The following is a 127684-nucleotide window of genomic DNA, read 5'->3' as shown; positions in this document are numbered from 1 at the left end:
GCTGAGCTGAACACACAGCTCCCAGCCCAGGGGATGAACAGGTTATACTGGTGTCCCGCAAGGCTCGGGGTGGTGAGAGGGGCCATACTTGAAGGAGTCCCACACTCGAAGGAGGGCTCATCCCTGGCGGAGCATCACTCATGTGGGGCAGATGGGCTCACTGAGGGGGCTCACCCCAGGCACAGGCTCTGCCCCGGACCCCCCCCCTGCTCAGCCAGGGTCCCACAGCCCCACTCTGAATCTAGCCACGTGCAGAGAAGCCGCTGAGTGGCAGGGGCCCGGTGCCAGCAGGATGCAGCACCAGGGCTGTGGTCGGGGAGCTCACAGGCAGCACAAGCCCCACCGGGAGGAAGCGGCGCTGAGAAATCGCAGGGTTGCCTCACTGCCCGCCACAGCCCTGCAAGAGCAGCCCTGGTTCCCAGGCAGAGGAAGTTGCCCCACATGCAGCTGCTGTCCTGCGCTCCGGTGTGACAAACACATCCAGCTTGTGGTGCCTGTACCGAGCCCCCTCCCTGCCAGACGCAGGCCAGGGACCCCAACAGCCGGGTCACCCCCATCACCTCCCCACCTCGCAGGGTTCAGCCTGCTGCCACTCACCCCTGTACCTGGCCTAGCTCCTTGCAAGGCAGGAGGCAGCAGCTCCCCATGCTCCCTGCCTGGCTGGCAGCCGGGGCGAGGCCTGGGCAAGGCTGAGTTGCCCTGAGGCCCCCACCACAGCTGGCGGCTCCTGGGGCATGCAGGGAGCAGGCACCGCTCCTCATCCTCTGCTTACCTGGGCACCAGGACCTCAGCCTGCAGCACAGAGCTGGTGCAGGAGCTGGATGCAAAAGCTCGCCTGGGAGGATGCACCCCCAGGAGAGCCCGGGCAAGGCGATGCCTGACACTGGCTCTGGGGTGCAGCCGGGGGGGCCAGATCTGGCTCTGGCCTCCCTGGCACTGTGGCAGAACCCTGGCCCTTTCCCATGCTATTCCTGCCCCTTTTTTATGCCTCATGCAGGAGCTGCAGCTCCCACAGCCTGGGCATGCCGCCACGGCACCGGCCGCACCGCACTGCACGGCCTGCACTGCACTGCACTACCGGCGAGACCCCTGAGGGCAAAGCCACAGCCCCGAGGAGCAGAGCAGTGCTGGCAGGGACCGGGCTTAGAAAGCGGGGCCTCGAAGCAAGCAATGGCAGGAGCTGAGAGCCAGGGCCCACATGCTGCACAGCCTGTCCCAGCAAGCCCATACTTGCCCGGTGCCATCCAGCTCTGGGGTGCGCCAGTGCTGGGGTGCTCAGGCCAGTGGCCCCGAACATCCTCAAGCTGGGCAGCTAGAGCCTCAGACGGGGGCTGCTGGCCACAGCTCTGCCCCCCAGCCTGGCCTCTCCCACTGACTCACGGCCCTGCTTGCCAGCTTCCTCCTGGCACCGGCCCGGGGGATTTTCTGGTGACTCTCTGGAGGCTCCACAGGGAGCAGCAGCAGGGCCGGGGCGGCAGGGAAACCCCCATGTCTGGCAGCACCCAAAGCCTCAGAGCTGGGCAGGGGAAGTCCGCAGGGATGGGCTCAACACCGCTGGCATGAGCCCCGTGGGCAGCCCTGGCCCCGTGCAGGGCAGCTGTGGCCAGCTCAGGTACCCCGGCAGGCTGGGCAGCTGGGGCAAGGCACGGGTCCCCGGCACAGGCATGTGCAGAGGGATGCTTGGGGCAGCTGCTGCTGCTGCTGGGAGAGGAGGGCAGTGGCACAGCAGGCAGGAGAGGGCTTTTAGCTGCCAGGGATCCCGAGAGCATCAGGGTGCTATGCCAGCCCTGCGCCCACCCAGCACCACCGTTTACAACCAGAAGCCCTGTAAACACAAATGATATGGAAAAACCAACGCAGACATCCCCCATCCCAGCCGGCTGCCCGAGCCACGAGGCTGCCTGTCACCACCACCACTGCCAAAAGGGGAAGGAACAGCCACCACAGCCCATTCCCACGCCCTTACTCACGGCCACCTTCACACAAGCAGGCACCACGAGGAGGTGGGAAACCGGTTCAGGACCCCATCTGGAGCCGGAGGCCTGCCTGGATCCCTGTTGCCAGGTCCTGCCCAGGGCAGAGACTGACAGGACATGGCAGCACCCCTGCGAGGCTGCAGGTTTCCAGCCAGAAGGTGCTGGCCAGACCAGCAGTGAGGTGTGGGTGGACTGGATGAAGACAGGGACTCCCAGAGCTGGGCCCAGACCCTTCGCAGCTCCATTGCCCCAGTGCAGGCGAGCAGGTTGGGGGCCAGCCAGGGACGGAGCGCAGCACCAGCCAGCCAGGGGAGAGGTCTGACAGCTGCAGCCATGGGGTGCATCCGTGTGGCAAAGGTGGCAGGAGAGCTGAGGAGCAGGGGGGCAAAGGGACAACAGCGCCACAGCTGCTGCCTCACACCTGGGTGTCCAAAGCGCTAGGCAGGGACAGGGGGGATGCGGGCATGAAGGGCAGGCCCAGGAGTGTGGACAGCATCAGGCGCCCTCCTAGCACAAGGGGCCAGGCAGGAGCGTGGTAGCAAGGGGAAGCGGGGCGGGAGGGAGTCAGCATCTTGTGCGGGTGAGACAGCGCCGGGTGGAGGAGAGCACAGCCACACGGAAGCAGCAGTGCCACAGCCACCACAGCAGAGCCAGACTGTCTGGTGGGAAGGGCACTGGCACATGCCCCCAGCCAAGCCAGGCAGTCGCAGCTGCCGGCCCCACTGCCCCACGCCACAGTGCCCCAAGCCCAGCTCTGCTCCCATCCCATGGGCTCTGCAGCACCCTGTGCCCAGGGAGCAGAGCTGCCACCAATGTGCCAGCTGCCCTGGCCAGCACCAGCCTACTGTATGGCACCGTGTCCCAGGCACGGGGATGCTTGGCGCAGGAGCAGGATCAAAGGCACGGGGAACAGCTCTGCGTCAGAGGCTTGGAAGCCCCATCGCTCCTGCTCAAGGGCTCCAGACAGAAACAACATTCCTGCACATGCTTCCTGTATCTGCTGCCCCAACACCGGGCCCTGCGTGGGCTGGGATCACGTCCTCCAGCTGGGCCCAGGACCCTTCTTGGCAAACCGCACCACATACCACAGCCCCACAGCCTCCCGGCACTGCCGGACCCTGGTCCCTCATTCCCTTCCCTGCCTGCCTGAAGCTCTGCAGATGCACCTGCTCATCTCCCTGCCTGTCCCTGCCAGACCCTGCCCATCCCTTGCCTCACCTGGGGAACTCCCCACCCTCTCAACACCAGCTTCTTGTGAATCCTTCATCCCTCTTTGCCCAGGCAGGAGGTTGTGTCCTGCCTCCCAGCCCCGCTACCCCCCAGCCCCAGTGATGCTGCTCTCTGCCACCTGGGCAAGGATGATGAGGATGACGCAGCTGGTGTCAGCCAGGCGAATCACCTCCACCCTGCAGGCACTGAAACCATACTGCAGTTTCATCACTCAGCAGCACCGATCCCAACTGCAAACCATGCATGACGGATCCCTCCGTCTGCCACACCAGCTCCAGGCACACAGGTGGGTGGCACAGTCACCTCCCCACATCAGGCTGGGACAGCCCCTCTCTATGCCTTCCCTGGCCCCTTCACACCCCAGGAACTCCCTGTCTGTTCAGGTCCCACAGGAATGATGGAGCAGGAATCTCCCACCCAGTGCTCTGCTCTTCAGGACACCAGAGCCAGTGGCAGGCACAGTGGCACTGCCTGTGCTGAGGCAGCCAGACACAGCCGTGCCGATGCTGGGAGGGGACCCAGCGCCTTGCAGACCTCTGCACAGAGCCCTTGCCGCACAGCGCAACCCCTGCGCTCAATGGGATGAAAAGGAAACCACGCTTCCATCTGCTGGGAAGCTCTTGAGGTGGGAAACCCAGGAAGGGTTCACAGAATGGTCAGGGTTGGGAAGGGACCTCTGGGGATCATCTAGTCCAACCCCAAGAAGAAGGTTTGAAGCAGGGGTCCTCAAACTTTTTAACCAGGGGGCCGGCGCGCAGATGAAGTGGCAGGCAGTCATCTGCGGCTGCTTGGTTTCCCCCCCCCGCAACCCCCAGCAGGAGGGGGGGGGGGGGCGGTCTGTAAGTACCGGGGGCCGGATTGAGGACCCTGGGGGGCCGTATCCAGCCCGTGGGCCGTAGTTTGAGGACCCCTGGTTTGAAGAAACAAGTCAGCCTCTGGCAGAGGCATACAAAATCACCTTTGTATTCAACTGGAGGGAAAACAGCCCAGACTGTCCCATCTGCTGGAGAATAGGGGAAGAGCCCGGCAGCCCTGGGGCCATAGGAAATGGGTGCGAGAGCTCCAAGCGCCGCCGTTGTGTTTAGTGACTTGATTTGCCATAAACTCATTCCTATCCCTTGCGCCTTGTCACATCCCAGCTTTTGCCTCCAGCTCTGACCAACTTTTGTTCCACTAAACTTCCCACACCTTGCTGGAGCAGGAGCGCGGTACATTCAGGCACATGAGAGGGGTGCAGGGCCCGGGTCTGCCCTGGCTTCTGCAGGCTGCGCGAGGCAGCGCTGGGACTTTGTCACCTGCGGTGCCTTTGGGAAGGGGTGTCCACAGGCAGCCCCGCTGCTGTCATCCCCTCAGCCACCTGGGGCCATCCCCTCTGGGGTGAGCTGCTGGGTTCAGGCCCTTGGAGGCCGGTGCAGGGGAGTGGGGCAGGACAGGGCTGGGCAGCCGCAGGCTCCTGGGGGCACAGCTGCTGCTCTGGACTGTCAGCCAGCATGGCACGGCACGGGTGGGCAGTGCTTTGTTCCCTGGTGGTGAGACAGGCACGGCAGCTGCCTGCTAAAACGGGAAGAGCAGCAATTGTGACGATGACGGTGAACCTGCCTGTGCGGCACGCGAGGGGACAACACGGCACCAAGAGCCCACCCCCTGTCAGCAACAAAGCTGCCCAGCAATAAGAAGCAGGACTTTGTAGAAGGTGAAATATGGGCAAAACTAGTTGTATTTAATTGTAAACTACAAGAAGCAGAAGGAAGAGTGGTAGATGCAACATGCTCGGATTTCAGTAAAACATTTGACAACTGTTCTAACACTTGCTGCCAAATTAATTCAGAGCAGCTCAGTTGTCAACACAGGCATATGGACAAAACCCAGGCAGCCCGGGAATGGCAAACGGCCTGGCCGCCAGCCGGGGAGCTGCTGGGGCTGCACGACCCTTGGGGCCTTTTAAAACCTTTTCTGCAGGCACCGCGGGAGGGGAGGAAGGCAGCAACCGGGCTGTGGGAGCACTGGGGATGGAGTGAGCTGCCGTGCTGCCAGGGGAGGAGAAGGGCTGGAGACCACCCGGGCGAGAGCCCTTTGGGAGCTGCTGTGTGCCATGCCGCATGCAGAGAGCAGCCCTGGAGCCTGCCCACTCAGCCCTGGGGTTCAGTGACACCCCCCGCACAGGGCAGGGGGTACCGGCCAGACTGACACCGCACCCCAGCTGCCACCCAGTGGGGCTCAGGGCCACCACCACGCGAGAACCACAGGGCCCCTCTGTCCCGCCTTGGGACCGACCATGGGCAGGGCTGTGGGGCTGGCACAGGCTGGAAGCTCCTGCAGTGGTGCCAGGGACTGAGCCCCCCAGATCCACAGCTGCTCAGCGTGGCAGAGCCCTGCGCCAGCGATGAGCACACAGGATGGCAGCAGCCCGACACAACATTGCATGCAAGGCCTCTGAGGCCCCGCTACACAGCCAGTTCTCCTGCCCACTTGTTTATTTTACTTATATTTCAGTAATTTGCTGATTACTCTTTTTTTAACCAACCAGCAGTGATGAATCAGCAGCACAGGAGAGGGTGGAAGCCGGTGGCCTTGGACCGTGGCTCCGAGGTCTCAGGTTCTGGGAAGGAAGCCACAGGATCCCTCCAGAAGGGAAAAACAACCAGCAGCAGCAGCACTTCTGGCAGGCGAGGAGGGGCCAGGCAGGGCCACAGCTGTGGCTGTTTGTGTTCAGCAGCTCCAAACACATCCTGGAAAGGCCACCGATGGTCCTGAAGCCCTGCAGAAATGGCAGCCATGGCTCTGACCGGGGCACAAGATGAGACACGCAGACAGGCAGCATGTGGGATGGCTCTGACTGCCATCACTCCACCCCATGTGCAGGGTGGCAGGTGCCAACGGCAGCAGGACACAGGGAGGGCACTGTGGCCCCTCCGGCAGGCAGGAGCACACCGCACAGCAGTAGCGGGGACGCTGGCAGGGAGCTGGGCTGCATGCTCCATGTGGAGCTGGGCCAGCCGTGCAGCACTGCCTCGCCCCGGGGAGAGCCCCTCGGTGCCCACGGTGCAGCCTTTGGCAGCACCTCCCAGCCCAGCTGGGCTGGGCAGAGCAGAGGCCAGCGAGCCACCAGCGAGGATGTAAGTGGCCTTGCCATGGGCTTTTGTCGGCCTCTCTGAGCCCTTGGGGAGCAGCTGGGAGCGGCTCCTGCCTGTCTCAGGAACACCCTGCCTGATCCCAAGGGTGGCATTACAGCCGAGGCCATGGGTTCAACCACAGCCTCAGCAGCCACAAAAAACAGGCATTAGCCCACAGCACTCCCACTTGTGCCCTGGAAAGTGGAGATCCCAGCACTAACAGCCAGCACTGGAGGAAGGCTGCTCCCCGGAGAAGCGCCGGTGGCCCAGCAAGCCCTAAGCATGAGGCAGAGCGGCCGAAGTGGTGCCCGACGGGAAGCTGTCCCGGCTCACTGCCATCCCAGCACGGAGCAATCCCCCGAGAGAGCCACAGGCGCCTTCTTCAGGAGCCGCTGTTGCTGGGAAGGAGCTGAGTGGTGAAGCAATCTGGTGTGAAGAAAAAACCATTTCCTGCAGCAAGGGCTGTTTTGCTCAACGTTTTACAAAATGTGCTGATGCAACTGTCCTTCCCAGGTGGGATGTAAGTACGAGCCTGGTTGATGTGGATTAATGCCCTGCAGCTACACAAACATTGCCAGCAGTGTTTTCTTTAAAAAGAAAAAAAGGCAACAAGGAGGAACAAACAGCATGTATGACAAAATCACTGACTGTGGAAGTCTGGGGGCCTGGGTTGCAGGGAGGCTGGAGGAGTGCTGCCCTCGGCACCGTGCTCAGCGCAGGCCACCACCTATTCTGCGACACTGATGGAAGCCATCAGCTCATGAAGAAGCTATTGTGGGAGCAGAACAAGCCCACAAGGCAGGTCAGCACGGCAAACAAACTGCTGCTGGGGACCGGGCAAAGCAGCATGGCTGAGTGGCACCAGTGACAGCAGGACCCCGACCAGAGTTGCTCCGTCGGTATGCTCTCTCCCTGCCCTGAGCAGCAGCTTGTCTGGCTGTAGCTCCTTCCAAGCACCATATCCAGGCTGGAAAGCATGGAGCTGGGAAACCTTCCATCTCTTGGGACAGCTGATCAACCAGCCTGTTAAAAATCAGCTTTGTATCCCACTCAAGTCTTATAAGTTTATTCTCCAGGCACAAGCATTTGTGTTGTCTTCTTAGCCCATTCCCAAAAGGCCTTTAACCTGGTGCTCCCCCTGCTAAGGTATTTGGACTCACATCCAATGCATGCCACATCCATTTTTGGATTCTCTTAAGCCTCTTGCTGAGATTCTTCTGTGTTTTCTTTGGCCCTGAAATGATTTCAGGCACAGGAGCTGCAATGGCAGAGCATTATCAGAGAGGAGCTGTGCCTTCAGAGCAGAGCACGGGAGCTGTGCTTTGCCAGGCTTGGAAATTCCTCACTCACCCCCGCTCGGGGGCATGCGGGATATTTAAAAATAGCAGGTTACCCATCTCAGCAAAGCTCCCGCTGGTACAATCCTTTGAGCAGAGGACATGGGGTATCTCTGCAGGGTAACTGGGAAGCTTTAAGCAACTTTCCATCAGTCGAGCCAGCATCAGGAGGCTCCCAGAGGTCAGGCTGCTTTGCCCTGGAACCATCATCCACCAGGAAAATCCTTCACTTGTCTCACACAGCAGCTGACTGAAGGCAAAAAGAGGGAAACCTGCTAGTCCAACACAAATCCATCCTGTTTCCTCTACCTGGGAGGCAGCTTTTGCCAGGGGTTTCTCTGACCCACCCTGCCCGACACAAACATGGAGCTTCCCCTAAGCCCACAGGCAGAGCCAACCCCATGGCCAGTCACAGACAGCATCACACTCCTCCAGTGTGAGCTACAGTAATATGGAGAGAGGCTATTGGAGAGGGGACATCAGCCACAGGAGCTCCACGCATCCTACCGGGCTCCACTTCCCCTGCAGCAACTGCAGAGTCACACAGGATTGCTTTAAACAGGAGTAGTGGGAAAAAAAAAAAAACCCAGTGCCTTGGTGTCTCTTGGCTTCTGGTGTGATGGTGATCGCAGCAGCAGCCGGCTGCACACAGGGACTCAGCATCCAAGTCACTGGCAGGCAGCGCTGCTGCAGCACTCCCTTCTCAGCTCACGCCAGCCTGGGGATGGGTCTCACTGATGCTGTCTTCCTGTGATGGATGAGGGCATAAACCTTTCAAGGATGTATTTAATTAGCCTGATGAAGAGCCGGAAGGTGCACTCACATAGGCTGATGGTTCAGCAGCAGCTCTGCTGCCTCCTCTGTGCATGCGGCGCCACTGGGAAGTCTCACTGGGGCCAGGACGCGCATGAGGGACCTGCAGAACCCCACAGATGAGCCCTGGGCTCAGGGAGGCTGAATGCAGCCACTGCCCACCTTGCTCTGGACCAGAAGCACCACCACCAAATGACGCACAGAGCTGATCCAGCCCACCCAGTTTGTCCTACGCCTGCCTCCTCGCATTTCTGGCAGGCTAACTCTGCACTCACAGATCATGCCAGATGAGACATTCATTGTCTGTCCTTCCGCACCTGGCACCACGTCAGCACCAGCTCTGGCCCAGCCATTCTGGTCAGTGAGACAATGCAACTGCCCACCCAGACCTGCTCTGGACAGAGCCGCACTGCGGGCTGGCTCAGTTCTAGTGGCCTCGGGACCTGGGCAAGATGTGGAGCCTTAGCGCTGCCTCACTCAGTGAGCACGTCCCTCCCATGGGGACCAAGCAGCCAGGTTCAGCCCAAACATGTCTCAGCCTCAGAAGAACATGGGCACAACACAGCTGCCTTTTTTCCAGAGAAAACCTGGATAGAGACATCCTCAGTAGAGCACCGCAACATGAGAAAACATCAGTGAAAGCATGGAGCCACTAAAGCCAGGGGTTCATTACAGACAGCACGGAGCAGGGGCCAGCTGGGCCAGGGGCCTTGGCCATAAGTGACCAAGCCCAGGCTCTCCCTCTACAGCTGAACTCAGCTGGAGGGAGACGGCACTGCTGCACCCGACGGTGCTGCTGGAGAGCTGGGGCAGCAAACGTACTGCAGCACCGCCGTGGTGTCGTGAGGTGCCAGCAAAGCCCCACTGCTTTCGGCGTGCTGGGAGCCCCCAGCCAGCCCAGAGCCACTCCCAGCTTGGGCGTCTAAAGCACAGGCACTGGAGGTGCAGCCAGCACAGCCGGCCCAGGCCTGCCAAAACAGGCACCTGCTGCCATCTGCAATGGGGTGCAAACCCACCCGGACAACAGATCTTGGTTAGCAAGAGAACAGGGGAAGCCAGCTATTGCTCAGCTGCAGAACTGCCATCAAAAGAGGCAGGTTTGCCTTCTGTAAGGCAAAGCAAACCTACAGCAGGCGCCATTTCCACGCTGCAGAACGAGGGGGGAAAGTACTTGACAGTCTGAAACCACGCGGCCACCCGAGCTGAACACCGTAAGGCCCCGGGACCGCGCGGCGAAAAGCACGGTAGAAGCCCCCGCGGCTCGGGCAGGGCCGCCCGAGGACGGGCAGCCCCAGCCGGGTCCGCGGAAACACCCAAGAACCGCGCCGGGCTCCACGCCCGGCTCCGTGCCCACCGCGGGCTACAGAACGGCAGCCAGAGCGCCGGGGCTGCACGGCACCGCTCGAGGTGCGGCCGGCCGGGGGGCAGCGCCGTAGGGCCAGGACCGGGCCGGGCGCGGACTGCCGTGCTGGTCGGTACCGCACAGCCCCCGCTCCGCCCACGGCGGGACGAGACCGCGTCCGCGGGCTGGCGGGCAGAGCCGGAGCGGCCAGGCCAGGAGCCCAGCCCCAGGCCGTGCCGCCGCTGCCGCTTCCGCCTCCTCATCACGTGACGGGCGCAACCCGGCGCGACGCCGACGCTCAGGGCCCGGGCGCCGCTTCGTGACGCCATGACGTACGGTTACGGTGTCTTTCCGTAATCCCTCCGCGGAGAAAGTAGTCCCTGGCGGCGCGCCGAGGCCTCCGCCAGCCCGCGGGCGGCGGGCAGCGCCGCCCGGTCCCGGGAGGCGGCGGCGGCGGCCGGAGCGAGGGGCGCGTCCCCGCGGTGGCGAGCGCCCTGGGCGGGGCGGGGGCCGGGGTAAGTAGTCCCGGCGAGGGGCCCCCGCGGCCGTACCGCTGCGCGGCGCGAGGGCGGGGGGGCATGGCGGCCGCCGTGATGCCGGCTCCGGCGGAGGCGCGGCGGGGCCGCGGCAGGCCGGGTGAGGGCGCGGGCCGGCGGGCGGGCGGTGGCGGCGGCGGGCCCCCTCGCCTCGCCGCGGCGGCGGCTCCCCCCACCCCGGCGCACCGGGGCCGCCCCGCCGTGTGCGCGCGCGCGGAGGCGGCGGGGGGGACCCCGCGGCAAGATGGCGGCCGGAGGCCGGGCAGGGCCGCGGGGCATGCCGGGACCGGGGGCGCCGGGAGGCGCCGGGCCCTCCCGGGAGGGCGGCCGGGAGCGGCGGGCATGGGGCCGCAGCGGCGCCGGCCCCTCCGCGGGCGCCCCGAGGGGCGTCCCGGGCCCCCGCGCCGGGCCAGGCGGGTTGCGCGGGGCCGGGGCGCGGGCGGCGGGCAGCGGCCCTGACGGCGGCGGTCTCCTCTCCCAGGTGGAGTCTAGGTGGCCCCGGCGGGACGGGCATGGAGGAGAATGCGGTGGAGAGCAGCAGCGACGCGGCTCCGCAGGCAGCGCGGGAGGAGCCCTCCGAGAGCGGCCTGGGCGTCGGGACCTCGGAGGCCGTGTCGGCAGACAGCAGCGACGCCGCCTCGGGCCCCGGCCCGCTTTCCGGGGTGGATGACTCGGGCGTGGGCCAGAGCTCCGACAGCAGCGGGGTCTCCCTGGTAGGCGTGAGTGGGGAAAATGGGGCGGCGGGCAGTGCGGGGAAGGGAGGGCGGCTGTGTTTCTGCTTCCTGTGGGTTTCTCTAGACGCTTGTGGCAAACTGAGCTTTGGGAGCCAGCTCAGCAGACTTGAGGGGTGCCGTTAGGCTGCCGGTCGGGTGTCTGCTTGCTGGTCAGAGGAGGGGAGCTCTGTTCGGTAGCCAGAGCAGCCAGGGCCCTTGGCAATACCAAAGGATTTGCTCTGATACCTTTTCTTGTGGTTCTGCCGTGATATACTGGTATTGTTTGCATATGCTGGCTCCCCAGGGGCCTGGCCTGGCAGAGGTTTCTCAGCTGAGCTCTCTTGGCCTTTCTTTTTTTTTTTTTTTCTTTTCCCTGCCAGGAAGAGGTGTCGGAGAGTAGCTCAAGCACAGATGCCATTCCCCGGATTTACCTGCCAGATTCATCTTCTGTTGCCCAGTCCACCTTGGTCTCCAGTGTCTCCACTGTGAGCCAGTCCATCATGGTGTCAGAGTCCCCACAAGTCCTGGTTCACTCCAGCGTCATCACTGATGGAGCCACAATTGTGTCAGACTCCACTGCGTCCACTTCCTCGGACCTAGGTTCTGCCATTGACAAAATCATTGAGTCCACAATTGGACCTGACATCATCCAGAGTGAGTGTGTGCTCCCAGCTGCTTGTGCATGTGGCAGACCTGCCTGCTGTCCCTCTAGTGGCCTGTGTGCAGATGGCTCAGGGGACTGGGGAAGGGAGCTGCTGCTGTGCCAGACCTTGGACGGTGAGAGGGAAATAAGTATGTGCATACATATGCACCGTGGTCAGCAGGGGTTTCTCTTGCCTCGCTACAGTAGCTGGAGGGTTTGGTGAGGAGCTTATGGCTGCTGTGGCTGCCGGACAGCCCTCCCTCTGCCCAGCTGTTCCTTCAGCCACGGTGCCAGCAGCCCAGGGCAGGCTCTGGCCATGGAGCCAGACCTTCCTCAGCCCTTCCTGCTTGTGTTTGAACCTGGGAGAGCCCTAGTTAGCCCCAGTGCCTCTACAGCCCCTGTGCCTGGCAGTTATCACTCTGCTTTCCTCTTCCTCCTAGGCTGCATCGCTGTGACCAGTGCAGAGGATGGCGGGGCTGAGACTACGCAGTACCTCATTCTACAAGGCCCGGATGATGGTAAGGGCACACCCTGAGGCGTCCGGCAGTGACTGTGTCTCTGCCTCTGAGCCTGTTCCACCAGAGCGGAGCCTGGGGTGGGTATCCCGGCTACATTGGCAGCAGTGCCTGCGCCAGAGTCCTTGTGTCACTGCTGACTGTCGGGACCTTGTTACTGAGCTCGTGTTCAGGCCTGTGCCCTAGGTGTGAGTGTAGCCTTGGATGCAGGTGAGGGTCTGCTCCTTGGCTGAGCTGGTTTTGGTGTTTCAGGTGCTCCCATGGTGTCCCAGATGGCCACTTCTGCTTTGGCCAATAGCTTGATGATAGAAGCTGTTGCTGATGGACCTACCTCCACGTGCCTTGACCAGCCCGGACCTTCAGACCCTTCTGAGCAGTTGGAAGTGCTGGAGCTACCCACACGGCCAGATCAGGCCCGAGAGGTGGATGGTGGGGAGGAGCTGGACCAGCCAGACATGGAAACCCTGGAAGAGATGATGGAGGTGGTTGTGGTGCAGCAGTTCAAGTGCAAGATGTGTCAGTACAAGAATGTCTCCAAGAAGACGCTAATTAACCACATGAAAGAGCGGCACTTCCAACCAGGTGTGCGCTAAGGGCTGAGGAAGAATTATCTTATTGCAGACGGGCTCTACTCTCTCCGGGGTAGAAACAAGGGGAGAAGTACAAGTGTAAGGACCTGTTCTGCCATGCAGTCTGGTAAAGAGTTTTTTGTTCTGTTCTCTGTGGCAGTGGGTTCAGCTCTGGCTTTGAAGAAAGGACGTCCACGGAAGGGGGGATCTGCTCCAAAGACTGCGGAGGAGGAGGTCCCAGAAGAAGAAGAAGATGACGATATCATGGATGCTGGTGCTATTGATGACCCTGAAGGTAGGTAGAACTCATCTTCACCGCATCTTGCATAGCTTAGTTTTTCCGCAGTCTCTGTCTGACGTTTTGGGCCACTTACCTTCAGAGGACAGTGACTATAACCCAGCTGAGGATGAGCCTCGTGGGCGACAGCCCAAGTACAGCCGCACTGTCCCCACATCCAGTGAGGAGAGGCCACGTCGACGCCCAGGGAGACCCCGCAAGTTTCCTCGTCTGGAGGACATGCCCCAGGATGTGCCTGAAGGTGGGGGAAGCGAGGGGCAGCAGGCCTGTGCTGGGCCAGAGCAGGGAGCAGTACACAAGCTCTCAGCAGCCTGCAGGGAGGGTGTGTGATGGAGGTGTGCTGCTTTCTGTTGAGCAGGAGGGGAGGTGGAGCCCTTAGTGACATCCCAAAGCACACCGAGCCGTGAGCTGCAGAACTCTGAAGCAGCCAGTTCCTCGTGCCTGGAGAACGGGACCAGTGAGAGCCTGGCAGAGCCCAGCATCAGCCAGTCTGACTCCAAGAACAAGGACCCTTCCTCTAACACCGGCCCCGAGGAGGCAGATGTCATCCCCAGGAGGCGAGGGCGGCCCTCCCGCCGCTTCCTGGGCAAGAAATACCGCAAGTACATGGGGCGCAGGTGAGGGGTGTGTGCTGAGCCGGTGCTGGGCCCTCTGGCCTGTGCCCAGGGCCGGTCCAGCCCCTGTTTGCCACCACAGCTCTGAGCCCTAGTCCCATTTCCACAGGTACTACTACAAGTCACCCAAGCCCCTGATGAGGCCCTACCTGTGTCGGATTTGTGGCTCACGTTTCCTCACGCATGATGATCTGCGTTTCCATGTCAACTCACACGAAGCCAATGACCCGCAGCTCTTCAAGTGTCTCCAGTGCAACTACCGCTCCCGGCGCTGGTCCTCCCTCAAGGTGAGCGCCGTCTGTCCTGCTCCTGTACACGTGAGCGTGGCTGGTAGGCCCAGGTCTCACGGCCCCTGCTCTCCTTCTTGCAGGAACATATGTTCAACCATGTGGGCAGCAAGCCCTACAAGTGTGAGGAGTGTAATTACACCAGTGTGTACAAGAAGGATGTCATCCGGCACTCCACAGTGCACAGCCGGGACAGGTGAGGGAAGTGCAGTCCTAGAGACTGTCCTGCAGCCTGACTGGATGGCACCAACACTGTTCCTCCTGCCCTGGGAGGGCAGCCATGGCTGCTTTTCCCCTGACCTCTGGCCCTTTCCAAAGTGGCTAGTTTTGGTGTCTTGGGTACAAGGGAGCTTGGACTTGGGATGTGGGTAACACAAGGGGGTTTTCTTTCTTTTTCAGGAAAAAGAGAGCTGATCCGGTGAGTTTATGTACCCTGTTGGCTTATCTCTCAGCACTGTTGTATGGGAAGAGGCATGTCTGGGTCTTCCACAAATTCTTGGTGCCTCGTTGAAGGCAGTGTTTCTGGATCCCCTGAGGAAAGTCAGCCCAGGTCCTGCAATGGGGAGAGGGTAAGGAAACTGGTGAGCCCCTCCCAGGTGAGCTTATTTTTGTGCGTGCTCTTCCTCCAGCCCCCAAAGCTGAACTCCTTCCCATGCCCTGTATGCAACCGTATCTACCCCATGCAGAAGAGGCTTACCCAGCACATGAAGACACACAGCACAGAGAAACCACACATGTGTGATAAGGTGAGGGTGGGGTACAGCCTGGGGAAGCGGCTGGCAGCGAGTGAGGCTGGATGGGAGGTAAGTGCTGCTTTACTTGGTTTTGCTGCAGTGTGGAAAGTCCTTTAAGAAGCGCTACACCTTCAAGATGCACCTGCTGACACACATCCAGGCCATTGCCAACCGCAGGTAGGAGCCTGGCAACAGCCTGCAGCATGCCCTGGTAGAGCCTGTGTCCCGGCTCCCCCTTAGAGGGGAGGACAGAAGGTCCCTGCTGCCCGTGTGACAGGTGGTTTTGTCCTGGCAGGTTCAAGTGCGAGTTCTGTGACTACATCTGTGAGGACAAGAAGGTCCTGCTGAACCACCAGCTGTCACACATGAACGACAAGCCCTACAAGTGTAGCTTCTGCAAGTACTCCACCTTCCGGGAGGACTTCCTGGTCTCACACATGGCTGTCAAGCACACGGGTGAGGGGAGCTGGCTGCCTGCCTTGCCCCATGCCCCAACATCCTACAGCCCCGTTTCTCCAGGAGGTGGTCAGAGCCTGTCTGCTCTCCCTGCCGTCCCTTGGGGGCCTCCTGCTTGACTCCCGTGTCCCGCAGGAGGGAAGCCATTTGCTTGTGAGTTCTGTCACTTCACCACCAAGCACAAGAAGAACCTGCGCCTCCACGTGCACTGCCGCCATGCCGACTCCTTTGAGGAGTGGGCACAGAGGCACCCTGAGGAGCCACCCTGCCGCCGCCGCCCCTTCTTCACACTGCAGCAGATTGAGGAGCTGAAGCAGCAGCACAGCCAGGTGCAGGCCTCGGCTGAGCCAGAGGCCACCCCACCGGTGAGTGCTGTAGCCCCTGCCCCAGCTCCTGGCACTTGATGGCCCCAGCCGTGCTGTCAGCTCTCTCTCTCACACAGGGGCATCTTGGCACTGTCACCTACCATGCGGTCCAGGCCGTCCTGGACACGGAGCCCCCCATCCTCTCGCAGGATTCCCTGGGAGGAGCCACCGTCATTTTTGAACGAGGTGAGTGAGCTCCCAAGGAAAGATGTGGGGATGTGGAGGAGGTGGGTGAGTGCATGCCTGACCTTCCCCTTCTGACCCTGACAGGTGTGGCTGGATCAGCAGAACTGGCCACGCAGACTGCCCTGGATCTCCTGCTGAACATGAGCACTCAGAGAGAGCTGGCCACGGGCTCACTGCAGGTGAGGAGGGTTGAGGGGCTGGCAGTGCCTGGCAGGGGGAGGCTGCCCAGCCCTCCACAGTGCCCAGCCCTGTTCCGCTTCAGGCGGAGTCTTGCAGAGCCTTGCCTTCCTCTGGCTGAGCCACTGTCCCTGCTGCAGGTGGCAGTGGTGAAGCCAGATGATTCAGGAGAGGTTCGGGGCACCTGTGAGCCTCAGGCACAGGAGGAGGGGGCAGAGATGGACTCTAAGGAGCAGCAGCAGCAGCAGAAATTGGTGACGCTGCACATGGCAGAGCCTGGGGAGACGCTGGTGCAGGAGGCTTACGAGGAGGCAACCCTGGGTGGCTCGGAGTTGCAGCAGATCACTATCCCCTTTGGCGGGACAACAGAGTACAGTATCATCACACCCATCAGTGAGGAGATTCAGGCTCCAGGCACGCTGTACAGGTCAGCCATGTGGAAGGAGTGGGGAGACGGAGGCACTTCCGATCTCAAATGAGGAGTCTTTAGTGATGAGGAGGACAAGACAGATCCTCTCTGATCCTGTCCTCTCCAGCAGTGAGGAGGAGAGTCCTGCGGAGGCTTCCCACACGGTTGTGCTGAATGAAGCTGTGATGACAGAAGTTGCTCCGAAAGACCAAAACAATCACTATGTCATGTCATCTGGCATTCCGGGGAGCCAGTTCCATCACATTGAGGTAAGGAGCTGAACTTTTTCCCCCGTCTCGGGCAGCAGTGTGAGCAGGTGTGACTGGGTGTTTCTCTCTCAGCCCCTCAGCGGGGATGCTGCCTTTCCCTTGCCTGCGGAAGGCCAGGAGGCACAGCCCACCGGCATCAAATGGCCCCTGGTGCAGTGTGTCACCAGGCAGCTCCAGAAGGACTCATCTTTATCCCCAGCCTCCGAGGGGCAGGAAATCTCATCCCCAAAGGTCAAGTGGCCTGTGCTCCAAGGCATGGCCAAGAAGCTCTCATGCAAGGTTTCCACAGCCAAGAAGCTCTCGTGCAAGATTTCCACAGCCAAAAAGTTTTCATGCAAGATTTGCACAGCCCTGTTCACAGGGAGAGCAGAAATGGAGCGTCACAAGAGAGCCCACATTGGGCCCAGCACCTTCAAGTGTCCCGACTGTCCATTCACTGCAGCCCTCTGGCCAGAGGTTCGGGTAGGTTTCCTGGCACAGAGAAGCCCGGGAAACGAGGTTTGGGGAAGTGGGGGCTTTTTGACCCTGTGCTTGTCCTTCTGTCCCCAGAGCCACATGGTCCAACATGCCAGCCTTCGGCCACACAAGTGCGCCCACTGCAGCTTTGCCTCCAAGAACAAGAAGGACTTGCGCAGGCACATGCTGACACACACCAATGAGAAGCCCTTTTCCTGCCCCATCTGTGGACAGAGGTGAGTGAAGTCTGCTAGGTTGCTGCTGCTTTGAGAGATCCTGTAGAGGTCTCTGTCATGGTTTAGCCCCAGCCAGTAACTAAGTACCATGCAGCCACTTGCTCACTCCCCCCTCACCCAGACAGATGGGGAGGAGAATCAGAAAGGAATGTAAAACTTGAGGGTTGAGATAAGAACAATTTAATAATTGAAATAAAACAAAAAGAAAAATTAAAATAACTGTTATAATGAAAAGGAGGGAGAAGGGGAGAGGAGTGAAATCCAAAGGGAAGGGAGAAAAGAAAACCAGCAACGCACAATACAACTGCTCACCACCCACTGACCGATGCCCAGCCAGTCCCTGAGCAGTGACTGGCAGCCCCGTCCAACCATCCCGCCCCCCGCGTTTATATACCGAGCGTGGCATCCCATGGTGCAGAATACCTCTGGCTAGTTCAGGTCAGCTGTCCTGGCTGTGTCCCCTCCCAATTTCTTGTGCCCTCCCCCAGCCCTCCCGCTGGGAGGGAAACTAAAAAGCCCTTGACTTAGTATAAACACTACCCAGCAACAATGAAAAACACCAGTGTGCTGTCAGCTTTTTTCTCACACCAAATCCAAAACACAGCACTGCACCGGCTACTAAGAAGAAAATTAACTGTCCCAGTGGAAACCAGGACACTCTCCAAGGCTCAAGAGGAGATAGGATACTGGCAAAGAGCTGGCTGCCCCAACCCTGCCCCTGGGAGTGGCCCTCTGTTAGAGGGAACCCTGCCCTTGAGAATGGTTCGTGCTGCAGGTGGACCCAGCTTTGTCCCCAGGGAACTTCTGCAGGAGGAGGTTCAGTACTTCGGTGCTGATGGAGACATCCTGGGAGCTGGGATAGGCTGTGCTGTAGGATGTATCTGTGGCATGGGTCTCTGCACAGAGACCCTCTGCTGCCCGCAGCAAACTACACCTCGTGCCCTTCCTCCCATAGGTTCAACCGTAATGGGCACCTCAAGTTCCACATGCAGCGTTTGCACAGCTCAGAGGGGAAGAGGCCAGGGGTGCCCGCGGCTGCTGCCCAGCAGACCATCATACTGAACAGCGACGAGGACACACTGGCCACCCTGCAGAGTAAGTTGTGTACCTGCGAGCAGGGCTGACCTGCAGGTTTTTTGTGGCCAGAGCCCCATGCAGGGTTTCACCCAGCCTGCGGGCCATGCAGGACTGAGAAGGGTCAAGGCCAGGAGGTTCCTGGTTAGGATTGCCAGCAGCAGCAGAGCTTGGTGGGTGCAGAGACAAGGGGGCTGGGCAAAAGAAGCATTCCTGGTGAGGCACTGACTTGTGGTTCTGTGCAGAACTAGGGAGCGGTCCCATGTTTCCACCAAGTAGCTCCCAATAGATCAGTGCATTGTGGGAGCAGTGGTGCTGTGAGCAGCTCATGGCTGAAACGGGAAGTGGAGTTCATGGTCTGATGTGGAGGTTGTGTTTTGCCTGCAGTGACCTCTAGTTTCCTTCATGTTGGGGGAGTTTGGTTTGGCTTCTGACCTTCTGTGAGCAGAGCTGAGACTGACCGGTGCTCCTCACTGTGGCAGGGGCTGGCCAGCAGCCCCAGCAGTGTCTGCACTGGCTTTTTCTGCATTCCAGCGGCTTTGCAGTCTGGCCAGGCGGTGCTGGCTCCCGAGCGGCTGCAGCAGGCTCTAGGGCAGGAACACATCATTGTCGCACAGGAGCAGAGCATCACGAGTCAGGTGAGTCAGGCCCATCGGTGTCATCCTCCCGCCCTGTGCGGCTGCTCCCCGTGAGCTATGTCCGTTCCCTCCTCGGAGGGCTTGCAGACAGGCATACCCCTGCTGATGGTTCTGGGCTTTTGCTGACCCGCAGGAAGAGGCTGCATACATCCAGGAGATCACAACTGCTGACGGACAGACAGTACAGCACTTGGTGACCTCTGACAACCAGGTGAGTGGGGGCACATCCCAGGAACTGAAAGATCCTGTGCAGCTGGAGCAGGGAGAGCTAGGAGCAGTGGGGAGGAACGCGGTGGAAACAGACACAGGAGACAGACAAGAACGAGCCCTGTTGTGATGTTGGAGGGCAGGGTGGGCAGTGGTAGCCTTTTTGGGGTCTGAATCCCTGTGTTTGCAGGTTCAGTACATTATTGCCCAGGATGGCGTGCAACACTTGCTTCCCCACGAGTATGTTGTTGTCCCAGAGGGACATCACATCCAGGTGAGCTGCAGTCTGTCTGCCCCCCCTTTGCATGGTGGACGGGGCTCAGGAGGGTGCCGTGTGTGGAGCTGGGCCACATCCTGCTCCCTGTGGCTTACTGGGCTTGAGTCATAGCTTGCTTTGGGGACAGGGATGCCTGCTAGCCCTAACAGAGCCCCACTGTGGTTCTTGTCCCCAGGTACAGGATGGTCAGATCACGCACATCCAGTATGAGCAGGGCAGCCAGTTCCTCCAGGAACCGCAGGTAAGGGGGCAGGCAGGCATGGTGGTTGGAGCTGAGGGGTCTGCTCAGAGCCCGTATCGGAGCCAGAGAGGGAGGGATGTGAAATAGAAGGTGCCTCAGTGACTCGGTGCAGCAGCTGTGGCTGGAGCAGCGCTGCAGGAAGGGACCCTGCCCCTCCTGGACTCTCCTGTTCTCTCCCCCCTGCAGTTCCAGTACATGCCTGTCTCACCTGAGCAGCAGCTTGTCACCCAGGCGCAGCTGGAAGCAGCTGCACACTCGGCTGTCTCAGGTAGGACCAGTGTCCCGGGGCCGAGCGCTGGCGTAGCTCTGGCAGTCCCGTCTCCCTCGGGTGCTGGGTGCCGGTCCTGCCGGGCAGTTTGTGGTGCCTGTTGGCAGCCGCTGGACGCTGTGGTCTCGGCCCCGCTCTGCCTGCAGACGCTGATGGTTTGCTGCAGCTGGCTGAGGAGGGCAGGGAAGGCTGGAGGGGATGAGGCTGGATCGCCGCTTTGCTGCCTACATCCCTGTAATTCTGGGAAGCAGCCTGCTGTGGTGGCCGAGGGGAGACCTTTACTAGTCCCAGTGTGTCAGTTCTGGAACAGCACCAGTTCCCTTCCCTTGGAGAGGAGTTGCTGTGCTGGGAGAACAGCAGCTTCCACAGGGTGGAGACACCCTGCTGCATGTTTGCAGAGCTCACCAGAGCCTGGCTCCCTGCTGGAGCCCTGCCTGAGTGTAGTGGCCCTTCACTCACCTTGCATGCTTGCCCCTTCCCTGGAGGCAGGTGGTGAATGCAGGGGGGGGCCCCTGGGCCACCACCAGCTGTCCCCTGCCCTTGGACAGGGGGAGGCACTGACCCCCTCTCCTCTGCAGCGGTGGCTGATGCTGCGATGGCCCAGGCGCAGGGTGTGTTCACCGCTGAGGCAACAGCTGAGATCGAGGAGCTGCAGGAGGGGATCCACTACGATGTCATCACGCTGACGGACTAGCACTGGGGCCAGGCCCGGCTAGCGCTGGGACACCCATGCTGAGCAGGACAGCTGCACCAGGCGGGAGCTTCCTCAGCCAGCAGTTGCCTTATTGCTTCACGGCGACAGGGGATGTGCCTGAGCGTGCCGCGGCAGGGGCACACTGCTGCTCGCCCTGCGCTGCAGGGGTTCTGCACATCCTTCCCAGTACAGGCAGCTGTCTCCAGCGGAGACTGCTCTGCAGCCGAGGCAGGCTGCGCAGTGTCAGCGCTCTCGTGTGGACGCTATCTTTGCCTGTTGCACTTGATGATGGTCTAAAATCCCTTTTCCTGAATCATGTCTGTGTGGGCCAAACTCGGCTCGGTGTCTGCCTGGCACATGTGGATCCTGGGAGAGAGCCATGGGGCTGAGCCCAGCTGCGTGGTACGGTGTGAGGTGAGGTGTTTGCAGCTGCAGCTGCATGCTCGCTGCTCGGCAGGCGTGGGGAGTGAGGGCAGCGATCCCTCCCGTGGCTTCTTCAGCCTGCGGGCAGGCAGCACTAGGGCTTTGGACTGGAGAAACCCAGAGTAGGAAGAGGCACAGGTGGAAGATGCTCTATTTTTCTTCTGAAAGAGGGATGGACTCTGGAGTTTGTTCGTAGGTGGTTGCGGGAGGGGTTCAATTCTGACATTCTCAAGCTTTGACTATGCTTATGAATAAAAAGGGATTGAAACCCGCGTGTGTGCCTGCCTGGAGGGTCTGGGGTCACCTGGCCAGTGGGGACAGTCAGGCCTGCCTTCCTCCTGCCGCCTCTGGCTTGTTCCTCCAGGGCTGGGGTGTGTGCATCCCCAAGCCTGGTGCTGGTGGCAGCTGCCCTGCACTATCCGCTTCTTCCTGCCCGAGTGACCTTGAGTCCTGGGAAGCGAGCTGGGCATCTGGTATAGCAGTGGGTTGGGCACGAAATTAATCGAGTGGTAAACAGCCTAAATCCCATGTAACTCTGTCCCAAACTACACACACTGCCCCTCCCTGAGCGGATTGTCTGGAAGTATTTACATGTGATTAGCTGTTATAATCTCAGAGTTTTAGTTCTATGCTTTTGCATTAAACTGATTATCTGCGGAGGGGAAAAAGGGCTGGAACCACCCAACCTGAGCAAGAGCTTCTGTGAGGTCAGAGCTCCGTGGCTGCAGGACTGCTGCGGTGTGATCACTGGGCGCTCGGCCGGGCTCGTGCAGGGGCCAGGGACGGTGCGGGGGCTTGCGCTGTGAGCGCAGAGCGGGTGCTATGAACACAAAGTGGGTGCTCTGCCCAAAGTGCTGGCGGCCCCCTCCTGCCACAGCTGCTGGGGGTGCCCGCGGCCCCTCCCCTGCCCCAGGGCAGCACCCTGCCTGCACGTTGGGCACCCAGGCTGGTGTGGGCTGGACCCTGTGCCCATCCTGCCCAGCCAGGGACGTAGCGTGCGGGTGGCCCTGCGTTCCCCTGGGGGAGCAGCCACAGTTGATTGTGGCTCTGCCCTGGCTGTGGCTGTGTCCCATGGTCTTCACATCTGCCTGCTGCCTGGTCTGTGCTTAGCTGTGCCACTGTGTGGCTGTGCCTGTCTGGCCGTGGCTCGGTTGGTGTCCAGCTGTGTCCATCCGCGGTGCTGGTGGCTGGCTGTGGTCCTCCCTCTCCAGCTGTGCCGCGCAGGGTTAAGGTACACCACAGCAATCCGCAGGCGCTTTCCTAGATTACAGCTCCATTATCTAATAAAGCGGATCCTCGTTGGCAGCACCGATTAGGGCTGGAGGAGTCCTGTGGGGACAAGGTTACGGGGCTGCTGTGAGGCTGTGGCCAGGGCTGGTCCCAGCTGTCTGGCCCGGCCAGTGGCACAGGCATCCTGGTTGCCCTGTGAGTTCCATACCTGGGGCTGCCACGAGCACCATGTTCCACAGCACAGGACTGGAGCTCCTGTCTGCTGCATATGGGGAGCTCCAGGTGCTGCTAGGGCTCTGGCCATGGGGCACAGCAGGTCTCAGGTTCCCTCAGTACTGGCATCTGGTCCCTGGGTCTTTCTGCTGTTACCGGGGGCCTGCGGGGAGCCCAGGGATGCAGCAAGGGCTCATTAGCACCAGTGACCTTCTCCTTCCCGTCCCCAGCCAGCGCTAAGCGGGTTTGTTACATATTTAATATCCTGAGAGCGTTATTAGTCGGTATTTAATGACGGATACAACCTGTGGGATAATCCCAGTCTTAGTGGGGAGGCGCAGAGGCAGGAGCTGGCCGGCTTGGGGGGTCGCAGGCTCTTGGGGCCCCTTGTGCAACTGCCCACCGCTGCCCTGCTGGCCCACTGTCCCTGCTCCGTCAGCAGGCAGAACGCCCCAGTGCCTGCGGGGCTGAGTCCTCAGCCAGGCAAAGGGTTCTCGCCCATCCCTGGGGCTGTGGGGCCCCTTCCCCTGCGCCCCTCTGCAGACAGGACCCCAGCTGCAGGCATGGCAGCGCTGGGGCCAGGACCTGGCCAAGCTGGAGGAGGAGTGGGCTCCGGAGCAGCGCCTTGCACCTCCCACGTCCTGCCAGGCCGTGCACAAGTTCTCCTGCAAGCCCCTGACCCTCCAGCCCACCCCACCACAGTGTGGGAGGCTCTGCCGACCCCTGCCCCTGAGCCAGGTCAGGGCTGGGGTCAAGGATGGGGACCGATGGCTCTTGGCACTGCAGTAAAGCCCTGGGTATGCTATGTCCCATGTGCATCCCTGTGTGGGCTGCATCCCTGGGGCTGTGGGCCTCCCCGTGGGCCCCATGCACCAGCCCCTGGTGCCACTGCACCCCATCACTGGGGGCTGCGCAGGCTGTGCTGGGGCCATGCAGGGTCGGGGGACTGGGGGGTGCCGGGGTCCTGGCGTGGGTCCTGGCCACGTCCCGGCTGGTGGTGGGCAGGCGGGGAGGATGCTCCCTGCCAGTCCCTGCCTGGCAATAGCCAGGAGAGGGGGAGGCAGCGGCTGCCCCAGATCCCTGCTGCCGCTTTCGTGGGTGCTAATACCCCCTAATCAGCTGTCAGTCACTGCGGACCCCGGCAGCTATAAAACGCCCGGGAGCAGCTCCCCAGCTCCTCTCCCTGCAGCATGGCAGCTCCTTGGGGTGAGGGGAGCCCAGGCCGAGATCCAGGGGGCTGCGGGGGGCCGTGGGGAGCCCTGCGGGGACCCCCCCAAGCCTTACTGCCCTGGCCCTGCCCCTGCCCCTGCCCAGTGCTGGCTGGCTACAGCCTGCTGCCGCCCCCTCTAAGCCTCCTGGCGCCCTTGGTAAGTGCTGCGCTGCAACTCCTGGGGGATCGGGATGTGGGACCCCTCGCAGGACTGGGACAGGGCTGCGTGGGGTGATTGGGGTTGGGGAGCTACTGTCCCGGGTCCCCTGCGCCCCCCCCCCCCGTGTCCCCCCCCATCCCCCTGGCACTTTGGGGCGTGTGGTGCTGGGCATGGGAGAGGGAGAGGAGGGGCAGGACCCATTTCTGCCCCCTCCCATGAGCAAAGGGCCGAGCCCCCACATCCCCCAGACCCCTTTCTCCAGCCACAGGTACCCCTGCCCTGTCCTGCCTTGACAGCTCTCTGCCCATTCCAGGTCGCGCCCGCCTACGAGGTGCCACTGGGGCTGCCCATTGAGCCAGGGCGGGCGAAGGTGGCAGCGGCGCGGGAGAGCACCGGGGCGCTGAAGGCCTGGCTGGCACGGCACCCCCGGAACCCCTACCCCAGCAAGGGGGAGAAGGTGATGCTGGCTGTGGTCAGCCGGATGAGCCTCACCCAGGTCTCCACATGGTTCGCCAACGCCCGCCGGCGCCTCAAGAAGGAGAACAAGACGGGCTGGGCTCCACGCGACACCTCAGACTGCGAGGACAGCGAGGGCGAGGGGGCCCTACTGGGTGTTGCCCCCAGCGCCAGCCCTGTGCAGGATGGGTGTGGGAGCAGCTCCGAGGTGGGACCAGGCCCTGGGCAGGGCAAGCAGCCCCAGAAACCCAAGATCTGGAGCGTGGCGGCTATTCTGGCATCTCCCCACGGCGAAAGCGGGTGCCCCCCAGGGGTGCTGGCGGTGCTGGAGCAGGGCTAGGGCTGGGGCGGCCGTGCCCTTTACCCGAGGGCAGGTGGGGGCCAGGGCTGTGGCTGTGGGGAAGGGACAGCCCTGCGGCTGGGCAGGGAAGGACAGATGGCCGTGGGACCAGGCAGCTGCCTGGCTGAGGAGAGTGGGCAGTATGGGCAGGGAGGGACACGAAGCGCTAATAAATGTCACTTTGTCTTGGGCCTTTGTCTGGTTTTGCCTGTCTGCAGTGGGCATGTTGCTGGGGATGCCAGCGGGGGTACGGGGGTGCCAGCAGGGATGCAGGAGTGCCACTGGGGATGCTGACAGGGATGCGGGGATGCCAGCGGGCTGCAGGCATTTCCACTGCCAGTGCTGCCCGCAGGAGCAGGGCAGGTCCTACCCCAAGCCCCTTGGGCTGCTCCTTGCCCACCCCCTCTGTCTGATGCCATATCCCCACACTGCCAAAAGTGGGACCCTCCTGGGCACCTGGTCAGGCTGCAGGGTGTTTTCCAGCCCCACCACTGGCTGGGGCTCCCAGCGGGGGCTCCCCCTGTTCAGCAGAGGATAAGCCACAGCGTTTCCAGGCAATTCCAGGCCTTCCTGATGCCTCCTCCCTCTCCCCCTCCCTGGAGGTCTGGGGTCACCTGTGGGGGCACACACATGCATGGGGCGCAGGGCTGGGGTGGCCATCACAGCTGTCACAGCGCTGTGTCACATGGCAGCACAGGAAGGGACGTGCAGGGACATGGACATGCATGAAGCACCGCACATGGGGGACACAGGGGAGCGGCACTGCCCATCCACTCGCTGAGTGTGACACTGACTGCCAGGACCAGGCTCAGACCCACCGAGCCCCCCTGAACCCAGGGCTGGGCTCACAGCAGACAGCTCTATGCAACTCCAGCGGGACAAGCGGGGCCAGGGAAGCTGGCCAGGGAGGGTGGAGGGGACCAGGAGCCCTGGGAAGGCACGGACACGGGGCAGAGCTGTATGGCAGCTTTTAATGTTCCTAAGAACTAGGAAACAGAGATCAAAAAGAGACTTTGCTCTTCTTGATAAAAGTAATAAAATGGTTAGCGGTGTTAAATTAATCCTTACAAAACAAAACCCAAGGAGGTTAAATAAAGCCCAGAGGCTCCGCATAAAAACCACAACGACTACAAAACAGCTGCAAAGACGTCTTTACACACCAAAGAAACTCCTCTTCTCCGCTCCTCCCCTAAACGGTACACAGCGTCGGCAAACACGGGACTCACACATGTGGGAAAGGAACACGGATGCAATGGGAGCAGCCCTGCAGGGAGCACGGGCGCCACGGACAGAACTATTTACACTATGGACACGGAGCTGTGCTGGTGCCAGTCCGGCCGCAGGAGCCCCCGGGCTCTGCCCGTCCTTCTCCTGCCGGCGCCAGGCTGTGGCCAGCTGCTGGGGCCCCTCCAGCTGCGGTGCTGGGTGCTGAGCACTTGCACTTCCTTAGCTGGGATTAGTCTCCCAGTTCCTGCTTTGCTCTCGACCCAGCTCCCGCTCTTTGCTGTGGAGGAGGAAGATGAGGAAGATGAGGAGCTGAGGGTCCGGCCTGAATGCTTGAAGGCTGCAATGAGCTCCTGTAGCCGCTCCGGTGTGGTCTCCCATTTGGCAAAGCCCGCACTGTTCTGCAAGGGAAGGCAACAGCTGCTGAGCATCTCCCCGTGGTCCAAGTAGACCTCCATGCTGTGGGTCAGCCATGGGTCAGGGTACACCCGTACCCCAAAGGACAACGCTCCAAGGCACCCAGAGCCTTCCCAGGGTGGGCATGGCGTTCAGCTGTGCAGGATCAGGAGTGGGGGAACCCAAAGACCTCCCGGCACAGACACTGGCAGAGGCTGTAGACGATGCAGAGGAGGAGGGTGGAGGGCACGAGGCTGACCAGAACGATGCCCAGGCTGTGGTGCTCGATGAGCAGGAGGTAGATGCCGAAGGGCAGGGAGCTGAAGTAGAGGAGGCAGAGGACACCCAGGATGAAGCGAGGGACGGCTCGCCATCCCCAGGAGTGGCACTTCTGCCCGGGGCCGTGGCAGGGCAGTGTGCCCAGGCTGGCAGGGCGGTACAGCCGCACCACCTCAAGCCTGCCCAGGCCCTCCGGCGGGGCCACATCCTCCGGCACCTCCAGGATGGTGACCACCAGGCAGTCAGGGCCGGGTGAGGGCTCTAGCACACTGGGGCAGAGGAGGACTTCAGGGGATCGGGTGGGACCCCGCTTCTTGGTCTTCTCATGGCCTGTCAGCAATGCCAGTGCCTCGCCGTCGTCCTGCAGCTGCTGCACGTCCCCACCGGGCACTGGGCTGTGCTGGCGGCAGAAGGGGCAGCGGAGCTGGCAGGGCGACGCATCCCCCAGTGGCACCATCTTGCAGAGGCACTTGGCACAGAGGCGGTGGCCGCAGTGGAGCAGTTTGGGTCGGTGGGCACGGGCATCGTAGCGGCTGTAGCAGATCTTGCACTCCAGTTCGGGGGCCACAAGTGCCATTGTCTGAGGCCCCTGCTTGCTGTCCTGCTGGGCCATGCTCCTGGAGGGCTGGCTGGTGGCTGTCCAGGCTGGGGGAGAGGGAAGCTGCCGTGAGCGAGGGCTTGGGGGCAGGTTCCTGGGCCCTGCTGCACCCCACGGGCAGAGTCCTGGCCAGCCCCCGGGGCTGGGTGGCAGAGCGGGGCCAGGGGAGCAGGAAACAGGCGGCAGCCCCCTCCCAGGGCCGGCACAGCCTGGCTGCGACCACCAGCTGGTGCCGCCACGCTGGGACTCGGCCCCATCGCGGCCGCCGTGTCCGGGTGGGAGGGAGACATCTTTCCCAGGGGACGGGCTGCGGGGTGGGGGCCCGTGTCCCGGGTGCAGCGTGTCCCTCCCCGTGCGGGCAGCTTCCCCAGGGCAGTGCCGGCTCTGGGCACCGGGCTCTGCTGGCTGCAGGGACCCTCTGCCCTGCAGCCCCCCGCCCCCCTTCCACCCACAGCAGCAGGGCGAGCAGCATCCTAGGCCGTGGCCCTGGTACCTGCAGTCCACGCCGGGGCTCCTGGGTGGGACGCAGCCGTGGGTCGGTCCCCAGCCTTGCAGCCCCGGTGGGCCGGGCTGCGGCCCTGTCCGTGAAGGCAGGCAGGGTGCCGGCGGCGGCTTGTGCCCCATGGAGAGGCGTGGGGCGCGCTGCCCGCCACGCTGCGGAGGCAGCCTTGGCGCAGGGGCTGCCAGCATCCTCCGCGGCGTTGGCCTGGCAACGCGGAGTGGGAGGCGGATGCTCAGCCAGCCGGTGCCGGTGCTGTGCAGAGCCCTGCTATGGCAGGTCAGGGTTCCCAGGGCTGCTGCCAAGCTGCAGCAGGTCGCTTAGGCTCCCTGCAGCCCCTTTGCTCACAGGCAGTCCTGAGGATGCTCTTTCCCTGCCCTGGGGGCTGCAGGCAGCGGCCCCTGGGGCCCTGCAGCCCCCAGCCTGGGGAAGAGCACGGCCGCAGAGCAGGGTCCTGGGGGGCCCATAGCACTTGGCAGACCCTCTGCCGTAGGAATGGGTGGCTTCTGCTCAGCCCTAGGGAGAGAAGATGCTCCAGGCATGAAATGCCTCACAGGGAGGGCCCTGCAACCTGTCCCGGAGCCCAGCACATCACCCACAGCATGGGGGATCAAGGGGCGCAGAGACGTGCTCGGCACCACCAGCATGTGCCCGGATACCTCGCCCCATTCCGGCACCCCAGGGAGCCAGGGCCAAGGGCACTTGGGGGCCGCAGCTCTTGGCAGATGCCAGCTGGGTGATGCCAAGCCCTCGGCACATCCCTCTCCACAGGTTGCACCTCCCCAGCCCATGCCAAATCCCCCACCCAGGCTGCAGCCCTCGCAGGGGTGTTTCCAGCAGCCCTGAGGGGCAGCAGCCAGCAGAGACACCACCACCACCACCACCCCCCAGAGCTGCAGGCAGGTTGGCAGTGCTGATTCCTCCCCAGCACTGACAGGGTAAACCTCCCGCCTGCTGCCAGGCAGGAGAGCAGCAGCCAGCCACCACAGGAGGCAGCACTTGTGGGGGCAACTGCAGGGACCCCAAGCATCAATGGCCGACCTGGGGACACACCTAAGTTCAGGCGCTGCCAGGGGTTTCCAGCCCCTCATCAGTGATGGGGTCACACCTTGCTGCCCTCAGTCCCTTTGGGGTGCAGGACAGGGTGTCTGCGCTGGTTAACAAGAAAATGATGTTGGGTTTTATTTTTCTCCACGCAGGACTTGCTGAGCTCCGTGAACTGCCCTGGTAATTATTGTCCGCACCCTGAGCGCGCAGTGCTGGGCAGCGGCCCCAGCCCGTGCTGCAGCAGCCACTTGTGCTGGAGCTGCCCAGAGCAGCGCTAGCGAGGGGCCTTTCAGTTCAAACTGTCAAGGTCTGGCAGAGTCTGAAAGAGCTTTTATTCTAGGGGACCAGGCAACATCTGGCTACCAGTGGGACCGCTGACCTCATCCCCCAGTCCTGCTCGTACCCCCGCCTCTTCCCCACTGCCTCCACCACTGCAGCCCCTCACAGAGCTTGACCCAGCCTTGGTCACTGCCCTTGGCTGCACCCTTGGTACAGCTTGGCTGGACAGCAAGCAGCCCCAGGCGCTGTGGGATGGCTGCCACAGCATCTCGGTGGGAAGCATCATGTCCCATCTCAGCACCAGGCTGACAGGGGTGGCTGTGCTGGCCCGTCTCGCTGCCTCTGCGATCTGGCAGCTCAGCCCTGTGAGCAGAACCTGCTCCTTGCCCCAGCCATGTGCCCCCATCCCCTCCAGCCTCACCGGGACCCTTCACCACCTGCCACTTTGTCCCTGAGCTCTTCTGGAGCTGAGCCCATGAACTGCTGCCGCCAGGGCTCAGCTCCCAGCTGTGGTCCTGGTGTCCTCCTCCTCAGGACCCATCCCCTTCACTTGTTCAAGAGAAGTGCTGGAGACAGGAGCACCCATGAAAGCCGCAGTGACCATCCTGATGCTCCCCTTCTATCCTCTCTTGCTTTGTCTGGATAAATGAGATGTTCTAGAGAGGAAGCCACACCACGGGGCTTCATGGCCACTGAGGTCATTTGCATCTCCACTGTAGCAATTAAATACTTCACAAGGTAATTGGTCATCACCTGAGGGAGCAAGGCAAAGGACTCAGTGAGGGCAGACTGACCAAAGACTTGTTGACACTTCCCAACATCAGTGTGTCTTTGGTCACTGGCACTTCAGGAGGTGTCTGCCTTGGCTCAAGACGTTAAGTAAAAGGCAAAAAAGGCTTTATAAAAACTGCTGCTCATTGCCAGAGTTCCCAGCTGTCCCAAGTGTCATTCAAAGGACATCAATGATCTCCTCGTCTCTGTTGCTGAAAGCATTCCTGGAGAGCTGCGGAGGTACCCGAAGCAGGCAGCCTGTGGGGCTGAGCTGATCTTGCCCAGCACAGAGCAGCACCGGCACTGCTGCAGCACAGATGCTGCCAGCTGCAGAGCAGCACGTGCACAACACGGACCCAGGGCTCGCAGCACTTTCTCATCTCCCGGCTTTTAATAAACCTCACAGCCCATTTTATCTGTGCCTGAAAATGCAGTCTTGCAAGGCTTCCAAGCAATGCTAACCTGCCCCAGAGCCATTTTCCTTTGGGAACACTGGCTTCCATGCTGTCTGCCAGCCTGTCCGGAGGCAGAGGGGGTAAAGCTGGGAAATTCCCAAACTCCAGAAATGCGGGGTCAGAGAACTACCACGACTTTTAACCCCCAGAGCCATCCTCACCTCGTTAGGCCAGAGGAGACAGGTGGTATTGAATGATTCAATCCAGCAGCCAGGGACAGGGTGAGATCAACAGCGGGAAGTGGAAGCAAGACCAGACCAGCCGGGGAAGGTCTGTACTTCAAGCACACGGTGCATCAACCCCCAGGAAATCTGCCCCCCTCACCACAGATATCCCCTCGGGCAGCGCTGTGGACTGACTGCAGGGAAGCCCAGCAAGCTCTCCCAGCAGTGCAGCAGTTGCTGCTCTACACTGAAGAGGCTGGGCCTGTAACACAGCTTGTCCCGCGCCTCCCCGATGCAGGGATGAGGGGCTACTGAAGGGCTACCGAAATGCTGAGAGCCCTGGAGCAGAGACCTCGCAAGAAGCAGCTCACTTGCCCTGCCCTCGAGAGGCTCTGGGCGAGGACAGCTGCCTGCACTTCTTGGAAGGCTGGTACAAGGAAGAGAAAGCCAAACTCTTCACTGCAGCTGCAGTCAACAAGCCATGAGGACTGTGGTCAGGTTGCTTTAGGGGGTCCAAGCTGGTCATTAAGAAAAAAAATTCACCAGCAGGGCACTGCAGCACAGAAAGGGTCAGATGCCAGAGGGTTCTGGGGAAAAAAAACCCAGCAAAAGAAAGAACCAGTATTTTTCTACCTTTCAGCCAGAGGCAAGAGCAGGCTGTGACCACAGGCCCCTAGCCAACAGAGAAGGAAAGGCACAGACACGGGGCAGAGCTGTATGCTGGTTTTTAATGTTCCTAAGAACTAGGAAACAGAAATCAAAAATAGACTTTGCTCTTCTTGATAAAAGTAATAAAATGGTTAGCGGTGTTAAATTAATCCTTACAAAACAAAACCCAAGGAGGTTAAATAAAGCCCAGAGGCTCCGCATAAAAACCACAACGACTACAAAACAGCTGCAAAGACGTCTTTACACACCAAAGAAACTCCTCTTCTCCGCTCCTCCCCTAAACGGTACACAGCGTCGGCAAACACGGGACTCACACATGTGGGAAAGGAACACGGATGCAATGGGAGCAGCCCTGCGGGGAGCACGGGCGCCACGGACAGAACTATTTACACTATGGACACGGAGCTGTGCTGGTGCCAGTCCGGCCGCAGGAGCCCCCGGGCTCTGCCCGTCCTTCTCCTGCCGGCGCCAGGCTGTGGCCAGCTGCTGGGGCCCCTCCAGCTGTGGCGCTGCGCGCCGAGCACTTGCACTTGCCATCCGTCCCTCCATCTGTCCTGCCGTCCTTTCGCCCATGCATGCATCCCAGCTCTGGCTGCCCCTTCCCTTGGTGCTCTGGCATCGAAGGGGCTGCCTGCTCCTCCTGCTGTACCACGCTGCGTTCCCTTGCCCTCCGGCGGGGGCCGCAGCTCAGCCTCCTCTCCCCACCGGCGGCCGGGTGCTCCCCAGCACTCCTGGGCCGGGGCAGTGTGCAGTTCACAGAGGAAAGCAGGTGCCGTGGAGCTGCTGTGCAAGAGTCCCCCGGGCCGGTGCTGCACAGCCAGCAGTCTCTCCACCGCCCCAGCAAGCCTCCTCAGGCCGCTGGCACCTCCCCTGCTGCCTCGCACCTCTGCACCTTAGTTGGGATTAGTCTCCCGGCTGCTGCTTTGCTCCCGGCCCAGCTCCCGCTCTTTGTCTGCTGTGGAGGAGGAGGAGGAAGAGGAGGAGGAGGAGGACGACGACGAGGAGGACGACGAGGAGGAGGAGCTGAGGGTCCGGCCTGAATGCTTGTAGGCTGCAACAAGCTCCTGCAGCCGCTCCGGCGTGGGCTCCCATTTGGCAAAGCCCGCACTGTTCTGCAGGAAGAGGACGGCTGTGTTGTGCACGGCCTTGTAGTACATCTCCTCTCTGCAAGGGAAGAGAACAGGCACTCAGCACCCACCCAGGAGTCACAGAACTGCCACCCAGACCCGATTCCTAGCACCCACCCCTCCTCTCAACTGCGTGTCATGTTTAGGACAAGCATTCATCTCCGTCCTTTTCTCTCATTCTGAGGAAAAAAGCAGGCAGAGTGCAGCATCAGGCATTTCTGAGTAAAGGCAAAGGCTTGTGAACTTTCAGAGAAGCACTGATGCTGCATAGCCACGTAGCGCTCTACAAGCATGTATGTGCACCGCGTCACCACTGTCCCAGAAGGAGACTCATCACAGCAAGGCATCAGTCTTAATCAGGTACAGAGAACTTAAGTGTTTAAGCACTGGTTGCTCAAACAAGTTGTTGCTTGAACTTGTTGCTTAAACAGCAAACCAATGGCCAGCTTGCTCTGCTGAGGACCAGGATCCTGCCTGACCCTTGTTTCTGCTTCCCCCCAAGTGACAACGAATTGCTGCGGCGTTTGGCAGCCCCAGAAGCGCTGCTCAGCTGGATCACCAGATCAGAGGGCTGGCAGAGGAGCACAGATGATCACCGCAGCACCACATGTATGACCTATTCACACTGGACTTTACCCAAGGAATACGCCACTCACAAGCTTTTTGTTAGTGAAATAACCTGGTAGTCATTGGATGGCCATGAGATTCCCAACACTCTGTACGACTATCTTAAAAACCCAGAGCGATTATGCACTGCATTTGTCCTTGCCTGCTCCCTACTTCCTACTGATTTCAGCTTGGGACAGGATATTTCTGTCAAACAGCTTCAGAAACGCATTCCCAGAAGGACCCGAGAAAAAGGCCTACTTTTTGCAGACATGCTGAGACCCGCTGCGGTATTCGTGATCAAAGGCTGGAAGGATGAGCTGGTGCCGCTTGAACTTGCTCTGCTCCATACGGGTCAGGGCTGGTGTAGGAGGGTCCCGCCACTCGGGGATGAAGACAATAAAGGAGAGAGGCTCACTGGAGTTCTCCAGCAGTTTCTAGTTCAAGAAGAACATGAACAATCTCAGTGCCGGCTGAGCAATGACATGTCTAGTATGGACATTTCCATATTCCATGGAAACACTTCTGCTTCTAGAGTGGTGCCGCAGCAGTCGCCGTCCTCTGCCTTCTGCATTATAGCCCTGCTGTGAGGGTGCAGGAGCAGTGGGGAGGAGAGGACTGACTGCACAGCTCCATTCAGAAGAACCCCACTGGTGAGCGAACGTACCTCGAAGTGAGAGACCATGGCATCCATCAGCTCCTCACAGAATGGAGGATTTGCCTCAAAAGAGCCACTTACAGGAAAGAAATCCAGGCACGGGCTGGAAGAAAAAGGCAAAGATCCCTATCAGAGAGGCTAGCATTCTAACTCTCACACCTTAAAAAGCATCCATTTGCTAACAAGAAGCAGTCATACTCTCAGAAAGCCTGAATCCCCAGCGTGCAGGGCCTGCTGCATCCAACAGTGGGACCAGTCACTGGGGACACGCTCCACCTGTAGCCACTGAAGGTGACTGCTGATTCAAGCTGGCTGCTTGAGGGCCCAAGTCTCCCATTCTCCAGAACAAGAGGAAGCACTGGCAGACCTATAAACTGCATTACTTCAGGGACCAGAGCCCCACTACTGGACTAACGGCACAGCCCTGACAGTTTCACAGCCAGTCTGTGTCCACTCATTGCATTTAGGCAGGCCTGAAGTACACACCCTTCTGAGCAGACATCACACAACCAACCGGCCGCTGCCCTGAAGACACAGACACGTCAGCCTGTCTTGAGGCACTGCACACACATGCACCCACACAGATACACGGCAAGGGCACCGGAACGTAAGACTCACCCCCTGGATCCGAAATACCCGTCTGTATCCAAGAAGGCCGAACAGTACTGTTTAAAATAGCAATTCAGGGGCGAGGCAAAGCATTCAAAACTCACTCCAAAGAGCTTGTGGAGGGCTTCGAAGATGTGCACAGGAAGTGCCCCCTGCAGACCAGTTCCTTCGTACAGACCCACACCGAACATCATCTGAGGAGAGCAAACCCCGGTGAGCCGTGCCTGCACTTGCTGTTCCTGCTGCTCCCTCCACTGACCACGGACCCAGGGCCACACGTCCATGCACCTACTCCTCTAGGTATGCAGGGCCCCCTCGTCCTTTCTCAAATTCATGTAGGTCCCCTGCATGTACCCAAGAATGCTCTTTAGATATTTCATCCAACTCAGGCCCCACGAACCAACTGTCAATTTTCACATATAGCCCCCATGAACCTTCAGCTGGCCCTCACGGTCAAGAACTACTGAAGGTTTCTTTCATAAAAATTTATCTTTATCCCCACTGAGGTCTCCAGTCAAGATCACAACTGCTCCCCAGACCACAGCCCTATCTCAAAACACTGGGAGCAGACAACGGACCCAGTTTAAACCCTATTTTGCATCAGACTCCCAGAGCTGCGGACACCCCCCAGAGCAAAGACAAGTACTTCAGGTCCCCACTATTACTAAGGCTTTCTGATGTACAACAACTGTGATGAGACAGTACCTGATATCGACGGAGAAGGCACCAAACCCTGGGCAGAAATTTTTCAAAACCAGAGTCATCAATGCAACTGTACCGATAGAGAAGCCACTGGAAGAGAAAGCCCAGCCATTAACCACAAACAGATTCAACAAAGTTAAGACAGTACGCAGACATACCATGACGTGGAGAGGAACACTGAACAATGGGAGCAGGTGGGGCTCTGCATGGAGGCTTGTCAGCACATCTGCTTTTACCATGCGAGTGAACTGCAAGCTCTTTACCGGCGTGAATGAACGTACCACACCAGCAAGTGTCTCTCAGCAAGGGCTGCCTTGCTGGGAGTACAACTGTTCTTGCAGCACAGTACACATCCAAAGCACACGTGCAACACCTTGTAAATATTTTCAGCTGAAGCTTGACCCTGACTAAGGTGAAAGTAGCTGTCCTCACTTCTGCTGCTACTCGGGCAATGTTTGACAGCCTCTGCCTGGTCAGCACTCCCTGCCTCTGCACAGTCCCTCTTCTTGGAGGGCAAGAAAAAAGGAATCCTCCCACTAAAGAGCAGTCTGTGACCAGTCACACAGGACTGGCAGTCAGCCCTTACCAGCTTGCTGAAGTAGTTGCGGCTCACTTTCACCATCTCCCCCTTGTACCGCACACATGCCACATTGTTTTCCATGTGCATTTCCACGCTGGGGAGTGGTGGGGAGGGGATGGCCAGTCTCACTGGGTAACAGTATACGAGCCTGTCCTGGACTTCAGGAGCTTCTATCTCAGCTACAGAAAATAAAGAGAAAGGCAGCCCATTAGAATCCAAGGACACCTGGGACAGATCTTTCTTCCACCTCAAAACACGCAGCGATAGGAACAGGGCTAAAGGGCAGAGTGAAGCCCCCCCAAACACTGTGATAGTCCTTCACAGATCTCATAGGCAGCTCCCTAGGTTCAGAGCTGATTCCCCAAATTAATTCCATCACCCTCTGCCAAAGCATAGAGAGGGCTCACTTCACAGTACTTCCCCACCTCTTAACACAGCAGACTCAAGAGACCGCACACAACCATCCCACATCTTCAGGCACATTCCAGGCAAGTAGAACACTCCCCTTGTTGCTACTGTTATTATTTCAGTTTGCCCCAAACTCATCCAAAGCACAATAAATATTCCCAGGCTGCCAACTGCAGGAGGCAAAGGAATCTTCCTGCCACCTTGTAGTTACCCACTGCGGGCAGCAGCTTAGCCTCAGCTTCAGTGGGAAAAAAGAGAGCTCACAGGGAAGATCAGTCAGAAGGAATCACGGATTAAATCCAGTGGGAAGACAAGCAGCAAAAACAAGCAGCAAAAGGCAGGTGCTGGGACCTGATGGGAGTCTGAGGAAAGCTAGGACCCGAAAAGGACTACAAAACGGTGTGATGAAGGAAGCAGGGACCATGGAAGAAGGAAAATTTGACTGGAGGCAGTACAGATACAAACTAGGAAGAAAGAACAGAGAAAAGATCAATGAACATGAACCCTCTGCCAGGAAACGAAGAAGGGTGCATAGTGACGCGCTGGGAGGCAGAGGGGTGAAGAAGGTGCTCAGAACCCAAGAAACGTGGCAGAGGAGAAGGAGGAGAGGGCGCCAGGCATTAGGAAGGGGACTGCCAGCTGTCCTCAGGAATTCACGAAGAAGCAGAGCAAAAAAGCATGGTCCAGGGAAATGAACTAACATCCTGTTCAGTGTGGTCAGCTCCTAACAGGCTACTTAATCCTGACAAATCATATTTTTAGGATATTTTATATTACACCCAGTAACAGTACTGGAAAATACCTTCCCACTGCATAGGCGCTGTGTGACTGTCAGCTAAAACGTATACTGGGCTGGCTATTTCTGACTCTATTAAATTCAACTCCCCGGACTCAGAACAGCCCTCCCAACAAACAATGCTACTGGAATGGGGACAGGCCAGAGTGTGTTGCTTTTATGCTGCAGTGCTGTAGCCCTACAGCTCTTCAGAGCTGACTGCATACCAGATATATTGTTCTCTTTGAGTATGGCAAGATGCTTCTCCCGGATCCGCTTGACGTATTCAAGGGATATGTAGTAAATCTTACTGCAGATGCCTTCAACGGAGTCCTTTGCTGCAGCAGACACATGGGGCCCACACTGTTTGCGTAAGTGCTCCAGGCGGTCCTGCAGAACCAGAGAACCAGAGTTCCTCACACAACCTGCCACTGGACTCCCCAGAGGTGTGCAGAGTCTCCACGCCACTGTCACTCCCATTTCACAAAGCAAAGGAAAGCAATCGCAGCCTTCTCCAGAAGGACCTTTATCTGGCCCCAGCACTCCTTCCATCCTTGCCCAGGCTCCCTGCGCTCAGCTGCACAAGCAGAGGGATACTGACCATGTAGTCCTCCTTCGAGGCCGAATGGTCCCGTCGCAGCCAGCTGAAGGTGTCCTCCACATTCCACTTCACCACCTTCCTGCTGTCTGGTGAAGCACTCCTGCACAACACAGAGAAGCAAAATTTAAGCCACGGCTGCACAGCAACGTATTCCATCCCAGCACAAGGGTTTTGTCAGAGGGGGAACACAGCTGCTGACACTTCCTCAAGGCCCTACCCTGTCACTCCCCTCCTGGCCTTCTCCAGAAGGTGCTTCCAAATATTTCTATGACTAGGGACTGCCATACTCGCTCCAAAACACACTCTAGCTGTCTGCTGTCCGCTCTGCAATAGGAGAGGCAGATAAAGAATTTATCTACTACGGAAATGGTCCATTTTGATCTTGCCTCTCACTTCCAAATACAGCCACTGCTAGGAGCTTGTGACTCTGAGAAAACTACCCTGTTAACAAGCTTTTTATTTTCCCCACAAGGCTATCTTCCTCAGTTCTGTCCTGTGGCAGAACTTGTCAGAAAAAATCATACATGGTATAATAAAACACCACGCTAAGCTTGTTGCTCTGTAAGAGCAGTGGGTGCCGAAACACTCATTCTCTTCTCAGGGATAAATGACAGAAGTCATTTCCATGTCCAGTATTTCACAGATTCTCACTTGTCTCTGCATACATTCAGCTTCTCAACAATAGATTTTACTGTAACATTACTATCAAAAGACATCTCTGGCACTATATTGTTTTTCTTCTGTATGTTCCTACCCCTGATTTTTCTCAGTAAGATTATGACCAATGCTGAATAAGGTGTGATGCAGCAGTTCCCTCTGAAAATCCTTATGACCTTTTCCTCTTTTCTGAACGTGACAGCACTGGAAGAGGAACTCCCACCTGGATTCTATCAGCCGTTTCGCAGCCTCAGCGTACTTGAAGAGTAGTCTCTTGGCTTCCTCCCGGAACTTGATTCTGGATAACCTGAAGTAAGTTCAAATTCACATGCATCAGTTCCACATCTGCCACGAAGGCAGGCACGGAGGCCAGATCCAGTTCCTGAGCTTTAGATCACCAGCACCCTATCACTTCATCAGTAAAAGTATAACACAAAAGCACAGAACCACAGCAGCTATATCACTGGACCAGACCAATACAAAAACATCCCATCAAGGTGCCCTGTCTTTGAACAGTACCTGATGGGAATGTCATTCATGATCTCTCTGAACATGGAAGGAGACACTACTGGCTCACAGTCACTCGGCAAAAGAGGATCTGTCCCTTTATCGACCACTTTCCTCTCCAACATCCAGCGATTAAAGGACTCCCTCGGGGGGTCAATCCCTGGAGAAGCACAGAAGAAGGGTCTAATCAATACCATAAAGAGATGCCCAGAAGCTCTGATAAGGATCACTACGTGGGAATTCTGCCTAATGAGTTCACAACCAACAATGTGACCGAGTACAGCTGTCACAAAAAGAGACCACACGGACAAGGCAGACATAAACCAAAAGGAAGAACACCACAGTACTGCGGGATTAAAAACGTGAATAAGGGGAGCGCAATAGAAACGCACCTTCTCGCTGCTGGCAGAGCTCTCGATAATGTTGCCGCAGCTTGAGAATGAGCTGGGATCGAAGCAGCTCCACCTCAGGGTGTGGAGAAAGCACTTCAGATGGTGCTCTCTGCTTAATCACTGCATTTGTCTGAATATCCAGGTCCCAATATACTCTATGGCAGAAACAAATGTCATCAGGATGGCCAGATCATTGGCTAATTATCAAATATTACTTCTAAAGATGCTTCCTTGGGCTCTTTCACCAGCCAGGAAATGGAACTATCTAGACTCCTTGCAAAGATATAGGGGAGTGTTACGTCCCCGAGATTCTTCAAAGACACCTGGAAAACCAGGTGTCTCTAATATACCACCGAGAAAAGAACTAAAGACAACTGGAGGCAACTCACTCAGTTGGTCGTAGAAGAGCTGCCTGCTGTTTATCTTCAGGTGAAACACACCATGCCTTCAAAACAGAGGTTCCTGGAATACTGGGAGAGCTGGGGACTGGCTGAGCAGCTGGGTTCCCTGGGACATCCGCCTAGGTGTGTAAAAGATTAATTACTGCTCCACAGAGACAGGTAAAGGGGAAGCAGTCCCATATATCTAACAATCCTGCACCTGCACACTATTCAGGATGTGCTTGAGCAATTGCTGGGGGTATCTGGCCTGCTGTTGGCATAAGTTAACACAGACATGCAAGCTACCACATTTCTGAGTCATCAACTGTTATCTCCCAACTCCCAAACTCCACCTCAGGCTGTAAGAGAGAAACGGCAACTTGGCAGGACCCGAGTCTGCTTCCACTTTTGTACTTTCGGAGTGTCAGCTGTCACAGCTTGAGTTATACTAGGGTGACTTGACCTTGCACAGTTAAAAAAAATAGGTCCAAGCTCCCAAGCCCCCCTAGGTTTCAGTGTGAACATCCTTAAGCCCTTTTGTTTCACAGCACCAGACCCACCTTGGGCTTTTTCACACTGTTGCCGCTCAGTGGAACCTCCTCAGAGAATCTCCTCTTCCTTTGCTTGCTCTCCACAGAGGTATCTATAATCCCACCTTCCAGTGGCATCGGAGCTGCATTCAATCCCAGAGGGTCTGACTATGAGTGTCCAAACAACAGCACACGTTAATTCATCAGCTGCTACCGCAGAGGCCCAAACAAAGGCAATGAGCCCTCTTCGCTCCCAAACAGATGGAAATAAGGACACCAATACTCACACCTGCAGAAAGCTAAAAAATTCTCTTCTAGACCTGTGTCTGTATGCTTTTTTTTTTTTTTTTTAAGACTTAGATGAGAAAAATGCAGCACAGCTCCCCCAGGCTGAGCGTTCTTTGAGCAGTGTGCTACACCTGAAACAGCACTACCTGAGTGTGCACCTGAAGGAGGAACATTTCATCGGAACCAAGCCAGATGATGGACTTAGCAAGGAGTTGTGAAGGTAGAAAGACCCTCCCACATGTGCAATCTGAAGTCCACAAGACCACAGCATCTGCCCCTGCATATTGGCACAGCCCCTTGAGAAGAGTGCTTACTTACAATGACATCATGCTGTCCCAGAACTGGCATTTCCCACAAAGACTGGTTAGTGAAGCGATTGAAGTAGTAGGGGCGATTCTCCCGCTTGCTCCAGCACTTCTCCCAGCCAGCCTGCACCAGCTCATCTGAGAAGACAGTGAGAGAGTCAAAGAGCAGTCCTGAACAACAGCCCTGCCCTTCAGGTCCCCATTACTGTCACAGCGCATTCTGAAATCTGCATTGTTCCTAGCCTTCCTTAGTGGCCTCGCTTCACCTTCCCTCCCCTGCTAGCAGGGCCCTGCGGAACCCTGTGCTGGGCCTTCCCAAAAGCAGAGTCGGTACCTGGCAGGTCCTGTACCAGTCGCATAGGTTTGGGGGAGCTGGGCTGGTTCTGGTTGGAGGTGCCAGGTGAGTGACTCATGAGAGAGGCTTCCTCTGCAGGGCTTCTGTGATTCTCATTGGCCATTTCTCAGCAACCGCACTAGAAAACAAGAGAGCCATAAAATCCGTGTTAAGGCAGGAAAGATCCCAGATCCACTTGGCCCACTCAGCCGTAGCACTACAAGTTCATTCTGACAATAAAACAGGGTTTGAACCAGCACAAAACACACAAAACAGCTCCTAAACCCTGAAAAATACCTGTTATCCCAGATACAACTAGCTATGAGGAATGCTGAGCTTTAAATGGTGTCGCCAAAGAGTTCTTAAGGCCAGCATTCAAAATAATCACTTCTCAGCTAGATCTCTCCTAAAAGTACAGCATCTGGTCGCATACATCAGGACTGAGAACATAAAAAAATAAAATAACACTCTTCTGTGAACACGTACCACCTTCTGCCACACTAACACTAGTCGTATCTGATCTGCTATCCTCTGACAGTTTACATCAACATTTACACACATATAACTACACACAATTTAAACAAAAAGACCTTTATTTAAAGACTTCTACGTAAACCAGCCCTACTGCTTCACTAGTAACAAATTCAGTGGTTCAGAGGACCACAGGCTAGGAGTTAGGAACTCCTGAACTACCTTCCTCAGTACATCCCAGGCCCAGACTAGCCGTAAGGCCTCAGCCAGGCTGCTTTAGCCTTTGGTACTTTTTCATTTGCATAATAACAGTTATGCAAAAGAAGGTCTGTTGAAACAATAACGCTACTCTTAATCATAATTTAATGTGGCCAGCTGGACAGAAACAGCCAGGCTTTTCCTCTCTTAGTCACCATTCTTTCCCCCTGGGGAAGTTTCTGAAACAGCACTGCAGATTGCTCCTCTCTGGCAGCCTTAAATACAAGGGCCATGAACTGGCAGGGAAACAAGGCATTTTAAATAACTACCGTCTACCTCAGTTATTTAACTCTAATCAGGCCTTCAGAGACGCCTTACACACCACCAAAATTAGGGCTGCACTAGCACAATCTTGTATACCAAAGTGTGTTTTTTAACTGAACACTATGGTAGCCTCAGCAGTAGGCTCCCTTGTCTATCATCATCTCTTAAATAAAAACCTCTGGCTTGGTTTGCAGGCTAAGTAATTTGGATTTATTCACCTTTGTTCCCTTTCCTGTCCATTAAAAGTCTTGCTGACTATTTCAGAAGAGCAGAACAGCAGGAGAAAACGACAAAGAATTAGCAGGCACTAGCTCAGTTGTCTATATTATGGGTTGTGGAATCAGTGTGATGCATTGAGGAACTCGACCGTTTCAGCACCTTGGAAGATGCTTCCATCCTTCCAGTCGGGGCAAGCAAGGAAAAGTATGGGACACCGCAAAAGCCTGGAGTTTCAGTCTCGGCTCAGAACTAGGCAGACAATAACCAAGCCCACAGGCAAAAGTGTCTGCTACAGAGTGTACCAACGCAATCATGAATATTTAATTGCCTCAGCAGGTCAGCATTGTGCAATATTTGTTTATTCACGCGCTTCCTCCTGAACTCCAACCCCGCCGTGCCCTCTACAATCACTTCACTTCAGCTAGCTGCCAGAAAGGCAGTGAGGTTAGCCCAGCCAGCGGCAGCAGCTCAGCCTCGTGTTGGGGTTTCTCAGTGCAGGGAAGCACGCCGGAGCCCAAGGGGCCCCAGGGCTGCAGGGCAGGAGCCCCATCGGGCAGCACTGCAGGTGCAGCAGCTTTTGACGGACATGCTTGGCCCCTCCTCCTTAGACCAACAAGATATTTGCACATGCAGTTGCTGATGTGTCCTGCACATTACACAGACAACACACTGGTAATGAACGGATATGTACTGACAGGACCAGACCTCTCAAAGTGAGCCAAGGATGTATTTCAAGAAGTTAGGGAGAGCACTGGGTACTGCGATCTTCCTAGACTGGATAGCACACACCGGCTGCAGCGACTTGCCAGTGTTTTTCACCACCGACCGCTCAAAACAGCCGTCAAATACAGTTCACTGTTTTTGCCTTCTCTCATTTACAGATAAACTAGAACGGTGGAAGTAGACAAGAAGCTTTTTCACTTGATCAGTCTTGACAAGCATTAAATCCAAGTACCCTGAAAGTCTGGGAAAAGGAAAAAAGCAAACTAAAAGGAATCCTGACAGAAGCAACTCTACTTGTATGTAACTAGTATTGGGACTTACGACAGTGAAAGGGATCCAGAGTAAGCATTTTATGGTGATTACGGTATTGTTTTTATACACCGTGGCAATGCATACAGTACTTCACAGACATAGTAGAACGCTGTCCCTGCCCAGAGAGCTTACAACCTAGGAGCAGCAGCACAACCAGAGAGTCCACAGCAAGGTGGAAGAAGACACAAAGTAAAGAGGTACAGCAAACAGGATCATTATTCGTTTCCATTTCAGCAAGGCAACGATTTTATACAAGACAACAGCAAATGCGAACAAAGGAGAGCAGCGACAGACCCCTGGGACACAGCAAGGTTCTCCCTCATCCCAGAGCCACGGCGGCTTCAGGAGGCTGGAAACCAGGCCACCGCCTCCTTCCAGCGGTACTTCTGCCTGTCCCCAGAGCCAGCCCTTGCGCCCGGCCCGGTGGGACGGGGCCGAGGAGAGCACGGAGCTCCCGAGGCGGCACGCACAGGCGGCCAGCACGCTGGGGACCGAGGGGCCGTGTCTGCCGAGGGGACGCGTGCTGCCGGGCAGCGGGGCGACAACTCCCGGGGCTGCCCTCCCGGAGGCGCTGACGGGACGGAGCTCCTCGGCGCGGCGGGCCGGGACCGGCGGGCAGCCACGGGCCCAGCGAGTGCGGAGCGGAGGCGGCGGCGGCGGCAACTCTGCAGGCTGGACGGGAGGAGTCCGGGGCCGCGGTCTAAGCGGGGCGGAGGCCGGGCGGCCCCGCGCCCGGGCAGGCGAGTACTTACGGTGGCGGGCTGCCTGGCGGGACGCGTGGCCGTCGCTCCGTGCTCGCCGCTGGCGCGCAGGGGCCGCATCCTCATAGCGGGACGTCCCGCGCCTGGCCCGCGGGGGCCGCTGCGGAGACAGGAGGCCGTTACGGCGCGCCGCGGGGGAGGAGCCGCCGGGACGCGCGCAGGCGCGGCGCCGGGAGCGCGGCGCCCAGCGCAGCCCAGCCGGGGCAGGCGCAGCGGCGGCGGCGGCCGCGCTCTAAGATGGCGGCCGCGAGCCTGCGCCGCCTCCCCTCCGCCGGCCGCCCGCCCGCCGCCGCCGCACCCCTTCCCACGCCAGGGGAGGTCCCGGCCGCGCGGGTGCGCCGCTTACCTGGGCGTGAGGTCGGGGGCTGTAGGCACCGGGCACCGCTGCGTCTCCCGCCGCCGCCCCACCTCCGCCTCGCCCGCCCCACCGCCGCCATCTTGCGCCGGGACCGCGGGCCGCCGGTGCGCAGGCGCGGGGCCGCCCCGCCCTCTGCAGTGCGCAGGCGCCGCCGCCCGGCCCCGGGACCGCGCATGCGCGTTGTGCCCGCACCCCGGCCCGCCGACAGGGCGCCTGCGCGGAGCTCGGCCCGCGCTCGGGCGGGCGCATGCGCGGAGGGCGGCCCGCGGTCCCGCCCGCCATCTTTGTTGAGGCGCGGCCCGCCCAGCTGTGGGCACAGGCTGCCCGGCCGCCTGCGCTATTTCGGGCCGCGCAGCCTGTTATTGCGGCCCGCGGCGGCCGCTGCGGCGCGGCCCTGCCCCCCGCCGCGGGCGGCTCCTGCCAGAGGCTGGGCGCGGCCGCGACGCGGTCGCCACTAAAGGGCCTTTGAAGCGCGGCGGCGCCGGGGTGGGGCAGGCAGCTGGGCCCCGGTGTGCGGCCGCGGCGGGCACCCGCAGTGGGGCCTCGAGTCGGGGCGGCCCTGGCAGCCGGTGCTTGCTGACGGGAATGCCCCGGGGGCGCCCCCCCGCCCCCTCCCCCCCCTGCTCGCTAACGTTAACTTGGTCTGCGAGGTTCGGTTCTCAAACGGTGGCAGAGGCCGGCGGTGGCAGTGTGTGGCGGGTGACCCTGCGCACGTGTGCCTGGCCGTACCCTGCCCAGTGGAGCCGGGGCATGCAGCCAGGCGGCCGCGCTGCTCCTGGGGATCGCTCCCCTGCTCTGAGACCGGCAGGAGCTGCGGCGCGGCCGCCTTCCTCCATGGCCCGCGTGCCCAGCTGCGCTGCCCAGCATGGCTGGGGCTCCGGCAGGTGAGCAGCGGGGCCCTTTGTGCCCGGCGGTTGTGTCCTGGAGCCCAGGCCGTGCGCTCGCTGGGGCACGTGTGTCACTGCTGCCCACAGCGCAGGAGCCCGGCCCCTGCCGGAGTGCGGTACTCGCAGCGTGACGGCAGCAGCCCGCATCCAGTGCGACGTGCTGGAGGACAACACAGGATGGGGAAGGGGGGCACGGCCCTTACTGAGTCCCATCGCCACCATGGGCACTGGCCATGGGGCCATCACCCCCAGCTGTGGGGCCCTTTCCTGCCCTTTGCCTCTGGAGTGTGTCCCCCTACCCAGCTTTCCAAGTGGCTTTCTGTCATGCTGGGAAGTGGTCTGACCTGCTCGCTCTTCCAGAAGTCCTGCCCTCTGCTCCGAGAGCACCGGGGTCAGTTTAATGAGTTAATGCTGGCAAAGCAGCTCTGGAGGGATAAGTGCTGTGTAAGCACCAAGTCTCCCTGCACTGGAGGTGTGAGCCCCTGCAGCCTGGCTCTGTTGCCCTACAGCACAGATAATTGCCCAGAGCGCAAAGTGCTGGCTCAGACCAAGCCCTTGTTGCAGTTGCACGGCCTGGGGGGGTAGAAGACTATGGAGGGACAGCATGAAACCTCGATCCTTGGAGTGAGGAGGGTCAAGCAGCCTCAAATGGGGGTGAGGGCAGGGGCAGCCCCTTGGCTGCACCCCTGCAGTCCGCTCAGGCAGGGGCCTTGGAGGGAAGCTGTAGCCTGGGGAGCTGCTCATCCCCTCATGACAGACGCTTACAGGGGCGGGATGAGCAGCATGGCAGTGCAGGCATTGCTGGGGCCGCTTTAGCAGCACCCCTTATGGTGCTGGACTGTTTTGGCAGCACCCGTCATGGTGCTATGTACCCCAGTGCCTGCCAGGCTGCTGGCAGCAAGCTGGGCAACTGCAGTCAGAGGGGCATGTCCCGCAGGCCCTGAGCTGCCCGGCTGCCCGTGGCAGGGGCCTGGGCAGCGCAGCGGGAGCAGTGCTGAGGATCTAGCAGCCTCAGCAGCTTCTCTGCCTGGGGCTCACATCACAGGTGGGCATGAACCAGCCCCCATCAGCACCCCTGGCCTGGTGCCACAGGTTCTACATTGGGCTCCAGCCCTGGTGCAGACCCTGCCAGGCAGGGCTGGAGCTGGCAGAGGGCAGCTGGGGTCTTGGCACCAGCAGAGGCTTTGTAAGGCAGACTAGTGGGGGCTGACATGACACGATGGACCCCTTGGACCTCATTTGTACATGTGTCCCTCGCAGGCTGAGCACTGCCTGGGTGCCGGGGAGGCCCAGGGACGTGGTGTGTGGCTGTGCGTGTGGGACATGTGGGGAGCAGCAGGGGAGGAAGGCTGTGTGCTCAGCCTGGAGCCTGGGTGTCTGAGCAACCCGCTGTCTTTCTGCCTGTGCTGGCAGGCAGCCGGGGCTCAGCATGCTAGAGACCTGCATCCTCCCAGTCCCGCTGTCTCCTCCCAGCTGTGGGCTCGCAAGGAGTGGCAGCTGGTGGGATATATAAAGGCAAGGGAACCTCAGCCAGCTCAAAAGAAACTCCTGGAGCTACTGGTGTTCTCCTTCCCTCCCTCCCTTCGCGTGATTCAGCTTCCCCACACCAGGGGAGCCGAGGACAAGCCTTACTGTAAGTACCGGAACCCAGCCAGCATTGTGTAGGCAAACCCCTGGGTCCATGCACGGCCCTGGGGAAGGATGGCGGCTCTGGGCCCTGGGCAGGAGGGTCCCTGTCCTCTCCCTTGCAGAGAACTGGGGGAAAATGCTGGTGGGGAGAAGCTCTGGACCATCCCCACAGTCTTGCAGGGAGCTCTGCCTGTTGCTGCTGGATGGACAGGCTCCAGCACACATCTCAGCCCAGCATGCAGGCAGGCAGCACATCTCCGGGGCGGGGGGGGCTGTGCAGCTGTGGGTAGCCCCACAGGAGAGGGTTCCCTTCTCTGTGGGGTGCTGGGGTTCACCACAGCAGCACGTGCTGGACTCATGCCTCACTATGCAGTTTTGGGAGCTGGGTGTGTTCAGGGTGGGGGTGGGACGCTGCCGTTGTTGGCAGGAGCTGAGGGCAGCGAGTGTTCCCAGGGGACCTGAGACCCTGCAGGCCCCCCAGGGTCTGTGCTGGGGGCTTCAGCGCAGCACCCTGGGGTGGGAGCTGTGCCACTCATGGGCTGCTGGTCCATGGGAGTTCAGGTGATGGGGACCTCGGCAGCACTGAGGAGTTTTGGGGGGGCCAGCGGAGCCGCCCCCTGCCCCAGGGCTGTGCGCAGGTCAGGCAGCAGCCGCCTTTCTCCCAGGGTGGCCAGGTGTCCCCCATGTGCTGCTCCAGACCAGCCTATGCTGACCCTGCTCTCTGCCTCCAGGTGCGAGATGGCTGCCGGCAGCTGCCTCCTCCTCCTCCTCCTCCTGCCCTGGCTGGTCACAGCCTCACACAGCCCACCTGGCTGCAAGATCCGGATTACCTCCAAGGGGCTGGACCTGGGTAAGGGGCCAGCCAGGATCCTGATCCCAGGGCCTGGGTAGGAGGGAGGTTGGGATGCTGCTCCTGGGGTCTGCACCTGGGTAAGGCTCTGCCCACAGTGCCCACACATGCGGGTGAAGAGGAGCAGGGGGATGGGCTGGGGGGTGATGCTGCTGGGAGGGCAGCACAGCCTGGCTATGGCCAGCCCAGGCTTGCTTTGCTTTGTAGTGAAGGAGGAAGGGCTGCGTTTCGTGGAGCAGGAGCTGCAGAACATCACAATGTCAGACCTGCATGGGAAGGAGGGGCAGTTCCATTACAACATCAGCCAGTGAGTGCCACCCGCTTCCCGTGCATGTGGCTCCCCGCACCTATCTGTCCATCCGACCGTCTTTGTCCCCTCCCTTGCAGGGTCAAGGTGATGGACCTGCAGCTGGCACTTTCTGACCTGCACTTCCAGCCTCAGCAGTACCTCGTCTTCAGCATCAACAATGCCTCCATCAGCCTGCGCTTCCGGAGACAGCTGCTCTACTGGTTCTTGTGAGCTCCCTCCCCACCCTACAGCCTACCCTACAGGGAACTGCTTGACTACTACTCGGCCATGCCTGCTGGATGCTGTGGCTGCCTTGCATCCCTGCCCTGCAGCTGGTAGGAGCCATGTGCTCCTCTCATCTGCTTTCCTGATTTCTAGCTATGATATTGGGTCCATCAATGCCTCTGCGGATGGTGTCAACATCCACACAGTGCTGCAGCTGGCCAAGGACAAGGCTGGGCGCCTGAAGATCTCTAACATCACCTGCAACGCCTCCATTGCCAGAATGCACGCAGGCTTCTCCGGCACACTCAGGTATGCCTGACCCCACTGCGGTGGGCCTGTCCCTTGGCCAGACCAGCTCTGCCTGTGCCCAGCTCCCCGACCCCGCTTTCTGCACCCTTGGGACTTCCCCACCCCTATCTGTGTGCCCGCGTGGGGACGAAGGGACAGGGCTGGAGCCACAGGGGAAGGCAAGCAGCTGCAGAGCTGCTCTTGTGTCCTGCAGGAAGGTCTACGAGTTCCTGAGCACTTTCATTGTGACAGGGATGCGCTTCCTCCTCAGCCAGCAGGTACGGCTGAGCGCAGGCAGGCAGCGGAGCCTGGGGGAGCCTGGTTTTTCCAGGCCCCGCAGCAGGAGGAGGGTCCAGGTCCTCATCTGGACCTGGGAGTGATTCCCCTCTTAGCTCAGCCCCTTGCCTTTCAGATCTGCCCATCCCTGGAGCATGCCAGCCTGGTGCTGCTGAACTCCGTGCTGGACACAGTGCCAGGTGAGTGCTGCCCTGTGGTAAGGGCCCAGACCCTGCTCACTGTGGGGAGGACAAAGCAGGCCATGGGGCTGCCCATGGGCTTGGTCACAACGGCACATCTTCCCTGGCAGTGAGGAACTACGTGGATGAGCACATTGGGATTGACTACTCCCTCCTGCGGGATCCGGTTGTCTCCACAGACAGCCTGGACCTAGACTTCAAGGTGAATGCTGACCATGCCCTGCTGTCCCTCGCAGTCCCCGTGGGAGTGGCTGTGCCAGCATGCACACCGGGAATCACTGAGTGAGCATGGTGGGCTGTGCTATGACTGCAGAAATGTCTCCTGTTCTCGGCCCAGGGCATGTTCTTCCCCCGTGCAAGGGAGAATCAGGAGCTGGAGAACCACGCAGTGGAGCCAGTGATCAAGGAGACTGAGCGCATGGTCTACGTTGCCTTCTCCGAGTACTTTTTTGACTCAGCCATGCACGCATACTTCCAGGCGGGTGTCCTGGCCATAGAGCTCCAGGGGGAGAAGGTAAGCAGTGCTGGGACACCCAGCTCCATGCAGGCAGGGGCCTGCTGCCAGGCGGGAGGGAGGGCTGGGCTCAGCCTGCCGGGTGCTATCCAGGGAGCAGCTCTGCTGGGATCAACAGCAACTGCTTGCTTACCTGCCAGTGGTTTATCCTCCCTGCAGGTGCCCAAGGACCTGGAGGTTTTGCTGAGAGCCACCTTCTTTGGGACCATCTTCATGCTGGTGAGGGGAGCACCCGGCTGGGGTGGGAGGCACGGGGGAGCCCCTGGGGCAGAGCACAGCCCTGCCCAGCTCTGTGCCTCCAGCTCACCTGCTCTCCTCAGAGCCCCGCTGTGGATGCTCCCCTGCGGCTGGTGCTGCAGGTGTCAGCTCCCCCCCGCTGCGTCATCAAACCCTCCGGCACCTCGGTCTCAGTCTCTGCCTTCCTCAACATCTCGCTGGTGCCCCAGGGCCGCCCTGCTGTCCAACTCTCCAGCATGGCCATGGTGAGCAGGGGGCTGGCTGGGAGCAGTGTGCGTGGCTGGGGGTCCCTGTGCCCCCACATCAGCGCACACAGGAAGAATGTTTCCCAGCCCACATAGGAAAGCTCTGGTGTCCCAAAGCAGGACAACTGGGCTCACGGAGGAGGAAGAGGAGCCAGCCTGACCAGCTGCCTGCCTGCACTGGGCACAGCAGGGCTGCGACTCAGCCTTCTCTCTCCCTAGGAAACAAAGCTGAGCGCCAAGGTGTTTCTGCAAGGGAAGGCGCTGCGCGTGCAGCTGGACCTGCGACGGTATGGCCCGTGCTGGGGTCCCGTGGAGGTTGCGGGAAGGGTTCCCTTCATGCCCCGCTCATGGCTGCTTTCTCCCCTGCAGGTTTCGCATCTACTCCAAGCAGTCTGCGCTGGAGTCGCTAGCGGTGAGCAGACCTGTGCCAGCCCAGGGGTCTGGCCTCCCTTGCTAGCCCCCAGTCACAGCCTGGGGAAGGGCTGGGGCTGCACGTCAGAGGGCACCTCTTATGGCCCATCAGTGCTAAGGGCAGGCATGCCCTGCACCAGCAGGCAGGTCTGCTGCTGCTGCACTCACCCATGCTCCTCTCTCCCTAGCTGTTCTCACTGCAGGCACCACTGAAGACCCTGCTGCAGCTGACGATCATGCCCATCATTAACGGTAGGCACCACGGCTGCCGCGCACAGCTGGGCTGGGGGCACAGTGGTACTTGACTTCACTGCATCTCTCCCTCCCTGTAGAGAGGACTAAAAAGGGAGTGCAAATCCCACTGCCGGAAGGCATGGACTTCACCAAAGAGGTGGTCACCAACCACGCGGTATGTGGTGGGATGGGGACAGCCTGGGCCCTGCTGGGGCAGGGTGCAGTCACACGCAGCCTCATGCTAATGCTCTTCCCCTTCGCAGGGATTCCTCACAGTGGGAGCTGATCTCCACTTCTCCAAGGGGCTGCGGGAGGTGATTGAGAAATACCACCCAGCGCCTACCACCCCTGCCTACCCAAGCTCATGGCCCGCAGAGCCCAGCATGGACCCCCACCAGCTCTAGCTCTTCCCACTTGGTCCAGGGTGAAGGAGCAAGGGCAGATCCCGGGCTGGACCCGTAGACTGTAGGTAGGAAGCAGCTTCCCTGGTACCACTGGCACATCCTGCAGGGTGCCCGTGCCCCTGTGGGCAGCAGCAGGGTGGAGACAGCTGCTCTGGGAACCCCTGCTGCACCCCTTCTCTTTACACTAATAAACCACTCAACTCCAGCCTGTGCAGCCTCATTGCTTAGACCACACAGCCACCCAGCACATGGAGAGAGACAGGGGGAGGGGCAGACACAGCTTAGAACAGTGGCAGAGGGAACTCAGAGCAACTGCACTTGCCCTACTTCTGCAGGTGGCTTGTTTCCAGGCCTTGGTGACCCCCGGCAGAGCAGGGGGCACAGACCACAGGCCCTGGCTCCCCAGCACAGTGCATCAGCTGGATCCTCAGCACGTAGTGGTACTCCTCAGAGGGCAAAGGAAAGCAAAGCAGCGGGTAGCAGAATGGTGTGAGGAGCTGGGCAATGAGGAGCAGAACCACCTTGTTCGGAGAGTTTATTGCAAGTTCCCAGAAGCACTGCATGCCCCAGGCAGTGAGCAGGTGGTGGGATTGTCTTCACGGTAAAGCCTCCTTCAGCAGGACGAGATGTGGGAACAGTTTGGAAGGGAGGAGAAGGCCCCAGCAGGAGCAGTGCCCAGCTGCCCCCAGCCACCATGTGAACTGTGCTTTCCTAGCAAGGGGCAGCTGGCTCAGAGCCTGCCCAGGGCTGTGTGCGTGCGGGGGCTGCGGGGTATAGGGGAAGTGGTCCCTTCCCAGGAGGGAAGCAGCTGCATCTCCAGACAGGGAGGAGGCGAGACAGGAAGCCACAAGCAAGGAGGCGGCTGCAGCAGGGGCATAACTTCTCACCCAGCAAAGATAGCTTCTTCACCCCAACCCTGGGCCCCCCACACCCACTTGCAGGCAGCCCCATCATCCACCCTGTCCAGCTGGGCACCATCCTGCAGGGCTTGGGGCCGGGGGAGCCCCACCAGCTGCAGGAGTGAGTGGTTTCATGGTGCAGGGAGCCCAGGCACAGCGGAGCAGCAGTAAGGACGGGCTGTGCAGGAGCTGCCGGGTGGTGAGGGCAGCTGGGATGCCAGGCACTGCCTCCACAGCTCCTAGTAAGGCTCGTTCTTAATGAAGCGGCTGAACATGGTGAAGGCAGAGAGGGGCCGGTCTGTGGGCACCATGTGGCCAGCTCCCTGTGGGGAAACAGGCAGCAGCAGGTCAGTGCCAGCCGTGGAGCTGCTGCAGCCCTGCAAACACCTGCAGCACAGCCGACACCACCCAGTCTGACGGCAGCACTGGTGCCCAGGCGTGCCTACCTCTCTCCGCAGAGCCCCTCAGCCCTACCTTCACAGTGAGGAAGGCGATGTTGGTGAATTCCTTCACGAAGCCCCCAATCTGGTTCTCGCCTCCTTCAGTGTAGAGCCAGGGCCGGCGAGCCACCTGCACCTGGGACCAGTGGCAGCACCCTCAGTGCCTCGGCTACCCGTGGCAGGCAGGCACCCCTGCCCACCCCCTCACCAGCTGCAGCACACAGCCGGCTGCACAGCCCAGAGCTGGGGACCGGCCTGACCCCGGCCCTGCCCTGCCCATTTACCTTCTGGCACAGGGAGTCCACAAACCACTCATCCCCAAGGAAGTTGCAGGCCATATCGACATCCCCATTGTACACCAGGATCCGGTATTTCTGCAGAGCAGAAAGAGGGTGAGCATCTCACAGGGATGCAGCCCCAGCCAGGCACGAGGCCGGTTTGGCACAGCCAGTCCCAGGGTCCGGTAGGCTCCCCAGCACGCACCGTGGCTCCAAGCAGCTTCAGGTACTGGTCGTTCATCTGCATGTACAGGCGCTTGTAGCTGCGGTTCACCTCAAAGCTGTGGAGGCGTTGGCATCAGGTGGCTGCTCACACTCACAGCAGCCCCTCCCTACACCCAGAGCTTGCTCACCTGCACACCTGCCACTCCGGAGCATCGGGGGAGATGTGGAGAGCCTTCCTCACCTCTGGGGAGTTCAGATATGTGCTGAGGGCTGTGGAGTTGGTGCAGGGCGGGTCCATCCGGACCTTCTTTCGGGCTACTGGCATCCGGAACAGGTTCTGGGAAAGAGTTGAGAGTCCCTGCCACAGCAGCACCTGGTGCTGCCCCACAGGACCATCCGCTCTGTCCCCTCCTGCCCACAAGCACCACTGCCAGCTGGGCAGAAAACACTCACAGCCCAGTGGCACAGGTGCCCAGGCTCACCTGCCGCCAGGAGAACCTCATCGGCATCCGGATGAAGGAGTTGCCCAGGTCATGTGTGATGAGATAGCCACCCTCATACCTGCAGCCAGAACGAACACAGGGACAGGCTAGGAACAAGGGCTCACGGCCCTCCCTGAGTGAGCCCTCGATGGCAGCCAGACACAGTCCGCCTGTCCCCAGTGCCCAGCCCACTGCGTCCCTCTGCCAGCCGGGACCCACAAGCTGCAAACCAAAGCGAGCCAGTGCCCAGAGACCTGCCCTCCCTGGGGCCACCCTCACCTCATGCTCCCAGGGACACCGCCATCACACGGGGCGTAGAGGTTGTAGATGTTGAGGCCTGACTCCTCTACAATATGAATCATCTCCTCCATCTGCAACAAGCCGCAAGGAGAGTTTGGGGCTCAGCAGGACACTCAAGGGACTGTGGGCATATCCAGCGCCAGGTGGGTGGGTGCTGGTCACAGACACTGGCACTGGGCATGTGCCTGGGGGCTCCAGTTCCCCTCACCTTGAGTGTGCAGTTCAAGTTGGAGTTGTCGTGGAAGTTGCACTTCCCTTGGGAGCAGCAGAAGGCCTGCAACTCTCTCCACAGCCTGTAGGCAGAGAGCAGGGGACTTGGACTGCACTGCCCACATAGCAACACTGACACAAAGCCAGCAGCCGTGGCTGCAGCTGCATGGCACACAGCTCTGCCCAGTGTCCCGTGCATCCCACAAACCAACGTGCCCAGGGGAGCTGCCCAGGATGAGGGGCCACCTCCACAGCCCAGCTGCTGGCCCGCATCAGGTGAGGAGCTTCCCTTGTCCCACACACCACTGACCCAGCCAGCCCTGTCCCTGGCCACGCGCCCATCCTTCTCGCACAGAGACAGTGCGCCTAGCAGTAGCACTCCCCCTCCTCTTACTCAGTCCCCAGCAGACCATGGTAATAGGCAAAGTAAACCAGGGAGTTGTCGTTAATCTCATAGGATGAGAGGCCATTTCCCACAGCGATTCCCTGCAAGGCAAGAAGAAAACAACTCTGTTGTGTTCCAGCTCCCCACAGGGCAGCTGCAGCGACAGCAGCATCAGACAGGAAGCAGATGTGGCACTGTTTACTCCGCAGAGGGAACAGGAAGGGTCAGGGGTGCCTGAGAATACTCCCCTCACCCCACCCAGCAGAGACGGACACGTCCACCAGCAGCCACTGCCAGCACCCCAGGAGATGAAAGGCTGTGGGGCCAGACCTACCCTATGCTCCTGACTCAGTCCCCACCCCGGTACCACTCAAGAGCCACAGTGAGGCCATACCAAGCCTTCTGCTCCCCAGCTCAGGCTGGGCCAGCGGCAGAGCCCAGCCGCTCACCTTCAAGTTGAGGCTGGGGTCCTGCATCACCCACTCCGCTAGTGTGGGGATGTAGACCCCACCATAGCTCTCCCCCGTGAGGAAGAGATCATTCTTGGAGTACTCTGGGAAGAGCCGGAGGAAATCCTTCAGCGCCAGGTAGTTGTTGCGAGCAACCTGCAGGTAGGAGGAGTGGGGTCAGGCAGCAAGGCAGGACCCCCGCGCCACAGCTGGGGCAGGCAGGAGGCAGGTCCCTCCCAGCAGCATGGGTCACTCGCCTCAGTGTCGTTCGTGGCATACTTCTTGTCCTCGGCATATGAGAAGCCGACGCCGGGGGGGGACTCCAGGTAGAGCATATTGGCAATCTGCAGGGACAGCAGAGGAGCTGGAGATTCGGGGGGGTGGCCTCACCCCAGCTAGCGAGGCAGCGGGCTGCCGGCCTTGCCAGTGGCAGCACCCACGGGTGCCCGGCCTGCACTGGCAGGGCTGCATTCCTGCCCTGCTCCACAGCAGCTTTAGAGAAGGGTGTGTTCGATGAGGGGGCCGTGGCTCAGCTCCATGGAGAGGGCAGGAGGAACTGGCTCGGAGCCACCCTCTCCCCACAGCCCTGGAGTACTGCAGCGCCTGTGCCCATACCTTGTTCCAGGCATAGTCGTTATACTTCAGCGTGACCCCGTCGGGCTGGATCTGGGGAAGCAGAAGGCGCTGACCGATGGGCACAACCGGGCTGGCCCCAGCGGGACAGCTCGTGCCACACAGCCTGACAGCCCCCGGTGGCCCTGGGCTGGCCGTGTTTACTGACCAGGAAGGGGCCGTGCTCCTTCAGGAAGCCCTCCATGGAGCTGCAGCCGGGACCCCCGTTCAGCCACAGCACCAGGGGGCTGCTCTGGGGGTTGCTCTGGGCCTCCACAAACCTGAGGACACATGGCCGTCAGCATCCGGCCAGGCCCCCGCCCCCGCCGCTCGGGGGGGGCAGCCCGGCCCCGGTACCGGCGGGCCCCCACGTACCAGTAGTGCAGATGCTGGCCTGGCCCGGCGCAGAGGTAGCCCGAGAAGTGCCGGAAGGAGGGCTGCTTGGCCAGCCCCGGCAGGAACGTCACCTCGTGGCCCCGGGGGGCGGCCCGGCTCAGCCCCAGCCCCAGCAGCAGCAGCACGGACAGCGGCACCGGCCCCATCTGCGGAGCGGGAGGGGAGGTCGAGGCGCTGCTGACCGGGAATGGCCTGGCCGCCCCGTCCCGTCCCCCCCCGCTAACCCCGGCCGCTCCCGGCGCAGCTCCCGGCGCCGACGGTCCCGGTGGGCACATGACACCCGCCCATATGACCTCCGCTGCTCACGTGATCGGGGCGGGGCCTCGCGGCGGCCAATCAACACCCAAGAGGGCGGCGGGGCCGCGCGCGCACGTGAGAGCCGCCCTGCCCCGCCCCGCCCCCCTCGGGGTCCCGCGGGACCCCCCACGGCGGGACCCCCCACGGCGGGACCCCCCACGTGGGAGCCCTCGGCCCTCGGCCCCCCGCGAGCACGACGGTGGCAGCTGGCACCAGGGGTCCGGTGTCCCGGTGGGCACAGCTGGGTGCCACCGCCCATCACCGGGTGCCACCGCCCATCACCGGGCACTGCTGGGCATCACTGGGTACAGCTGGGTGCCACTGGGCATCACGAGGTACAGCCGGGTGCTACCGACTACCGCCAGGCACTGCCAGGCATCACCAGGTACAGCTGAGTGCCACCAAGCATCACCGGGCACCACCGGGCACTGCTGGGCATCACTGGGTACAGCCAGGTGCTACCGAGTACTGCTGGGCATCACCGTGTACAGCTGAGTGCCACCAAGCATCAGCGGGTACTGCCGGGCACTGCCAGGTGTCACTGGTTACAGCTGGGTGCCACCAGGTACTGCCTGGCACTGCCGGGCAGGCATCGTGTGGAGTGCCTGTGGCCCGGGAAGGCGGTAGGGCCCGGCTGTGGGTCCCCCCCACGCTCCCCTGCGGCACTAGGACCCCTCCACGCCAAGCCGGCTGTCACTGCGTTGAAGGTCCGTCACTGCCTCACAGCAGCTGTGACAGGGACAGATAAAAATAGCGGTGGCGGCGATGGCTGCCCAGTGCCGCCTCGCTGTGTGCTTCCACCACGTCCATGGCACCAACGTCCGCCTGAATGCCTCACGCACGCGGGCCACGCGGGTGGAGAGCTTCGCCAACGGGCTCTGCTTCAGCCAGGAGCCACTGGCACCCGGGCAGATCTTCCTGGTGGAGATTGAGGAGAAGGAGCTGGGCTGGTGCGGGCACCTGCGTGTGGGGCTGACGGCCCACGACCCCCAAAGCCTGGAGGTTGTGCCCGAGTACTCGCTGCCAGACCTGGTCAACATGGGGGACACCTGGGTGTTTGCCATCACCCGGAGCCACAACCGCGTCATGGTGGATGGGGAGGAGGTGCGGGCACGGGGTCCCCCCTGGGAGCCCTTTCTGCTGATCGAGCAGGTGAGGATCCCCCGCGACACGCTGGTGGGCCGCAGCAGGCCTGGGCGTTACAGCCACATCCTGGATGACCTGTACAAGACGAATGCGTTGCCTGCGACCGCCCGGCGCAGCCGGATTGGTGTGCTGTATGCTCCGCAGCCCGATGGCACCGCCGACATGCACATCGTCATCAATGGAGAGGACATGGGGCCGAGCGCCAGGCACCTGCCCACCAGCCGCCCACTCTACGCCGTGGTTGACGTCTTTGCCTCCACCAAGAGCGTCCGGGTCATCCCAGTGGAATACGGCTGTAGGTACCTGCCCCCTCCCTGGGGCATGTCCTGGAGCCGGCGCGGGCAGGGGCTCAGGTTGGGTCACCCCATAGTCCCCAACAGTGGGAGCATCAGAGCATGCCACAGGGTAGAGGGACATGGGGCAGAGGCCACAGGAGAGCCCCCAGGCCCTGCAGAGCATGGGCAAGACCCCACACAGTCACTGGCAGGCAGCATCTGCCAAAAGCTCTGCTGCCTGCTGCTGTGCCGGGGCTGGGGGAGAGCGCCCACCAGCCCCCAGCAGCGACAGTCCGGGCAGAGTCCAGCCCTTCCTGAGCAGAGTGATGGGGGTCAGTGCCCTGCGCTGCCCCGGACCGGAGGCTGCGGGACTGCAGAGCCGCACTCCTGCAGCCCCGCACTCATCCCCAGCCAGACGCCCCTCACCGAAGCCCAGCGCTGGCACTCATGGGGCTGCTTCTCGGGGGGCTGGTGAGCCCCCACCATGCCCAGCCTCACCCCACGGGCACACAGCCACCTGGAGCCCAGTGACGACCTGCCTTGGCATCAAAACATGCGGCTGTGCCCTGCTGCCCCCCCCAGCACACATGCCATGCCCCCACATGTGCCACGTGCCCCGGCTGCGGGGTGTCCTGGGCAGGCAAGCTGTGATGCCATCGGAGGTTGGGCAATATCTGGCATCCCTCGGCTGGCTGGGGAGGGGCCAGGAAAGCCTGTGCTGGTTGCTGGCTCTTGTGAGGAGTCAGGTCAGTAAGTGCTAATTAGCACCATAATGGAAAAATCAGCCGAGGATCCAGTGAGATGAGAGCCAGGAGAGCTAGTGCCTGGGTGCTGGCCACCCCCATCCACAGCTTCTCTTACTGGTGCAAAGTTCAGCTGCTTCTGTCTCAAGGCTGAAATCTGGGATTCTTCCTGCCAGCTGTGAGCTGGATTACCCGAACAGCGATGTTACACATGCCCGCCTACCCGGTCTCCCTGCCCCAGCAGCGTGCCAAGGGCAACCGGCCAGAGCCTGCTGCAGGAGGCCGCTGAGCTGCCTTGGGGGGCCTGTCTTCACCACTCACCAGGGACTCGCGCTGGAACACGTACCTCTGGGAAAGCTGCTCCCTCCCACCGCGGCCACGGGTCCCGCAAGCACTGCAGCTGGCACAGGCACCGCTGCAGAGATGCAGTCTGGCTTCCTCCCCTCGGCTAAGATTGCAGGAGCTCTGGTTTCTGCAACACTTCCGTAGGGTTTAAAAATCAGTCCCAGTGCGGCTCTGTCCCTGGCTGGGGTCTGGATAGCAAAGTGAAAAACAGAAGTAGCAGCTGAGCTGCTGGTGACGGGCAACGCAGCAAAGGGGGCAGCGTGCAGGAAAGGCAAAGGGCATCTGCTGCCTGTCACCCAGCACTCGGCACAATGCAGCCCTGCGCGGCTGAGGCAGATAAGCACTCCAGCCAGCCAAAACTAGCCCCAAGGTCGGAGCAGGCTAGGCACGGTGTGGTCGGGCTTGAAAGAGCTCTGCCCTGCCCAGTGCCAGTGAGAGCCCCTGGACGGGTGAAACAGCTGGGCCCCACCTGTGGCTCCACTCTGGCCCAGCACGATGCCCTAGGGTGTTCTCTGGTTTGGCTCTTGGACAGCGATTGAACCAAGGCCCAGAGGCTGCACCTGAGTCACCTCTCATTTAAAATCTGAGAAAAGAACCAGCCGCAGCTAATTGCACCCACGCTGCTGAGCTACCGAGGGTTCCGGAAATAGGAGTCCCATGGGGGCATGTGTCATAGGAGCAGGAACTGGGTAAGGGCCCGCGCAGGTGGCCATGGGAACGGCTCAGAAGATGATTGTTTCAAAGGCATTGCAGGAGCCTGGCACTGGCACCAGTAGAAGCAGACCAAGGGAATGGGATGAAAGGAGAGCTCAGTGTGGGCACGTGGGACCCTGGGGAGTCGCTCAACAGCCCCCAGATGGAAAACAATGCAAACCAGCCATGTTAACGCATAGCTTGGTCACATAACTGTCCTCCCAACCTTCCTCTGAGTTAATGGGAAAAGCTTCACCACCCAGGGCCCTCAAGCTCCTGCCCCAGCCTGAGCAGCCTGGCACCGGCTCTTCTACACAGCCACCTTGAGCTCAGGGCAAAGAAAGCTCACACACTGGCTGCCCTAAAACATGGTGCCTCCAGGCCCATCTCCTCCACACCCCTCTGCTCTCAGCCTTGCTAGCAACTCGGCCAGCTCAGTGGCTTCTTTCTGTTTTCTTCCAGTTCCCTCCCTGCAGACCCTCTGCCGGCTGGTCATCCAGAAGCACATTGTCCACCGCCTGGCCATCGACGGCCTGGACCTGCCCCCACCACTGAAGAGCTTCTGCAAACACGAGTGAGGTGTTGAGGGTGCTGCCCCAGGCCACCCCCAATACCAACAGCCCCACTGGGCTTCCCCAGGCAGGATCCACACCCTCAGCTGTCCCCTTGACCCCAGCACGTGCTGCTGCAGGGCTGACGTGAGAGCATGGGCAGTGTGTTGGAGGAACTTTCCTCCATGCAGATGGGTGCAGTAGGGCCAGCGTGCAGCGCAGGTCAGCATGAGCAATAAAGTACTTCCAGCCAGAAAGAGAACACGCTGTGGGGGGTGCTGGCACACGGAGCAACACAGGGGAGCAAGGATGGCTGGGCGACCCGCAATGCGCATGCTGCCATCAGGGCTGTGCTAACTCCTGGCACTGCCCACAGCAGGTGCTAGTGGAACCGTGGGGCCCACAGAGCCCCCACAGCCAGGACACCCAGCCCCACTGGCAGGATTGGCACCCCGAAACACAAGGCTTCAATACAAGCCTACCACCAGGCCTGTCCTCAATGGGGCAAGGCCTGAACTGAACAGCTCTGGGGGCTAGTGTGCTGCTTGGCTCCTGTCTGGGGAAAAAAAGGCATGGCTTTGTGGTTTTTTTAGTCTCCAGCCAAGGGAATTTTCTTCCCCTTCTGTGTCAAGGTATTTTGTCTGGCTGCAGGGGGTTCTTCAGCGGAGCTGCCTTCCAGTAAGGTGGGAAGAGTCTTCTCAAAGGAGGGCTCAGGGAGCCAAGGCCCCCTGTGCTTCAGCAGCCACTCATGGGAGTAGTTCCCCCTCCAGCAAGGGACAATGCTGGGCTCACGAGCCTGTGAGCATGGCCCTCAACCCTGCTGGGCTCAGGACCCGTCTGTAGCCTGACAGTGAAGCTGGGATCGCCCGGGTGGAGCAGAGCAAAGGCCAGGTGGAGTGTGGGAGGGCCCAGCATGACATTCACACAGAGGGTAAATTACAGCCATATGCTTGTCCCAGCCTGGCAGTTTTGCTCTTGGGAAAGATGTTTACCCCAAGACCAGGGATGAGTTATTTCCTGTGTTCCTAGTGGGGAGGGGGATGGGGCAGACTCCGCAGGGAAATGTGCGGCACCCAAGGAGCTGCGCTGGCAGCAGCCACTGCTCAGGCACATGCCTGTGGCTATGGAGCCGGTCATGGTGAGCCAGCGCGGGATCCAGCTATCCCACCTTGCTGGCTGAGGAAGAGGGCCCAGCATTCCCTAGCTCCACGAGCCAGCACCAGACTTTCCTCCAGACCCCTCATCCTCTGGCTGGTGGGGATGGCAGCTGGTGTTCCCACAGTGCCTGTGCCAGGCTGGGAGGGAAGGCAGGGTCAGAGCTGCACAGAGCAAGAGGCAGAGAGAAAAGCCCTCTGAAAATGAGAGGGGTGCCACCAGTGCCAGAATGAAAGATGGCAAGGAGTCTGGCAGGCAGAGCCTTCCAGGCCTCTTTGACAGCACAGCTGAGGGGTGAAACAAGCAGCTCCAAGTTTACAGAAAGGAGAAGGGTGTTTTAGGAAACATGATGCTACATTTAGTTAGATTTGATAGTATCAGATAATGTAACAAAACCGTAGATCAAGAGGAAATCCCCCAACCTTGCAACAGTCCTCCTCCTGCAACGGGCTGACTCTACCGAAACCAAAAATGTTAAGGAAGGAAGCACTGATCAGAGAAAACAGAGAAAACAAACCATTTGTGACTGAACCACAGCGATAGAGGTTGGTCTCCGACATGCACCTGCCATGTCCGCAGCCTGCCGTGTCCCAACACAATGGGCACTGGCATTGCTTTTGCTTGTGAGGGGTGACAAGGGGCTGACCCATCAGAGAGCACCTGAGGGCCAGGGCTTGTTTGCTCTTCCCCACATTTTTCCTCCCCCACCCCATTTGTTTAAAGCCTTTGCTCCCCACCTCATCACAGCTTTATTTGGCACTACTGTGACCCGCAGCATCCCTCCAGCCTCCCCCAGCACACAAGCTGTTGACAAGGGAGGGCGGGTTCCCCTTTCTGAGGAATGGAGAGCAGCTGCCGTGACCAGACAAACAACTCTGCTTCAGAGCATGAGCTGCGCTGCTGGCAGCAGAGATTGCCACCCCCCCGGACCTGCTGCCTCCCAACAAGCAGGCTCACTCCACTACCTGGAGGGTGCTACAGTAAGAAAAGACCACCAAGAAGCCCTGTTCAAAGCCCTGTCCAAAGCACCGCCTGGTCTCACAGTGTGAGCGAGCCCCACCGTCCTGTCCGCAGGGAGGAGCGGCTGCAGCTGGCACAGAAACAGACACAGCTCCCAAGCAATACAAGGCCAATTTATTGGCTTTGTTGCACAACACATCACAGCTGGATGCTGGAAGGACCTGCAGGCACTGGCCACGCATCAAGTAATTTTGTCACATGTTATACCATCACCTCCCACGCTGCACCACCCCTGGTTGGCTCCCAGCCACACCTCCTATTAGCCAGGTCAGCAGCTGGTCACATCCAGCATGATCAGGAGTTTGCAATCTGGTTTCTCAGCTGTCCCATGCAAAAGGCAACACTCATTTGGCAGATAAAGGACCCAAGCTGCCCCTTCTATGCCAACCCTCAAGGGAGTGATAGGCTAAGGGGAATAAAGGTGGAAGCCAAGACACTGGTGGAGTGATGAACATGCCTCCTGCACATCTGCTGCCCAGCTGCTCCCAAGGATCCGCACACGAAGCAGCCCGCTTGGGTCCCACTTGGTGTTAGAGCTTCACCTCGATGTAGGGCCCAATCCAGCTGTCAGCCAGCTCCCGGAGGATCCTGTACCTGTGCTCAAACTCCTCCCCGCTGCAGTGGGCGAGAACCCGGCTGATCTCTGCCGTGAGGAATGACACCACCAGGGATTTATCCAAAGACTCATTCCAGGAGCTCTTCAGGACCTCCAAGAGGCCATCAGCACCATATTGCTCAGCCTGATGGGCATCACATCCCTTCTGCCACTGTCTGTTGAGCATCTCCGGCTGCAGGGTCTTCCTGTCCGAATCCAGCATGGCCAAGATGTGCCGGCAGGGCAGCTGGAAGACCTGGTTGAAATGGCAAGTGCAGCTGCTCAGGCCTTTCAGGTCCACCCTGTGGGCATCCTCCAGGACCTGTACGCTGAGAGCATCCTCCCCAGTGCCTATCAGCTGCACGGACTTCTGAACCACTGCAAACTCGCTCAGGCACAGCCTGGCAGCGGGCTCCGTGCAAATATCCCTCAATGACTGCTCAATGTGTTCTTCAGTCCTTCGGTTAATCTCGTCCTTGCTGTCACCCTCTGGGTTTTCCATTGCCTCCAGTTTAGCCACAGGAGATGAAGGACCTAATGAGAACTGAGGGCTTGCAGGCTTACCTTGGAAGAAGAGAGCCTGGGGGGTTTCAGGCTGATGATGAAGAGCTGCTGGTGGACTGTGAACAATCACAGGACTCTTAGCTGCTGTGAGAGACTCTGGCACCGGCCACTGCTGCTGAGCTGTTGCTGTGGTGGCAGAAGCCTGGACAGAGCTCCGAGACTGCTTACGCTGGCATGCTGGAGGGGCAAGAGGCAAACTCCTGGCAGGCAAACTTTGGGGAGCTGCCTGAGCAGCACAGTGATCAGGATGGGGAGCAGAGCAAATCACAGCATTAGGAGCACTCTTAGAAACACACTTTTGGTAGTACTGGGCTAAGGAGGTGATGCAGCTCTCCAAAGAGAGCCCACTGCTGAAAATCTGGCTCAGTCCCTGGGTGACAATCTCCAGGTCCTTAAAGTAGTTACTGCTCTGCCCCCAAGTCCTCTCCTTGTGCGTGGCCCAGATCTCATCATTGAGAAGCCAGTGAACATGGAGCTGAGACAGCAAGTCTGGTGTCATGAGGTCTCTCAGAAGGGCGTGCATCTTTCTGCGGCTGCTCTCGGTGGCTGCATGCATGGTGTCACCCAGGGCAGCCAGGATCAGGTGCTCGGTGCAGCCCTCCAAGGCCAGCCGCTGGATCTGGTGCTGCAGGTCCTTGCAGAGGTGGAAGATGGAGAGCTGCACCTCTGCTGCTGGGAAGGCCTGGGCAAGCACAGACGGCTGGGGCAGCCCAGGGCCCATCAGGAGGAGCTGGGTTTCAGCCCAGGCTGGATTGAAGGCCCTGAACGCCCCGTACATGCGCGCCAGGCCTCCCACCGACTCGTTCTGCGGGACAGCAAGATGCACCACCCTGGCCATGCCGCCGTGCAGCTCCGGGGCCGGCCCGGCCACCAGGAAGACATAGAGCGCGCGGCCCGCCGGCCCACCGGCCCGGTGCACCAGCAGTACCCGGGGGAAGCGGGCGAAGACGCTAGCCATGGCAGCGCTCTGGAAGCTGACGGAGGCCATGCGGCCGCCCGCCCCCGGCTCGTAGGCCACCAAGGAGCCGCGGTCCGGGCCCGGCGGGGCCTGTGCCATCGCCTGCCCTGCCGGGGCCGCGAACGCTGCGCCGCCGCTACCGGGAGGGGGGGATATCCCGGCATGCCCCGCTCCGCCGCCGCCTCCGGGGAGCGCATCCCGGCGTGCCCCGCTCCCTGCCAGCAGCGCCACCAATCACCGTGGGGCGCGCCATGACGTCAGGCAGCGCGCCAGGCCCCCTGCCGGCCGGGCGCGGCCCGTCGCTGCCGGGCGGCGGCACCGGCGGCCTCGGGCGCTGCCGGGAGCGGCCGCCGCGGGCTCCACTCCACCACCTCGCATTTCCTGGGCGGCCTCCGTTACCCAGAGCAGTGCGGGGGCACCGGCTTCTTCCCGGCCGCCTCCCCCGGCTCCGGTGACCGAGCCCAGGCCGCCAGGATAGCTGCCAGCGCGGAGCTGCGCTCCTCCAGCTCCCGCCCCTCGCTCTGCAGCAGCAGGTTGGCCAGCTCCAGGCTGAGGAACCGGGCTCTCTCCTCTCTGCCCAGCGGCCGGCCGCCTGCCGAGCCCCCACCGAAGCCCGGGAGGCTGGCCCCGGGGGCCAGGAGGTGCTGGTACCTCCTCTGCCAGCGCCTGCACACCATGCCTTCCTCCACATGGCCCCTGTGCACCTGCAGCACGGCCAGGACGTGCCTGCAGGGCAGCCGGTAGCGGCGCTGGAAGCAGCAGCTACAGCTCCGGCAGTCCCAGCTCACCCGGTGCGCGTCTTCCAGCAGCCAAACGCTGAGGCTGCCCGAGGCAGGGCTGAGCAGCTGCGTGGACGTCTGCACCACCTCCCACTCCTTCAGGCACAGCCAGTAGCCTAGCTCCCCACAGCTCTCCCGGAGTGCAGCCAGCATGCACCCCGTCCCCACCGCAGCAGCCTGCGCAGTGGGCTCAGGGCAATCAGCAAGAGCCGGAGAGCCAAAAATGGGGCCTGGTTCTGCTGCAGCACCAGCACATGCATCAGGTTTCTCCTGGAGGCTGCTCCAGCCATCCTCCCTGGTGCTCAAGAAACCCTGGTTCAGGCTCTCCGAGCCTCTGGAATCAAGGCAGTCTGCACACTCCAGAAAAGAAAGAATGCTTGCCTCCAAGGATGGCTGTTGGCCAAGGAGACCAGCTATTCGGTGCGTGATGAGGTCCAGGCTGTCCATGTGTGTGCTGCAGGAGTGCAGCCCTTTCTTTCCATGCGTGTACCAGAGCAGCTCACAGGAGAACCAGTTGGCTCGCAGATAGTTGTATAGCTCTGGGCTGACCACACACTTCACGAGCGGCAACAGGGCATCCAGACTTGCAGCTGAAGGGGAAAACACAGCCTTCTGCAAGGCCAGCATCAAGTTCTGCTTGAAGGAAGAGGAGATTTCCGCTTCTTCTGCATTCTTCTCAAGCAGTCGGACAGTGTGATAGACAGAAAGGAACACCTGGGCAGAGGGAAAGAGCTCATGGAGGACAGCTTTGTGAAAGAAGGACACGTCCACAAAAACAGCCTGGACCTTTTGCCACTCAGGATTGAACTCCTTGAAGATGGTCAGCATTTCCCTGACGTTGTGTCCTGTGTCATCCTTCAGCAGTGACAAGTGCACCACCTTCCCTACTTGCTCCTTGCTCTCTACAAGGAAAGCATAGAGAACATGTCCCGCCTCACTCAGCACTCTGTGCAGCAGGAGGCTCTCGGGGAACCGCACGAACCAGCTCTTCATCTGCCTGGTCTGGAAGCTGAGTCTGTCCAGGCCATGGTCCCTGTCTGTGCTAACTGAGGCCAGGGAGCCCTTGTTCTCTGTCAGAAAGGTTTTCATTACCTCGGCAACCCTGACTAGTGCCGAGGCCGAAGCATTTTCCTTTGCTGCCTCAGGGAGCGCAGGAGCCCCGTACGGAGCAGGCGCCCCATCTACCGGTTGTCCCATGACTGCGTAGGAGTCCTCTGCTGCTGCAGCACCACTCTCAGTCCCGCCCGCCTGCTGTTGCTTTAGCGGTTTTGTTGCGGGGCTGTCGCGTTCCGTAGTGCTTGCCATCAGGGCAGCGGCTCTGGTCAGGGAAAAAACCGGGCCTGCATGGACGTGGTTGCTGTTCAGATCGCTGATCACAAGCTGGTCTATGTCTTCTTTATATTGCAACACAAAATAAGCTGGACACAAGCTGGGCTGCTGCTTTCTCTTCTTGTTGTATTTTTGGGCCCGGGCACAACCAAACTTAACCTCCATGAACCTGCAAACGTTGAGAAGGCATTAATGGGGCAAGCAATGGTGGCATGGGCTGCCAGCATTTAGTTTTGACTTTTCTTGCATGCTGACACTATATTCAATTAGCGAGCACACAAAAAACACATACGCCAGTCAGACGAGCTGGCTTTCCGCTCAGCAAAGCCTGGGGTAAGAAAGCTCAAATACAGGAAAAACAAATGAACTAAGAGTCGTAACTGCCACAACCAGACACCATAAAGCAGCCCCTGCTCTTGATCCCAGCAATGCCTGTTTCTGCTCTCCAGAAACAGCAAAGCCGTTAACAAAAACTTGATACCTGGGTGCATGTGTGCCTAACTCCCTTAAAGCACATATCATTTCTGCAACTCCTCTGCATCTGGAGGAGCAGGCTAGAACACAGCAAGAAAGGCTTCAAGGCACACGATTAAATTATATTTTAAGGCAGCAAGGGGAGCAGTTGTGTGAGTGGAGAATGACCTTGTAGCCTTTGTGCACACAAGTGGATCCACCGACTTGCACAGAAATGAGGCAGTATCGCTAGACCTGCTCAGGTAAGTGAAGGCTGTGGAATCCAGCACTGAGAGGGAAACCCGACAGCACCTTGCCATTGCAATGAGGTGAAAGCAGCTGGGGAATGCCAGCAGCCAGTACTTAGTGTCTTGCTACTTGAGAAGAAAAAGGCAGGAGCTGTAGTTAGCCAGCAATGTCCCATGAGGGTGACTTCAAAGGTGAAAGGTACAGGTTTTGCTGCAAGAGGCAGCAAGAATTGTTGAGCCAAAAGGCAGGGTTTGAACAGAGCCAAGCAGGACAGCAGAGCGCTAGCTGGAGCATGAGGGGGAGCAACAGGGCTGGGACACAGCAACGGGGGGTAAGCAACACAGGAACAGTCGAGACTATGAAAACAGCAAGCGCCTGACATAACCAACAGCACTCTCCTCTGCAGGCCTGTTAGGCTAGCAGGATGAACCCTTCCGCAACCGCGGGCAGCCCCGGTTACAGTAGCACTCGGCCAGGTGCTGGCAGGAGCTGACGCCCCGTGGAAGGGGCTGGGCTGGGGGCCAGAGCTGCTGACGCCGCTCCCTGCGGGCAGGGCGCTCCCGCATGGGCTCACTCCCCGGACCCGCGCGGGGAGCACCGAACCCCCTGGAGCCCAGCGCGGGGCGCAGGCCCTGCCCGGGGGTGCCGGGGCCAGGCACCGAGCCGAGCCGGCCCGGCCGGGCAGGGCTGCGCACCGCGGTGGCCTTACATGACATCCTCGCGGACGGTGGTGCCGTGCTGCCGGTTGTGGCAGCGGACAGAGACGCAGCTCCGCAGAGCGTAGCGGCAGCCCTGCGCCCTCTTGTAGGCGCGGAAGCGCTCCCTGAAGGCCTCGTAGCTCCTGAAGCAAGAGCCCAGCTCCATGGCAGACCTGACACCTGCAGCCTCCTCTCCAGCAGGAAGAAGCCATATTAAACCAGCTGGGGCACCGCCCACACTATGAGTCTGGCCAATTACAGGCGTACTCTCCGGACGGGCAGGAGGCCAGCCAACCATCCCAGAGCTTTCTGCCACGGCCCGGGTGACTGACAGCTCAGAGACCAATCAGCTGGCTGTCTTTGCCTCGCGGGTGGGCGGTACTTGCCGCTGCGCCGCGCAGCGGCCGGGTGTTGCCGCTGTCAGGGCTGCTGGGCCGCCTCGGAGATGGCAGCTCCGGGCGACGCCGGGGGAGCGGGCGCGGGGCCGGGGCCGGGGCCGGGGCGGCCGCCGGCCGGAGACCTGCGGAGCGTGCTGATCACGAGCGTGCTGAACCTGGAGCGGCTGGAGCTCGACCTCTTCAGGTGCGCGGGGCCGCCGGGGCGCCGGGGTCGGGCCGCCCTCCGCGCCGCCGCCCTCACCGCCGCCGCCCTCTCCCCCGCAGGGGCCGGCACCACTGGGTGCCCGCCACGCAGCGGCTCTTCGGCGGGCAGATCGTGGGGCAGGCCCTGGTGGCGGCCGCCCGCGCCGTTAGCCGCGACGAGCAGGTCCACTCGCTGCACTGCTACTTCGTGCGGGCAGGTGGGCCGGGGCCGGGCGCGGGGGGAGCCGCGCTGCGGGGAGCGGGGCCGGGCGGGGAGCCCCGCGGCTGGGGCGCCGGAGTGGGAAGGGCGGGGGTGGGCAGGTCTGGGCCCGGGGGCAGGCCGGGCTGCTGGCCGGGGGGTGCCCGGAGCTGAGGGAGAGAGCTCAGTGGGGCAGAGGGGTGATTGTGGAGGGGCAGGATGGGGTGCAGGGGGTCGGGGAGGCTGGGGCTTATGGCGGGACCGGGACCAGGCAGTGACTCCAGTGGTTGAGGGGCTGGGGAAGCCGCGGCTGAGGCCCACATGGGTGGGCAGATGCTGCCATCCTGGCTCCAGCACAGCAGAGAGAGGGTGTTGATGGTTCAGGGCACAGTGGGCTCAGCCCGCCTGGCCCCAGTGCTCAGCATCTGTAGGTCAGGTCCCCTCTGTGGTGCGTGGTGGTCCGACAGCAGAACGTCCCTTTTCTGTCCCAGGGGACCCCAAGGTGCCAGTGCTGTACGAGGTGGAACGGACCCGTACAGGGAAGAGCTTCTCTGTTCGTTCTGTAAAGGCCATCCAGCATGGAAAGCCGATCTTCACCTGCCAGGCCTCCTTCCAGCTCTCCCAGTGCAGCCCGGTGCAGCACCAGTTCACCATGCCTGCCGTGCCACCCCCTGAGAAGCTGCTGACGCAGGAGGAGCTCATCCAGAAGTTCCTGCAGTGAGTGGGGCAGACAGGGCATGCCAGAGATGCCCTTCTCTGCAGCTGCAGCTTACGGAGGTGCAGGGGCAAAAGCAGGTGGGAGAGAATTGAGGCAACAGCCTGAGGAGTTCCCAAATACACCTGGGGAGCAGAGAAGCAGACAGAGCAGGAGCTGTGCCCCTGTTGCCTTTCTGTGTGGCCCTGGGTCCCTGGTCTGAAGCTGCTGCCAGCAGGATGTGCCTCTGGCCTGCCTGGCATTAACCTCACTTCTCTGTGTTGGTCTACAGGAATCCTAACTTGGCGGAGAGATACAGAAAGCACCTTAACAAGATTCAGGCCGAAGACGTGCCAATTGATATCAAACCCGTGAACCCGCCAGATATATTCTGCTCCGAGCTGCAGGAGCCAAAGCAGCTCTTCTGGGTGCGAGCACGAGGCTACATAGGTGGGTCCTGCCAGGAGGGCAGTCCAGCTGCCCCACAAGCGAAGGGCTCAGGCTCCAGCTTGCGCTTTAGAGCACGCTCGCAACGGAGTGGGCGGAGAGGGCTGTGATTCAGAGGCTGACTGTGCCCCTAGCCTGTGGGGAAGCCTGGAGATTTCAAGGCTGAAATACAGGTGGGGGTGCTGGAGCGTGAAGCGATGGCCGTGTGCCATGCTCAGACACGGCCGGCTTTCCTTGGGAGGCACAGCAAGGAGAGCAGGTCTGAAAGAGCATCACAGCACTGTTTGGCCAGCAGCTGACCCCCAGGGAAGCAGAGCTCCTGGGGGAGCTGGGCACGTACAGTGCACGCTGGAGACAGGCAGTGCCGGTCGCTTTGCAGGAGAGACTGACATGAAGGTGCACTGCTGTGTGGCTGCCTACATCTCCGACTATGCCTTCCTGGGCACGGCCCTGCTCCCACACCGGCAGTACCATATCAAGTTCATGGTGTCCCTTGACCATTCTATGTGGTTCCACGCGCCCTTCCGAGCGGACCACTGGATGCTGTACGAGTGTGAGAGCCCCTGGGCTGGTGAGTCCCCGCTGCATTCCCCAGGGACCCGCATGGCAAAGGCCAGCCCTGCCTGTTGCAGGGACTGACAGTCTGCAGTCTGACAGGCTCTCTCTTCAGGTGGGTGCCGGGGACTGGTGCAGGGACGGCTGTGGCGCAGGGATGGGGTCCTGGCTGTCACCTGTGCACAGGAAGGAGTCATCAGGGTGGAGCAAATGCCAAACCAGAGCAAGCTCTAGCTGCGAAACCCCTGCGGGCTGGGGCTTGGGCACGCCGAGGGACGGACCAGGAGAGATGTGGGCCAGGTGGGACCTGGGCAGCAGCAGAAATGAGCCTTGAAGGGAGACTGGGCTGGATCCAGCACCATGGGGAGAGCTGGTGCCAGAGGCCCTCCACGACAGATGGGGACCTGCAGAGGCGTCTGCTGCAACTGACTGCTTGCTGCACAGCACATAACCGTACAGTATGATCAGCTGCCCTTCACCTGCCTTAAATAAAGATGTCAGGTGAATGGCTGGGCTCCATTCCCTGGACTTTGTCGCCTTGAGCCCCATGATTATGCTTGCCTGAGGGACCCTCTCCTGAAAGGGAGAAGGTCGGCAGCACCAGGGCTGCCTCTGCCCCCACAGCACGAGGGGGAAAGTGCTACTGTGGCACATGTGGGTGCCCCTTCTCACTTCTGTCTTCCTTGTGCCATGATGCATCAGTCGCTGCTTCTGCTCACCCTTGAGGCTTGCGCCCAGCCACTGGGAGCTGGAAAAGGGGAAGCTGGGAGCTGGGAAAAGGGATGAGGCAGCTCCCCACCTCAGTATGGGGGACACGAGGCTTCCTGCTGATGGTGCCCTGGGGGAAGTGAAGCTGAACATACAGCAGGCGCCTCGCTCTTCTTCCTACTGAGACTTTATTCAATAAAGTCCTTTTTATTACATAAGTTTTATGGGAAGCTTCTGGCAAGAGCCACAGACCCTGCCAGAAGCCTTCCCGTTTCCTTATGCAGTGCTAGTACATCCCAGCTAAACTCCGTCCCATCCACACTAGAACCCCCCCCGCAGAGGGAGAGCCAGCTCCTGGCAGTGGGTGACAAGCACCCACGAGTGCCCGGCCCCACAGGACAGACTAACCACAAAGAAAGTGCATTTTTGAGACAGCTCCTGGGCGTGGGCTGTGCCATCCATAGACACGCAGTGCTGCCTCTGTGCTCCATCCCAGCGATGGCATCACCCTTGCTGCTCTAGCCACCCTGGGCCCCTTGCCCTCCTGTCACCGTGGGGGCACCGGTGGTGGGATGCTTACTCCAGAGGCTCCTTGATCAGGCATTCCTTCAGGGTGGGCTGCTGCTGCAGGGGTGGCCCAGCCTCCCGCAGGTCCTGCAGCCGAGCCTCTGAACGCCGCTTGTCCTTGCCCACTTTCCAGGCCAGGTGGACGTGGGCTTGCAGGAAGGGCCCCAGCAATGGGTGGCTGCCTTGGGCCTCCAGCAGCTGCAGCGCCTGCTCGCAGCAGCCATGGGCCTCACCAAGCTCATCCAGCTCCTGGTGGCAGACGGCCAGCCCAGCCAGTGTCAGGAGGAAGCGGCCGGAGCCGCACACCCCCAGCCGGTCCTGCAGCCGGTAGGCATTGGCCCAGGTGGCCAGGGCCTCGCGGTACATGCCAGTGCAGGTCAGGCGCTGTGCGGCTTGCAGGTCCTGCAGGAAGAAGAACTCAAGGAACTCGGGGGAGCGGCGGATCTCGGCAATGGAGTGCAGGTGGGACAGGAACTGCTCAAAGGCTCGGCTCCGCTTGGCAATGGTCTCAGCGGTGAAGTTCCGGCGCAGCCTCTTCCTGGGGAAGGTGATGCCAGCCATGTCACAGCCGAAGCGGCTGCGCAGGCGGCGGTTCAGCTGCTCAAAGTCCGAGTAGCGCCGGGCGATGGCGGCAGGGGCCTTGTCAAACCGGCCGGAGCGGATCAAGTAGATGGTGTAGAGCTGTGGGGGGAGCCGGGTGTCAGGGCGGTGCCGTGGGCAAGCGCTCCCGTGGGGCCAGGCAGAACCAGGTGTACAGCCAAAGACAGGCCACAGGGGGGTTTGCCTGGGCAGGAGGGAGCAGGCTGGGCTGCCACAGCACCTCTTGGCAATACTTACCTGAGGCTCATCTGAGCCGCCAGCATCATCCGAGCAGCACAGGGAAAGACAGAGAGAAATAAGCGCCAGCCCCATGGGACCCCTGCCCCAGGAGGGAGCAGGATCTGTGCCCGCCCTGCGCCTACCCAGCCCCACCGGGCTCACTCACCACGTACTTGGAGGAGCGCTCGCTGACCACGCTGGCGCTGGTGACCTCGAAGAGCAGCCGCTGTGGAGCCAGGCTGCCCCGCGACTTCCTCCACAGCTCCTGCAGCTGCCGGGTCAGCAGGCTGCCGCCAGCACGCTCGGCTGCAGGGCCCCACTCTGCACCGGGAGAGGGGCGTCAGCCCAACCCTGCGCAGACGGGGCTCTCCCAGCACCCCAGCATCTCCAGGCTGCTGGCCCCCACCATCGCTTGGGTCCCCTCCACAAGGGTGCTGCCGCCTCGGCCCCCCCAGCACACCGACCCCAGCACCTGCCTCCATCCTCCGCACCGGCTGCCGCCCCCATGGCCTGTGGCGGCTCTCCCAGCTCCTCTCCAGCGCCTTCCTCCTCCTCCTCCTCCTCTTCCTCGTGGCTGGTGAAGCTCAGGGTGCCACTGAGGCGCGTTGACAGCCCCTCCGTGTCGTCCTCCAGCTCTGAGCTCTCCGGGAAGTCCTCGGCCTCGCAGCCACCGCGCACCCGCTCCTCCCGGCCACCTTCCCCGGCCAGTGCGTGCCGCAGGCGGTGCAGGATGCGGGCGGCCATCCCGCCTGGGCCGGGCAGCGCGTCAGGCCCGGCCGCCCCAAGGCGGCGGGATGGGCTGGGGGCCAAGGGCTGCCGCCCACCACGGCCCGGCCGGCGCCGGCCCCGCGACACCCCCTGGCCCCGCTCCCACGCCCCCTGCCCGGTGCAGCCGCGTTGGGTGCGGGACCGGCCCGTACCGTGCTGCCCCGAGACAGGCGGTGCCGAGCGATGGCCGCTCCGCCGCGGCTCGGCCCGGGATCCTCCCTGCACGGCTCCGCCTCCGCCGGGAACCCGGATCGCTGCGGCGGGGCCGGCACGGCACGGCACGGCTCAGGGCGGCTCTGCCCGCGGTCCCTGGCCCCCGCCGGTCACTGCTCCCCTTGTCCCCTGCCTGGGCAGCGCCCCGCGGCCCCCTGCCCGCAGCCACAGCAGTCCCTCACCGCGGCGCCTGGCACTGCGGGGTCCCCGTACCCCGGCACACCCATACCCTGCACCCTGCACGCCGCGTCCCGACCCTGCTTGTGCCACTGCCCCTGCGGGACATCCCCTGGGCTGCCCCAGCACCCCCTCGCCCCGGCCAGCCTTATTTAGTGCCGTGCCCACTGCTGCCTCGCCACTTTCTTGGGAATGTCTATTAATACCGAGGAACCGGCCCAGCTGCTGCCATCGCTCTGCCCTGCACACCCGCTGCGCCCTGCTCCAGCACCTTGTGTGGGGATCCCTGCGCTCTCGTGGGCGCAGGGGGGTCTGGGGGGCTTCTGCACTGAGAGCCTGGGGACCCCGATGCCTTGCCCTGTCCCTCCCTTCCCGGCTGCCAGGCAGGGTGGGATGCACGGGGGCCTGGGCTGGTGCTGACCCCCGGTGACCTTGCAGGAGAGGGTCTGACCCCGCCGCAGCTCCAAGCCCCCCGTCCAACCCCCTTGGGGCACGGGCCACTTGGCCAGCGTGTCCCCACCACCGGCAGCCCCAGCCAGGCCATGGCAAAGGTGGGTGGCTTGGGCTGCGGTGTGTGAGAGCAGAGCCTTCAAGGAGGTGCCGGGCAGATTTCCCACTGCCCTGGCAGCACAGAAAGATGGGGCCTTTTCCAGAGCTGGAGTCTCGGTGCCAAAAGTGCCAGGAATCCTGTACCGCAGGGGGGGCACGCTCTGCCCCCCCCCAGGGCATCATACCCCAGGCCCCCCGCCGGGGACCCCTTCCTCACCTGGGCTGGGGTGCCGCAACCGGCCCACCCAAGCAGAAAAAGGGAGTGGAGGGAGGGGGTTGGAGGTGGCACGGCAAGGCTGGAGGCCCCGGGGTCTTGTGGGGATGAGGGAGGTGACCCTGGACTGGGGGAGCCCAGTCCCATGCTGGGAGCCTGCCCCAGGCACGGCTTCAGGTCTGGGGTTCAGCAGGGGAGCAGGTAATGGTCAGGGTGCTGGGGTAGACAGCTTGGTGCAGGGGGAGGCCCTGGCCCCCTTGTCTGGGCTATTTTTAACCCCCTCCTTGCTGAGCCGCCCTGGGCTGGAGGGTGCTGGGAGGGGGAGGGGGCAGAAGAGCCACCCTCCAGCCAAGGCTCCAGTGTCCCTCCCCGGAGGGCTTGAATTTCTATCCCAGCTTCAGACCCACGGTTAATCCCCAGCTCTTGGCCAATAACGTTTTGGCTAAATTAGGTAAAATGCGCCTGTTGCCAATGAGCGGGGCCTGATTGCCACCGGGGAGCTGATAGGCTGCCGGGGCCACAGCTGGGGGCACGCCACGTGGCAGGGACGCTACAAATTGGGGTGCCAGGAGCACCAGGGAGCTTCTAGGGACTACTGCTGCAGGAGGTGGTGACTCCCTAGGGGAGGAAAGCAGCAAAGATGCCTTCAATGGTAAGAGCCCCCATGCTGCCGTGTGCTGTATGCCATGCGCTGTGTGCTGGGGCGAGACCCAGCAGGGCAGGAGGCGTTGGGCACTGCATGCACCCGGGGGGGTTTGCTGCTGAGATGCCTCCATGGACAGCAGTGGGAGGGGGTCCCCGGGGCTGGGCTAGCCATGGCGTGTGAGGGCAGGGAGGCATCAGGGCAGCACAGTGTCTGTGTTCTGGGGGGGCTGCATGGCTGCCTGAAGGGTGCGGGTGCCCCGGGGACACTGGCTCAGTCCTGGCCGGAGCACAGGGCTGTGCAGAGGTGGCAGTGGCAGAGGGTGGCTGAAAGCTGAGTGCTGGGTCATGCGACACAGCATCGTAGCCGGCTCAACAGCCAGCCCACGCCTCCAGGAGAAACTTGATCAGGGCCAACAGGTGCCCGTGGCTGTGGCCCCACTGATCCCTATAAGGGGAGCTGAGGAGACCCCAAAAATAGCGCTGCATACCTGAGATGCCAAGGCGGCACACACAGACAGCAGCTCCCCCGCCCTCGCAAATGTCCAGGCAGCACCAGAGCTGTGGGGATGGCTGGGGGCCGCAGCTTGCCCCGGCATGGCGTCACACGCCGGCTGGGCAGGGGCTCACCCCACACCCCTGTGCCTCACTGTGCTGGGGGCTCCTGGGCACGCTGCGGACGGCCACAGTGACCCCGTTGCCTTGCTTTGCAGACGGACCAGCAGGCTGAAGCTCGCGCCTTCCTCAGCGAGGAGATGATCGCGGGTGAGTGCAGGAGCAGTGGGGAGAGGGGCCAGACCCGGCGGGCTCTGTCCCACTGCCGTGGCCCTGTCCTGTGCACTGCCCAGCCCTGACCCCCTTCCCCACAGAGTTCAAAGCCGCCTTTGACATGTTTGATGCGGATGGCGGCGGGGACATCAGCACCAAGGAGCTGGGGACGGTGATGAGGATGCTGGGCCAGAACCCCACCAAGGAAGAGCTGGATGCCATCATAGAGGAGGTGGATGAGGATGGTGAGCAGCCTTTGGGGGGTGGTGGGCGATGGGTGCCAGGCTGGCACCCTGACCTGTGCTCAGTTTCTTTCCCACAGGCAGCGGCACCATTGACTTTGAGGAATTCTTGGTGATGATGGTGCGCCAGATGAAAGAGGATGCCAAGGGCAAGTCTGAGGAGGAGCTGGCCAACTGCTTCCGCATCTTTGACCGGTGAGTGGGGGGAGAGGGATGCCAGCCTGTCCTGCCTGCAGGGGCAAGCATGGCCGCGTCCTGCCGTCACCCTCCTACAGGAATGCGGATGGGTTCATTGACATTGAGGAACTGGGCGAGATCCTGAGGGCCACCGGGGAGCACGTCACTGAAGAGGACATAGAGGACCTGATGAAGGACTCAGACAAGAACAATGATGGCCGCATCGACTTTGATGGTGAGTGGCAGCTCTGGCTGAGCGCCTGTGCCACACACCCCAGGCAGGACCGTGGGCTGAGGGTGCCACTCTCTTGCAGAGTTCCTGAAGATGATGGAGGGTGTGCAGTAAGGGACCAGTCATTCCTCGGGCCGGCTGCTGCACCCTGCCCCGCTCCACCACCCCCAAGGGAGCAGCAGTTGCACAGCACCCGGCTGCCCTCCCCAGCTGGGGCCCTGCCCTGGGCCGGGGCCTTGGTCTTGCCCCGCTGCTGGCGGCCCAGCTTCTCCTCCAGCCTCTTGCACGTGGTTTCAGTCTGAGCCTCAATAAAAGGGGAAAGGCTTGAGACGCCGGTGCGAAACTTCACCGGGTTTGCATGGGGAGGGGGCCATGGCACTGTGCCCCCGCACTGCTCCCCCAGAGGGGGATGTGCCTGGGCAGGTGCCGCATGCCAGTCAGGCTCACCCAGCGCGGCCGTGCTGGGGGGCACGGGGGCAGCCTAGGGCCACGGTTCCCACGGGCTGCTGGGCGGGCGCCAGCGCTGACCTCAGAGTTTCCATGCGGAGCGGCTGGCTCACACACCAGCAGGCGAGGGAGCACGGCCCCGAGGGGTCCCCGCAGAGCTCTGGGAGCTGGTGGCACAGGAGGGAGGAGCTGCTCCTACCCTCTCTGGGGCAGGGTGGTGGGAACCACAAGGGGATCTGGGGGCCACTACTGCCTGCCCCACACCAGGACCTCTGCATCCCACCCAGAATGGCACAGAGGACCTGGCAATAAGGTGGTGGTGGGGACAGCAGCAGCCCCCTCCCTGTGGAGTCAAGGCAACGCTGGAGCCTGTGGGCCTGGACAGTCTGTGCCAGCCTGTCATGCATCACTGCTCCCTGGGGACACCGGGCCCTTGCAGCAGCTCTGCCACCACTCCAGCCAGGGAGCACAGCAGGAGGGGACGAGGCAGGGATGCTTCCTGGACCAGGGAGCGCCTGACACACGTGGGGCCAGTGGGACCAGCACCAGGCAGCTGGCAGGACGCAGCTCAAAGCCTGTCACATCCCCATGTGCTGAGCCCTGTGGGGAGCCAGGGGTGGCCCCAGAAGGTCCTGACCCTGCCCTCACTGGGTACGATGGCATGGGGAGGATGGGCCACATGCCGTACAGCAGGGACGGTAGGGATGTGTGCAGCAGCCCAGGCAGCCCTCTGCAAGGCCACAGCCAGGCACCGGCAGCTGGTGCTGCAGCTTGGAGGCAGTGCCGACAGCCTTTGGCTGCGGGAATAGCGGTGCAGGAGGAGTTTGGAGGCCAGTGAGCTCAGAAATGGTAAGGAGGGAGCTGCTGCACCGGGCAGCAACTGCAGTGCCCCCCCAGCACCTGCACCAGGGTAGGTGAGGGGTTCTGGGGCCAGCCCGGCTCAGTATCCCTCATCCTGCAGGGCTGCAGTGTGTGTTGCTGGCAGGGCTGCGGCAGGCACCAGTGAGCCCCAAGGAGCGACAGGAGCTGGAGAGGTTGTGGGTGCTGTTCCTCTCTGCCCTGGAGCTCTTCCTAGAGGACCTGTGCCAAGCCCACCACCTCTGCCAGCTCTTCTCTGTGCTGGGGGGTAGCACTGCTCCAATGCACACAGACTGGAGGGCTGGGAGCTGCCTAGCCACAAGAGGAACCGGTGTGGGGGGGATCCCACACAGCCCCCATCCATCCCATGCCTGGAGGAGGAGATCGAGCAGGTGAGGGCCATGCTAGTGGAGATGGAGAGTAGAGCCAACATCCCGCTGTGGATGGTGGAGGCCACACAGCCGGTGGGGGCCAGGTGGCACTGCAGCACCCATGGCTTGGGTGGGGGGGCTCATGCTGGGCACTGTTGCAGGGTGCTCTGACCAGGGGACAGGAGAGGAGGCGGCAGGGCTGGCACTCCCTTGCAGTCAGGCATCGCAGAGTAGGTGATGGGGCCCTAGGTACCACCGCAGACCCCGTTCCCCTACCCTGGCAGGTGATGCTGGGGGCTGCCCTCACCCTGCAGAGGGAACGGGACCAGCTCCAGGCACCCCAATCGTTAATGAAGCCCGTGTTACCCCAGGGGGATCGGTGTCCCTCCCTTCATGCCCATGCCTGCAGAGGGGCCGAGCTGACAGAGTAGGTGCCTCTGGGCACTGACAGGGTGCCAAGCTGCAACAATACCCCCGGAAGAGTTATAAATGTGCATTTATTTATACATTAACCGTGGCTGGGACTGCAAAATTAATTTAAGAACAGCCTATGATACAGAAAGCCGCAGAGAGCAGCTGGACAGGGAGCAGACAGAGGCCTGGGTACAACAGGGAGCAGTGGCAGCAGCATCAGTCAGGTTTCCTGGCTCTTGGCCTGCTTAGAGTATGTCTCCCGCACGTACTTCTTGTAGGCTAAGGAAAGAGGGGGGGGGACAGGGCTGAGGGTCCCAGGGCAGCTGCAGAGCCAGGCACACAGCAGGACTGGGAGGCTGTGCTGCTGCCCGCCCCAAAGGGAGGGAGGGGTGTTTCTGCCCCGGGGCACTCACCAGCTTGGTTCTTCCAGAGCTCAGCAGCATGTGTGTTCAGGGGGCTCTCGATGTTTGGCTCTGGGCATGGGAGCTGTGTCAGCAGGTGGGGCGGCCTGGAACCCCGAGTCCCACCGCCCAGTGCTGTGCTGGGGGACACACACCCTGCCACCAGCCCCAGCCCCCCACCATAACCTGGCCATGGGACTCACCTGCCAGCAGGCTCTGGATGGAGAGCAGGATGGTGCGGACATCATAGAGGGCTGACCACTTGTCCTTGAGGATGTCGAGGCAGATGTTGCCCTGAGTATCAATGTTGGGGTGGTAGCAGGGCGTCAGGAATCGCACTGTGGGCGCTGTGTAGGGGTACCCGCTGGGGAACTCCAGCGACAGCTTGTACCGCAGCTCCTCGTAGGCCTGGGGGCAGGAGTCAGGGGCTGGGAGCACAGCCCTGGGGGGAAGGGGAGCCCCGGGGGGCACAGCGAGGAGTGGGACCACCCTCCTCGGCCGGGGGGAGCAGGGTCCCAGCTGCTCACCGTGCCGGCGGCGCCATCGATGGTCCCGATCCACTTGAAGAGGTTGTCGGACTCGGGGAAGGCAGAGATGCCTTTGTCACCAGACATCTGCGGGGACAGCCCGTCAGAGCGGCCCGGGACCCCCTGGGACCGGCCCCGGGGACCCCCTCCCCCGGGACCCTACTCACCATGAGCGCCATCAGCTCCTGCTGCAGCCTGCGGGGGAAGCACACGTTACCGGGCCGGGCCGGCGGGGCAGCCCCCAGCGCCCGCCCCGGGCCCAGCTCACCTCTTCCCCACCGAGCCGCGGGCCGCCGTGGCCCCTGCCTCAGCCGCCTTGCGGGCGGCCACGCTGGGCACCGCGGCGGGGTCGGCGTTCTGTGAGGCCATGGCAGCTCCCGGGAACCCGAGCGGCGCACCCGCCTCCGGCCGCCGCTGCCCGCCCGTTGGCGGGCGTTGGACGCAGCTACCGCTCCCGGGCGGCGCCGCACCGGGCCCTGCTCCCTCCTTCCTTCCCTCCCTCCGCCCGCGACTGCACTCGGCGCGGGTCCCGGGCCCTCCTGCGGCTCTCCCGGTGCCGAACAGCGGCGGCGGGTCTCTGCCGTGCCAAGATCTGTTGCCGGTGCCCGGCTCGGCTCGTGTCGGCTCGGCTCGTGTCGGCTCGGCTCGGCTCGTCTCGCCGCTCCGCTCCGGTCTCGTCCCGCCTGGCCCCACCCCACCTGGTCCCGCCCAGCTCCCGCGCCCCGTTTGAATATTTTCAACGTCCGGCCCGTCCGCCAATCAACGCACAGCCTCGTTCGAGCCGACCAATCGTCGCTCGTCCGGGATGCGGGTGCTACGGTAACGGCGAGCGGCCGTTCATTGGCGGAACCGTTGGTCCCGGCGGACCCTTAAAGGGCCAGACACACCCTTCCACAGGAGGCGGCAGAGGCGAGTGCGAAGCGGCTTTATTGGGGCCCTCTGGGGCCAGGGCCTCAGGGCTCGGGGGGACCCTCAGGGGGACCCTCGGGGGCCAGCGCGTCCCCCTCGCGGCGAAGCATCTCCATGTGCCTCTGCATCTTCTCAGTCATCCATGTCGGTGGGATGAAGGGCTTCAGCTCCTCCAGCCGCAGGTCAACAGAGTCCCTGGGGAGAGGTGGGGCAAGATGGGAGGACCCTGACACCCGCCGTGGACCTCAGCACCCACCACAGACAACCAGCAGTGAGCCCAAACCCCTGGCACCCACCGTGGACCCCCCCATGAGGGCCCCTAGCACCCACCATGGACCGCAGCACCCACCACAGACCCCTGGCACCAAGCCCCCAACCAACACAGGGCCCTCCTCCAGTGGAGCAGCAAGGGTGGGTGCAGTGTGGGCCCCCAAAGCAGCAGCCCCAGGCATAGCAGCACCCACAGCACCTCTGCTTTGGTCCTCACCTGTAATCGTCGCTGGCAGCCAAATCCCGAATGTCCTCTTCGATGAGGAGGTAGGCCTGCAGCACAAGGTGGGGGGGACACCTCAGGGCTGCCATGCACCCACTCTGGTGCCTGCGAGGGGCAGCAAGGGCAGTGCCGCATCCCATCCCCATCCAGTGCAGAGCTGCTGCTCCCCACAGCAGCTGGCTGTGCCTCCCAGACCACGCTGCTCGCCCACATCCCGAGGAGCAGCAGCCGGACCTCTGCAGCACGATGGGGAGCACCTCTGCCTCCACATGCCCTCCTGCCTAGCCTCCTGCCAAAGCCGGCACACTGCTCCTCGGCCCATTCTGGCCCTGCGGTGGGTCTCTGCACGGTTCCTGCCGGCTGCAGGAGCCGCGAGCCCGGCCGTACTCACCATCTTTCCCCCAGTGGCCCTCATGTGCTGCTGCTCTGCCAGCCAGTGCTTATCTTGCGGGTCGGCTGCGTACTGCAATAAAGCAGCAAGGACCTAGCTGAACACAGGCAACAGACCTCGCGCTCTGACCACCCTCCTGCTGGGATGCTGTGCCCCGCTCCAGCGCTCCCTTGAGCATGTTGCCCCCCACGGTGCTGCCCACCGGGGGCTGCTGGGGCCAGGGGGGCTCAGCTCTGCCTGCTGTTTCTCCAACCTCAAGCCCTGGCTCCAGGCCAACCCACCACCTTGGAGGCTGCGCTAAGCCGTTAACTTATGTTCCAGTGTGCTAGCCAGACTGTGTGTGTACGTGCTCTAAGGTAACAAACAAAGGCGTGGGGGAGGAAGAAAACAAGCGAGCTGAAGCACACGCTCCCGATTCCCATCGGAAACCATTTCCGAGCAAACCCTGAAGGAGGAAGCATCCTGCTGCGGCATCTGACCTTAAAGAGGTGGGGATGCTTGATGTAGAGTCGCCCTCTTGTTCCTCCCATCCCGAGAGCTCTGAAAGAGGAAGACGAGGGGGTGTTACACCTGTGCAGAGGGTGGCTGCAGTGGTACAGGGACACCTCCTCTCCTCCCCAAGCCCTTCCTACTGCTTTCGAGGCAGAGAAGCGAAGTGACGGGAGGAGTCTTACGGGCTCCTGCCTTGGAGACACCACCCTCCAGCAACAGGGCCATTCCTTACTTGTTTGCTCGAGATCCCAGCACAAAGGTTGTGGTTTCAGTCAGTCGGGATGGATCCCACTACAGAGCAATTGGAAAAGGGGCAACATTAGAAATGAAGCTGGTGCCAGCCCATGCTCCATGAGCCTCAGTTCTCTGACCGGGAACCTCGGAACCGCCCCCAGCCTGGGAGGGAGGGAGCTGGCCACAGACCTCTAGACTTCCACAGAGGAGGGAAGTTGTTCCATTTGGGCTGACCTAAGCAGTTTCCCTTGTGGGAAACATGCGTGGGATCCTTATGGCTACTACTGCTCTCCCCAGGTCTCCTAACAGCGGCACCACACCGCAGAGCTACAGGCTACAGTGCCTCCTCTTCTTGCTTCTCTCCTGCACTGCAGGGGCCTGGTGGGCCAGAGCACAGCTTGGCGCTGTCCTCCACTCCTGCAGCAGTAGGGCTCTGCTGGCAGAAGCAAAGGGGAGGAGAGGTTGAGCCCAGCAGTGTTGGCCAGCCAATACCTTTGGTCCATCCCTTCTCACAGGCTCAGAGACTTTGAGCTTCCACCTGAGGGGAAGGAAAATGCAGTAAGAACCAGTCCCTGTGGCATCAGCAGCAGGCATTGAGCCCCAGCTCTTCCTTTGTTCACACTCTCCATTTCCCTGCAGTGCCCAGCTCCAGACCCTCAGCTTTTCTGCACATTCTCCTCTCTCTGGCTGCCAAGACGCCCCCACCATCATGTTTCACGCTGCTCACTCTGAATGGCCCAGCTGGACCTTTTCACTCCTTCAGGCCTATTTAAAACCGCTTCCTCAAAGGTCTTTGCCTCTTTGGGGGAACACCTCAACCTAAACACTTCCTGCCAGCCCTCTGGTACTCCCCTGCACCTCTCCCTTCTGTAGAAGGGGAAGGAGATGCAGGGTTTCTGTGCTCCCCCATCTGGGCAACCTCATTTCCCCTCCACACTCCCAAAACAGGGGCTCTAGCTCAGGACTTGTACTCACGCAGCCATGCCTGAGACCCCACGATCATTTGACAGGCTCTGTCCTGGAGGTCGCCCCTTTCTCTGCATGGAAGAAATCCTTCAGTGACTCAGCTGTGCAGGCTGAGAGAACCCTCTTGGTTTACCCACCCCCTCCTAGGGAAGCTGCTCTTTTTGTCTTGAGAAGTGCTAGCTGGCACTTCCGAGGCATCACAAAAGCTGCCTGTGCACCTCCACACACGCATACTACAGGAACGGCCAGGAACAAGGAACAAACTTCCCAAAACATAAAATCCCTTGCATGGAAAACCCTCCTACCTTTTTGGGAATGGGACTCCCTCGACGATTCAGCTCGTCATCCATCTGTCGGGCACGCTGAAAGAGGAGTGGCAGTGGGATGAGCAGGGCCCTTCTCCTGCCTAGTTGTGCGGGGCCCCACAAATCCAGCCAGCCACTCTCTCCTCTGTGGGGCAACACTGACTGCACCCTACCTTGATGGGACACACTGAACTGCAACAAGCAGCAACTGCACCTGGGATTTTCCTCGCCCTGTAGGTACACCTCCCTCCTAGTCTAACATCCCCTAGCTCTGCCTCCTCACTATTGTGCTGGTGGACAAGAAAAAGGCAGAGGACAAAGCAATTCCAAACCTCCTTATCCTCCTCCCAGCTCTTACAAGTCACTTAAGCCTCTGGGAACAGTAACAACTTTTACCTTTGGTACTGCCTGCTCATGGGGCAACCTGGGAACAACCTTTTTGCCATCAGAGAACAGCAGTTTTGCCTGCAGGAAGAAGAAGGATTATGATTCTGGGTCCACAGAAGGCCCTACCAGAAGCCTCCACTTCCATGCATCTGCCTGAGAGTCCTGTAACAGCTCTGCTTTTGCAGTGCCACCATGCAGTGCTTTCACAGATGGTGAGATGCAAAAGCACAATCTGAGCACGAGAAAGTCTGGGCAGCTGGCAAAACAGCAAGACATGAAAGAAAAAACATTTGCTTTGCGCCCCCAGGACTCTCTGATGGTTGCCAGAGGGTCGGTCTCTGTGTAAGCTCCAACTGCATGACACATTCCGACAGCAGTACTGAAATGCAGCAGCATGAGCTGCCCAGCGCTGGCTGCTCGCCACTTGCCAGTGAAAAGGAAGCCAAGCAGAGGAACTGCACAAGGGCTGTGGATGTCCCCCTCCCAGCTAATGCCAAAGCCGTGAAGAGGGATGTGTCCTAGGCCAGGCTACTCCGTCGAGGGAGTGGAGTCCCTCACTGGCACTCACCTGCTCCAGGCAGCTCCGACACGTCTCCTGGATGAGCTGCTCAGGGTCCACCTCCTCCCCGACATTATCACGCACGTTGATTGCTGCTTTCTGGAAAAACTGGAGAGGAGGTGGCAGGAGAGGGTTAGAGCCTGAGCAGCCAGGCAGTGTCGGGGCAGGCATGTGGGCCCAAGTCCCGCGCACAGTGGTGGCCACGAGACAGGCATGACAGCCCTGCGCGGCAGCTGGCAGCTGAGCTCTCTCCACGCAGACTGCGATGGGAGGGGGCGGCGGGGCCTGTTCCTGCTGCAGCTCTCACCTTCATATACTTGTTGAAGACACCCCGGATTTCCTCGTTGATGCTGGGCTGCAGAACAGCTCGCAGCAGGTCCATGGACACGGCCGGGTCCGTGAAGCTGCAGGTGGAGGAATCAGGTGGGGGGGCGCAGGGCCCCCCCACCCCAGTCTGGTCGAACTCCGACCCTCCCCGCCGGCCTGATGCCCAGCCCCGCCGGTCCGGCCTCCCCCACTTCCAGCCCAGCTCGGTCCCTCCGGCGGTGGCCGCAGCCCGCCCCTACCTGGTGGTCATCTGGGAGCGCCGGCCGCGCCGCTGCACCTGCCGGTGCTTGATCATGATGTTCCAGGGGCTCTGCGGGACATACGCGTCAGCCGCCGCCCGGCCGGCCCCGGTCCCGGTCCCGGTCCCGGCCCCGGCTCCCACCTCACCGTGCTCACCAGCTGCTCCTCGCCATCGTCCGGGCCCTCCTCGCCCGGCGGCCCCGGCTGCTGCTCCGCATCGCGGGCGGCGCCCATGGCGGCCCCGGCCCCGGCACGCACCACCGGAAGCGTCAGGTCCCACGCGTCGTCAGCTCGCGACGCCTGGGCCGCGCACCGGAAGCGACGGTTGCCATGGCGCCAGCGGCGGCGGCGGCCCGGCCCGGGCGGGAGCGGCGCGGCTCGGGGCAGGGCAGCGGGGGACGGACAAGCCCCGGCGGGCACGGGGCGGGCGTTTGGGCACGGGGCGGCTTCCGAAGAGGCGGCCGCGGGGCGGGCGGCCCCGTCCTGCCGGCTCAGCCGCGGCCTGGCCCGGGGGACGCAGCCCCCTGGTGCCCCCGCCGCGGCGGGGCAGAGCAGCGACCGAACGCAAACAGCCCCAGGGGCGAGGCAGGCTGGCAGCGCCGCTGCGGCCTTAGCACACCCACCGGTGCTTCCTGCTGCGCCTCGGCCGTGGTATTTTCCTCATTGCTTACTTTAACCTCACCTCTTGGTTTGTGTAGTCCCTCTTGTACATGCACAGGTGCGAGGTCATGGAAGAACACACAGCAATGAAGAAATCTTTAGCTCTAAAGACGTGTGGCTTCATGGATGAATGCAGTGATGGATGGTCAGCTCTAAAATAGTCATATATCCCAAAGCCTTAAAGCCGCAGTGTCCTGCCCTTTTCCGCCCAGGAACAGGACCTGGCTCAGATGAAACCAGTCCCACAATGGCCCTGCCCATGAGACCCAAGTAACTGCAGTGGCAGAAATGTATTTGTCCTTCCATGATCCATGCATTCCTTTGTTGCCTTATTTTCTACATCCAAAACAGAAAAACCTCATTGCTGTTCCAATTGTAGCAGCTCTGTATCTTTTTCCTCAAGTCTCTCATCCTTCTGGAATCTCACTGTTTATCTGAGGAAACACTCCAAACCTGTGTGTCCTCATCTTGTCTAATGTGCACAAGAGTCAAAACCACTTCTCCATCATTTTCGAGGTCATCTTACACTGTGCCAGGGTTAACAAGAAGCTTTTCTGTTGGGTCAGCTTGATAACAACTTAAAAAACATTTGCTGTCGTGCTGGTAGTGTTTTCCCTTGTTACTTCCAAGATGACTGTAACACAAACCAAACAAATGAGATTTCCCAAAGCACGCGGTGTTGAGGCCGCTCAGGCCTTGTGTCCAGCGTGGCCGGGCTGAGGATGGTGCAGGACAGGCATGCCTGAGCCGCCCTTGCCAGCTCGCTGTCGTCGCGTTCTGTGTGCAAGTGGGGAAGCACTTCACCGTGCCGCAGCGAGGGAAAGTGGGCTCTCCTTCCCCACTGGCTTTGCCAGACACTCCAGCCCGATGTCTGGTGTGTGCACAGCAGTGGTGCCTCCAGAGGACGGTCTCTCAGTGTCTCTCAGCATTGTGTCTGCAGCCAGCAGATGTGTGACCAGCGTGGTTCTTCTGCCGTAGCTGTTGGCCCAGCAGTAACTGTGCTCAGCACCCATGGGAGAGCGGAGCTGGCTGCAGGAGGAGAGGCTGGTGACTCAGGGGCTCACACACTTGAGGCTCCTGCCTTGTCATCCCCTTCCTGCTGCTTTGGCCAGGGCTGTGTCAGCCTGGGATGAGACCAGGCTGTTACACAAACCTGACCTGTGGATGTGTGACCAGCTGAGTCATCATCAATGTTGCTATAACTTCATTATCATAAGCACTGGGCTTTTTGTGTACTTATTTTGGTTGCTCCAAATTGTTAGCCACAGAAACTGGACATTGTCCAGAGAAGAGGAGAAATAACTATGGTGGTAGAAACTCATAGAGAAAGGTGAAAAGAATGGTTCTGTTTAACCTGTGAAAGCTCGATGGAGAGAGGGCTCTGCTCTGTACATATGCTTCAGAGGAGACAGCAATCAGTTGCTCTCTGTAACCCACTGTCAGCAGATGAGAAGTCCTTGTGTTGGTTTGAATCAAATGAGACTTGGAAAAGTGCAAAAAACTTTCTAATTACAAGAAAACTTAAATACTGGAACAAATTCTCATCAAAGGAGTCCCTGTCTTTGCAGGGACAGGGATGTCTTTAAGAGCACATCAGAACAATGTCTGTCAGGGATCACCTAAATGTAACTGATACTTGTTTGGATCTCCTCCAGTCCCCAGTTTTTAATGGTAATTTTTCCGTGGATCTGTGCAGTAGGTGCATGTGACAGAACACACTGGCATGTGAAAGCCTGCCAGACCCAAACAGTCGTTTAACAGCTGAGGTTATCCGAGTTCTTTTTTGATTCACAGAGAGACTCTGGACAAGTCCCACCTGTCCCTCAGTGTCCCCAGTGTGAGCAGGCCTGCAGGGCAGGCAGGCTTTTGGCAGCAGCAGACAGCCCGTTGAGCCCGATCCCACATCCTGGTCTGGCAGCCGAGACTTGTGCAGGCAAAGCTTCGTTATCTGGCTGGATCCTTATGAGGGGGCTGGGTCTGCCCTTGCAGGTCACCTTGCAGTAAACTTAACCTGTGTAACACTACTTCTTAGCATTAAATGCTGTAAATATATATCAGCCTTCACAGAAAGTCTGCTAGCTGGACATAGAAGAGCCTGTGTTTCAGTGGGTTGGGGTGGGTAGGAAGGGGAACGGGAGACAGAAGGAAACCGAGCGGCTTGAATGTCAAGAGCCCCTTTCCTACCCATGCCTGTTAGCCTCAGGACGTTCCAGCAGGGTCTGAGGCCAGCTGCTGCCTCCCGGTGGAAGCGGCATTCGTCGATGCTGCAAGCTCTCCGTCAGTTCAGCGACGACCTGCCTTAGCCCCAGCCCAGCCGTCCCAGGAGGGTTCGGGTGCAGGAGCAGTGCTGCTCATCACCACAGGCGTTTGCTCTTTCTTCTGGCTTCTTTTGCAAATGACCACAGTGTTTGCAAGATTTCAGTGAGGGGCTGTACACACCTGCTGCATCCTGCTGCAGTAGCAGATGTTATTTTTTGTTTTACTTTTCTGTCTCACTCTCTGACCTCCCATGAGACTGGTGCTGCACTGCAGGTAGTCAATGAGAGTCAGGAAACAGCTGATGAAGAGAGGGGAAACATCCAAAAAGTGAGACCCAAATAATGTTCCTGGTGGGCACACTAGTCACCTCTGAGAGTGAGCCAGAGGGCTCTGGTGCACATCCCACTCTCCATTGACCTGCGCTGCCATGTGCAATGGGTGTAGGTATGATCCTGCTCTGCGGGATCCGAATCGTGGAGCTGGAACAGGACCTGCAGGGTTCATCTTTCCTGTTTATTTCAGTAGAGAAATGTGCTTGTCAGACGTCCTCCTTCATTAGTTCCCTAAATGTTAACCAAGATTATGGTCTTCTAAAAGAGAAACATGCCAAAATGACGGCATTGCTCCCAAGAGGAGGAGCCACCGGGCAAGTGTGGGGGCAGAGGCAGAGATCTTTGCCATGGCAGTCCCGGGGTTGGAAGGAGCATTACAGTCCCTCAAGTTGTTCCAGATGGTTTGTTGGGTGCGTGGAAGGGAGTCAACGCTGCTGGTACTGGCAGGATGGCACAGGTTGCTCTGTAGGGTGTCCTGCTCGATCGTGATTAACAGCGACAGCAACGTGCGATAAGCACCGGGCCATCAGGTTGAGCCACAGAGCTGCGAGGTGTGGAACACTGGATCTTCAACAGACATGGGTGGTTTGCCTAGAAATTACATCTGAATTGAGTCATGGCCACAAGGAGAAGACTAAACCTGTACTTACAGCATATTTCTTGCAATGAGCCCTCTTCCCACACAGGTTTGGTAGCAGGGAGCCATGCACCTTCCCACTGCTGAGTCATGTCTCTTGCACTGCCCCTGCATTGCTTCAACGTGACTTTGATGGAAAGCTCTTTGAGCAGGAACTTTGCCCTTTCAGTGTTCATGTCAAGTGGCATGCACTTGCTCAGAATTGTAAAAATAATGTTGAGTTCAAACCAATTAATTTCACTCACCCCACAACTGCAGACTTAAACTTTGTCTTTTAATCCAACCCATTCTTGCCTGGTGCTGGTGTGTCCTGACCAGACTAGTCCTTAAGTTCTCCTATAATATTGATTGCACTTTGGTTTGTGTATAATTCAGGAAGAAATAATTAAATCGGGAAGGAAAACACTGCAAAATCAGATTCTGACTAGCACTCCTGTGTGATTTGAGAATAACAGTTTAAATGGGTTAGCCCTCACATAACCAAAGGCACTACTTTATCTGTTATCTCAGACACATTAAATAAGTCTTTACCCTGAAGTCAGATGGACAGAAAAGGGAAGGAAATGTGTCAGTGCATTTAAGTTTTCTTTTAATGGGGATCTCTGCTGAAGGCCATCAGTTTGAACCTGGGGTTTGAAGGCCCATGGTCTCCTTGCCTTGAGTGAGCTCTCATCTTTGGAATCCTGAGACTTTTCCCTCCGTAGACCTCTATTTCATTGGAGCAGAATCCTTCCGCTGGATTCGCAGCGGGGGAAGCAGCCTGAGCTCCCATCCTTGGCTGCCGGGGGAAACTGTTTCTCTGCTCACGGTTCCTCAGCGACTGTGGGCACTCAGCCCGTAAGGGGCTGCTCAGCCTTGTCCTTAGGCTGGGGAGTCTTGGTTGTGGGCAAAATAGTATTAACTCAATAAATTTTTAAATTAATTTAATCTACTGTCAGTTAACACAAACTTCTGCTCGCTGTTTAGAGATAACAGCTGTGCCCACCAGGTGCAGCTCCAGGCAGCCCGTGGCCTCCTCCCGCACAGGCACTGCTGCTAAACTAGGCAATTTGTGCCCAAAACAGCCCTCAAGAGTGAACAGAGAGTGTGCTTGTGCATGCACTGCTGGGTGCTGATGCTGCCTGTGGACGCTATGTGCTCCCCTGGGTCCCTGTGCTGTGCTGTTTGGGTGCTCCCATGGGAGCTGATTTGGCATTTGTGTATGTGATAACTACATGCTCCTGCTTGAACTCCTTTGGTGCTCATGCATGCAATTATTGAATGGTCATGTGTAAATTAATTAAGCACTGATGTGTGGACACTAAACCCTGCAATTTATGCTCAAGTTCCCAGAAAGCTGCTCTGAGGGCACCTTGATGGAGTCTCTGGTTGGGCTGATGAAGGATTGCACTGAGCTCTGCCGGCTCCTGGTACATGCCCAGGTCCACACAGGGCTTCCCCACAAAGACAGGGGATTAGGGAGGCCATAAAGGAGAAGGACCCCATGGGGAAAGGGGACAGTGTTAATTTGCTGAGGAGACTTTGAGCTTGCTCATTTGGATGCCAAAACCTGGGAATTTACATTAGTTTGAAACAGCTAGAGCGTGCTGCTCGTGAACAGAACAAAAATAATGAAATGTTTGATTTAGAGACAGGTATTCAGATGAAGCCTTGATTATTGGGCCTGAAAAAATCTGAAAATAGTGTCTCATATTTGGGAACAAAGGGTACTTGCATGTGGAAGGAGGAAGCTCTGCGGCACTGCTGCCTGGGTGGGCGCTCAGCCCCTGTGTCTGTTTGCACTGGTGCTGTGGGGCAGGGATGGGCTCCTGCCTCTGTACGGAGCCTGGCACTGGGGCAGAGCCCAGCATTGCAGCAGTGCAGTGGCCGCTGCTGTTGGTAAAGCTCACTCAGAGTTGCCCAGACATCTTTCTGAGCAGCGGCGTGGCTGCTGCTGTCTGCCAGGAGATGCTCCGTCTCAGTCAAGAGCTCTCATATTTAAAACTGCACCAGGATTTGTGTGTAGGGGCTTCCCACCATACTGTCCCTCATGGATTTAACACAGCAGTGACACGAAGAAAAGAAACCGGTGGTGCTGCAGGACGAGGTGTGTTCTGTCTGCCAGGAGACAGTTTATTCCTACTGGTTTTTAAATACAGCAGTTCATCAAAGTGACGGTACAAGACCTGTGCAGCGAATTCTGTGCTGCCATGCGATGGTGGCAGATGTGCTGTTCCGGACGGGGCTGCCTCTGGGCTGGCGCTTGCCTTCCCTGCAGCGAACTCGAACTGTCTTTGCAAATCCCATTTAATAAAGTGATGGTGCTGGAGGCCCATTCCTTCACACACCTCGCAGAACGCTCTCGGGAAGTGGAAGACGCCCTGGCAGAGGCAGCGCTGGTGGCAGGACCAGCACTGTCTGAAGGATCCCAGACGCCAGGGTGTGGACCTGCCCACAGGGTCCAGCAGGAATGGAGCCATTGGGAGCACGTGTGGGCAGCCTTGCCTTTTCCCACCTGGCATCGCAGTGAGGCACTGGCAACATCCTGCATGCTGGGGCTCGGGGGGTTGGGGGGGGATACTTTGTCCCTGGGCAGTGCTGAGTGACAGTGGTGGAGGGGTCAGCCACAGCCTTCCACAAGGCAGTGGGGATTCCTGTCAAGAGCAGCAGTGGAAAATCCACCTTTGTGCAGCCACGGTTTCCCCTTCCCTGCTCCCAGTCCCTGTGCTGTCCTCCCCGCAGCATGCGGCTGATTCTGGATCCTGCTCCTGCCTTGGTTGTGGGTGGAGAGAGGCAGCTGGAGTGGCTCTTTAGAAAACAGAATTACAGTAAAACGGGGAGGTTCCTCCAAGTCACCTGTGAGCTGCTTCCTCCCATTCCCAGACCTGGGCTGCCTGGGAGGAACTTTAAATTGCCTCCTGGCTCAGTCCTGGCCACTGGTTCCGGCAGCATGACGGCAAGAGGCATCTTCCTGCTGGGGCTCCTCACCCTGTGGGCAGAGCTGCAGGCAGCACCCACCACAGGCAAGTACGGGCGTGCTGGAAACACCTGGCCTCTCTAGATTTTAAGAATATTTTCCATACTTTCATAGAATCATAGCATGGTTTGGGCCAGAAGGGGCCTTTAAAGGTCATCTAGTCCAACCCCCCCGCAATGAGCAGGGACGCCTTCCACTATGTCAGTGTTGGTGATGATATTCAGTGATGTGTGTTTAAATGTCTGTTTTAATCCTATTTATGAAAGCTTTCTGGGAAGAGTTTTAACCCTTGTGAGGTTTAGCCCTTGCTTAAATTTTTTAATCTTTGAGTTTGGCAAAACCCCTGGTGGGGACTGAGATGGCAGTGGTGCCAGCACACAGGCATAGGGATGCTTGGGAGGAGGTTTGTCAGTCAAACCAGTGACCAGGGCAGGGACCAGTGGAAATGCCAGCCCGGGCAGAGCCCCAGGGTGCGGCGGATGGGACCGAGACGGGCTGGACCAGACCCAGACTGGGCTGCCTGGGGTAGTCCTTCCTGGCTGGGGAGACTAGCCTCCATCCATGGGGCTGGGACCCCCCTGGGGTGAGTGGGGACCCCCAACCCTCATAGCCCTGCTCGGGCCATCTCTAGCCAAAATGAGAAGGTGCAGGTAGTTACAGCTGTGCTTCAGCTCTGCTGCCCACCTGCCTGTGCCTGCCTCGGGCCAGAGTGCAGCACACTCCTCGCCTGGGCTGGCAGCTGCCCCTGCACTTTGCTTCGTGACAGTTTCAGGGCATCTCCCTGCCATGAACCCTCCAAAAGCACCAGCCCTACTGGGGAGGAGCTGCTCTGGGAGGAGGGAAATTCTCAAAGAAGTATGTTTTTCCTTCTCATATTTTTTTTCTTGGGAAAAATTGCCAGATTCCAAAGAAGTGCAAATGGCATTTCTTTTGAATGAGCCATGAAGTGATTCTGAGAGCAGTGTTTACAGTTTCGTGGAACCGCTTCTTTCGGAATGCTCCTGCACCTGTTGCCAGCTGGTCTGTTTTATTCTAAAGCTCAGACTCCGAGGCAGCAATAGCTCCTGTGCAGCGGGAGCCAGGTTTGCCGTTTCTCTGTAATAAGACACTGGGGCCATCGCATGCTGATGAAAATACATCAGCAGAAATGTCATTGCTTTCCAAATGCTTTTCTCTCGAAACTTGAGTTTCTTTCAGTCTCAGTTTACAGGCTGATTTTAAGCTTTAGAGTATAACCTGCCTTTTGCCAACAAGCCAGCAGTGCTGGTGCCTCCATTGCTAACGCGTTGGTCCCCTTCCCTGTCTCAGAGCAATGTCAAGGGGCCAGCACTGCCTGTGGGGAGCCTTGTGCTGTGCCACTCTGCTGCTGAGCAGGATCGTTGCTGCTGCTCAACAGGAGAGCGTGCAGACCAACTTCCTAAATGTGCTCAACAACATATTTATTCCCTCGTTAAATAGCGCATGCTGGATTTGTAATTGTTTTGTTAAGAATTTGCTGCAATCACACATGTAGACACATTTTCTTGCTTTTCCTCTCCAAGTTCTGCCCTGGCTCTCCAAGCATTGCACCTGCAATCAGCCCCGTAGCTGTCTGCTGGTGGGTGGGCTGTGGGGTGCTGCAGGAGCAGCCGGTGGGGAGGCCCATGCTTTGGGGGTGCTGGCAGCTGCCGGTGTTGCCTGCAAGGGTCAGAGAAGCCATGGGGGGAGCAGGGTGGGGATGAGCCCTGGTGCTGCGGGACTTGCTGTGGGTGTTGGGGCAGGCTGTGGCATGGCACGGTGCCATCTCTCCCCAGAGCAGCTGGAGCCGCAGGTGGGTTCTGGCTCCAGTGTAGAGATGCCCAGGAGGGCCCGGGCAGGCAGGTATGCTGCAGCTCCTGCAGCAGCTCCTCTGCAGCCCTGTTGCTGTCAGTGGTGGGGGCCCCTTGGGCACCAGCCCCACCATGTGCTGGCAGGCAGTGGGGTAGCCCTGGAGGGCTGCATCACCCCAGTCGTGCAGGCAACAGTGGTCAAGCAGAGCCCTGAAAACCCACTGGGAAAAGCTGCAGGGAAGGCAGCTGTGCAGTGCCACAGCAAACGCAGCTGCTGCGAGCACAGGGAGCGTCGTGCCCTCGATGCCCCGGCTCAGCATCAGGGTGCCAGATCTGAGACCAGCCATCAAAGGGCAGATCCTTGTGGGCTTGGCCCAGCTGGGCACCCTGTGCAGTGACCCAGATGCTGGTGGGTGGGAGCTGTGGTGGTGGGAGCCACGGGTAGGAGGGCAGTGCGCGACTAGCACACTGGGGATGACAGTGCTGCTTTCTGCTCCCTTCCAGGGCTCCATGGAGCAACCCCTGCCAGGTGGCCACAGCCAGGACATCCCAGAATTGCTCCTCCAGGGAAGAGCCCTTTGCCTGAGGCAGAGCTCAGCATGGTGCCCAGCCCGCAGCCCTGCAGGGCCACCCAGGACAGGAAGCCGGAGTCAGGTGCAGAGCGGGTGGGTAAGGACCAGCGCCTGCCCACGTCTGAGCTGGTGACTGCTGCAACACCTGCATCGGGGAAGCAGCTGGTGACTGGGGGGAAGCCCACAGTGGGGAACAAGCCCACCCTGGCTGGGAAGCCGGACACTGGGAAGAAACCCAGTTCAGGGAAAAATCCAGCATGTGGAGGAAAGTCTGAGACTAGGGAAAAGCCAGAGGTTGTAGCAAAGCCAGAGACTGGAGTGAAGCTGGAGACTGGTGGGAAGCCAGGTATTGGAGGGAAACCGGAGGCAGGGGGGAAGCCGGAGGCTGGGGCAAAGCCAGTGGCAGGTGAAAAGCCGGAGGCTGGGGGAAAGCCGCAGGCTGGGGCAAAGCCAGTGGCAGGTGAAAAGCCGGAGGCTGGGGGAAAGCCGGAGGCTGGGGCAAAGCCAGTGGCAGGTGGAAAGCCGGAGGCTGGGGGGAAGCCGGAGGCTGGGGCAAAGCCAGTGGCAGGTGAAAAGCCGGAGGCTGGGGCAAAGCCGGAGGCTGGAGGGAAGCCGGAGGCTGGGGAGAAACCTGTGCTGGGGGAGAAGCCAGAGACCGGGGGGAAGCCGGAGAGTGAGGGGAAGCCTGAGGCAGGAGGGAAGCCTGAGTCTGACCAGGGTGACAGTGGGGAGGATGATGACAATGGCGACGATGATGATGACGACAATGATGATGATGATGATGACGATGAAAATGGGCATGGTGATGGCAATGACAATGGTGACGACAATGGTGCTGATGACAATGACGATGGTGACGACAATGGTGATGATGACAATGACGATGGTGTCGACAATGGTGATGATGACAACGACTATGATGATGATGACTATGGAGAGGATGATGGCAATGGTGATGATGATGGCGGTGATGATGATGGTGGTGGTGATGACGCTTGGTGACCAATGCCACAGGGTGTGCGAGGAGCATGTGGGGCAAGGAGAGCCCGCAGTGGGTGGGCACAGGGGCAGTTGCCCCTGGCTTCCTTCTTTGCCTCACTCTGCCAGGGCTGGTGCCAGGCACCAACGGTGTTTTGTGCAGGACCTTCACTTTCCTAATAAACAGCACATTGGGCCACCAGCTTGGTGTGACAACCTGTCCCTGGTCAGTGCCTGGCACAGCCAGGCCATTGTGGCTGCCCTAGCCTTGTCCATGGCATGGGGAGCTCCCGCACCTGCTCCTGCCCAGCATGGGCTTGGCAGGACCCTTTGCACAGTGATGTGACTCTGTCCCCTGTGGAAGAGCCACAGGGACAGCCCCAGCACCTGCACAGGACCAGCAGAGCATCACTGGGCCAGGAGAAACCTCCCTGTGGAGTCTGTCCCCCCCAGCCTCCTGGGGCTCCTCGAGGTGAGCTGCTTCGTGGACAAAGCCTGCCCCCACCCCCACCCTGCCCCCGCCGGCATCCTCTGAAAACAGCTGCCATGGCAGGGCTCAGCCAGGAGCTACGCCGGCAAGGACACCGACAGGTCCTGGATTTGGCTTTGCACAGGCGGGGTGCTGGGGTGCTGGGAGCTTGTCAGCCCCTTGCAGCCTTGCCTGTGCCGCCATGCTGCCCCTTGCCATGCTGGCAGCAGGGCAGGAGCTGGGAAACTGCTGCCCATGTGGGGTGCGAGGGGCACCCGCAGCTGACCCCCAAGGGCACAGGGCAGCCCCAACACACGCTCACTGCAGAGCTGCACCAAGTTCGGTCTGGCTGTGCTGCTGTGGCCCTGCCGCAAGCCTGCATCCTTTCTGGGGGCACGATGAGATCCTGCTCGCAGGAGGGTCTCCGAGAATAGGAACAAGCCTGGTCCCGGCAGGGATAGACAGACCCATGGGCAGGGCTTGTGTGTGGCTCCTCAGGGACCTGCCTGCTGCGGTGGCACAGCCCCTGCCTGGGACTCCATCCCTCCTGCAGGGGCTGAAGGTCCCACGGAGGCTGGCATGGGCTCACCAGGAGACTGACACAGCCGGAGCCAGCCAGTGTTCATTGCAGAGTGGGTTTACTGGGGGGAAGGGGGGGGCACAGAGACCCCCATGCTCAGCATGGAGCTGAGGGTGAGGGGGTGGAGGTGGAATTGAGAATATGGGTGCATATCCAGCAGCTCATGGATTCCTCCACAGACAGCTGTCCGGCTGTCTGGTGTGGGCTGGCTGCACATGCTGGGTCCTCAGTCCAGGTCCAGGATGGGGCTAGGTGAGCCCTGGGGAGAGATGGCAGTATCCATGTCACAGGCCCTCACTTTGGAGCATACCCGGGTGCAGCTGTCAGCTCTGCAGTGGGGGCGAGGGCTCCTAAGACCCCAGGCACCCCTCCCAGGGAAGCTGTTGGGCAGTTTGCCAGTCTCTTCTGCAATGTGCAAGGATGTGCAGGGAGACGACACTTCTGTGCGGGACACTGCACCCTGGCCATGGCCACGCTCATCCCTTTCATGCAGCTATGCATCTCCCCGCAGTGCCAATCCCCTGGCTCCCCATGCCCACCCTGCACTCACCTGTGGACACCAGCCGGGCCCAGAGGCAGCAGAGCCCCAGGAGCAGAAGCAGTGACAGCATCCGCATGGTGCAGTGTGGGCAGCGTGGGTGCTGCCTGTTCAGCATGGGCAGGGGTTTAAATCCTCCCGGGGCTGGAGGTTGGTCCCAGTGACCTGGTCTGTGCCCCAGTGCCCAGAAGACTCCATCCAAGCGTGACCCCCCCCCCCATCCCCTCCCTCCTGCAGGCTGCTGCTACTGCATGAGCCATGCAGGGAGGCACGAAGGTGCTGCTGCTCAGTGCAGCCCTGAGAAAGCCATGCTGTGCCATGCCATGCCGTGCTGTGCCACAACACAGCTTCCTGGGGGACAGGGGCCAGCCAGGTGGCAGCCAGGAGCTGGGGGACCCCGGTGTGGGGCTGGCCCTGCCGAGGCAGCAGAATGTGTGGGTGTGGTGGTTCCCCAACCGGGTGCTGTGGCCCATGGTGCCCTGGCAGCTCTCCGGGCATTGTTCTGCCTCCAGGAACAATTGCTGGCTCCCGAGGGACGTCCTGTGACTGGACATGGTCCACAGCCCCGTGCTGCCACTGGCCCCTCAGCCCTGCACCTCCCGGAAAGCTGGTGCCCACCTGGCCCCATGCCTTGGGGCAGCAGTGGGGCACTGGTGCTGGGGGCAGGGAGCTACGTGGGGGCTCTGCCCGGGTGCTGGGACTGAGGGGCCATAGCATCAGAGTGGGCCAGAACCAGAGTGGGTGCCTGGGTCCCCATCACATGGTGCTGGAGCTGCCTCTTGCCTCCTGCTCCCTTCCATGGGGTTGGTGGGACTGGCCACACTGGCCTCTGTGTCTGCCTGCTGCCAGGGCTCTGGGCACAGCCACAGATCTGCACCATCACCATCACTCAGAGGGACACAGCCCTCCTTGGGGTCTGGCCGTGTTTCCCACGCACAGCTCTGCCCTTGACTGGAGCCCCATGACAATCACTCAGGCCCTGGCTCTCCCAGGGCCCTGAAGCCTCTGCCAGCACCGTGCTGAGTGGGGTTATCTGCAAGCCTGCCACAGGCTGCACTGGCAGCAGGGGCTGTCCTGGGAGCTGCTACTTGTCCCTGGGGCTGCATCATGCCAGTGCCGCATGGGGCTGCAGGCAGGTCTGCTGGTGCGGTGTGTTGCAAGGATGGAGGCACTGGAGCTGCTGGGGCTTTCCCAGCTTGCTCCCTTCTGGGAGCTCCTGTCCCTGGGAGAGGCAGGAGGGCTCTGGCACGCATGGCTGGGCAGGCTGCCTGCACACGCATGTGTGTGTGCATGTGCAATCCAAGCCGGCCAGGTGTGGACACGTGCATGTGCAGTCCACACTCTGTGTGTATGTGCATGAGTGGGTGCGCATACAGTCCATGCTGCTTGCGCCATCTGAACTGTGAGTGCCTGTCTGTGCCCATCTGCTGTCCAGGCTGGCTGGGTGGCACCACGCGCTCACCAGCAGCTGGCTGCATGAGGACTTTCTCCCGTCCGTGTCCCCCTCTGTGTGGGATGGGGGTGACACACAGGTGGGATGACTCATTCTGGGAGAAACGGAGCTGCAAGAAGAGGAGCAGTGGGAAGCACTGGCTCTGCATGCTGGGACATCCCTGGTCCCCATAGGGGCTGTTCCTGTCTCTGTCTCTGGGTGGGCAAAGGGGACAGTGCCTGGCTTGTGTCAGCCCTAGAGAGCATCGGCCAGTGGCCTCTGTGTGGGGACAGCTGGGATGTGCCACAGGTGAGGGGACCCACTCTGCCCCTCGGCTCCCCCATCACCTCTCCTGCCATGCACCCTGGTCTGGGCAGGAGCATCATCCCAGTGGCACAGCACCATCCCTGTCCCCATCCCTGCTGGGTGGCTGCCTTGGGAGGTGCCACATTCCTGGGTGCTCCCTGGGCTGGGCTGCCCCAGTCGCTATTTCTGCCATGGTCTGGCTGGTGGCTCTGCCCAGCGTGGCTGTGCCCATTACTCACACTGCATGTCCCCATCGGGGTGAGCTGGACATGGCAGCAGGGCAGGGCAGGGGTGGCCAACACAAGTCCCTCACGGGGTGCTGTTTTCTGTTGCGTGCAACCCCCACATCTACCTGGAAGCAGCCCTTCCCCACTCCGCCATGGTGCTGTGAATCCCAGCACCCCTGGGACTGGCTCTGTGTCGACTGTGGTGTCTTCCCAGTTTGGCCATGGCACTACCACCAGTGCAGGGGCAGCAGGGGCTGCTCTGGAAGATGGTATCTGTCATTACAGTATCACCCCGGGGTGGCTGAGATACTGTGGCAAGATAGCGGAGAAAAAAAATGCAGCCCTGGTGGATTTTGGTGCCGTGGCTCTGCCCTCCTGTGGGGTGCAGGACTGGGTGTCCTTGTGCCACTGGAAATGTCCCTGACAGCTCAAGGCTGAGGGAGATGTGCCAAGCACAGCTGCTGAGACACAGCCCCAGGACCACCATGGTCCCCACGCAGGGGTCCCTTTCCCGTCACCCACCCTGACTGCCGCTGGCATGTCCCTCCGGCTTTGCTCCTGCCCTGCTTGGGCTTTGCTGCGTCTCTGTCCCGTGCCGGGGATGCTGCCAGTGTCTCTGTCCTGGGGCTTCAGAGGAGAGGCAGGGAAAGCTGCGGTGGGGCGCAGGCAGGTCACGGCACCTCCCTCCAAACCCCACCCCGGGTCCAACTTTCCTGGCCTCTCCCCACTGAGCTTTCCTCACCCTCCACTTCCCCCTTGGGACAGTAATTACAGCAGTAATTAGGAAGACAATTATTCCTGCTGAATGGGAACAGCTTAATCTGTTTCTCCCTCCTTATGGCAGGTTTCACCCCACGCCCACCCACGGGTGCAGGCAGGATTCTGGGGATCCATCTGCCGCTGGGAGCCCTGCACTGCCGTGGGTCTGGGCTCCCAGCTGGAAGCTGGGCAGGCTGCGAGTTGCGTCCTGTCCCCAGGGGATGCCCCTCACCAGCACGATGCAGCTGCTGGACCCTGACCCATTGCCAGGAGCAGGAGGCTGCGAGGGGGCACAGGGCTCAGCTCACACAGGCAGTCCTCCAGGAGAGGTGTGGATGAAGGGGACAGCCCGAAGCTGGGAGAGGGTGATGAAGTGGGTGGCAAAGGGCTGATGGTGCCTGCAGTGTGGGAACGGATGGGAGCATCACCATCCTGTGGGACCTCCCTTCCACAGTGGCAATGACTGGCAGGTGAGGTGGTACCCACGGGCTCAGTCCCGCGTGTGGGACCATCCCCTCCCAGGACGCTGTCTGTCAAGCAGGAGGGAGCATGGGAGAAAGGGGAGAAGGGGCACGTGCCCTGCACTGCTCTTGCACAGCCTTTCCCCAAGGACGTGCACTGCAGGGAGAGCAGTGCTGCGGCATGTGGTGCCCCAAACCCTTCCCTGGCTGATGGCTGTGCCACAGCCGATAGCTTTCCATGCCCTGGGATGGCACTGCGACGCTCACTGGCAGCGGAGGGGCCAGTGCCAACACCCCCCGCCTGTCTTCACTGACAGCTTGTCCCCAGTGGGCTGCTGACAGGTGCCGGTGGTGCCTCCAGCCCAGCTGGGGCATGCGGCTGCCACCCGGCTGGGGTCCCTGAGGGCTGTGCCGGGGCAGCTGTCCTGTCCTACCGGTCGCCCCAGCTCAAGGGCTGCGGCTGGGATGCTGCTGGGGAGGCCAGGCCCTGCCTGGGTGCGGCTCATTACCCGCATGGCAGGAATTAGCCGAGCTGGGGCGCCAGCCCTGCTCCCTCCGCCCCGCCGGCACACCTTAAATCCCAGCCCGCCGCACCCAGGGCCCAAACTGGCCCAGGACACCATGGAGCTGCCACCCGGCCACCTCCTCCTCCTCCTCGCATCCCTGCTCCCCTTCGCTGCACGGTCTGGCCCGGCCTCGCACGCGGCTGGAAGAGAGGAGCTGGGGATGGGTGAGTGCACCCGTGGCACATCCCGGGGACAGGGATGCTCTGGGTGCTGCTGCTGCCCAGCACGCCCGCTGCCCCATGTGGTGCTGGCTGTCTGCGGGGGCGTGGGGCCACAGGCGATTGGGGTCCAGCCCTGGGGTGCTTGGGGGCTGCTCAGCCCCCCACTCTGTGGCCCTCCCCAGCATCCCAGCCACTGTGTCCCACAGTGAAGCCCGGGTACTGCTACCACATCCCAGAGGTGGAGGACCTGATGGACAAGGACTGCAGCGCCTGCCGCAGGGATGCCTCCTGCTCCCGCTGCACCAGCGATGCCGGCTGTCCCGCTGCCACCAAGTGCTGCCCCAGCAAGTGTGGCTACACGTGCCAGGAGCCAGTGCTGGGTGAGGGCTTGGTGCCATCGCAGTGGGGCTCTGGCATGGCAGCATGGCAAGCACTGGGGCGGTGACAGGAGGGGTGAGCCAAGCAAAACGGGAAGGGGGTTGCCCCCTTGCTCTTGCTGGGTCCTGCAGACGGTGGGGGGGTACGACACTGTGTGGTGGGGGCGCGTCCCAGCTGCTGGTGCGTGGGGCCACGGGGCAGGCAGGCGCAGAGCTGGCAGGAAGGGTTTGGCAGTAAGCAGGGACCAGAGCCATGCAGACTTTTCTGAGGGCCCCGGGAGCACCGAGCCAGGCAGCATCCCCATCCTGTCCCTGGCTCAGCCCATTTCCCTCGGACCACACAGACTTCTGCTACCTGCCCTCCGTCTGCGGGAGCTGCAAGGCGCTCTTCCGCCGCTTCTTCTTCAACGCCTCCAGCCAGCAGTGTGAGGAGTTCATCTACGGCGGCTGTGGTGGCAACAGGAACAACTTCAAGACCAAGGGCGAGTGTTTCCAGGCGTGCTCCCACATCGGTAACTAGCTGTGTGCTGTGCACCATGCACTGTGTGCGTCGTGTGCCATGCACCATGTGCTGTGCACTGTGGCCGGCGGCTGCTCCTGCCCCTGGCAATGCCCAGCCCAGCCCCATTCCTGACCCCTTGTCTCTCAGTTCCAGGTGCCCGATAGTGCCAGCCTTGGGAGCATGGTGGCCTCTGCATGGCCCCTGTCTGGGGCAGCTGCTGCTGGCAGCCATGTCCCCGTCCCCGCAGGGAGCCATTCCCCACGGGGCTGGCGGGGACCAGCGCTGCTGGCCAGGGCAGCTGTGCCAGAGGCTGTGGCTCACCTGGGGATGCTTGCTGGCCCAAGGGCAGGGATGTGCACCCGCAGTGGCACAGCTGCTCCCTCCTGTGCCATGGTGCCTGGCTGGAAGAGCCTGGCTCTCTCATGGGGCTGTGACACTTCAATACAAGGACAGGTCCTTGGATGAGCATGTCTGGGTCTTGTCCTTTCTGCCCATGGAGGCAGGAGCAGGTAGTGCCTGTCTGTCTGGGCTGCCCTCCCGTGCTGGGACTGGGCAATGGCTGCCTTCAGCAGTGTCGCATAACAGCCCCAGAGTTCACCCCAGCCACCACCCTGCAGCTCCTGCTGCCTCTGGATGGGCTCTCAGCCCCAGGTCTGCCCTCAAGCATGACCTGGATGGCAGCTGATGTGACCAAACAGATGAGGAACAGCCCCTGCCTCGATGGATGCCTGAGGTGGTGCCTGTCCCACAGCCTGCCCCAGACCAGGGTCTGTGTCTGCACAGCTTCGCTGGCCCCACGGCACCGATCCCAGTGTGGGCTGAGCCCCCTGGCTCCAGCCCTAGTGGGACCATCCCTTCGCCAGTGAGCCCTGGGCAATGCTGGGGCTGCTGCAGGAGCATAAGGGGCTGTCCCAGTGCCTGGTGGGGCAGCCCAATGCTGCTGAGACTCAGGGGCAGCTGGATGCAGCCACATATGTGCTTTATTGCTGGAGGTGGTGGAGAGGGGGCAGGTCAGCGAGGGCTGGTGGCTGTCCTGTGTCCCCTAACAAAAGTGTCTTCCTGCCATGGAGGAGCTGCTTTCCTGTCATGCAGCATCTGAAAAGGAGGATGTGTTTTTAGGGAGCCCTGAATCTGCGGGGGCAAGGGACCAGCGGCCACAGTTGCAGCTGAGCATGGCCAGCTCTGGTGAGAGCTTCATCTCGCTGTGTCCCTTCAGGTCTCCTCACCCCAAAAGACCATTGCTGCTGTGAGCAAGGTGATGGGGCAGCAGCACGAACCAGCCCTGTGGTGATGCCGAGCTGTAAGCATGCTGAGGGCTGTGACCTTCATGCAGGTCTGGCTGGCACCCTGTGTGTCCTAGTGCCGCCCTGACTCGGTGGCCCTGGGCCCCCTTACCACTAGGCACTCGCATGCAGACATGGCCACAGCCATTGCTGCAGCACTTGTAGCCCCAGGGACGCTCCTTGTCGAGGCTGCAGATGTCCAGGCACATCCCACAGCCCTGAGGGACAGGGCACACTCCCCCTCTGGAGCACACCACCAAGGGGCACCTGGCTGGGAAGCACCCACGGCTCCCAGGGCAGTGCCTGGGTCTTGGTTAGCTGAGCTGCATCTCACCTACGTGGCTGTCCATGCAAATGTGGCCACAGCCAGTGTGGGTGCAACTCTGTCCCCGGGGACACTGCCAGTCAGCCTCGCACTCCTCCACACACCTGCTGCCAGCTCTGTCCTGGCTCTCTGCAGGGGCACGGTGACCCGCTGTTACCTGGCTTTTCTCAGGGGGCTGGTGGCCAGCTCCTCCCTAGACAGGCTGCTCCCACTGCCTCTGGGTATGGCCATGCACTCCCAAGTGCAGCCAGTGTTGCAGCACTTCTCCTCTTGCCAGCAGACACCGTCATCCAGACACTGGCTCCCATGCCTGCACCGGGGGTCCCAGCACGGCTCTGCCCTAGGGCACTCCCCAGGGTGATCTACAGGAGGAGGGGACCCAGGCAAGGGTGCAGGGTCCCAGCCCCACTCGCATGCTGCTGCCCCGTACTGGTGGCCAGGCTGCCCATGCTCACCTCGGGCAGGGCGGGTGCAGCGCTTGGCGCAGCCGGAGAAGCAGCACTTCTGCTGGGGACAGTCCCTGTCATGGGCACAGGAGTCCTCCTCCATGCATGGGTCTGACATCTGCTGTGGCCTCACCTTTGGGCACTCGCCGGGTTTGTCTGAGAGGGGCAGGAAGGGGCAGGTGGGGCAGGCACCCCCCCGCGCTGTGGGCACCCACCTTCCTGGAGCCTTGGGACACCCTGCTGGCTGCACCCCAGGGGGTCTGAGCGCCTGCCCGGTGGCAGCACTGCTCTGCATCCTGCCCCACAGGAGGTGTGCCAGTGTGCCCAGCGGCATGCCGCACCACTGTCCTAGTGACTCTCCTCACCTCGTTCCGGGGCTGAGCACATGTAGCCACATCTGCTGCTGCAGCACTTCTCAGGCCCTGGGCACCGCCAGTCCCCGGCACAGGCACTGCCGCATGGGGCCGTGGTGGTCCGTGCCTCCTCGGGCAGGGGGCAGATGCCGGGTTTCTCTGGGGGGCAGGAGGCAGCAGGGTTGGGGGCATGGGGAGATGACTGGAACCAGGGGGGACCCCTGCCCACTGCTTCCCCGCCCAGCGCAGGGCCAAGCAGCTCACGCCTCGGGACGGGGGCAGGCAGGGGTAGTCGCAGCCACGCAGGCAGCACTTGTCCGTGCCGGTGCAGTCGGTGTTGTGCCGGCACCAGGCTCTGCAGTCATAACTGGGAAGCTGCCTGGCATGGGCTGGGCAGAAGCTGGCCTTCCCTGCAGGATACAGCACAGGGCGGCTGTGGTGCCCCTGGCACAGCTGCACAGACCCGCACCACAGCCCAGCCACCCCCGTGGGGGCCACTCGGCACCACAGTCCCCTCGGCACCGCGGCCCCTTGGCACTGCAGCCCCGGGGGATCAGGCACCACGGCGCGGCTCTGCCCCGCAGCAATGCTGCAGCATCTCCTCCCACAGGAGCTACGGGGCTGGCTCCAGACCCCTCTGCCGAGGGGCACGGGGACTGTGGAGAGGAGGCACCCTTTCCCCCGGGGCTCGCCAGTTTCAGCTGCCTGCCATGTCCCACCTTGGTGCTCAGCACTGCACAACCCCGCGCACGGGCCGCAGCAAGCACGTCTCTCTGCCGCTGCAGTCTCTGTGCTTCTGGCATGCGCCCTCCTGCCAGGCTGGCGTGGATGTGGGGAGCCTTGTGAGGAAAATGGCTCAGGCTGCACATAGGGCCAGGGATGCCAGCAAGGACCAGGACACATCTGTCCCCTCCACCAGTCCCAGGCTCCCACCCAGCCCTGCTCCACGCCCTCCCACCCCAGCCCTCACTGGGACAGCAGCAGAGGAGGCAGTGTGGCATCCCAGCTCTGGCTGCGGCTGCGGCTGTGGCGCTCACCTGCTGCCTCGGTGTGGCACTCTGGGCTGCACTGGTGCTGGCAGCACGTCTCCAGGCGTGGACAGTCTCCATCTCTGCGGCAGCTCTTCCACTGGTGCCGCTCTGCAACACAGGCAGCAGTGGGGCTGGGGCAGTGTCTGCCTTGCATAGGCTGAGGGGTCCCAACAACGGTACGGGGCAGCTTGGTACCGGGGACCCCAAGGCGGCCAGGTTGCAAGTCCCTGCAGCCCTTCCCTTCTGCTTTGCCAGGGTCCCCATCCCCTCAGCTCCTGGCACCACTCAGAGGCACAGGTCCAGGGCAGGCAGAGCTGTTGAAGCTCTGGGGCGGCTCCCATCCCCCTCACCTTGGCTGCCATGCGTGGCACTCCCGGCTGCACTGCTGGTGACAGCACACCTCAGACAGGGGACAGTCCTGGTCCTGGTGGCACCTCTGCTGGTGGTGGGGCTGCGGGGTGGCTGGGGCAGGGCTGGCATCCTCTGCACCATGGAGCAGGGCCTGGCCAGCAGCGCTGGCAAGGAAGAGGTGAGGGCAGGATGGTGGCCTCGCTGGAGGGTGGCTTCACCATCCCCTTCCCACCCCAGTGCCTGCTTGGGAGTGGCACAGTGGGTCCCCACCCCAGCCGCTCTCTGCCTACTGCAGGTAACACCCTGGTGGCACCGCATCCCCTAGCTCTGTGTCCCCCTGTGCGCATCTGGGCAATGCTGGTGCATGGCCAAAGTGGCAGCCCTGCCGGCAGCGCTTGCCCCACACAGCACCATGTTGACAGGAGGCCCCGGCATGGGGAGGGAGCTGGGCAGGGGTAGCACTGGCCCCTGGCACAGCCAGGCTCAGCATGCAGTGCAGACAGGCAGGTGAGCCTGCAGGTGATGGGGCAGCACTTGGCGCTGCCGGGGCAGTCGGTGTCCTGGGTGCAAGGGTCCCGGCACGGTGGCTCAGTGTCCAGTGAGGGGCTGATGGGGCAGGTGCCAGGTTTCACTGGGGACAGCAGTGAGAAGTTGAGAACAGGCAGTGGCTCTCCTGCCAGCCCCACCAGTCCTGGCAAAGGCCACTGCGGTGAGCATGGGGCGAGGGGGCTCCCATCGTGCCTCAGGGTGGCTGCAGCCACGTGGCATCACCCCTGGTCCCCAAGCCACAGCCCTGCCTGCACTGCCCATCCCATCCTGTCTCGCCAGCTGGGGCTGTCAGCAGGCACTGGCTGCTGCCACAGCTGCTCTTGCAGCATTTCTGCTCGTTAAGGCAGTCGTTGTCGCCTCGGCACCACTCCCAGCACGGCCCCACCAGCCCTGGCTGCACTGTGGGGCACTCCTCAGGTTTGGGTTGGTCTGGCGGAGCAGAGGCGGTTGTGAGGCTTCAGCATCCCCAACCATCTGCCCTGCCCGTGCTTGGGGCTCCCTGGCCCCTTGCCATGGCCCACACACCCCCAGCACTCGGCAGCTATGTCCAGCCACTGGGTTCCCTTGCAGCTGCCAGGAGCTGCCGGTGCAGGGGAAGCAGCATGCGGCCACCCCAAGGGCCCGTGGTGGTGAGGAGATGGCAGACACCTACAGCACAGAGGGTCCCTGTGGCTGCCCCACAATGAGCTGGGGCTCTTCCGCTGCCGTGCTCCCAGCCGGCTGCCACGAACGCCTTACCCTGCCCGGGCTCCAGGCAGGCAGGGCTGCAGCCCAGTGGGCAGCACTTCTGCGCTCCCAGGCAGTCCTTGTCCTCCAGGCAGGGGAAGGGGCAGGGGTAAAAAAGCCCCTCAGGGGCTGCTGCTGGGCAGGCACCAGGGTTCTCTGCAGTGCCAAATGGCACAGGGCCAAGAGGTGAGGCTGCACCGACCGTGTCCATGGGCAGCGACGGGAAACCTGCCCCTGCCCAGACCCCTCTGCCTGCCCCTGGCTGGACCCCTCCACATGCCCTGTGTCGGCCTTAGGAGCCGTGGGCAGGAGGCTGCCAGCAGTGCAGAGAGCTGCTCTGTGTGATGGGAATGGGACAGGGATGGAGGCAGGGAGGGGGGAGAAGGATGCTGGCTGCCCTGGGCAGAGGAGGTGCCGGTAGCCGTGCTGTACCATACCTTCTGCCGGGGGGTTGCAGTGGAGCCGGCACTCCCAGGGGCAGCACTTGTGCCAGCTGGGGCAGCTGGAGTCATTGGTGCGGGGGGGGATCCAGGTGCAGGCAGCGCATGAAGTCCCGCGGGCACCTCCCCGGCTTCTGGGGCTCCCCTACAGTGGGACGGCAGCGTCAAGGCAGCACCAGGCAGCAGAGCTTTTTGCCCTCCACCCCCCAGGGCATGGGGCATGGGTCCCCCCTGGGGGGGACACAGGGGACTGGAGTGGGGAGCACAGTTGCGGGGACAGGGTCCTGGCAGGAGCTTAGCCTCTCAGGGCTCACAGTGACCACCCCTCTCTGGCACAGCAGTGACCAGCCGATGGCAATGCCCGGGGCTGCCTGGCACAGCCTGGAGTGCAGCAGCCTTGCTGCCATGGCAGGAGAGGGACTGGTTGGAGCGGGGCTGAAGAATCCCTTGCAGGACAGCCCCAGGGCTGCTGTACGCCCACACCAAGACCTGCACAGCACAGCATGGCACGGCACAGGGCCGTGTGTGCCCTCGCAAGGCAACAAGTGCCACAAGGAGTGTTGCCGGCCCTGCCAGTGGGAAGACAGCACCGAGACAGCACCAGCTGGAGGTCAGGATCCATCGCTGAGCATAATGTTGCCCCATGCATCCTCACTGCAAGCTGCTTCCTCCTCCTCTTCTTCCTTCCCCTCCTCTTCCTGGCACCCTGTGCTCACCTTGGCCATGCTGGGAAAATTGGGACAGCCCTGCCTTTGCCACAGGCGTGGGTGAGCTCCAGCTGGCGCCTGTGCCTAGGTCCTGCCTGCCATCCGGGAGATGTCACAGGAGCAGCAGTTTCTGCAAACACCCCTTGCTGGCTCTTGGCTGGGCTGTGCTGTTTGGGCTGCAAACAGAGACTCTGCCGGGAGGTTTCACTCCAAACAGCAGCTGTTTGGTTAAAACAAAGAAGGAACCCAGCCGTTGTGTTGGGGAGGGCAGAGCAGTGCTGCAGCTGGGCACAACCGCCCCCGGCATCACACCCACAGTGGGGGGCCCTGGCAGCGGGGGTCTGTGCCCAGGAAGCGGCACCCATGACCCAGGTCCCTTCGCCAGGGTTTGGGTCTGCACCAGTGGCTGGGGGCTGCATGCAGGGGTGGGGAAGGGATGAGAGGGGTGAAGGGTAGGGCCCGGATGCTGCAGGGCTGCAGATGTGGGGGTCTGTGCAGCCCCAGACCCTGCCTGCCCTTGCCAGCACCCCCCTCATGCCCACCTTTACCACGCAGCCCCAACTCTTCCCAGAGACCCCCTCCCTGGCACCAGGCTGGGCACTGGGCTCTGTGCGCACAGACCTCCCAGATCTAGGTCTCCCAGTGTCTGTGCGCGGCACCCAGGGAGGCCGGGAGATCCCCTGCCACACGTAGCACCCCGGGGTGCTGGCAGCTGCGCGTACAGGGTGCTGGGCGTGCGTGTGGGGTGCTGGGGGTGCACATGTGCCCGTGCAGCCTGGGGTAGGAGAGGGCTCCCTGGGGCAGTAGGGCTGTGCCACAGGCACTGCAGCTGGCCGGGACACGGTCCCCACCAGCATGTGCCAGGCAGTGCCAGTGTGTGCTGGGCAGGGGCACGGTGGGGCTGGAGTGCACGGAGCTGGCCCCAGGACACCTGTGCCTGGCAGCTGCCAGGTTTGCTTGCCGGTAGTCACCACCCTTCTCCTCTGGTGCAGTGCCCAGCTCTGCCCTGAGGACGAGGAGACCCAGGAGGAGGAAAGCCCCCTGGCCTCATGGTGCTGCCAGGGATGTCATGTGTGTCCAGAGCTGAGCTGGGGCTGTGTTTAAAGTCTCTGGCAGGGATGCCCGGGGTGCTGGGGCAGCTGAAGCTGGGCTGCCAGCCACGGCAGGCTGGCTGTGCTGTGGGCAGGAGGAGCAGGAGGAGGGGCAGTTCCCAGAACCCACCGGCGCCCCGCCAGCCATCCTTATCTCTGGCTGAGCCCCGCTTTCAGGGCAGGGTGACCTTTGGGGCTGTGGAGGGCAGGTGGGGTCAGGCAGCTTCTGTCCCCTGCCGCACACAGCCCCATCCCTGCTGCAGCCACTGCCACCCCCTACCTGGGATTCCCTCCAGCCCTGCTTGCCCCTTGCCTGCCCAGCCTGGGGGCCATGGATATGTCCCACAGCTTGGCCCGGGCACAGCAGCAGGAGCAGCCAGAGGGGGTCTGTTGAGCCGGCCACCATTGTGCCACCCCACAGCCATGGCACAGCTCAGGCAGGTGTTGAATGGGACCACTCAGGTCCTGCACCATGAGGTAGGAGAGATGTCCCGGGCCAGTTCAGTGTCCCAGCCCAGTGACAGGGCTGGGCTGGGAGTGGGGAGCGAGCAGGTCCTACTGGCCCCTGGCATGTGGGTGCTGCTCCCTTCCCCCTCCCCTGTCCAGGTGCTCTATCCACCCCGACCCATGACTGCTTTTCCAACCAGGTCTTCACACTTTGGGATGCAAATGAGCCCTTCCTTGGTGCAAGGAATCCAAGGGAACTGGTTTCTGCACTCTAGCATGACAGCTAAGGGGACATCATGCAGCCCCCCCGGGCCCGTGGGACAGTCACCATAGGGTGATGGTGGCTGGAGGGTACCCGCATGGAAACAGGAGCCTTTCCCTGCTGCAGGGCAGCACCTGCCTGCAGGGACAGCTGCCGCGTGCCTGCCTGCACCTCCCCGCCTGTGCATGGCCCCGGGCTGCCTGTGCCTCCTGGGGAGCTGCAGCAGAGCACAGGGATGGTGGCCCGGAGCAGAAAGCGGCCATGTGCTGGTTTATTCTGTTTCAGTGGTGAAGCAGCTGGGGCCAACAGGGATGCCAGGGTTCGCCTTTGTGCCCAGGCTGCCAGGAGCCTTGGCGTGGTGTGGGGTGGTGTGGGCAGCAGGCAGCCCTCGATGGCACGGCTGGGAGGGGCTGGGGGTGCTGGGGACCACGGACATCAGAGCAATGCTGGTGCCATCTTGCTGGTGGTGCAGAGTGTCTGGCACAGGGACAAGCATGGGGTCAGCCGGCCCTGCTGGCAGCAGCACCTCTGCTGGCTCACAGGGGTGTGATGGCAGCGGGGTGGGGAGCGGCACCGAAACGGCAGCTCCTGGTGCAGCCCTTCCCAGCCAGGGTTAGGCTGTGCCTGGAAGAGATGGGTGAGGCAGTCAGTGCAGGATGGGTGCTCCCACTCTGAGGGATGGGGGGACCCTGGGGTGCCCGGGCCCCCCTCAGTCCCCTCCAGGCTGGACCTACTGCAACACTGAGACCTGTGCGGTGGCCCGGGCTGCTGCGCGCAGGAGGTGGCAGGCTGTGGGGGTCTTACCCCACAGTGGAGGGACGCATGCCCGGCCGCAGCCCTGCGGGCAGCACTTCTGGCCAGGGGGGCAATCCTTGTCCTGCAGGCACAGGAGGAGGCACTCAGCCACCTGGTCACCGTCAGCCATGGGGGGACAGAGCCCGGGCCGCACTGGCACATGCAGAGAGAGGGAGGAGTGAGGGGTGTGTGTGCCCTCCCACCAAGAGGTAAGCCCCTCACCCAGCTCCTACCCCACAGGGACAGCAGCTGGGCCCCCATTCTCCCATTCCCTCCCGGGAGGGTCATGGTGAGGGGCAGCCCCTGGGGATGGCGGGTGCAGCCAAGGGTGTGCCAGCCCTGGCTGGTGAGGCTCAGTCTGGAACAAGGCAGGGAGGGGACACGGGGGATCTCAGCCCCACAGGGTGTCAACAGCCTTACCTTTAGTGGGCAGTTTGCAGATGTGGCCACAGCCAGTGGTGCAGCACTTGGTGGCCCCAGGGCAGTTGCCATCAGCATCACACAGCTCCAGGCAGGGTCCCAGGGAGCCCCGCAGCACCACGGGGCACGCGCCGGCCTTCACTGTGGCATGGCGGCTCCCTGGTGACAACGGGGATGGTGGCTGCGCCGGGATCCTGCTTCCCCCAGCCCCACTCCTGGCATGGCCTCAGTCTTAATCCTGCCCCTTGTCCTGCTCACTTATGAGGGCTGGGGCTGTGCCCCAGGTGGGCGTGCAGCACTGGGAGCTGCAGCTGGCAGCACACGCTGCCCAGGGCCTTGGATGGCTCGGCCGGGCACGGCCGCTGAGACTTGTCTGGTGGCATAGCCAGGCACACGCTGGGGAGGGGTGTGGGGTGGACACAGGAGAGCCACGGGGCAGCTATGGGGCAGCCACAGGCAGTCATGGGCAGTGCCAGTGCCAGACACACTTGGGTGGGGGATGCAGGTTTGGTGAGTGCCGGCGCCGGGGGGAGGGATGGCAGGGCTGTACCTGTGTCCCGGGGGGTGCAGGCCAGCCCGCAGCCAGAGAAGCAGCACTTGCGGTCCCCAGGACAGTCCCGGTCATCGGCACAGCGGTTGGGACAGGCAGTGGCTCTCCTCTGGACACGCTTCCACGGGCAGAAGCCAGGTTTGGCTGGAGGGGAGGGGAGGCTTGGGTCTCAGCGTGCAGCCAGCCTGTCCCTGCACCGCCTATGGGTCCCCCACAGAGTGATGGGGGACCACAGACCCATGGGGCTGTCCCATGGCAACCTCAGCCTGGCATGGGTACACCCAACCACCTTACCTGGCTCGGCACGCATGCAGCGGGCGCAGCAGCCGCGAATGCAGCACTTCTCCCCAGGGCTGCATGCGGTGTCATTGTGGCAGCTCATCCCACAGGTCACACCTCTGGTGCTGCTGGCATGGGGGCAGTAGCCTGGGCTCTCTGCAGAGGGAGATGCTCTGTGCGGCCACGTGCCCAGGGAGCGAGGCTTGCATTAGGGGCACCCAACAAGGGCACCAGCCTCTGCCCGCATCCCACCCACCACCCAGTCCCCACACTGGCACCTCTCGGTGGGAGTCAGCGGTACCTGCAGTGGGGAGGAGGCAGGTCCTGACCTGCCTGCTCTGGCAGCACTTCTCAGCACCGGGGCAGCTGTGGTCGGAGAAGCAGTATAGTCTGTGGGGGCGTGCGGCTCCACTCCCCCCCGCTGGACACCTGCCCACTTTGCCGGGGGCAGGCAAGGCGGCGAGGGGCCAGCGTCCCTGCAGGGCCCAGCGCGGTGCTGGGGTGACCATAGGGGCAGTGCCCTGGTCCCCAGCATGGTGCTGCTGGGCCAGGGCAGGTAGCAGCTCCATGAACAGTGCCAAGAGCACCAGGAGGAGGGTGCGTTCGCCCAGCATTGCGCTGCTGTCGGGGAGCTGTGCCGCCGAGCCCACTGGACAGGATTTAAACACTGCTGGGGTGGGGCTGGCCAAACTGAGCTGCTCCTTCCCATGGCATCACCGTGTCAGGACCGTGGGAGTGCCGGGCATGAACAATCCAGCTCAGGGGAGACTCCTGGGACAGCACTGGGCTTGCAGCCCATGGCTGGCGCATCCTCTGCAGCACACCTTTTCCAGATCACCAGTGACCCGTGAGCAGCTGAGCCAGGGGGACAGTCAGCGCTCCCAGAGCCCCGGTGCCTGCACTCCCTGATGGTGAGCAGTGATGGGGCAGAGGGGAGCAGCATCCTGCCCCTGGTCCCCAGTCCACCTGGTCTGGCCCAGGGAGCATTGCCTGTTGCCTCCCGGCACACACAGAGCAGGGAGAGCTGCTGCTGAGAGCAATGGTGCTGAGCTGGGGGGCACCAGCCTGCATCCACGCCGCAGGGAGATGAGGAACAAGCAATGGGCAACAGGCTGTGCTGGGCAGGGCGTGGGGCTCACTCTACCCTGGGGGACAGCTGTGCTCTGACCCCTGGCAAAGGCAGCGGGCTCTGGGGGTGCTGGCCTCTCAAAGGCGGGTGGAACTGCTTGCTCTGGTCCTGGGGGCTGGGAGCAGGGCAGGCATAGGAAGGCCGGGATGCCAGTAGCCCTGCAGGGAGCGGGAGTTGCCATGGAAAGTGGGGCAGGAGCAGGAGTGGGGCACAGCTCCGAGAAGGCAGGGGAGGGAGGCGGCAGGGGCAGGCATGGGGCAGAGGTGTGTGGGCTTCACTGCCCACGGCTCCTTCAGCCTTCTGTCATGGGCAACATGCCACTGCTGGGCTGGGTGCGTGTGGGGCAGGAGCAGATTGGGGTGATGCTCATGTAACAGCACATGCTGGCAGTCTCCCTGTCCCCTGGCCACTGCAGAGCAGAGAGCAGCTCCACTCTGATGGGATGTGGCCATGGCTGTACATTGACGGCCCCGCTCTGCACGTGTCTGCACAAAAGCAGAGGAGACAGTGCGCTGGGGCAGCCCGGGCCATGGGGCTGTGGGGCTGTGGGGCAGCCCCAGGCAGCGGCACAGGCTGGGGACCCTTGGAGACACAGTGCAGCCAGACAGCACTGATGCTTGTCATGTGGAGCCCTTCCAGTTGGTCCCAGCACCAGTGCCCAGCGTCAGCTGTGGTGGGCAGGATGCGGCTGGGAGCGGGCAGGGCGGCTGTCCAACCGGAGTGCAGCGGGACACAGAGGCGGCCACAGGAGTGGCAGGGAGAGGCTGCTTTATTGGTGACAGTGCCAGGGGCTGCGGCGCACCCCAAGCAGGGGACCCCGGGGAGGAAGCTGAGGCTGAAGGCTCCGAGCTGGGAGCGTGGCCAGACCGGGGAGGACGGTGCAGGGCCGGGGCCTGGGCGTGTGGGACTCGCATTGGGCAGCAGCTTCCCTGTGGCTGGGCTGGTAGGAGGCGGCCGTGCCTGCAAAAGGAGCAGAGGGCTGTGAGTGGGACGGGCATGTGGATGCTGTGCCATGGGTGCTGCAGGATCCCTGGGGTTGGTGGGTGCCCGACTGACCTCAGTGGAGTGGTGTCACGCAGGAGACCTTGCCGCAACCATTCCTGCAGCACTTCTGGCTCCCGGAGCAGTTGGAGTCCGTCTTGCACTGGTTTGTGCAAACGCCCAGCATGGGGATCCCTGGACTGACAGGTGGGCAGGTGCCAGGCTTCTCTGAAAAGGTGAAGGGACACGGCCTGAGACCTGCCAGCCTCGGCATGAGGGGCAGGGCTGACCCTGCAGTTCCCGGAGCCATAGGCATGGCCCTAGCCCCCGGCTGCCACGGGGGAAGGATCCCTGTGCCAGCCAGTGGCTCCCCCACCCTGCAGCACTGCTTGTTGGTGCTCCTGACAGCCTGACCCGATGGGGACATGTCGAGGAGGCCATGTGGCATTGTGGCCCCCCGCAGTCCCTGTGTTCAGCCTCCTGCTCAGGAGTGCACGGTCAGCACAGGATGCGCAGCTGCAGCACACGGCCCCAACAGCAGCCTTGGCCCCACTTTCCCCCATTGCCACCGTGGACAGCCCCAGCTGTGTGCTCATGGCATGTGTGCTCAGCCCCACAGATGGCCTGTGCCCTAGCTGGATGGGGCCCCTGCCTCGCCATCCTGCTGCCTGCCACCAGCACTGGGCTCCCAGCTCTGTACCACACTGTCCCCCAGGTGCACAGCCAGGCCAGTTCTGTCCTTTCAGGCGGCCATGGAGGTTCACATCCATGCTTTTGCAGCTGAAGATCTCAACGCCTGCTCCCATCACCTGGGGCTGCTCTCCTGCAGGACCGCATGGCAAGCGTACTCAGCTGGGTGTCTGTGGGGCTGTGGCCAGCACAGGGCCAGGGATGACCCTGCTGGGAGACTCTTCCCAGGTGCGGGGTTGAGAGGCAGAACAGTGACCACGTCCTGGGCTGGTGGCCACCCACGAGGCTGAGTGGGGAACAAGGTCTGGGAGGGGGAGCGGCACAGGCCCCTGCCCTCAGCACTGGCCCCAGCATCATTTGGAGGCATCTACTCAACGCCTGTGTCTGTGGGAGGAGGAAGGGGTGAGCGTGGCCCAGCAGCAGCACACCCCAACCCTACCGGGCTCCCCACGCAGCCCCTGGTAACCGCGCTGCAGCCGGATGCGCAACCACAGCAGCCGCCCAGGCCTGCGGCTGCTCCCGCACCCTGGAGCCCCGGTGCTGCCGGCTGGGATCGGCTGTCGGCTCCGGCAGCGGCTCCGGCCCCAGGCAGCAGGGCCGGGAGCAGGAGGGAGCGTTACCGTCGGGCTTCTGGCAGGCCTTGCCGCAGGCCGCCGGGCAGCACTTGAGGGTGCTCTCGCAGTCGCCATCGGACTGGCACCCCACCGTGCAGTTCACCGCTTCCGTCGTCGCCGGGTCCGGGCACACGCCGGCTTTTGCTGCAAGGCAAAGGTGAGGGCGTGGGCAGGTGTCGGGGCTGCCGGGCCGTGGCAGGGTGAGGGCTGCCGGCCCGAGGCGGGAGATGCTGCTGCCGGCCCCAGGGCTGGGTCCAGGGATGCTGCTGAGCCCCGGCCCCCACCCCAGCAGGCCCCTGTGCTGGGAGTGATCCTGGCTGCTCGCCCGGGGCGTGCTGAGCCGTGCCGAGCCGAGCTGTGCCGAGCCGTGCGCTCATACTCACTGGTGACATTCTGGGCGGATGCTGGAGGCAGCTCTGCCCAGAGAGCCAGGAGCCCGGCCAGGACGAGCACGCTGCGGGCCTTGGGCATGGTGCGGGAGCCGGCGCTGCGCCTGCGGGGCCACCCGGCCGGCCTTTAAGCTCCTCTCCAGGTGGGGCCGGCGGGCGGGAGAGGGCTCAGCCTTCCGGGTGGCTCCAAGGGCCGGGCAGGGCCAGGCTCCCCCTTCGCGCTTGCACAACCCGAGTATCAGGTATCTGCCGCTGCTGGCTGCCGACCAGGGACCGGGCGGCCATGCTGAGAACTGGCTGGGCAGGAAGAGCAGCCAGACACCGGCACCAGCTGCGGCCCGGAGCGGCCGGGGCACGGGCACAGGGCTGTCATGGCCCCGCGGGGCTCGGCCGCCGCAGGTGCGGGAACGTGGCTGGCACTGCCAGCGGGGAGCGCGGCCGCTCCAGGGACGGGGAATCTGTCCCTGCTCCGACTCAGCCTGCCACTGCCCTGGCCATGGTCACGAGCTTCCACGGAGTCCCCAGCCTGGGCCACTGATGCCTGGAGGCCGGGATGAGCCGGCAGCATGGACGGGGCCTGTGGCTCCCCTGCCACTGCTGCTCGCCCAGCTCCTGCTCCAGCCACTTCTCCCCCGGCTTTTACTCCTCAACTGAAGAGCCCTCCATGCTGCCTGTGCCTCCGGCAGCCACTGGATCTCCTTCTGCCCAGCCGCAGCCTTGTCCCACGGCCCCCACTGTCCTTGCAGCCTCCAGCAGCCCTGGGGGATGGAGCCCGCACCACCTGGCAGTGCCAGTTGGGCGAGTGGCTGGCAGGGAGCGAGTGACTGGCACGTTCTGGCTGCACCCCTGGTGCCCCGGGGCATGGCAGTGCGGGGGGCTGTATGGACCCAGAGCCCCTCGGCATGGCAGCTCTCCGGGATACCCCTCCCACGGCACATGCGCTGCGCTCCGCCAGGCTGGGATGCTTCGTGGCACCTGGCAGCGTCAAGCCAGGACGTGTTTGGATAGGCCCAGCCAGCCAAGAGGCCCAGATCACCCGTGATGGCTGCCTGGCGCAGGCGCTGTCAGTGGTGGCTTTAATTCCTCCAGAGCTGCTGACAGAAGGGGAGCAGCTCAGCACTGCGACAGGGGGGCCAGGAGGAACCTGGCCCCTTTGCTTGCAGCTCCCAGTTTTGGCTCAATGCCTTAGGTTGCTGGGCTGCCATCATGAGGTGGGCCATTATGTATGGTGCCAGTGCTGCCTGGCTGGGGGGCATGAGCTGGACCCCTCTGCTGGGGGGCAATCCCAGAGCATCCCAGATCCCTGGGCCCCATCCTGGGCATGGTCGCAGGCTGAGCCTCTCCTGCATGGGGGGGAGGGTGAGACCTGCCCCATCCCCAGTGGCATGCCCTCATTGCTGGCAGAGGCTCCAGGGGCAGCCCTAGGTCTGGGCTGGAGCATCCCGCAGACCTGCATGGGCCAGAGGTACATGGGACCAGGGACACAGTCCCTGCCACAAGTCATGAGCTGGTGTCTGCTCTGCCGGCATCCGTCTCCAGGTAATTTAACCCCACAGTCAACAATGTGGCATGGAGCAGAGTGGCAGTAAATCAGTAAATGTTTGCCTTTGCCTCTGGTCCCCTCCCTGCTACAGGTGTTTATGCAGGAACAGGAGCTGGTGTGGACAGCCCTGCCGCCTGCCCAGCCGCCACTCCGCACTTTGCTGCCATCAGCTGTGTGAGATGATGTGTGGGGATGGGGGAAGGGCCTGGGGCAGCGGGGAGAGCAGCAGGGCAGTCCTTGTCCCTGTGCCCTCTGGGCTGGGTGCTGTGAAGCTGCCAGGGAGGCTGCCAGGACCTGGCCATGCTCAGGCTGGCCAGGATACTCCCACTATGCCCATGTGGCCAGGCCCCAATGGGGACAGCGCTTTGGGGAACTGGCCTGGGCTGGTGTTTCTAGCCCGGGGGCAACGTCAAGACTCTCTGTATAAAGACAGCTGTGTTGCAGCCCAGTAACCCCTGTGCCAGGGCCAGGGCACAGTGCTCCAGCAACCAGGGGTGGCAATGTGACTGCTGCAAGTGTGAGTGTCGTCTGCGTGGTGTGAGCACAGCTCTCCAGGATGTAGGCGAGGGACCAGTGCTGTCCCTGCCCGTGCTGCACAGGGACAGAGCCTGCCCAGACCCAGCGGCAGCTTTCCCGGAGCAGCAGCAGTGCTGCCAGTCTGACACTGCCCTCCCAGCAGCACCGTCCCCACTGCTAGAGCAGGGGCTGCCTTGATGTCCCACCATGACTGAGCACCGCTGCCAGCGGCGCTTGACTTTTGAGGGTGATTGCCCTGGTCTGACCCTGTAATTGCTCTGCCCCAGCACGTGTGATGTCCTTGGTGCTGATGGTGAGCAGCCAGAGCTGGGAGGATGCAAGCAGAGATGCCAGCAGCTGGGCTGCACCAGAGCAGCTGGACAGCAGCAGATGGGAGCCCAGAAATGGACTTGTGGCAGAAGATGAGGGGGAAACCATGGAGGAAGGCGAGCTGTGGGGCACAGCATGGGCACTGGCGGGTTTTCCCAAGGTTGTGGCCCAGTGTGCCTGGCTGGCTGCTGAGTAGCCAATCCAGCTGGAGCTGCCCCCATCCGCCTGGAGCAGCTGCAGAGTGACTGAACGTGCTGGTGGCAGGGCCAGTGGCCCCAGCCCACACATTCAGTGTCACTTTCCGGGAGACAGAAATGCTTTGGCTCCTGTCCCCATTGCATGGCATTTGGGATGCTGCTGTCCTCACCCTGGCTCTGCCAGGTGCTTCCTCAACAGAGGCTGGGGGCAGCTGTGGGGGATGAGGCTCTGCCAGCAAGGCTGTGGGCAGCTGTCCTCGTGCCAAGGCAGGGAGCATCTGGCTGGGGACGTGGGATCAGCAGGCCCAAGCCTGACCCCGAAGGCTCTTCCCTGCAGCATCCCTGGGTGGCAGTGCCTGCCACCACTGAGCCCGGTCACGCTACCTGTGCCCAAGCCCTGCGGGTGAAGGTGCTGGAGTCACGTCTCCCTGCCTGCTGAGGAAGGGTGGTCAATGATTAAAAGGGGAGCATTGCTGGACCAGGCAAAGTGCCCCTGGGTGGCTAGCTGGCCTCCCACTGCCAGCACGGAGCGGGGAAAGCAGGGGACAGCAGTAGAGAGGAATGTCCCTTCCTCTGGGAGACTTCAGTCCCCAGCAGTCAGCAACTCGGGGTCCCCGCACTGTGCGCATGCTCTGACGCACGGGGAATTATCTGACCTCCTTGGGGTCCAGCCATGCACCCGCCTGGCAGCTGAAGGGCCAGTGCACCCCATGGGTGGGAGAGCTCCCACCGTACTGCCGCGTCCTGCTGCTGCTGCCAAGACCTCCTGCCTGCCCATGCTGCCCGCGCTGCCCACATGGCACAGGTCTCGGTGGTCCCTCTACGTGCTGCAGAGCAGGAGCCTCGTGGCTTGGTGGTGGTGCATGGGGTGCCCCGGAGCTCTGTGCTGGTGTGGTTGGTCTTACCTGCTCATCTCATGTGGTCCTGAGCATGGCCTGAGCCAGTCCCGCAGCACCCCGAGAGCCAGCAGGACGCAGATGCCCCATGCCCCCCAAGCACTCACCCATGCCCCCGGCAGCTGCAGTGGCCGGCTGCAGCTGGGCACACAGGGCAAGGATGCCCACGAGCAGAATGCCAGCAGACTTCATGGTGCTCCCCACGGGTGCTGGATGGCCAGTGCAGGTCAGTGGGGGTTTATATCCATGTGGGGCCGGGGAGGGGCTGCCGCACACATAACCTTTGGGTGCTGAAACTCTCACTGTGTTTCACAGTTGTGCCCGAGGCAGCAACAGCCCCACAATGTGTTATTGCCTGAGAAATCATTTACCACAGCTTCGCCCCAGCCCCAGCAGCCAGGCTGCAGCCAGGGTGGGGACATCAGCACCCAACAGCACCCTCCCCGGGGGAAAGGGAGACATGGCCATGGGCCAGGGCTGCCCCCACCACCATGGGGAGCCCAGAGAAAGAGGCTGAAACTCTCTGGCTTGGGAAACAGGGGACAGGGGGAAGGCTGGTACGTCCTGAGTGGCCCAGAGGGTACAGACGGGACTTTCTTCCCATGGCTGCAGGAGCCGGGGGTGCTGGGGGAGGCTCACAAGCCAGGGGCAGAGGGCAACTAGTCTCACCGAGCTGCAGGACTCCATGCTGCAGATGTCAAGCACTGTCCTGGTGTGACAATTGAGTAGACAAGTTTATGGGACAGGAACCTTGGGGGACTGAGCCAGGAGGATGTTCCCCTGGGGTGGCAGGCAGCCTGGCAGTGTGCCCACATCCTGCTGCATCTGCCCGCGGAGCTGTGGGTGACAGCCAGCCGGTCCCCGCAGGCAAGTGTGACCTCGGGGGGAGCAGAGCGTGGGAAGCCTGTGCGACGTGCCAGGCTGGGCACACCCACTGCTGTGCGCCGTGCACTGAGCACCATTCCTCTGTGGGGACAGGCGGGTGTCTGGGTGCCATCACGTCGGCCGGCTGCAGACGTGTCCCAGCAGACGGGTGCTCTGCCGGGGTTAGCACCGGGGCTGCCTTTCACCTCACTGCACACCGGGACCGGCGGGAGGCAGCCCTGGATGGGGTAGGGGAGCCCAAGGTCAACAGTGCGGGGAGGTCACAGAGAGCCTGGTGCAGCCAAGCGTGCGAAGGGTGACCGTGACGCGGGTGAGGTGTACTCGGTGCCAGCAGAGACCCCTCGGTGCTCCCACTGCCACGCCCCGAAACTCTGCCAAGCAGGACCTTTGCTCCCTGCTCCCCATCCCACACAGTGCAGGGCACGGCCAGGCTGCGCACATCCCTGCCGGAGGGTCCATGCCGTGGCACCTCACGCTGCTGAATTGCAGCGGTGCTGGCACTGTGCCCCACCAAATGGCAAAGGGCACAGGCAGGTGCTGCTGGTAGGTCGGGCAGTGGCAGCCTCGGGGGGGGGGGGCTGGCAGTGCTGTAGCCAGGCATGGGGGGCAGCCCGTGACCGCAGTGGGTGGAGAGGGGCAGGACCTGGTTTTTCAAGGGGCTAGTGGAAAGGGGCTCATCTGCTGCTGGAGCTGGAGCTGCAGAGAAAGGCCTAGGCCAGGGTCTGGGTGTATGGGGTGGGGCGAGGGGGGAGATGCTCCTCCGGGGGGGTTGTTGTGAGACCAGCCCAGCTGGGAGCAGGTGTGTTTGTGCTGAGGCAGACGTGACCTCTGCGGTCTCATACGGGGTTTTACAGCTCAACAATCGTTATTTCCCCACTTGGAAATTCTTGTTTGCGTCATCCCTGCTCCAAGTGGCCAAATGCACTTGTTGCTACAGAAACTCTTAGTCTGAAACAAAGGGAACCATTAGGAAGATAACCGGGGGCTGTGAAAGCAGTCCGTCACAGTTTATGTACCCAGGGGTCCCTCAGAGTGGCACCTTTGCCCCGACACCGCACATGCCACAGTACCGTGGCGGTGATGCAGGAAGTCATCAGCCTCTGCCGAGCTGCGCCTGGTTGCTTTGGTTGGTGCTGGCGGCTCCTCGGTCTGTAAGGCTTTGGCCTCGCACCTTTTCTTACCCAGCTGCTGCGTGCCTGCCCTGTGTTACGGTGCATACCTGTGTGCCATTAATGACAGTGTGTTCAAGTCCTGCCAGCACAGAGCAGCATGAAGCCTGGCGTGTCCTCCTGCTACTGTCCCCTGGCCCGTGTTTTGTACCTCCAAACCCCCAGCTCCCTCCCTGCCTGCAGCCCCCTCCCTGCCCGCTGCCTGCTTCCTGCCTGCAACCCACTCCCTGCCCACAGCCCCTTTTCCTCCCTTGCCCACAGCCCCCTCCCTGCCTGCTGCCCGCTCCCTGCCCACAGCCCCCTCCCTGCCTGCTGCCTGCTCCCTGCCCGTAGCCCCTTTCCTTCCTTGCCCACTGCCCACTCCCTGCCCGCTCCCTGCCAGCTGCCCGCTGCCCGCTCCGAGCCGTGCTGCGCTGGGGCTGAGGCTGGGGCTGGGGCTGCGCGGCCCCCCCTGTGCTCCCACCCGCCGTGTCTCGCCGCCCCGTGGCCTCCGAGGGCAGCGGGCCCGATCCCGGCGCGGCATTCCGGGGGGCGGCCGGCAGAGGAGGCTGTTGCTCCGCCGGAGCGGGCCGGGCCGGGGAGCGGGGCCGGGCTCCGGGAGCCCCGGGCCCGTGTCCGGGGGCGGGGACCGTCGCGGGGCGCTCTGCCGGGCCGGGGCCGGGGCCGGGGCTCCCGGGCCGTACTTAAGCGGCGGCGAGCGGCGCGGGGGCAGCGCCATGAAGCCGGGGCTGCTCCTGCTACTGCTGCTGCTGCCGCCCCCGGGCCCGCCCGGCCACTGCCGGCTGGCCTCGGGGCACAGCCTGCCAGGTGAGCCCCGGCCCCCCGGCCGGGGTGCGCTGGGTGGGCCACCTGCCGCAGAGCCCGCGGCCGAGCGGGCCTCCGGGGGGGTCGGGGAGGTGTCCCCCCGCGTCCCGCCTCTCCCCCCGGCACCGAGCCGTGCAAGGGGAGGGGAGTGGGGGGGCGCTGCCCAGGCTGGGGGGCTCTGCCTGCGTCCCGTAACCCCCTGCCCGCCCTCCCAGGGAAGTACGGCGAGTGCCCCCCACCCAGCGGGACCCCCCTGAAGTCCTGCGACAGCTTCTGCTCCTCGGATGGCGACTGCCCGGGCAGCGAGCGCTGCTGCAGCACCGGCTGCGGGCGGGAGTGCCGGCTGCCCGCTGGAGGTGAGGGGGTATCCATTCCCCAGCAGCCCCCGACCAGCCCGTGCTCTGCCCTCGGGGGGGGGGGGGGGGGGGGCGGGCTGCAGCCCTGCCAGACCCGCGCCCCGCCTGGCCTGGCCTGGTGGCCTGGCCGGGCTCATGCGAGAGCCACTGCCTGGGCGCTGCGTCCCGCGCAGGGGCCGGCGGGGGTGGCTGCTCCCCCGGCTCCCACCCCCCTGGCGAAGGGCGGCAGGGGTGCCCGTCGCTCCCTGCCGGCAAGACCCGGAGGCGGGCACCCCGCGGCTGGCTGGGCGGTGGGAGTAGGCAGGGGCTGGTGGGGTCCTGACCCTACTGGCAACCCCCAGCCAAGAGGGGCTCCTGCCCGCGGCCCAAGCCCGGCCTGGTGACCATCTGCCTGGTGGAGTGTGCCAGCGACAGCGAGTGCAGAGGCAGCGGGAAGTGCTGCAGCATGGGCTGCCATGTCCGCTGCACGCAGCCGGTGCCAGGTAAGGGCAGCTGGGGGGCTTGGCGGGAGGGGGGCCACAGCCAGGACAGACCCCATGCGTGAGCCGGTGTCCTTTCCACCCACAGCCAAACCGGGCGTCTGCCCCAAGAGGAGGGTGCTGCACACCTTCGCCCCCTGCAACAGCTCCTGCAGTGACGACACCGATTGTCCCCACCGTGAGAAGTGCTGCTTCACTGGCTGCGGCCGCGGCTGCCTTCCTCCGGACAAACGTATCACAGCCCGGCACCTGCCCGCTGGCTGGGACCACCTCCTGGGTCCTGCTGCCTCCAAAGGCCCTGTGTCCTCAGGTGACATCTGTCATCTCCCGCCTGTGCGTGGCCCATGCAGGGGACTCTTCCATCACTATGCCTACAACCCTGCCACAGGGACCTGCCAGCCATTCATCTACAGTGGCTGTGGGGGGAATGCCAACAACTTCAGGACGGTGGAGGAGTGCCAGCAAGTCTGCCAGCAAGTCTGCCAGCAACTGGGTGAGAGTAGGGGCTGGACTGGGCCATACTGGGCTGCCCCTGCCTGGGCAGAGGTGGGGGCTGGGCATGGGGTGGGAGCACAGAGCTGCACTGCTTGCAGCCAGGCAGCCGGACCTAGAGGGTCTGCTGGCCTCGCCACGGAGCGAGGGCAGCCTTGCCACAGCAGGGAAAGCAGCAGCATCCCCCATCACCCCGGCACACCATATCCCTGGGCCCCAGTGCGCAGCCTGGGGTCTCCAGGTGTTTATGCTAGGTGGTTTCAAGCAGCTCACAGCTCTGTCCTGGGAGCTGGCGTCATCTTTGGTCAGCCAGGCAATAATGTTAGTAATCATAATTTTGCAGCCTGATTATCAAAGTAGGAAACCTGACCACCAAGGTGCTCAGCCTGCACGGGTTGGGAGAAAAGCCTGCTCTTGCAGTTTGCCTTCCCACACCACTGCTGAATGCTTTTGGCACAGGGTGGGCATTTGGGAGAGCTGGCAGAGCCACGGTGGCCTGGGCAGGGGGGTGGTGCTGTGAGGGCACTTGTCTGATTGTGACATTGTTCCTGAGTGTTACCACTGGTGGTTGAGGCTGTTGGTGGTTTAACAGCCACTGTGGCTGCTTGGTTTCCCTGGCATGGTGGTTGTGTCTGCGCAACACTGGAACCACAAGAGCTGCTCCTGGCAGTGCCATGTCCCTGGGGGTGTGGGCCAGGGGCCAGCCTGTGCCTGGGGCTGGGGGGCAGATGCTGAGGGGTGAATGCACCAGGAGTGAGTGCAGCAGCAGGTCTAGGGCCAGCTGTGCTCCCCAGTACCAGCACCCTAGTGTCCCCCCTACCCTGCCTGCAACTCCCGCCTCACTGTCCCCTTTTGTCACCCAGGGAGAGCAAAAGAGTGACACCACGGAGGAGAAAGCAGTGGGGCTGGCAGCCCCGGGGGCCAGGGTCTGGAGTGCCACTCTGCTCCATACAATAAAGCTGCCAGGATGCCTGGCTTGCAGCAGCCCAGTCTCCACTGTCTCACCTGACCCACAGCTCCACATGCTCCCCAGTGCCTTCCTGCTTCCCTTCCCAGCCATGTCTACCTGTGCTGGTGCTGTAAGCCCAAACCCTGGCCTCAGCCTGGCCCCCACAGCAGGCAGCTGGGGCAGTGACCCTAGTACCTCGTGTGGCTGGATGGAGCTGGGCAGTGCTGGCTCTGGTGTGAAACATCCCTCCTGGACATGGCCCCTTCCCGGGCCCTCAGTGGCCCCGCAGGGACAGCCCCCCCCCGCCACTGCCCTGGCCAAGCACCTCCAGCTACTCAATGCCTGAGGAGAGCACGGCCAGGGGAGGCAGGTCACGCTGCGGTGCTGGGTGTGGGACAGGCCATGGGTACCTGTCCCCATGCCAGCCTGCTGCCAGCTGGGCTCTGGGCTGGGGATGAGGCCTCATGTCCTTCCCTGCTCATCCTGCAGTGCTGGCTGGTCCCAGTGCCTGTCCTGGGAGCTGCCATGTTCCTGCTGCTGCCTGGAGCTTGGCATGGGTGCAGGGTGCAGCCAGGGCTGGGGGAGACGCAGAAGCAGCTCCCATGGGGGTGGCACCATCCCTGCTGGGCACCACCACCTGCAAGCCAGGAACCTGCAGGTCTTCCCCAGAAACACCTCCTGTCAGCACTCACATTGTATTAATTTGCTAATTAACGAGAGCCCAGAGAGGGGAGGGGTCTGTGCCTGAGTGGGCTGCCTGCAGATGCTGGGGATGTTCCTGGGAAGGCTGGTAAGAGCACAGAGCACCTGGTGTGCCTCAGGACAGTAGCACCTCCACGGCCATCCCACAGTGGTGACACCCAGGCCTCTGCCTGCTGCACTGGGGAGCCTTGGGCTGGGCTCAGGGGTGGGCAAAGCAGGGGGGTGCACTGGGCCTGAGCTTGGCACTGCCTCCAGGCACGGGGGTGATGAATTGCAGGGCAGCTGCAGGAGAACCCTTGCTCTGGGCATCTACCGGGGAGCTGGTGCCAGACTGGTGGGTGATGCCCACCTGCTCTGGCAGTGCCTTGGTGCCCCTGACCTCCCGGGGCCAGGCTTAGGGGGTAGGAGTGCCTCAAGAGTGGCATTTACTCAAGCAGAGCAGGGTTTTGTGCCAAATCTGCAGCAACCAGATGGTGCCATGCATGCTGCTTCCCCTTGTGCCACTGGTGAGCTCTGCAGGCAGAGACGGTGAGGAACTTGAAACAGAAAAGATGAAAACCTCCTGAAAGTGCCCATTTATTATTTAGCTCCCTTCCCCCCTGCTCTGCTCAGCCTTGAGCTGGTTCTGTGGCTGCATAGATGAAAGTCCCCATGTGGGGCGGGCAGGGGGGGCATCATCTCATCCCCAGGGCCCTGTCCCTGGAGCCAGTGTGTGGTGTGACCACTGTGTGGGAGCTCAGGCGGGACCCCAGGGCTGCTCCCTGCTTGGTGTGAGGAGGGTGCCCAGCGCAGGCAGGCTGCCCCCCACTCAGCCCCCATCGGGCCGTCCTCCACAATCTGTCTCTTGGGGTTTAACAGCACTGGCTGCCTGAACGCTGCCACAGAGGCTGCTGCTCTGTAACAGCTTTAATAGCTCCTGTCTGTAACAGCCAGCTGCGGCGAGACGGGGATGGAGGTGCAGGGGGGCCTGGCAGGCGGCAGCCCCGGCCTCGTGGCACAGTGTGGATGGTGGCACAGCCACGCGTGGCGTGCCGGCTGGCGGCACGGGGAAGCGGCCTCCCAAAATGGGTTTTTTATTACAGCCATACATCACCACGGCGGCCTGATGCGGGCAGACGGTGGTGATTTTTCTTCATGGTTTACAGACAAATGAGGGGAAGGAAAATTGATGCGAACTTTGCTATAGCGAGAGGTTGGGTGCGGGCAGGGAACTGGTTATGGATGAGCTGGGGGCCGCTGGGGCTGCCTGCCCCTGGACCCCTCCTGGCACCCTTCTCTGGGCTGGATAGAAGGGAACCCTGGCAGCAGCAGGAGTGGGAGCATTCATTGTGGCTGGTGTGGGGACTGTGCTGCTGCTCTGAGGAGCTGGAGGAGGGGGGGGGCTCAAGCTCCCTTGGCCCCCCATCATCCACGGCAGAGCCCTGAGCAGGCGGCTACACCCATCCCTTGTCAGAGGGATGCTCAGAGGGATGCTTGGGGAGGAGGACCCCATGGGCAGGCTTATTAATTCCGGCAGATATTCATTAGCGCTGCAAACATGGTTTGGATGTGCGGTGGTGGGCAGGCTGCCGTCACCGGCTTCTGGCGAGATCTTGGCTGCTTTCACCACGATTAAAGTTGCCTCCAAACACCACGGTCCTGCCCAGTATAAGATAACAGTTAATACCCTCAAATAGGGACTATCAGCTTCTCCATAAGGCCCATAAATATTAATACAATTCTAATTAGTTCCTTTAAATACATTGCCTAAATTAAGCGTTTCCTCGGCAGTAAATCAGCGGTTTGGCACTCTGCTCATGCCCATTAAGCAGATCACGACATCTCCCTGCCCGGCCGGCGCCGTGCCGTGCCCCGGCTGCTGCTGCTCCCGCCTCGGGGGTCCAACCTTCGGGCTGGGAAGGGGCGGGCGGGTTCCGGGCTGGAGCAGCCGGGGCCGCCGGGGCGGGGGGCTGCTGTGCGGCGGCGCTGCCCGGACCCGGCCGCCCCTCCCCCCGCCCTCGGGGCTGCGCGGCGGCAGGACCCGCAGAGCTCCGCGCCGGGCCGCGGGCTGGGGGCGCCCGGCGGAGCCCCCCAGGCGCAGAACCAGCAATGAATCGGCCGCCAGATCCAGGAGAGGGAGGGGAGGCGAGGCCCGGCCTCACGGCACAAGCAAAGTGCCCCGCGACCGGGATCGGGGGTGGCGCTGTTCGCGCACTCCCCCGGGTGCGTCCCCGTTCGCATTCCCGGGCGCCTGCACAGGAACGGGCCCCGCGGCCCGGGCACCCCCCTGACGGCGCCGTGCTGCCCCCGGCCTGCGCCCCCGGCAGCCCCGCCCCCGTTCAGCCCCGGACCCCCAAGCGGCCTCCAGCCGCCCCGGTCCCCCGTTCAGCCCCGGGCCCCCCAGCAGCCCCGTCCCGCAGCCCCGGGCCTCCCCCCTCAGCCCCAGCCCCCCCCGTAGCCCCGCGGGCTGCAGGGACCTGCCGGGGGGCGGGGGCAACCGGGGCCGGGGCAGGGCCCCGGCGCCCGGGGGACCCGCTGCCGCCGCCTCGCAGCCGGGCTGGGTGCTCCTGCCGCGCCAGCCTGCTCTGGCCTTCGTCCCCGGATCCGAGTCACCATCCTCCTCCTCCTGGGAGGCGGCAGCTGTGGCCGTCCTGCTCGGGCCTCTACCCTGGGATCCCTTCGGGGGGCTTGTGTGTGCCGAGCAGGAGGGTGAGCGTGTTGGAGAATGAGGGCGTGCAGCGGAGTGAGCGTGCAGCAGAGTGAGCGTGCAAGGGAGGGGTGAGTGTGTACAGGAGTGAGAGTGCACGCAGGGGCATGCATGGCAGTGAGCGTGCAAGGGGGTGAGCGTGTACAGGAGTGAGCGTGCACGTAGGGGCATGCATGGCGATGAGTGTGCAAGGGGATGAGCGTGCATGAGGGGCGTGCACAGGGCGAGCAAGCACAGGGCGAGGGAGCAGGGTGCAGGTCGGGGGGGGCGGATACGGCATGCATTGTCCCTGTGCGCTGGCATTGGTGGTACTGGAAAAGCGCAAATACCAAACTCATTTGCTTGAGGAGAAATTAATACGGTGTGAAGCCTGTAGTGGGTGATTTAAGAAGTGAATTTAAAATCTCAACACAAATAGATTTTTTTATAAGGTCAGAAGAAAGATTAAATGCTACAGACAAGCCCGGAACTTGCCATTTCCAGCATTGCTTTTACCATAAATATTTTGGGCTGGCACCATGTCCTGGCACTACCCACGTGGGTCAGAGCCTGCTTGTCGTGGCGGGGCGACATCGGCTCCAGGCGTGGTGCTGGGTGAGCAGGGGTGACCCCGGGGAGGGTGTGACATCTCACTGTCCCCTTCCTCATGCAGGCAGCCCAGATCACCGCAGGCCGACCGGGAGCAGCCAGCAATGCACTGTGGGCGGCGAGGGAGGAGAGGAGCTGCGTGGGGCCATGCTGTGGCAGCACTGGAGGGACCAGCTGTGGCCACCCTGGACTGGGCAGGATCCGGCCCCAGGCCCCTCCAGCACTGCTGCCAGCCGTGAAGGTGCCGGTGGTGCCAGGGAGAAATTGTGCAGCCCAAGTTGTGGTGCCCACCTGGTGGGACATGCGCCCGCTGCCAGCTCCCAGCTCCCCCTCCCGCTGCCTGGCAGGGACCAGGATTGATGGCAAGAGATTTGAAAGGCTCCAAATGTGGAGGTTATATTGCTGAGCCACCCCCATCCATCATGAGACGTTCATTATTAAGTAACACCCTGCACGCCGGGCTGATTTCACACCTTATCTGAACCCAGCAGCTGTGCCCTAAATCCTGAGCGCCGCAACTGTCTGGAGGAATTCGGCTGCCTGTGCTTAAAATTAGTGTTAGCATCTATCATTTCCCCACACCAAATGGCTTTTGTGTCGGCACTTGGCAGCGCTCATCCGTCACTGGGGCTCTGGGCTGCCCAGCTCCGTACCCTCTTTGTCACTGTCACAGGACCCCTTGTTGGCAAAATGTCACCCAAAGGACAAGTGCAAC

At 61.6% G+C, this 127684-nt stretch overlaps 17 protein-coding genes and 1 long non-coding RNA gene across 31 annotated transcripts; 8 read left to right on the top strand and 10 right to left on the bottom strand.

Moving 5' to 3' along the window:
• Nucleotides 1-7369: 7369 nt before the first annotated feature.
• On the bottom strand, nucleotides 7370-10322 carry LOC114017456 (uncharacterized). The gene is made up of 2 exons (XR_008734131.1): nucleotides 7713-10322; nucleotides 7370-7577 (listed from the first exon to the last, which is right to left on the bottom strand). It is a non-coding gene; the product is annotated as an uncharacterized LOC114017456 (long non-coding RNA).
• Nucleotides 10323-10337: 15 nt separating this feature from the next.
• Nucleotides 10338-21366, top strand: ZNF335 (zinc finger protein 335). 8 transcript variants are annotated; one of them, XM_055722042.1, is made up of 28 exons: nucleotides 10338-10447; nucleotides 10829-11060; nucleotides 11441-11714; nucleotides 12144-12221; nucleotides 12471-12800; nucleotides 12948-13082; nucleotides 13168-13326; nucleotides 13444-13687; nucleotides 13809-13986; nucleotides 14070-14182; nucleotides 14386-14404; nucleotides 14616-14732; nucleotides 14821-14897; nucleotides 15016-15176; nucleotides 15312-15541; nucleotides 15655-15727; nucleotides 15812-15906; nucleotides 16045-16331; nucleotides 16441-16582; nucleotides 16655-17044; nucleotides 17132-17274; nucleotides 18230-18369; nucleotides 18883-18986; nucleotides 19120-19197; nucleotides 19384-19467; nucleotides 19646-19711; nucleotides 19898-19979; nucleotides 20558-21366. In XM_055722042.1, exons 2-28 carry the CDS (start codon nucleotides 10860-10862, stop codon nucleotides 20671-20673), a joined length of 4116 nt encoding a protein of 1371 aa, XP_055578017.1. In that variant the 5' UTR covers nucleotides 10338-10447; nucleotides 10829-10859; the 3' UTR covers nucleotides 20674-21366. The 8 variants fall into 8 exon arrangements, 7 of the variants coding, with proteins under 7 accessions (XP_055578017.1, XP_055578015.1, XP_055578016.1 ...); XM_055722040.1 differs by having other exon boundaries at nucleotides 15619-15727; XM_055722041.1 differs by having other exon boundaries at nucleotides 13444-13702.
• A 111-nt stretch (nucleotides 21367-21477) lies between these two features.
• LOC129736919 (iroquois-class homeodomain protein IRX-6-like) lies at nucleotides 21478-24890 on the top strand. The gene is made up of 2 exons (XM_055722071.1): nucleotides 21478-23906; nucleotides 24223-24890. Exons 1-2 carry the CDS (start codon nucleotides 23730-23732, stop codon nucleotides 24703-24705), a joined length of 660 nt encoding a protein of 219 aa, XP_055578046.1. The 5' UTR covers nucleotides 21478-23729; the 3' UTR covers nucleotides 24706-24890.
• A 768-nt stretch (nucleotides 24891-25658) lies between these two features.
• Nucleotides 25659-27844, bottom strand: LOC106631524 (E3 ubiquitin-protein ligase RNF182-like). Its single transcript, XM_055722070.1, has 2 exons — nucleotides 27696-27844; nucleotides 25659-27249 (listed from the first exon to the last, which is right to left on the bottom strand). Exon 2 carries the CDS (start codon nucleotides 27215-27217, stop codon nucleotides 26492-26494), a length of 726 nt encoding a protein of 241 aa, XP_055578045.1. The 5' UTR covers nucleotides 27218-27249; nucleotides 27696-27844; the 3' UTR covers nucleotides 25659-26491.
• A 3281-nt stretch (nucleotides 27845-31125) lies between these two features.
• PCIF1 (phosphorylated CTD interacting factor 1) lies at nucleotides 31126-44056 on the bottom strand. Its single transcript, XM_055722052.1, has 17 exons — nucleotides 43900-44056; nucleotides 43545-43653; nucleotides 40546-40684; nucleotides 40225-40349; nucleotides 39649-39786; nucleotides 39098-39228; nucleotides 38709-38863; nucleotides 38329-38476; nucleotides 38033-38116; nucleotides 37153-37252; nucleotides 36779-36941; nucleotides 35375-35547; nucleotides 34792-34878; nucleotides 34096-34280; nucleotides 33487-33580; nucleotides 33081-33256; nucleotides 31126-32250 (listed from the first exon to the last, which is right to left on the bottom strand). The coding sequence occupies exons 3-17, from the start codon at nucleotides 40667-40669 to the stop codon at nucleotides 31980-31982; spliced, it is 2154 nt and encodes a 717-aa protein (XP_055578027.1). The 5' UTR covers nucleotides 40670-40684; nucleotides 43545-43653; nucleotides 43900-44056; the 3' UTR covers nucleotides 31126-31979.
• On the top strand, nucleotides 42463-50805 carry PLTP (phospholipid transfer protein). 2 transcript variants are annotated; one of them, XM_055722061.1, is made up of 16 exons: nucleotides 42463-43532; nucleotides 47159-47277; nucleotides 47485-47584; nucleotides 47665-47793; nucleotides 47945-48100; nucleotides 48294-48357; nucleotides 48492-48555; nucleotides 48666-48757; nucleotides 48893-49069; nucleotides 49229-49288; nucleotides 49390-49551; nucleotides 49771-49838; nucleotides 49921-49963; nucleotides 50151-50214; nucleotides 50295-50371; nucleotides 50460-50805. In XM_055722061.1, the coding sequence occupies exons 2-16, from the start codon at nucleotides 47166-47168 to the stop codon at nucleotides 50598-50600; spliced, it is 1509 nt and encodes a 502-aa protein (XP_055578036.1). In that variant the 5' UTR covers nucleotides 42463-43532; nucleotides 47159-47165; the 3' UTR covers nucleotides 50601-50805. The 2 variants fall into 2 exon arrangements, with proteins under 2 accessions (XP_055578036.1, XP_005444886.1); XM_005444829.4 differs by lacking the exon at nucleotides 42463-43532 and adding an exon at nucleotides 44565-46431.
• A 315-nt stretch (nucleotides 50806-51120) lies between these two features.
• CTSA (cathepsin A) lies at nucleotides 51121-58647 on the bottom strand. Of its 3 annotated transcripts, XM_055722058.1 has the most exons (18): nucleotides 58492-58647; nucleotides 58024-58210; nucleotides 56543-56734; nucleotides 56356-56431; nucleotides 55196-55362; nucleotides 54990-55101; nucleotides 54824-54874; nucleotides 54466-54552; nucleotides 54209-54364; nucleotides 53769-53860; nucleotides 53373-53457; nucleotides 53144-53235; nucleotides 52865-52943; nucleotides 52571-52719; nucleotides 52423-52498; nucleotides 52224-52313; nucleotides 51974-52075; nucleotides 51121-51822 (listed from the first exon to the last, which is right to left on the bottom strand). In XM_055722058.1, exons 3-18 carry the CDS (start codon nucleotides 56599-56601, stop codon nucleotides 51739-51741), a joined length of 1557 nt encoding a protein of 518 aa, XP_055578033.1. In that variant the 5' UTR covers nucleotides 56602-56734; nucleotides 58024-58210; nucleotides 58492-58647; the 3' UTR covers nucleotides 51121-51738. The 3 variants fall into 3 exon arrangements, with proteins under 3 accessions (XP_055578033.1, XP_055578035.1, XP_055578034.1); XM_055722060.1 differs by lacking the exons at nucleotides 56356-56431; nucleotides 56543-56734 and having other exon boundaries at nucleotides 58492-58646; XM_055722059.1 differs by lacking the exons at nucleotides 56356-56431; nucleotides 56543-56734; nucleotides 58024-58210; nucleotides 58492-58647 and adding an exon at nucleotides 55441-55590.
• A 2888-nt stretch (nucleotides 58648-61535) lies between these two features.
• Nucleotides 61536-63667, bottom strand: ZSWIM1 (zinc finger SWIM-type containing 1). The gene has a single exon (XM_055722057.1). It carries the CDS (start codon nucleotides 63655-63657, stop codon nucleotides 61972-61974), a length of 1686 nt encoding a protein of 561 aa, XP_055578032.1. The 5' UTR covers nucleotides 63658-63667; the 3' UTR covers nucleotides 61536-61971.
• Nucleotides 63668-63945: 278 nt separating this feature from the next.
• ZSWIM3 (zinc finger SWIM-type containing 3) lies at nucleotides 63946-67303 on the bottom strand. Its single transcript, XM_055722051.1, has 2 exons — nucleotides 67078-67303; nucleotides 63946-65835 (listed from the first exon to the last, which is right to left on the bottom strand). The coding sequence occupies exons 1-2, from the start codon at nucleotides 67230-67232 to the stop codon at nucleotides 63954-63956; spliced, it is 2037 nt and encodes a 678-aa protein (XP_055578026.1). The 5' UTR covers nucleotides 67233-67303; the 3' UTR covers nucleotides 63946-63953.
• A 162-nt stretch (nucleotides 67304-67465) lies between these two features.
• Nucleotides 67466-70084, top strand: ACOT8 (acyl-CoA thioesterase 8). The gene is made up of 6 exons (XM_055722068.1): nucleotides 67466-67648; nucleotides 67729-67865; nucleotides 68338-68563; nucleotides 68833-68990; nucleotides 69367-69558; nucleotides 69658-70084. Exons 1-6 carry the CDS (start codon nucleotides 67512-67514, stop codon nucleotides 69774-69776), a joined length of 969 nt encoding a protein of 322 aa, XP_055578043.1. The 5' UTR covers nucleotides 67466-67511; the 3' UTR covers nucleotides 69777-70084.
• Nucleotides 70085-70419: 335 nt separating this feature from the next.
• SNX21 (sorting nexin family member 21) lies at nucleotides 70420-72961 on the bottom strand. The gene is made up of 3 exons (XM_055722062.1): nucleotides 72113-72961; nucleotides 71803-71957; nucleotides 70420-71498 (listed from the first exon to the last, which is right to left on the bottom strand). The coding sequence occupies exons 1-3, from the start codon at nucleotides 72378-72380 to the stop codon at nucleotides 70827-70829; spliced, it is 1095 nt and encodes a 364-aa protein (XP_055578037.1). The 5' UTR covers nucleotides 72381-72961; the 3' UTR covers nucleotides 70420-70826.
• Nucleotides 72962-74092: 1131 nt separating this feature from the next.
• On the top strand, nucleotides 74093-75946 carry TNNC2 (troponin C2, fast skeletal type). The gene is made up of 6 exons (XM_005444958.3): nucleotides 74093-74209; nucleotides 74913-74964; nucleotides 75069-75212; nucleotides 75290-75404; nucleotides 75485-75621; nucleotides 75701-75946. The coding sequence occupies exons 1-6, from the start codon at nucleotides 74198-74200 to the stop codon at nucleotides 75730-75732; spliced, it is 492 nt and encodes a 163-aa protein (XP_005445015.1). The 5' UTR covers nucleotides 74093-74197; the 3' UTR covers nucleotides 75733-75946.
• Nucleotides 75947-76558: 612 nt separating this feature from the next.
• LOC114017462 (regulator of G-protein signaling 9-binding protein-like) lies at nucleotides 76559-77644 on the top strand. The gene is given in 3 exon segments (XM_027813544.2): nucleotides 76559-76914; nucleotides 77027-77212; nucleotides 77215-77644. Coding segments are annotated over 3 exon segments (630 nt in total). The 5' UTR covers nucleotides 76559-76721; the 3' UTR covers nucleotides 77466-77644.
• A 128-nt stretch (nucleotides 77645-77772) lies between these two features.
• On the bottom strand, nucleotides 77773-79272 carry UBE2C (ubiquitin conjugating enzyme E2 C). Its single transcript, XM_014284766.3, has 6 exons — nucleotides 78905-79272; nucleotides 78804-78831; nucleotides 78637-78723; nucleotides 78313-78517; nucleotides 78122-78181; nucleotides 77773-77987 (listed from the first exon to the last, which is right to left on the bottom strand). The coding sequence occupies exons 1-6, from the start codon at nucleotides 79003-79005 to the stop codon at nucleotides 77929-77931; spliced, it is 540 nt and encodes a 179-aa protein (XP_014140241.2). The 5' UTR covers nucleotides 79006-79272; the 3' UTR covers nucleotides 77773-77928.
• Nucleotides 79273-79545: 273 nt separating this feature from the next.
• DNTTIP1 (deoxynucleotidyltransferase terminal interacting protein 1) lies at nucleotides 79546-84253 on the bottom strand. 4 transcript variants are annotated; one of them, XM_055722064.1, is made up of 13 exons: nucleotides 84096-84253; nucleotides 83939-84009; nucleotides 83680-83776; nucleotides 83382-83480; nucleotides 82823-82891; nucleotides 82427-82483; nucleotides 82131-82192; nucleotides 81648-81693; nucleotides 81154-81212; nucleotides 80909-80969; nucleotides 80430-80501; nucleotides 80033-80088; nucleotides 79546-79740 (listed from the first exon to the last, which is right to left on the bottom strand). In XM_055722064.1, exons 1-13 carry the CDS (start codon nucleotides 84171-84173, stop codon nucleotides 79590-79592), a joined length of 978 nt encoding a protein of 325 aa, XP_055578039.1. In that variant the 5' UTR covers nucleotides 84174-84253; the 3' UTR covers nucleotides 79546-79589. The 4 variants fall into 4 exon arrangements, with proteins under 4 accessions (XP_055578039.1, XP_055578038.1, XP_055578041.1 ...); XM_055722063.1 differs by having other exon boundaries at nucleotides 84087-84243; XM_055722066.1 differs by having other exon boundaries at nucleotides 84082-84211.
• An 8937-nt stretch (nucleotides 84254-93190) lies between these two features.
• LOC129736950 (protein qua-1-like) lies at nucleotides 93191-94165 on the top strand. Its single transcript, XM_055722556.1, has one exon. The coding sequence runs from the start codon at nucleotides 93191-93193 to the stop codon at nucleotides 94163-94165; it is 975 nt and encodes a 324-aa protein (XP_055578531.1).
• Nucleotides 94166-112454: 18289 nt separating this feature from the next.
• Nucleotides 112455-114563, bottom strand: LOC102047250 (WAP four-disulfide core domain protein 2-like). Its single transcript, XM_055722075.1, has 4 exons — nucleotides 114372-114563; nucleotides 113995-114132; nucleotides 112760-112912; nucleotides 112455-112663 (listed from the first exon to the last, which is right to left on the bottom strand). The coding sequence occupies exons 1-3, from the start codon at nucleotides 114457-114459 to the stop codon at nucleotides 112761-112763; spliced, it is 378 nt and encodes a 125-aa protein (XP_055578050.1). The 5' UTR covers nucleotides 114460-114563; the 3' UTR covers nucleotides 112455-112663; nucleotide 112760.
• Nucleotides 114564-120562: 5999 nt separating this feature from the next.
• WFDC3 (WAP four-disulfide core domain 3) lies at nucleotides 120563-123028 on the top strand. The gene is made up of 5 exons (XM_055722069.1): nucleotides 120563-120720; nucleotides 120933-121073; nucleotides 121415-121555; nucleotides 121641-122045; nucleotides 122908-123028. Exons 1-5 carry the CDS (start codon nucleotides 120630-120632, stop codon nucleotides 122922-122924), a joined length of 795 nt encoding a protein of 264 aa, XP_055578044.1. The 5' UTR covers nucleotides 120563-120629; the 3' UTR covers nucleotides 122925-123028.
• The last annotated feature ends 4656 nt before the right edge of the window (nucleotides 123029-127684 follow it).

The sequence above is a fragment of the Falco cherrug genome, chromosome 10 (genome assembly GCF_023634085.1).
Source record: "Falco cherrug isolate bFalChe1 chromosome 10, bFalChe1.pri, whole genome shotgun sequence".
NCBI lineage: Eukaryota > Metazoa > Chordata > Aves > Falconiformes > Falconidae > Falco > Falco cherrug.
This window is presented reverse-complemented; position numbering and strand designations above follow the sequence as displayed.

Coding starts and splice junctions, on each gene's coding strand:
- LOC129736919 (XM_055722071.1), top strand. CDS start 23,730: ATGGCAGCTCCTTGGGGTGAGGGGAGCCCAGGCCGAGATCCAGGGGGC. Junction 23,907..24,222: donor TAAGCCTCCTGGCGCCCTTG/GTAAGTGCTGCG, acceptor TGCCCATTCCAG/GTCGCGCCCGCCTACGAGGT.
- ZNF335 (XM_055722037.1), top strand. CDS start 10,860: ATGGAGGAGAATGCGGTGGAGAGCAGCAGCGACGCGGCTCCGCAGGCA. Junction 11,061..11,440: donor ACAGCAGCGGGGTCTCCCTG/GTAGGCGTGAGT, acceptor TTTCCCTGCCAG/GAAGAGGTGTCGGAGAGTAG. Junction 16,583..16,654: donor GCCAGTTCCATCACATTGAG/GTAAGGAGCTGA, acceptor TTTCTCTCTCAG/CCCCTCAGCGGGGATGCTGC.
- ZSWIM1 (XM_055722057.1), bottom strand. CDS start 63,657: ATGGCACAGGCCCCGCCGGGCCCGGACCGCGGCTCCTTGGTGGCCTAC.
- LOC129736950 (XM_055722556.1), top strand. CDS start 93,191: ATGGTGCCCAGCCCGCAGCCCTGCAGGGCCACCCAGGACAGGAAGCCG.
- TNNC2 (XM_005444958.3), top strand. Junction 74,965..75,068: donor CAGCGAGGAGATGATCGCGG/GTGAGTGCAGGA, acceptor CCTTCCCCACAG/AGTTCAAAGCCGCCTTTGAC. Junction 75,405..75,484: donor TGCTTCCGCATCTTTGACCG/GTGAGTGGGGGG, acceptor ACCCTCCTACAG/GAATGCGGATGGGTTCATTG.
- LOC102047250 (XM_055722075.1), bottom strand. CDS start 114,459: ATGCCCAAGGCCCGCAGCGTGCTCGTCCTGGCCGGGCTCCTGGCTCTC. Junction 114,133..114,371: donor ATCCGCCCAGAATGTCACCA/GTGAGTATGAGC, acceptor TTTGCCTTGCAG/CAAAAGCCGGCGTGTGCCCG. Junction 112,913..113,994: donor GGCCTGCCAGAAGCCCGACG/GTAACGCTCCCT, acceptor TCACCTTTTCAG/AGAAGCCTGGCACCTGCCCA.
- CTSA (XM_055722058.1), bottom strand. CDS start 56,601: ATGACGCGGTTGTGGCTCCGGGTGATGGCAAACACCCAGGTGTCCCCC. Junction 53,236..53,372: donor ACTTGAACTGCACACTCAAG/GTGAGGGGAACT, acceptor GGCTTGTTGCAG/ATGGAGGAGATGATTCATAT. Junction 51,823..51,973: donor TCGCCTTCCTCACTGTGAAG/GTAGGGCTGAGG, acceptor GTTTCCCCACAG/GGAGCTGGCCACATGGTGCC.
- UBE2C (XM_014284766.3), bottom strand. CDS start 79,005: ATGGCCTCACAGAACGCCGACCCCGCCGCGGTGCCCAGCGTGGCCGCC. Junction 78,518..78,636: donor TCGATGGCGCCGCCGGCACG/GTGAGCAGCTGG, acceptor TCCTGCCCCCAG/GCCTACGAGGAGCTGCGGTA. Junction 78,182..78,312: donor CATCCAGAGCCTGCTGGCAG/GTGAGTCCCATG, acceptor TCCCATGCCCAG/AGCCAAACATCGAGAGCCCC.
- SNX21 (XM_055722062.1), bottom strand. CDS start 72,380: ATGGCCGCCCGCATCCTGCACCGCCTGCGGCACGCACTGGCCGGGGAA. Junction 71,958..72,112: donor AGCCGGTGCGGAGGATGGAG/GCAGGTGCTGGG, acceptor CTCCCGGTGCAG/AGTGGGGCCCTGCAGCCGAG. Junction 71,499..71,802: donor AGCGCTCCTCCAAGTACGTG/GTGAGTGAGCCC, acceptor CTCCCCCCACAG/CTCTACACCATCTACTTGAT.
- DNTTIP1 (XM_055722063.1), bottom strand. CDS start 84,173: ATGGGCGCCGCCCGCGATGCGGAGCAGCAGCCGGGGCCGCCGGGCGAG. Junction 82,892..83,381: donor GTCGGAGCTGCCTGGAGCAG/GTGAGTGCCAGT, acceptor TTCTTCCTGCAG/GCAAAACTGCTGTTCTCTGA. Junction 80,089..80,429: donor GGGCCACTGGGGGAAAGATG/GTGAGTACGGCC, acceptor CTTGTGCTGCAG/GCCTACCTCCTCATCGAAGA.
- PLTP (XM_055722061.1), top strand. CDS start 47,166: ATGGCTGCCGGCAGCTGCCTCCTCCTCCTCCTCCTCCTGCCCTGGCTG. Junction 47,278..47,484: donor CTCCAAGGGGCTGGACCTGG/GTAAGGGGCCAG, acceptor TTTGCTTTGTAG/TGAAGGAGGAAGGGCTGCGT. Junction 48,556..48,665: donor CGTGCTGGACACAGTGCCAG/GTGAGTGCTGCC, acceptor CTTCCCTGGCAG/TGAGGAACTACGTGGATGAG.
- WFDC3 (XM_055722069.1), top strand. CDS start 120,630: ATGAAGCCGGGGCTGCTCCTGCTACTGCTGCTGCTGCCGCCCCCGGGC. Junction 121,074..121,414: donor GTGCCGGCTGCCCGCTGGAG/GTGAGGGGGTAT, acceptor GGCAACCCCCAG/CCAAGAGGGGCTCCTGCCCG. Junction 121,556..121,640: donor CTGCACGCAGCCGGTGCCAG/GTAAGGGCAGCT, acceptor TTCCACCCACAG/CCAAACCGGGCGTCTGCCCC.
- PCIF1 (XM_055722052.1), bottom strand. CDS start 40,669: ATGGCCAATGAGAATCACAGAAGCCCTGCAGAGGAAGCCTCTCTCATG. Junction 37,253..38,032: donor AAACGGCTGATAGAATCCAG/GTGGGAGTTCCT, acceptor TGTGTTGTGCAG/GAGTGCTTCACCAGACAGCA. Junction 32,251..33,080: donor TCTCAGCATGTCTGCAAAAA/GTAGGCCTTTTT, acceptor CTTCCCTTGCAG/AGAGGAGATGTACTACAAGG.
- ZSWIM3 (XM_055722051.1), bottom strand. CDS start 67,232: ATGGAGCTGGGCTCTTGCTTCAGGAGCTACGAGGCCTTCAGGGAGCGC. Junction 65,836..67,077: donor ACCGTCCGCGAGGATGTCAT/GTAAGGCCACCG, acceptor CAACGTTTGCAG/GTTCATGGAGGTTAAGTTTG.
- ACOT8 (XM_055722068.1), top strand. CDS start 67,512: ATGGCAGCTCCGGGCGACGCCGGGGGAGCGGGCGCGGGGCCGGGGCCG. Junction 67,866..68,337: donor CTGCTACTTCGTGCGGGCAG/GTGGGCCGGGGC, acceptor TTTCTGTCCCAG/GGGACCCCAAGGTGCCAGTG. Junction 68,564..68,832: donor CTCATCCAGAAGTTCCTGCA/GTGAGTGGGGCA, acceptor GTTGGTCTACAG/GAATCCTAACTTGGCGGAGA.
- LOC106631524 (XM_055722070.1), bottom strand. CDS start 27,217: ATGGCCCAGCAGGACAGCAAGCAGGGGCCTCAGACAATGGCACTTGTG.